This window comes from Rattus norvegicus, chromosome 4 (genome assembly GCF_036323735.1).
Source record: "Rattus norvegicus strain BN/NHsdMcwi chromosome 4, GRCr8, whole genome shotgun sequence".
Taxonomy (NCBI): Eukaryota; Metazoa; Chordata; class Mammalia; order Rodentia; family Muridae; genus Rattus; species Rattus norvegicus.
In genome coordinates this window covers 78707947-78832467 of record NC_086022.1, presented here as the reverse complement: position 1 = coordinate 78832467, position 124521 = coordinate 78707947, and the positions used below count along the sequence as shown (strand labels likewise).

General features: G+C 51.0%; 4 protein-coding genes and 1 long non-coding RNA gene across 24 annotated transcripts; 2 read left to right on the top strand and 3 right to left on the bottom strand.

Annotated features, from left to right (window-relative positions):
* Positions 1-13548: 13548 nt before the first annotated feature.
* Positions 13549-16697, bottom strand: Atp6v0e2 (ATPase, H+ transporting V0 subunit e2). The gene is made up of 4 exons (NM_001002253.1): positions 16522-16697; positions 15122-15169; positions 14449-14576; positions 13549-14058 (listed from the first exon to the last, which is right to left on the bottom strand). Exons 1-3 carry the CDS (start codon positions 16623-16625, stop codon positions 14483-14485), a joined length of 246 nt encoding a protein of 81 aa, NP_001002253.1. The 5' UTR covers positions 16626-16697; the 3' UTR covers positions 13549-14058; positions 14449-14482.
* A 2886-nt stretch (positions 16698-19583) lies between these two features.
* On the bottom strand, positions 19584-48635 carry Zfp862 (zinc finger protein 862). Of its 14 annotated transcripts, none has more exons than XR_005503550.1 (8): positions 48408-48635; positions 44196-44307; positions 40060-40739; positions 38176-38350; positions 27077-27184; positions 24178-26295; positions 22694-22813; positions 19584-22568 (listed from the first exon to the last, which is right to left on the bottom strand). XR_005503550.1 is itself a non-coding variant. In XM_017592990.3 (8 exons), exons 4-8 carry the CDS (start codon positions 40717-40719, stop codon positions 22474-22476), a joined length of 3156 nt encoding a protein of 1051 aa, XP_017448479.1. In that variant the 5' UTR covers positions 40720-40739; positions 43809-43984; positions 44196-44307; positions 48408-48425; the 3' UTR covers positions 19584-22473. The 14 variants fall into 14 exon arrangements, 12 of the variants coding, with proteins under 12 accessions (XP_017448479.1, XP_017448477.1, XP_017448474.1 ...); XR_005503549.1 differs by having other exon boundaries at positions 24200-26295; XM_017592990.3 differs by lacking the exon at positions 22694-22813 and adding an exon at positions 43809-43984 and having other exon boundaries at positions 48408-48425.
* Positions 48636-50413: 1778 nt separating this feature from the next.
* LOC120102263 (uncharacterized) lies at positions 50414-55934 on the top strand. The gene is made up of 3 exons (XR_005503548.2): positions 50414-51030; positions 54823-55437; positions 55644-55934. It is a non-coding gene; the product is annotated as an uncharacterized LOC120102263 (long non-coding RNA).
* Positions 51138-106639, bottom strand: Sspo (SCO-spondin). 2 transcript variants are annotated; one of them, XM_063286438.1, is made up of 104 exons: positions 104930-106639; positions 104455-104562; positions 104046-104228; positions 103543-103625; positions 103187-103366; positions 102735-102979; positions 102518-102617; positions 101666-101824; positions 101469-101548; positions 101001-101153; positions 100545-100716; positions 100183-100423; positions 99806-99950; positions 98381-98498; positions 97540-97715; positions 97233-97460; positions 96922-97087; positions 96479-96716; positions 94976-95165; positions 94776-94870; positions 94320-94576; positions 93881-94015; positions 92936-93132; positions 92688-92815; positions 92491-92600; positions 92032-92181; positions 91837-91930; positions 91584-91753; positions 91128-91361; positions 90494-90715; positions 89911-90147; positions 88869-88960; positions 88560-88791; positions 88248-88400; positions 87858-87998; positions 87605-87787; positions 87376-87526; positions 86720-86873; positions 86546-86600; positions 85988-86092; positions 85532-85726; positions 85315-85442; positions 84627-84786; positions 84394-84547; positions 83894-83966; positions 83168-83229; positions 81635-81795; positions 81224-81367; positions 79695-79865; positions 79446-79610; positions 78481-78660; positions 78259-78381; positions 78047-78176; positions 77788-77913; positions 77540-77631; positions 76470-76643; positions 76048-76212; positions 75278-75527; positions 74294-74340; positions 73972-74142; positions 73488-73619; positions 73130-73275; positions 72343-72437; positions 71342-71394; positions 70982-71188; positions 70688-70858; positions 70503-70582; positions 68922-69091; positions 68371-68417; positions 68079-68270; positions 67788-67958; positions 67372-67572; positions 66972-67068; positions 66683-66882; positions 66226-66392; positions 65223-65383; positions 64844-65067; positions 64561-64602; positions 64259-64414; positions 63599-63808; positions 63201-63368; positions 61872-62003; positions 61539-61785; positions 61134-61286; positions 61013-61059; positions 60466-60810; positions 60034-60201; positions 59363-59493; positions 59005-59129; positions 58749-58795; positions 58279-58539; positions 57800-57958; positions 57547-57663; positions 56787-56925; positions 56442-56644; positions 55670-55797; positions 55420-55562; positions 55277-55323; positions 54320-54528; positions 53709-53804; positions 53515-53575; positions 53121-53251; positions 51828-51978; positions 51138-51310 (listed from the first exon to the last, which is right to left on the bottom strand). In XM_063286438.1, exons 2-104 carry the CDS (start codon positions 104502-104504, stop codon positions 51288-51290), a joined length of 15426 nt encoding a protein of 5141 aa, XP_063142508.1. In that variant the 5' UTR covers positions 104505-104562; positions 104930-106639; the 3' UTR covers positions 51138-51287.
* Positions 106639-115995, top strand: Zfp467 (zinc finger protein 467). Of its 6 annotated transcripts, none has more exons than XM_006236433.5 (5): positions 106639-107507; positions 109374-109449; positions 110083-110196; positions 110938-111051; positions 113314-115995. In XM_006236433.5, the coding sequence occupies exons 2-5, from the start codon at positions 109416-109418 to the stop codon at positions 114834-114836; spliced, it is 1785 nt and encodes a 594-aa protein (XP_006236495.1). In that variant the 5' UTR covers positions 106639-107507; positions 109374-109415; the 3' UTR covers positions 114837-115995. The 6 variants fall into 6 exon arrangements, with proteins under 6 accessions (XP_006236495.1, XP_017448279.1, XP_006236494.1 ...); XM_006236432.5 differs by lacking the exon at positions 106639-107507 and adding an exon at positions 107668-107891; XM_006236434.5 differs by lacking the exon at positions 106639-107507 and adding an exon at positions 107689-107749.
* Positions 115996-124521: the final 8526 nt, after the last annotated feature.

Here is a 124521-nt window from a genome sequence, read left to right as displayed (position 1 = left end):
ACTATGTGTGAGACCTGGGTTCCGCCCTCACACCACCATGACAGTGGTGTTGCAGTAGGGGAGAGAGGGCACACGCAAATCCTGACAAAGCTAGGACAGAGGGAGATGTGTAGCCCAGAAGCGGGAATGGAGTCCATGCATAGAAAACGCCCAAGTGATTTGGACTGCAAAAATATGCTCTGAGACATGTTTTTCCTGTTGCCATCAACCCATTCCTTCACGCTTTACTTTAGACTTTTTGATATTTTGCTTTGGGGAGTTAAGTCTTTAGCCTTGTTCCCTAAACAAACTTTAATTTTATGTGTGTTCTGAGGTAGGTAATTTGTCCTTTTTTTTTTCCTATTTAGAGGCCCAATTCTCCCACAGTCCGTTACCTCCCTGCTGGCTTGTTCTGAGCCATCCTGTGCAGTGTACCTGATCTACTCCTAGTCTCAATGTCTGTCCTTACAGCTTTCTACTCTGTTCTCATCTGTCCCTACAAAAATACCCGTCTGTGCTCCTCCTCCTCCTCCTCCTTCTCCTCCTCCTCCTCCTTCTCCTCCTCCTCTTTCTCCTCCTCTTCCTTCTTCTCCTTCACCTTCTCCTCCTCCTCCTCTTTCTCCTCCTCTTCCTTCTTCTCCTTCACCTTCTCCTCCTCCTCCTTTTTAAAACAAAGTGTTTATTGATGTGTGAATTTCACAGCATGCACCCCAATCCCACTTTTCTCCATATCGGCCCTCTGCCCTAGCAAACTTCCCCTCAAAGGAAACAAAAAATGAAAATAAAAACAAAAGTTGCAGTGTGTTACAGTATGTGTCACACTGTATACCCTTTTGAACACACATCTTAACTAGCAAATGTTGCTGAGGTTCAAGGCCTCTGGCTTCTCCTACTCTGTCTCTACTGGATCCTCACCCAGTCTCCTCAGATATCCTGTTGTTGCCTGGTATCGTGGACATCTTGCTGCTTTGGTTCTGTAAGACCAGCCCCTTCCTAGATGGAGGTGGGTCAACTCAAAGCCCTGGATTTAGGCCTGGGTGACAATGGAGTTGATCAGCCCACCAGCTCTCCTGCATCTGCACTGCCAGGGCCAGCTCTCCTGTTTTGCCCAGGTGAGGGACAGGGCCAGCAGGCAGGAGAGCTATCCCACATCCACACCACCAGGCCTAGGTCTAGGTCTCCAGCACTGTTCTTTGTAAAGTGTAATCAGATCTACTGAGATGCTCTAGTTTCCCAAACGTGCGCTTCAGCATGTTTTGACAAATTATCTGTATAATCACTGCAGTCAAGACATGGACATGGTATTTTCCAGATAGCTCCCCACCATATCCCCCACGTAACTGGGAATCTCGTTATTAAGGATTATTAAGGTGAAAATTTTCTAGTCTCTTTCTCTTCCCCTTTCCTTTTCCAGCTCCCAAAGTGCTGGGATTAAAGGCATGCACGACCATGCCCAGCTTCTGGTCTCTTGTGCAGCTGGAACTATATGGTGTTGCTATGGGATGGATACTTGTGCCTCTCCCTAGCAACCATTCTTATTTTGAAATTGTTAACTATTAGATGATGAGGCCTTTGGGAGGTGGTCCTCTTGAAAATATAATTTTTGAGTCCATTTAATGCCCTTTGTAAAGAGACCTGGAAAGCTTAGCTTGTTCTTCACCACAGGAAACATGTTAGAAGTCACTGTTTATAAAGGAGAAATCGGGACCCTCCCTGGACTCCAAATCTGCTAGCTAATATGTTAAAATAATGCGACGGTAGCTGCCAGTGTTGGACTGGCCAGGCACTTGGGTCCCAGTTCCAGGTCACAGCCTCTGTGAAGCATGAGCTTCTCTTACTGCGTTGATTCAGCTTTGATGCTGGAACTCAGACTGTCCTGGAGCTGGTGCTAGTGCCTGCCCATGGTGCTCTCTTGGGAGACTTGGAGTGGGGCAGAGCTCGGGGAGACAAAGTCTATTTGCTGAATTGATCGTGCAGACAAAGGGCAAGGTTGATGCCTTGGGGTCACAACTGGAGACACAAGAGAATGCACAGTGGCCACGCTCTCCTGGCTAAGAAGACATGGGTGAGAAGTGAGGAGCTTGCACCCCAAAATGTGTCATACCTTTGTCGGGAGCAGAGCTCTGAGCCTCCCAGAGAGAGCAAGACCTGAGCTGCTGTCATGGCCTTTTATCTTGAATGTGGGGCAACACTGAGGTACCCCAGCGCCTGCATTGGCACTTCCTTTCCCCACGAATGGCCAGACAAAAAGTGACAAACACCCTAGGGTGTCTCCTTTCCTTTGTTTCCACAGCCTTCTTTCAGAGAGCTCGAGGACAAAAACCAAACTTAAAATGTTCTAAAGTTTTGGTTTCCACTATGTGTGTGAGAGGGAGGGGTAGGGATAGGGGAAGACTTCCCCAGGGAACACCTCAAAATAACTGGATACATTTATAGCTATCCTAACTAGAAGCAAGGAAACGGAGCCTGCTGTTGTCTTGTGGGTAGAGTCAGATGTTGCTAAGTATCCAGGAACTCACAGACTACTTACTCCCCAAAGTCCTAAAATCCATCCAATTACCTCAGGCATTCATTCCTTCAAGGCAAGAAAACCCAGCTGAGATTCTCAAGGGCCTCATTGGCCCCAGAACTCTTAGGATCTGGATCTGGTTTAAAAAGTAGAGTCTGGGCCAGCAGATGATTTAGTGGGTAAAGACACTTGCTGTCAAACTTGACGACCTGAGCTGCTTGTGCTTGATCAGGTATAAGATAGCCAACTCCTGAAATGTAACCTCTGACCTCCACATGCACACTGTGGTACACATGGGTAAACACACACACACACACACACACACACACACACACACACACATTTTTTCACAGAGTGCCATGCTTTGGAATATACATACATTGTGGAATGGCTAACCTAAGCTAGCTAATAAATATATCATCACGCAAACATTCTGTTGAGGTGAGACTGCTTCAAATCTACAAGCACCAATTTTCTAGTAATCAATGTGTTGCTAATAACTAGTTGCCATGTTTACACAAGACGTCTTGATTATGCTATTTTTGTCTTACTGAAAAACTGCATTTTCCCCCAACGTCTCCCCAGGGAGAGACTCATTAGCCAGAGTGTGGCCTGGATTCACACAGGTCATCTGCTCCCACTTTTCTGATGTCACAAGTTGAACGGAGCCTCTGCCAACTGACCATCTTCCCAGAAACCCAGAGTTTCATAAACAGTGGAATCAGTCCGGCAGGGAGCCTCCAGAGGCAGCCACACCCACAGGGACTCACATTCAGCCTCTCACAGTTCCAGAATTTTCAACAATGGGGATGGGGGGCATGAAAATCATCTGGAAGTCACATGTCACACCTTTGGGGGAACAAAAACAGCCCCTACTCTACCTAGTAAGAAACTGGGCCCATGGGTGTCCCTGCCAACAGTTGGACTGGACCAGTTCTGTGATGCTGAAACAATGTCACAGGAAGTTGTAAGGAGGCCTGGAACAAGGGTAATAATGCTTCAGCCTCTTAGCTCCCCCCTTTTGGTCTCCCAAGCAGTATCAGATCTTTAGGGACTGCTCAGTGATCATCAGCCATCGCTGTAGTTAAACATGGATGTTTCGTGCAGGTGTGGTACGTGTTGAAGAACCACCACTGCTTCTGCCCAAAGCCATTGATAAAGCCCCGATCTTGGACATCAGCAGCCCCACCAACATCTTGGATATCAGCAGCCCCACCAAGCATTTCACAGATTGGACTATCTATCTGGAGACGTGTGCCCTCTGCTGGCTATGAGGCTTAAACTTGCTCGGGTCACATCTGTATTTCTCAAAGGACTTTCAGATAGGTATGATTGATGGTCTCTACTCCAACCCCCCATTTTGACCCTGCCATAGCTCAGAAGAACTACCGTATCCCACACCATGGCCCCTTTGTGAATATCTTCAGTTTTCGGACATTCTGTGAGCCTCTGATGACCTCTACCTCCCCATAGGGAGCAGAAACAGGACAACTTTAGCACAGCCCCTCGCAAGCCCAAGCCCAAGTCCTGTGGACCACTCCTTTGAAATGTCCTGTCCTCAGGCCTGGGCTGACCTGGTTCTCTCTGTTTCCCCCCTTCCCTCAGGCAGGAAGCTGGGTAGGCAGATCTCAGCCTCAGATCTTCAGCTATAAGGAAGGCTATTTTGGGGGACGCGGGGCTTTTCTGCACAAACCTGGAGCCATGCTGCATGTTGTCTTTCAGGGCAGAAGCAAGGTAGTCAAAGTCCATGTGAACAAGCCCTAATCCTTAGGCTCCTGCTGGCTTCTGTGTCAGCATCCTTGACACTTACTAAAAACAGCTCACAGCAGCAAATCCCTCCTGTTCTTGCAGAACAGATCCATTCCCCATTATCCTAGTAACTTTTCTTCTACTACCTTTGCTGGGTAGAGGAGAAGTTGAAACCTTATTAAAAATAGGTTGCAAAACATTTGTTCCTACAACCCTGTCTCACAAAACGAGGTCCAGCGATGCCCTCAGTGGCAGAGTACTTGCCAAATGTGCACAAATTAGGTTTTATGCCCAGCACCACATCCGCAATGGCAGTTCTCTCAATGTCCGCATTATCCCATGTTGAGCTCAACAACACTGTATAAAGTGAACAATGCCTGTCTTTAGTGAACAACACTGAGGCAGAACAAACCAAAGCGCAGAGCCCACCTCCCACTGTCCGTGGGGTCATGTTTATACTCCTCCATCAAATGTCCTTTCATGTGTCTGCTCTATCCAAACATCCTTCCACCTGTGTCTGCCTCAGGGAAAGTCTTTCATGAGTTTGCTTTAGCAAGACATCCTTTCATCCATGTGCCCCAGCAAAATGTCATTTGGCATAACTTTCCAAAGAACTAGAAGTTTCTACTTCATATCCCCTTTTTGTTTAAGAATTGTTCTTTTCTCTGTCCTTAACAATCTGCACACAATGGAAATACTTGTAAGAACCATCACATTTCAATAAATGGCATATGTACAATCTAACAAAACAACCTTAAATTTTTATAAATATCCATTCAATACTCCAAACAAAACAATTTCAAATTTCTATCAATGTACAATAATTCAAACAAAAAGTTAAATTTCCATCAATATACAATTTCTGTAGTAAATATTAAAAAAAAAACAAAAACAAAATAACTCTCCTGAACCTTTTATTCCTGCGCTAAGCCTGCACCTGTACTTTTATCTCTCTCTTGTCGCCCGTGGGGCCGCATAGCACTGTGGGGCACCTCTATCTCAGCGGTTCCACGCTGCCCCCAAGGTACTCTCTAACCCGGGCAGTCCGCAGCCGTTCCACAGTGGCACCTTGCCATGCTGCTTTCACTCACAGTCCCCTTGGCGGGTTGTTACCACTCCAGGCATTCACATCCCAATTCTGTGGCCGGCTTGGTGTGTCCCACTGCACCTTCCCCTGATCTCAATTAAGTTGCCACATGAAAGAACGCACCACACAATAACCTTTGATCCAATTGATAAGGTATAATTTGCTCATCTAGATAGCACAAAATCCTGTACACACCCATTAATTTGTATCAATATACAATAATGAAACAAAATACCTGAAATGTCTAATATACAATAATTCAAACAAAATGACTTTAAATTTTTATCAGTCCCTGATCATAACCAATAATAACCTTCCATCCTAGATGATGACAATAATAACACATCAAATGACCAAACCTACCCACCCCACCTAAGGGACCAGGGCAACGATCTTCTATCTATCTAGATGGGCAAATTAACAATGCATTTGTTTAGTCTGTCCCTGGGGGGTTTTACTCTCCCTTTTGTTTAATAAGCATCTTTAAGGTACAATCGGCTCTTTCTATAGCTGCTCATTCTGTGGGATTATGTGGTATACCAGTAACATACATTGTAATATTCAAAGAACTGTTGCATCTTATTGGATACATATGCAGGAGCATTATCAGGTTTTAATTTGTGCAGGTGTCCCCATAATCATCATTACTTCTAGTAAGTGTGTAATTATACAATCAGCCTTTTAGAACTTGAGGCAGTTGCCCATTGAAACCCTGAGTATGTATCAGTGGTATGGTGGACATGACTTTGTTTTCCAAATTCTGCAAAATGGAAAACATCCATCTGTCAGATGTCATTTCTTTGGTTGCCCCTATGATTACTATCAACAGGTAATGGAATTTGATTGTACAGAGGACATGTAGGACACTTTATTATTTCTTTGGCCTGTTGTCAAATGATGGAATTTTTTTTCTTTAAACCTTTCCCATTAACATGGTGTTTTCCATGAAATTTTGAGGCTTCTAACACATTTCCTATTAGTAATTTGTCAATTTCATCATTTCCTTGAGCTAATGGACCAGGCGAACCTGTAGGAGACCAATTATGTGTAATATATAATGGGTAATTTCTACTTCTTATGGCCTGTTGCAATTGTATAAATAACAAAGTTAATTTGGAGTTATCAGGTACAAATTCAGCATACTCTATATGCAAAATGACAGGGAATCAGTAATTACTTTAAGAGGTTAGGGAAATCTAATAATACCATAAGGATAGCATACAATTCTGACTTTTGAACCAATGTATACAGACTTTTGATCACCTTGCTAATTTTATCTGGCTTATAACTTGCCGTTCCCATTTTGTTTGCATCAGTATAAAAATTTGGTCCCTCTTGAATTGGTGTTTTCTTTACTCTACATGGAAGAATACAATTGGGTCTTTTAAAAATTGTATACATTTGCTTTTTGGATATTTTTAAATTTCACCCAAGTAGTTACTACAAGTTTTTTGCCAATCCTCATGGATCACCCATAAATGACATAATTTCAGCATTTGGTATTACAAATTCAGCTGGATATATTCCTGACAATGATGTAGTTGTGTTCTACCTTTGATAATTCAGAAATCTTGTCTATATATGTCTTCAATTTTTTAACTTTATGAGCTAAGAAAATGCATTCCATAATACTATCTTCCCTTTTCATAATGAGTCCAGTGGGAAAATGAGTTGAGGGTAAAATGACCAGAATACATTCAAGTTTAGGCTCAGTTCTATCCACATATGCTCTTGCAGTCTTTGTTCTACAAGAGTCAATGCTTCAACTGTTGGACATCTTGGACCATTTAAATTGGAATCTCCCTGCAATATTTTAAACAAGTTACTTAACTCATATGTACTTAATCCAATTGTAGGCCTTAGCCAATTAACATCTCCCATGAATATTTGAAAGTTGTTAAGTGTAGGCAATTGGTCCCAAAGATCTGTACCTTTTGTGGTCAAATTGTTTGTAGATTGATTTTATACCCCAGATAACTAAGTGAATCACCTCCTCTTCGTATTTTTTTCTGGAGCAATCTGTAACCCCCAATATTGTAAAAAAGATTGTTGTTACCATAAACATATACTCTAAAACATCTTTATCAGAATCAGCCAACAGAATGCCATCCATATAATGATAAATGATAGCGCAAGGGAATTGCTTATAAATAATTTCTAATGGTTGTTGCTCAAAATACTGACATAAAGTTGGACTATTTAATATTCCCTGTGGAAGTACTTTCCAGTGGTATCTCTTTAGAGGATGACAATTATTCAAAGTAGGTGCTACGAAAGCAAGCCTTTCCCTGTCTTTCTCATGCAAGGATATTGAGAAAAAGCAGTCTTTCAAGTTTATTATTATAGGCCATGATTTTGGTAATAAAGAAGGTAAAGGAAGCCCAAGCTGTAAAGGACCCATTGGCTAAATTACCTCATTAACTACTCAAATTCATTGTCATCCTCCGTGTACCTGACCTCATTACAACAAAAGGGGAACTCCGAGGCTGTTGAGCCTCCAGCTGTTCTTGTACCCGTTGTTCAAGTGCTTGAACTTCTTCTTTTGTTATGGGCCACTGCTCTTGCCACAGAGGTTAGTCTGATAACCATTTTAGGGGCAAGGCTGTTAGTGTGTCAGCAGAGGCCCCTTTCATAAATTTGGAAATTCAATCCCTGTGACATCCTGTTCTTTGACCACGGGCACAGCTTGTGATTGTGCTCTATCACCTTCCTCAGGTGTAACTGCCATATCACATCATTCCCTCATTTGCTATCCCTGGAATTGCAGGAATATTAATTTGAGTACCCTGTTGTAAATGATCCTTTCCCCATATATTTATGGGTCTGTCAGCCACATAAGGTCTCAACTCTCCTGTTTGCCCTTCTGGTCCCACACAGGTAATCCACTGGACACTTTGCCTTGTTTGTGATAATTTAAGCAGTTGTGTGTAAACCTTCTGAAGTGACCAATCTGGATTCTAAGACTTTTGGGAAAATATACCTATAATCTCTGTTTGCACCATTCATTTGTACCATGAATTTGGATCGCTGACCATTGTTTGCCAGAACACACACTCCCAGTGCTCCCAAAAGCCCCTGTTCATTCACTGGGAATACAGCATTGCCCTTGATGTAAGGAAATAACAATTGAGCTACTCCATCCCCTTCTTCAATGTGAATCTCCTTTTTCACATTTGCCATGATTTTTATTTCTTCCTTGCTATCCCCATCTACTACACCTAGAAGCACAATAATTCCTTGAGAAGTGAATCCACTTCTTCCCAAGATTATTCCCACAGTCCCTGAAGGTAAGGGACCATACACACCAGTGGTTAACTTATAACATTCAACTTTGCAGGGTAATGTAAGAGGAGTATCTGTGACCAGATCCAAAATTGAACTTCCTTCTATAGCATGTGTAAGATCAGAAATACCTCATTTTCTTGCCTGCTTGGGACCTCCTGAATGACCAAAGGAAACAGCTTGTATTATTTGCTGCAGGGCCTTGAGTTGACAGGCCCCTTGGATTCTCTTAGATTGGCAGTCCTTTGCCTGATGTTTGCCCTTTCCACAATGACTGCAATAGCCTGGAAGCCTTTGTAGCCATAGTAACATGAACCTGCATGTTCTCCTCTAAGATTACAATATTCCCTAGAATCAATGTATTTCTTATTTTGAACTGTGAATCTGTTAGCCTTACAATTTCTTTGGAAATGACCAAGTTGACCACAATTAAAACATCGAGCATTTCTATTTCTGATATTCCTAGCCACAATTTGCCCTGTGATATTTTCATTATACGCCTGGGACCCAATACCAGTTGTTTCTCTTATCTATGGAGGCTCCGTGTGCTTTCAGTGGTCTGATTGCTCTTAAGTCAGGGTTTTCATCCTCAAAGGTCAATATTTCTATCAATGACTGGTTTCAGGGTTCTGATATGGTCCTATTTACAGCTGAACTCAACCTCTAAGAATTCTGTTAAAGCTTCTCCAAAATCCTTATTTTAGTAAATGAGGTCGATTTTTCCCCAGGATCCTCAACCAAATCCCAAGCTCTTAAAGTGGGAACATGACATTGTTCAATTACACCATCCTCAGATCTGATTTATTCTTGTAAGTCCACATAACACTCTTCACCAAGCAGCTGGTCTTTAGTAACATTTATCCCCCTTGCTAAATTATATTGTGCTAGTTTTGTGGCTTCACGTCTCCATGATAACCATTGTAATTGTTGAGCAGCTTCTAGAATAGCTGATACCAATCCCTTCCAATCTTGAGGGATCGCCCTATGCTGTGTAGACCAGCTATTTAGCATTGCTTTGACAAAGAAAGAATGTAGGCCAACAATAGATTCTTTAAGATGCTTTAAACAGAGCATTTCTACTGGTTGCTAGGTCAATTCATTATAGGGAGGATGCCATCATTAGCGGGCATATGCTGCACAAAGACTAGGAAGGCTGAAGGTGCCTGTGTAGGCCCAAGCAAATCCTCTGGTGGTTCACTTGGTTGCACATTAACTCTTTGTACCCTGTGGCACCTCGTGTTCTTCCCAGCTCCTTGTCTCAACTGAGGTGCTTTGGGTACCTGGTAGTGGTAGAGAAAGTGTGTGGAGCAGGGCAGAGTGGTACTTTACCTTCCAGCCAATTTTCTTTCTCATTTTCATTGTGTGGTACATTCCCAGGCTCATCCCAAGCCTGAATGTTATTTTCCCCCTTGATCTTTTTGCTTTGCAAGCATTTTGACTTCTAGTCACAAACTCTCTCCATGTATAGCCACTCTGAAATCTTTTCTAACAGAAGAGAACTAAGTGAACTTTCTGAGTTTTCAGCTTTCCCTCCAAACTTTTTCAGAAGAGTAGATGTGAGCACTACAAAGCAAAACCAGAAAATCCCCTCTGGGAACACAGTAGGAGAGCACCCAGCAGCAGTAGCTGCCATTTTTGCCAATTTCCTTAAGAAACGTTGCTAACCCCTCATAATCTGCGGGTTCTTCTACCACTTTAGAAGCAGTTACCCATTATGCCTAAGCCATGTTGGGCACCACCTGTAGACACAAATACTTACAACCTACTTTTGATAAGGGCTCAGCCTCTCCTCTAGCCCACCACCCAGCAGAGGTAATGGAAGAGAGAAGCTATCAGGATGTGGGGAGGTGGACCTGATCAGCGATAGTTCTTTAGGGCGAGCTCGATCTTGGGCAGCAGTTCAGTCCCGTAGCAAACATGACTTAGCAGCTGCAGACCAGTCATCTTGGCACTCAGACACTAGGCACGAACCATCAGCTACAGCCCAGTCCTTTCAGCAAGAAGACACCAGGCAGCTGTAGTTCAATCCACCAGGCTCACCAATCAGCCTGAGGCGAGGCCGCAGAAGCAACAAGCTGCCACAGGAACCTCACAAGCAGTTCTTGGGCGAGTTTATCTCAATGTCAGAGTTATCACAAGTTCAGCTCAATAACTCCATGTATAGGCAAGCCAATACATGTGCCTTTGGTGAAGAACAGAGAGGCAAAGCAAACCAAAGCTCAGAGCCCGTCTCCCACTGTCTGTGGGGTCATATTCACACTCCTTCATCAAGTGTCCTTTCACGTGTCTGCTCTATCCAAACACCCTTTCACCCGTGTCTGCTTCAGGGAGTCTTTCATGAGTTTGCTTTAGCAAGACATCCTTTCACCTGTGTGCCCCAGCAAAATGTCATTTGGCATAACTGACTTTCCAAAGAACTACAAGTTTCCACTTCACAGGGTTTAAGTAGTCCAGACTGGCCATGCAGTCATTATCCTTATGACTCTGTCTCCTGAGTGCTGGGATTATAGGTGTGTACTGCCACACTTAACTCGCCCTCTGTAATCCTGACCTTTCTTTTTCCTAATTTGATTTGATCCCCTGATCACACCTCTCCTGACTCCCTTCTCTCTCTCTCTCTCTCTCTCTCTGAAATGTTCTCTCCCTACCTTAAAGATGTGATTGGAGTTCAGTCTTCTCTAAAGAGGTTGCTAAATTAAATCTATGTAGTAGCTTTAATGACCAGTCTTCTCCCTATATTTTTAGTGCCTGTGTGCATGTGGGGGAGGGTACATGCACGCATGTGCACCCTTGTGTGTGTGTGTGTGTGTGTGTGTGTGTGTGTGTGTGTGTGTGTGTGTGATAGTGGGCATGTGAGGATCAGAGGACAACTTGCAAAACATGGTTCTTCCATTGCATAGGTTCTGGAGATCAGACTTCACAGCAAGTGACTTATTCACCAAGCCATTTATTTCACAGGGCAACTTTTGTGTAGTTTTGATGAAGCCCCTGCTATTCCCGCATATTCCTACCTTGAGTGCGAAGGGAACGGCCCTGAGAGAACATAAATCTTGGCAAAGGTGTAGGGGACCTAATCTTACCAGAGGGCGAGTAAGCATGTATGTACTCTCAGTCCTTCTCCTGGCCCTGCTGTGTTAGTCTATGACTAATACGGGCCTGAATTACCCTTAGTGTGTAGCTAGCCATGTAGTTTAAATAGATTTTCTGCTTGAGATCTTATAGCTTTCTCCAAGCTCACACATAGCTAGAGGCCAGAGGGACTCCTAAACAGCTTGTCCTGTGCCTAGCACCTATGTTCTCCATCCCAGCAAAACCGAGTGCCTGGGTCAAAGCCTTCATCTCTCTCCACAGCTCTCCAACCTCTCTGTGAAGGGCTTGAAAGTGCTGCGCACGGTGTGAACCATTAGGAGCAGTGTCTTTGTTTCTGTGGCTGTCTCCTAACATGGCTGGGCGTTCTGTCTCTGTAGCTCTCAATGGAAACAATGGATGCACAGCAGAAAGGGAACTAGGCAGGAGAAAGCCTCAGAAAATGAGCTGCTGCCAGGCCCGAGCAGACCAAAGGCTACACAGGGAGTATTTCCTCAGTCTCCACCCTCCCAGAACAGAGGCTGGTGCCAGGGAGCTCAGCGACATTCGGTCACAGACACATACATCTGGTAGCACCCAAAGGACTTCGGTCAAGCCAGTACCAAGAAGTTCCAAGTCCAGAACAACTGGAAGGAGAAAGCAGCTATTTGGAGAGAAGCCACCTCTGCCCCCACCCCAGCCAATGAGGATCTCAGGCACTCCAGACCGGAAGCCCTAACAACTGGCATGCAGCAGGCTGGGCCGGGCTGGCTTCCAGTAGGAAGAGCTAAAGAAATGGTCCCCTACACCCAGGATCAGCAAAGGTCAGGGAGCAAAGGTCAGCGGCTGAAGTGCCACTTGAATGAACCTTGGTCTTCCTCCTACTGGGCAGGTATAGACCATGTGCAGGACAGCCAGTAAAGCCAGACTCTCCTCCAGATCTCAAGAAAGTGTGAGGGTCCTCTGTACCAAGTCCCAGAAGAGCAGCCCCTTTTCCTGTCCCTTGAGCCACCAGTAAACTAAAAACATCTGAGCAGAGGGGACAGACAAACCAAAACCATGTGGCAGCTGGCAAACTGAGCAGAGGCCAGAGCTTGGCTGCAAAATCAATCTTGCATCACCATGATTTATTAGACAGGAATCAGCTTTTCAACACATCATGCTCACCATGCCCCACCCCACAGAAAGGCTTCAGGAGTCAGGGGAGGAAGGGATGGGTTGCCCACACAGGTCCCAACCGAAGATCTGAGCAACCAGCACACCTAATGCCCAGGAATCTGAGCTTGAGTGTATTCTGCCACTCCCCAAACGATCCCTACAGGGGAAGACCAAACAAATAGTCGATAGATAATCAAGGCTGGCTTTCCTTCCCCTGGGAACTCGGACAGCCTCGGACTAGACAACATGGATTGTGCCTTAGGTAGCCCTGGCGACTCAGGCAAGAATGGCCTACTCGCCCTCTCTGGAGTCCCCTGGGATGATCCCCCATGGTTTACATTTTCTGTCTCACTGAGCCTGGCACAGAGCCATATGAGCTTAGGGACAGAGGGTCTCAGAAGCCAGGGAGGCATAGTGCTAGTAGCACCCCATAAACATCACCTTTGTCTGTCCCCCAACCTCAACTCCAGATCTCTTCAAGGGTATTGGGACCCAATGAAGAGTGGCAAAAATGGTTGTACCCCACTGTACAAGTACTAGGGAGTGAGTGAGCTCATCTGCAGAGGGAGAGGAAACTGACTAGAACATTTCAAAGACGCACCATCTCCCTCCCATGCTAAGTGACTTCCCTGCTACTGAGGGCTAAACACGGAGGCTTCAATCCTGACTGTGCCAGGGTTTTGGTGTGACTGCTTCTTTAGGTCAACAGCATCTCTGGAATTTCACATCTAGAAGTGCAAGAAACTAAATGGGTAATCCACTTCAGGGCTGGAGGAGGCCTGTGACCCTGACCCAATATTTCAACACAGTGGAGGCAAGAGTTGAAAAGCTTGGAGTGTTCTGGGCCACATGTCCCTTCTCCACAAAGACTTGAGTCCTTTCTGGGACCAGGCTGAGTCCTGCCTTCTGCTCCCTGGATGAAAACAGATCCCAGCAGGTCCAGCTTCTCAGCCAGGATCTGCTTGGAAGAGAGAGAAGTGCCAAGTGTGGGGATTTGAGCTCAGGTTAGCCCCCACTGTGTCCTGACTAAGCACAGGGTTTTCCCAAAATGGAGGCCCCCTAATGGCTGGGAACACAGGGGAAACTGAAACCAGGTTGGCTCTGGGGGGTATGGATCCCACAGCACGCTGGCACGGAGAGCACAGAACGTCATACTGATGGGTGGGGCCAGTGGGAATGCAGGGTCTCCAGGGACATCAAGGCTGGGTCATCTTTCACAGCAGGGCATCTGAAAAGTACACAGCATTAAGAGTTACCACCGAGACATCCCTTCACCACCCCCACCCCATCTCCTCCCTCCCCGTTCCTTAGAAAACTCCCTCAGCCTACTCCTGTCCCTACCTGTCACCTCCCTCTGTCCATTTTAGCCTCTTACTTACATGATGGGTCTTACACATACCTTACCCCCTCCCACCTGTGGTCTGGCAGTCCTACAGCTGAGCTGTGTGTGGGGGACTCAGGAAGCTGACCGAGGACAGGAGCTACAGGCCCAGTCTCCATCCCTCCTAGGAGCTACCATTTCCTTTCACTCCCCTTGCTAAATAAACTAATTCCTGATCTCCTCCCTCCCACCACACACCCCTCATTTTACCCTCAAGTCAGTCCTTCCCTTCAGTACCTGGGGCCAGAAGCCAGCCGGTCACTCCCAGTGGTCACTCCCACAGGAAGCGCACGTACCAGATGGTCTCATTCTTCAGCTGTGGCCCAAATAGGGGGTTCAGCTGGGCCAAGATGGCGATGAGCCAGCTGCCAGGGATAGCAGAGTGAGGGGTACTGGACACAGAAGGGACCCATCATACACAACATACCAAGGGAGGACTTGGCTACTCCATCTTTCAAAGAGCATGGCAGGGTCTGTCCTGGTTGGCACAGGGACTTGGTTTAGGATTCGTGGATTTTGATTTTTGATTTTGAGTTTATTTGATCTTCTCTAAATATATAATGTCCCTGAACTGGGGCTGGATTCAGGGTGAGGGTGTCTGTCCTTGGGCGGTAAGAAGCCACTCCAGCTCTGTCGTGCACTCTGCTGCCCCCTAGTGGTTACATTGGCTCTCATACTGCACTTGCTAGCAGTACCATGCACTGATTTCTGTGTGACTGAGTCTAGAGTGGAGCATGAAAGCCGTGTTTGAACAACCAATCTGGAGGATTCTGGTGCTCAGTCAGGAGTAGATACTACTGAGCTGGTCCATAACTCATGTATCTCACAGCTCAGCTCTGGGCACTACAAAACTGCAACTGTCAACTGAGAGGCAGAATCAGACCCAGTTCCTGAGGAAGGCAATACTCACAAGAGGTAACAGCAGACAGCAGTAGCTACCAGCATGGTGATGATCACCCTGGAACAGCAAAAAAGGAAAAGCAGCCTTGGACCACAGGGCCATAGAAACAGTTTCCTGTGTCGGCCCTCCTGGCGCTACCTGGGGACCATGCTGAGGTTCACTCTGAGTAAGAATCACAAGGTCATCTACATCCCAACTACACTGCAAATCTCTCCCTTCTCCATCAGCTAACACCTCTCCATTTGCATGCTGGAGAAGGCTTTGTCCACACTCCATTTGTGACAGCCCACCAGAAGATAGCCTCAAAATTCATCCGGCAACATCAAAGAAGGCAACAGACCACAGTACTGTTAAGAGGCTGGGTTGTTATAGAAAATGCAGGGGCTTTGGACCCACTCAGGAGATCAAAGACAGAGGCCTACAATACAGCTGAAGAGACAAGAAGGAGCTCACTAAGACTTTCGGGGGAGATGGTATGGGCGTGATTACCAAGTAAAGTCTGGAGTCCAGTTTAAATCCGTGTGTGTGTGTGTGTGTGTGTGTGTGTGTGTGTGCGTGCGTGCGCGCGCGAGCTGCTGCCCAAAGGCCAGAACGGGCCTCAGATCTCCTGGAGCCATAGTTAAAACTGTTGTGAGTCCCTCCATGTGGGCACCAGATTCTGGTCCTCTAGAAGCAGAACCAGAACGTGCTTTGTCCAGCGATCTCTCCAGCCGCCTTCCGATTTGTACGAATAAAGGCAATGCCCATCTGTCTATGCCTCCAGTGTAGGCTAAATCTAATCCATGGCAGAGCCTAAGCACTTCAAGGTGGTGCTGAACAGATTAGTGGTCAAAGGCCTTTAACATCACAAGGCTGTGCAGTGGTCAGTGCCGAGACAATGGACAAAGGCATGTGAGAGCTTCATGTCTTGAGAGACTAACAGAAGGACTGGTAAACGGTGCAGAAATCTGCTAGGAGCCTTCAAAAAATGAAGGCAGCTAAAATCCTCCAGTATACACAACATGCCCAGGACATTGCTTAGGGCAATCCTCACACCAGTCTTACAAAGCAGGTGTTGCCATCTCCCTTATTTTCCTCAGTGAAAAAACTGAGGCCTGGCATTTGCCCAATGTCACACACAAGAATGGCAAGATTAGTGCCCATATGCAGCCTTTACCGACTGCACGGGTGCGGGTGACCTTTAACCATCTGCTTGCCCTGACTTTTGAATCTATCCGTTCACCCAGTCCTAGCCTGTTTTCTGGCTGCCCCAGCCCAGGTGCAGAGATCTGGAAGAAGTCATGTAGGGGCGTTTCTGTGAGGGCATGAATTGCAGTGTAGCAAGCAGGGGTGCCCAGGGTGAATGGGCGAACCCAGCTAGGGGACAGGGAAGCGTCTGCAGGGAATCGAGGCCTGTTCGCCTTTCTTACCCACGGTTGGGTCCTTTGGGCACGAACCAGGGCCCAGCGATGCCGATGAGGCCCCAGAATGTGGTGAAGATGATGACAGGAAGGGCAAAGGAATGGGCTGTCATGGCTGGGTGCACGATGCTCAGACGGGGTACCGGATCGAACGGAGGACTCTCTAAGCAGGTGCACGTCCGGGCAGAGGGCGGTGAGCATGCGCAACGGGATCCCAGTCGGGGAGGTCCTGGATCAAGAGAATCAGCTGCGCTCGCGCATCTCTGAACCCCGTCCGCTGGGAACGCAGCCTATTCACCAGCTGTCACTCAGAAACAAGGGCGGGACTTCCGGGAACCCTTTCCCTTGATTGGCTGAGTAGGGTTTACTCCGTCGCAGGTGGTTCCAGGATTGGGTTTGCGGCTTTTCTTGGTCACTTGCAGTGCTTGGACAGCACAAGTGCCTGGGGCCAGCGTTGGGGGAGACCCTAGCCAGAGCGGAGGTCTGCGTGGGCACCACAGGGGCTTCGACCAGCGGACTTCGTGAAGCTGAGAGGTCACAAACTTGGCCTGAGCTAAAGCCTCCCCTCAGCGAAGTGAACCTTGCACCCCCTAGCAGTCCTGTGCAGAACTCATTGCTACACTGAACGTTGGGGATGCCCAGCCTCTGGATCGGGCCACTGATAGACTATTCTTCCTCTTTGGTAGGGGTTCAGGCGATCTGGGTAAAACACAGCAAGACTTGGGACACTTGAGGCCAGCCACTCCTGAAGGGCCACAGTCCAGGTGAGAGCTGGATGGGGAAACCAAGTCAGCACAGCAGTCATTCTTGAAAGGAGTTGTGCAGCAGCTGGGGACAGATCTTCACAGAGAACCGTCTCCAAGCCCCTATACACCCAGCCTACCTGTGCAAACTTACACGCCACATTTCTGGTTATCTGTATAAAGAAGACACATAAAGGCTTATCTTACATCAAGTCCAGATTGGAAAGACATCGTGGAAGGCCTCTCAGGAAAATTCCACCACAGGGTGACCCAGACAAATAGTTAGATCAGTTTAGAATCCCAGCCCATAGACTCTGCTACCCACGTTAGGCTGTGCCTTCCACCTCAGTGAACCCAGCAGAGGCATGCACAGAGGCTTCCTAGGTGAGTCTGAATCAAGTTAACAGTTGTGTTACACTCTGTAGGCAGCGTCATCCCACTGCTCTTACCAGAGCTGCAGGACTTCAGTGTTCTTCACCCCACGTGAGGTCACTTCTGTGAGTCAGGATGAGCCGTCTTGGCTCCTACTGCCCAAAGAGGTTTTGCTGGGACTACAGGAGGAAGACGCTGAAGGAAAGTTACTGCTTTGCTACCTCGCCTTCTCACAGAGCTAGATAGCCACATAGGAGAAGAGTCTAGATACACGTAGAGGCAACTGACATCCACTAATGATTTGGTGGGTCGAAAATCCCAAGGCCAAACTTGATCCTGGGTTCTTTAGGTCACTGGAAGAGCTGGCCAGCCTGAGCTCATGTGATAAGAACTTCAAGAGCTACACAGAGCTACACAGACATGGCCACAGTGGCACATCCTAGGAGAGGGGATTTTCTCTGAATCTATGTGCAGAGGCCTTCCATCTAATCCAAGGGGACCTCTGAAAGCACCGGAAGACCCTACTGATTAGGGCGCGTACATACCAGAACACAGGCAGTATCTTCTCTCCAGCCAACCCTATGGAGACTGAATGTGGATCAGGACCACGGGAAACATCAGCAAACTGCTGCTGGGAGGTCTCTGTCCCCAGCACTCCACCTATGGCAGATGCCTAGTCCCCTGCAGAGCCACAGACCACAAAGCACTTCTGTAGCGATTTTTGTGTTGTCTGAGATAGGGTTTCCTCCTGCCTCGGCCTTCCATGTCTGTGATTACAGGTTTGTGTCATCGTGCCTGGCTTTCTGCTGTAACAGGGGCAGATGATGGGTTCCAGGCAGCACACCTGCACAGGGGTCCCTGGCAGTTGTCTATGGAAAAAGGCTAAATGACAGTCACTTTCGGGCATCCATGCTTGGGTGCAGAGGTGAATGTACCCTTGGGTGCTGAGGGTGGCAAGAGTTACAGACAGAGGCAGCGCCCTAAGAGCCAAGTGAGAAGCCCAGTGGTGGGACTAGCATGGGAAAACCTTCTCGGGTCTGAGGATTGTGTTTACCCATGGTTAGACTCACAGTGAGGAGGCTCTGCTCAGAGTCCCCAACAACAGATACTGACACCAGGAAGGAATGATGCATCAGGTAGCTGCACCCTGGGTTCCTCTCCCACTTGGAGAAGGCAGAGGCAGAGTAGGCTCCCAGGTCTCAGCTTACTACTCACCTTCCAGCATGTTCCTTGAAGAGTCTACCTTGCTTTGTGGCTGCTGCTGCCTACCCTGGAAGCTTTCCTAAGAAAATGCAAGGCCCAACCCAGTGGAGACTGCCTCTAGCTACCTATTTCTAGACTACACCCACCTACCTCCTTGGAAGGCCAGGGCGGATTCTCCAGCGCTGCTGTGGGCTGCCTCTCCTGACTTAGCAGCTGCACAGCTGTAGCCCAGAAACAGCCAGGCATGCCGTTGCCTCCAGTGGTGCTTTAGTATTCCGGACACCACACACATGCGGATACGATATGTAGGTCTCCTGGCCAGAGGTTTGGAGTCTCCCAGCATCTGTGCCACTTTGCTGTGCTGCCAGAGCTAGTGGAGGACACCTGACCCAAGCAGAGCTGCAGAGGGCATCCTGAAGCAGTTCACTGGGAAATCTTTTGAGGGGGGTCATGGCTTTGGCACTGCTGGGGACAATGGGTGGCTTTCCCTTGAAAGCCTGGCTATATGTGCGGAACAGCGGTGAGCATGGAACACGTGATTCCAGTTCTCACACCCATGGGTAAAATCGGCTCACTCGGGTTGGGGATTTAGCTCAGTGGTAGAGCGCTTGCCTAGGAAGCGCAAGGCCCTGGGTTCGGTCCCCAGCTCCGGAAAAAAAAAAAAAAGAAAAAGAAAAAGAAAAAAAAAAGAAAAAAGAAAAAAAAAATCGGCTCACTCGGGAGTCAGAGAGGAAGGAAGTATAAAGACAACAATAAAGTCAAATTCTGCTTTATTCAAATAGCAAAAGTTAAGACTTGAACATGGTTTTTAAACCTAATTTGTACAACCTTAAAACCAGGAGTCCAGAGCATTCCCGAGCAGTCATCTTTGTTTCTGGCTACACAGATGCCATTCTGGCGACCCCACCCCCACCCCCCATATTGTTCTGACCACACTTAGCACTCTAGGGACTTGCCCTTTGTGGTACCAGGTCTGGAGGTGGCTACCCTCTACTGTGTTCAGAAAGTCAGAAGTTGAGTTTCCTCACTTCCCCAAGTTTCTATGGCTACTGAAATCAAAGTGCAGAGTCCAATGTTGGCTACTTGGAGCAGCCCAGTGGGCACAAGTTACCAGACAAGGGGAGGGATGTGTGCCAGGAGATATACAAGATGAGAACAGGCAGGACCCAGGGGGTGTGGTACAAGCCTTTAATCACGGCATCACGGCACCTGGGAGGCAAAGGCACATGGATCTCTGTGAGTTCAAGGCTAGCCTCATCTACATAGCAAGTTTCAGGGCAGCCGACACTACATAGACAGACAGCTAGATTGGGTAGGGGCATCAAGCATGTTAAAAGGCAGGAAAGGAGGGGGAGGCCAGGGGTCTGAGGCCAAAGGGATAGTGCCTCCTCCTCCTTACAGTGCCCCCGGCTTGTTTTCCCCTGAGATGAAACCAGACGCACCCAGTGAAATGCAGCCATGCCTAAGAGTCAAACAGGACCAGCCTGAGCACAAAGGCTACAAGGTGAGGGTACTCACCATGCACCCCTATCAGGGGCTAAACATGAATATTGCTTCTCTGTCTTGAGCTGGCAAAGGGTCAGGAAAACCTGAGTTAAGACGCCGAGGCTAAGAAAGCTGCTCTATGCATGCTGGCCACCCTGTGTTTCTGGGTAGACTTAGCCTAGAAACAGCCTGCTCCATACGAGGAAGTGACCTCAGGGTGCTGGTGTGGAGAAGACAAGGCGCTGCTTCACCCTGTAGCCACCTCAGCTCCCCAAACCTCATTCCAGAAACCATGGCTACCTTACACAGGACGGGTATCTTGCTTTTGGTATTTTTTAAAGGAAAGACATTGTAGGAGAGGCACTTGTGGAGCCATACAGATGGCTCAACTCTGACCTGGAAAATCCCTGAACTCTGAGGTTTTGCCTGGGTCACCTCCAAGGTTTGGAGTCAAAGGCCTGTCTGCCCCTTTCCTGCACGCTCCTAGGCTGGACAGGGGATCTTCTTGAGCGGGAAAACTGCACTGCACACCAAGGCTGTACTGGGGCAGAGAGCATAAGGCCTGCGTAGTGCTGAGGCTCCTGGGTGCACAACCACCTGGGCTTTCAGCACCTGCTGGAGTGGGTAGGTAGCTCGGTCAGAGGCTGCGTGCTTATGGCACAGACCAGCGGTCTACAGCAGATGGGCAGCAAGTAAGGCTCCTGCACATTTAAAATGAGGTCACAGAGGCAAAGAGTCCTTCCATTGGGCAATTCTCCAACCTGAGGCCAAATAAGCAGAGCCTAGAAAAGTTCGTCCTAACCAAATAGGCAGACACTGAGCCTGCAGGGTCAGGTTGCCCAGGAAGGAAGATGCTTCAATTAACCATAAAGGGGAAAATGGGAGAGGGCTCAAAGACCTAGTTTTCCTGAAGGCGCTTCTATGCAAGTGAAAATGGTGATTAACCTAGATGATGCCCACAAAGGTCCTGGGGAAGCTGGGGAGAGACTGTAGCTGCTGAGCTGGATTTGGGAGTGTGAGTCTACACATCCAGGACACGGAACTTTGCCAGGCTCTGGTGCTTCTGAGCAGGCTGCAGGGCCTTCTGCAGGACGGGTGCATCTGTCCTGTGGACAGTAGGTGAGGACAGCACCTCTGCCTCAGTATAACTCGAGTGGCAAAGCTGATACCATTGCCACTAAGGACAAGTGCAGGGTAGGAGCAGCTAAGTGCTCTAGACAAGCCCTCTTCTCCAGGACTTTGAGGCTCCCACTGACTACTGCTATGGCTACATGGAGCCAACAGGCACTTGGATTCTCTATGGCAACCACATGAGGAGTGAAAATGAGGAACAGAAAGGAGGAAGGGATTAATCATAGGCACACTGTCTGCAGAAGAGCTGGCCTGGATCCAACACCTTCCAGCTCCCACCTTTTGTGAATTCCTCAGGAATCTGTCTGGAACCACAGCAGCCAACCCAAGGGTTGAGAGGTGTGGAGGGTTCCCTTCCCTTCACCAGGCTCCCTTCAGAGGAAGCGTGCTTTACTATGTGGGAGATATGGTGAGACCACCTTTCTCATGCTCCGTGCAAAGGATGTTGGTCCGTTTCATGCTAAAGGCAGGCCTTGAGGGGTAGGGTCTCCTTGATTCTACTGCATGAGCCTCGGCAGCGGTCCAGAATGGCCATCCTGGGAGCTTCTGCAGCAGGCCAAGGTCCCTGCAGCACAATCATTTCCACCATCAAATGGCCTTCCTCATAGGTCACCTCCCATTTGTGCCATGGATGTAGAGAACTAGGGTGCTCCTTTCACCCGCCAACCCACTCTCCCACTTCAGGAAAATCCTCTGCCAACAGAGTATGTGGGATGAACTCTCTCACGGCACGAATCTTTGGACAACATGGACTTGAGGTAAGTGCTTGTCTGGAATGCTTTTGCACTGGGAGGCACTGCTCACCTTGAGGGCCTTGTCCCGTTGGGATGTGTGCTTCAACCCTTTGTCACTGCCCACATTCTGGGCCCATAAGGTATCACACCAGGATAGCCTAGAATCTTCAGAAAGCCTTCTCCATAATCAAGGAGGCCCCAAAACCTTGTCTAGGCCACTATTCTTCAGGCCCATGGCATCTTTGAGATGGTATAGGGGTGTAGGAACCTTGACCACGTGACTTTTCCAAACCTCATGGCTCCCCAGATGGTGTGCCGGATGTCTTCTGGGTTACAGAATCCTCCTTACTAAGTGCTGCCGCCATCCCCTCCTTCCTGAACCCTGTATCTGTGGAGGAGACTGTGTAAGCACACGGAGCACAGATGAGTGCCTTCCCCAGCCCACATCTAAGTGTGCTAAAGGTAACATCAAAACCAACCAGACAGGCCAACCCTGCATCCCGCACGACTCACCTGCCTGCTCTTCCTGGTCCTTTCCCTGAGGGCAAAAGATTGGGTTGGGGGGCTTTGATCTCAGGTGACAACTGGAAATGTCTGGAGGTCCTTTTGGTTGTCATAACTGGGATGCAGGAGCTAGTATTACAGTTAGGAATTAATGGGTTAGAGGCCAGGGACCTGCCAGCATCCAGTGCACAGGGGCCCACTGCAAGGAGCTATTGAGCCCCAAATGTCCATGAGGTCTGCTAGGGTGGTGGCAGCATCACATACACTTGAGTGTCTCCCTTTGCTTCCTTGTGGGTACCATGGAGAGGACAGTTTTCCCCAAGGCATAGCTTCCAGCTTCTCCTCCCTCACCCCTGTGCAAGAGGCAGAGTCAAAGAGACACCTCTTTGCTATCACAGAGGAGACGACATCCACTTCCGGTCCATTTGTGGTTCCAGGGCCATCAATCTTCCTGCAGAGCCTCAGCTACCCTGATATTCAAGCCCAACACCAATGACCCAGGCTCAGAGGTGAAATAACTGTTCCCCCTGAGCAGTGTGGCGAGCCTCACAGGGGTGTGGCCTTGGTCTCCATGAGGGCGGAGGAGAGGGCAATTTCCCATTCAGCTGATAGCACTCAGCCCTCTGATAGATACAACCCCACCCTCAGGCTGATGGCTAACTGAAGGCTCCCTATCTGTTTTCGGGGTTCCCTGGCTCCCAGGGATTCCCACAGCCCTAGATAGTTTAGCTCTACACCCCACTTTCTTCACAGCCATCCTGGACCACACTACCCTCTTCTCTCCCTAAAACCTGGGGCCTGGCTCAACGTCAACCCTACCCAGCCCCTAGATTTAATTTTCCAGCGGTGGGCTTTATCTTAGGAGGATAAGCTCTGCTGGTCGGACTGCTGTGTGTTGACTCACTCCAAGATGAAAATCACAGTGTCAGGACAGGCCTGCAGGGAGCTAGACCAGAACTGGGGCAGATGACCCCAAAATGTACTCCTCACATTGTCCTGAGGCTGTACACCAGGTAGGTCCCTCTAGCTGGGTTCTGTACTCCTCCAGGATAGTTCTTCTGTCTCTAGCTCCTTCCTGCAAGTGACTCAGCAGGGAAGAGCAGAGGTGACAAAGCTCTTTCAGGTTGACTCCTCTGCCCTCATGGAAATCAAGGCAGCACTCAGGTGAGGGCTCTCCACACTGCTCAGCGGGAACACAGGGTTTGTCTCCTGGCCCTTTTCTAGCTGGAAACCTTCCTATTGTTCCCACTGTTATTTAACCTCTGAGCCTGTGGTTATTGACAATGGGCTTGAGGATCGGGGTGACCAAGGCTCTGTGGGAAGCCTGGCACCACAAATGGACAGGAAGTAGGAGTCGAGTCTCTGCCCAAGCACTTTGCAGTACTCCCTGGGCCCTTCCTTTGTGGGCTGACCTGCTCAGACCACCTGCTCAGTGTGGGACTGGGAGCACAGGGACTCCTCTGTTTACCACACTAATGATTTTGAAAACTCACTGGCATGGGAGCGGGTAGGCACCTGGGCACAGGCATAGAGGTGGCTGAAGCGGCGTCCTGAAGAGGTCAAGTACCAGTGCTGGATGGCTGGCTGAGGGTCATATTCTGTAACTGCCACGCCATTCACTGCTGTCATCATGAGTGTGTTGAGCACCTCATTGGAAAGTTTGGTCCTCTCATCGGTCCTGATCCTGCTCATGGCCTTGAACCCCCGTGCACAGCAGGCCGTGGAGATGGGCACACTGACCACCACAGCCACAAGTCTGCTCAGCAGAGGGAATTGGCCGGGCTGAGTCAGGGCGCTCTTACACAGCGTGGAGAATGGAAGGTTCTGGGTAGCTGCTTTCAAGCTGAGCCACTCCTTCAGCAGTGCTTCCTCGCGGTATCCCACTGGGAGGGAAAGTGCAAAGTACCTGGCAAGGCTGAGAATGTCATGGTTCCCAAAGCAGGCCAGTTCGGCCCCTCTAGGCCAGGCCGTGGTGTCAAACACCGCCATGCTCCTGAGCTGTGCAGGCCGATCTGCGCCGAACCTCTGCTGGAGGAACTCAGCCCCCGTCAGGACTGTTCTCTCCCTGTCTGCCTGGAATCGCTGCTCAGCCATCTCTACTCTGTTCAGGAAGATGCCATGGAGTTGCCCATCCTGGAAGCCAGCATTGAACGCTTCTTCTTTGGGCCCTGCCTGTTGGCGGAGACTCTCCAGTGCCACATAGGCTCGCCCCAGGGTTGAATTCAGTTCTGTGACCAGCACAAGATCCTTCTGGCATACCTCAGAGAGAGGCTTATAGATGCTCAGGAAATCCAAAATGAAGTGGCAGAACTTGATGAAATGGAAGCTCTTCATCAGCTTCATAATGCCCTTGGCCCTCTGACCAACCTGGCCTCCAGCCTCCACCACACTCTGGAGGTGCCTCACCAGGGCAGGCCAGTTCATGACAAACGCATTCAGAGTGCACCTTCTGCTGGCCACCCACCTGACAGCATTCAAGTCCTTCAGACGAATGATTTCCTGCTCTAGTGGGGCTGCAACGCCCTGCAGCTCACTGAGCCTCTTGTTTGAGGACTGATAAAACTTGAAGACAGTCCGGATATGCCGGTCACATTTCCTCACCAGATCAATGTCACTGCAAGCATCCACCACAGCCACATGCAGCCGATGGGCCACACTGTGCACAGGCAGCAGCTGAGGGATGATTTCCCGGAACTTCTCCGTGAGGCCTCCCTTGCAGCTCAGCATGGCAGACCCATCGGTCCCCAGACCCACCACCCAGCCAGGCTTCCGGAAAGGGATATCCAGCTCATCCAGGGCGGCAATGATGGTCTCGAAGTACCCGTCTACTGTCTCACTGGAGAGGGGGGCCAGGGTGATGTACGACTCCTTCACCTCCGTCTGCTTCAAGTAACGCATGAAGATCCCCACGCAGGCCTGGCTGGAGGAGTCCACGCAGCTGTCCAATAGCAGGCTCACACACGGAGAGTTCCGGATGTCCCTCAGGATCTCCTTCTTCAGAGTCTCTGAGATATGCTTGATGAACTGGGTACATGCGGTGCGGTTCCGGTACTTGCCTAGTAGTGTGGTGCCGGTGTTCTGGAGCTGTTGCAAGACCTTCTCGAAGTCATTCAGAGGCCTGGAGTGGTAGGCAATGGAGTAGGCAGCATTGAAGAAGTGCTCCATGTTGGCCATGAGGGCACCGGAGATCTCTGGGGTGAGAGTAGGCTGAGGGCTGTCGTCTCTGATCTCCACAGTGTTGACGCACAATTTGTGCGCCTTACTGACCTCGTGGTATTTTAAAGTTTCCACTTTAAAAGGTCCAGTGTAACCTTGGACCAAGCGGGATGACTTGTCGTGGAGAGTTGGCCTTTCTTTGCAAACAGAGCAGAACAGCTTAGTCTCTTTGGAATCCATTACTAACCAGGGAAACTGCCCAAACCATGACCTCTGAATGGAACGGGGCCTGTATGTGCTCTTGACATTCCTGGGTCCGTCCACTTCTTCTTCGCACATGCTGGGAGAGCGGTGCACGCTGCATGTCTCCACAGAGGCCGGCTGAGAGACGAACTCTAGAGCCGAGGCCTGGGTCTGGCTGTTGGCTTCTCTCGTTGCCTCCATCTTCTCTCTCCCTTTGAAGAAATTAAATTACCGTTGATTTGTTGTTCTGAGCCCTGTGGTCTACTGGCTAAGACACCTGCATTGAATAAGCACCCCGTGTATAAAGAAAAGAAACTGAACACCATCCCCCTTCCTAGAGATGGCTGCTAGCCTCTGCGAGCCCTCCCCAGCATTACCAGTGAAGGCCGACCTGGCTTCCCAGCAGAAGACCCTTGTTTGCTCTTTCGCTAGCTTCCCCACCTTCTCACCCCAATACCACAGGACAGTGAGCCACCAGAAGCAGATGACTTAATCAACTGTCCCTGACCATCGACAGCATTAGACTAAACAGGCAACTTTAATCTTCTCGTGAAGCTTCTCAAACGAGCGAGGTTAGTCAGGCACCTGCATCTTCTCGTGGTCTCTGAACGCATGTTAAGACTCGCTCAGGCTGGCTACTGGCCAGCGAATGACGCACTGGGGTGTAAGACATGTAGCTCTCACAGGCTACAGCGCTGTCACTGTTCCCCAGGAGGAAAGGAGAGGAGAGGAGCCCTCAGAGTCAGGGCCAGCCCACTGCTCTCACCCAGTGTCTCCCATCTGCCTCTTCCCATCAGGCCATCTTTCCTGTCCCAGTGGCCTAGACTGTTCTACCATCTCAGGTAGGGTTAGTTCTTTATTTATCTTTGCCTGTCTATGGCCTGGTAACACAAGAGGTCCAGGATAAGCGTGGCTGAACTCGGGTTGTGTGGCTTTCCATAGCTACGTTATGTCCAGTCTGTGTCTTTTAGGATTCAATGGAGCCAGACTCACCTAGGGAGCGACTTTTCCCTGACTTTAACCCATTAGGGTCCTCGATCCAGGGTGCAGCTCTCTGTTCCAGTTTTGTGATCAAGTCCGGCGTGGCAGCAGGAGGCTCTGCTGGAGAAATAAAGAGTCACACTATCACTGGGCTGGCAGAGCACATAGCCCACTGCAAGCTAGACCTGGCCTGTGGTATGCAGGGATGACTGGGTTCTGTCCTTGGTAAAGGCCAATTAGTGGGGCAGACTTAGAACATACTCATCTGAATGCCAAAGTAGGGGCAATTCTTACCCAGGATGGTCTACCCTTATGGCCAGCCATGGGAAGCAAGAGACAGTGAGATGCTTCCAGAAAAGCGCCTGGGGTGGGGGTTGGGGGGCAGAAGAGAAAGAAAACAGGAGAAAGATGCACAGATGCAATGCAAGCCCTATGCAGGACATTGAGGTTGCCATCAACAGCCATCTGTGCTTGCCCCATATAGCCTCAGCTGGCTTTTGTACAGGCGGCTAGCTGCGTGGCTTTGAGTGGAAGGCTTTTCAAGATATCTACATCTGCAGTGAGATTAGCAGTTAGACACTACTCTTTACTTAGCTCAGTAAGCTGCTTCCTTATTTAATGGGAAAACCCAGTCCTTTCCTGCTTCCGTATGTCTGTGAGGGTGTGCAAACAAGGATCAGCAAGGTGGCTCAGCGGGGAAGATGCTTGCCACTGAGCTTGAGGACCTGAGTTCAATTCCTCTGGAGCCATATGGTGAGAGGAAAGAAGTCACTCCCAAAGTTGTGTTCTCGTTCTCTCGTTCTCTCTCTCTGTCCTCTCTTGCGTATGAGCACACACCATAGCACACATGTGCCTTGCCATACAGAGACACACATGCATGCACACACAAATAACTAGTAGTTTTGATTGTTTCTGGGAGGAACTGAAGGAGTGTTTATCTTTTGGATCATTGAATACCTGTATGCACAACATGGGTATTTGTGTATTTACTTGTTTACTTTTAATAAAAACTAAGTAGGTAAATGATTACAGTGTGGCAGACTGAACTGGTGTCCTTTTAAAATGGCTTTGAAGAAAGCCTGAAGGAACAACTAAAAGCATAAACCCAGAGAAACACTGTGCTAGACCAGGAGACGGAGGTGCAGTGGAACTGCAGCACGGGGCCCCGGACCAACTCAGAAACAGGCGCTGGAGGGCAGGGCTGGGGTGGGCTGTGAGGGAGCCATCAGTGGGTAAGTAGTGCACAGATGAGCAGAGCAGAGACACGGCCAACACTTGCTCAGACACCTAGAGGGCCACAGGAAACAGCACCATCTTGGGGGAAGGAAAATTGAGATGGAGTATACAGGAAAAACTTCCAAGAGAAATTTCAGACCCCAGGACACTGAAAAATGAAGGACAGTGTTGTTGAAAACAACATTTTTAGTTCCTAGGCTCAGGGGTATGGGCTATGTACCTTCTGCACCAGTAACAGAAAGGTGTGTGTGTGTGTGTGTGTGTGTGTGTGTGTGTGTGTGTGTGTGTGACTTCCTTTCCCTCCAAATACCAATGTATACTGATGTTTTTATTTCTTCTGTGACACATTCAAGTTAAAGCTGGTCCTCATGGTGTCACATACCTTAATGATTCCCAGCCATGTACAAAGCTTCCTGTTGGTTTCTAAGAATTTTTAAATCAGTAACTATTTTTTATTATTATTATTATTATTATTATTATTATTATTATTATTAATTTGAAATAGGGTTTCTACATGGTCCTGGATGTCCTGGAATTTACTATGTAAACCAGGCTGTCCTGGACTCACATCGACCAGCCTGCCTCTGCCTCTCAGAAGGCTCAGATTAAAGAAGTGTGCTACCACACCCAGCGAGGTTTGTTTTTAAATAGGAATGAACTTAGAAACTAACAGCTTAAGAAAAACCTCCTATATAAAAACCAGCAGGGGAAAGTACTAAAAGGTCTAGATACTACAGGGACCAACACAGAACCTTAAAACAGGAGCTAAGAATTAATCCTGAGGCCGTTATAGGGTTCAGCAGTTAAGATCACTTCCTGGTCTTCTAGAGGACTGAGTTCAGTTTCCAGCACCCACACTGGTGGCTCACAACTGCTCCTAAGTGCAGCTCCAGGAGATATGACCGTCTTCTGATCTCTGTGGGCACCCCACACACATGGCAGACATGCACAAACATAACATAAAAAAGAATAAATCAAGCACTTACTTATGTGTATGGCTGTCCTGTCTGCGTGTATGTCTGTGCACCATGTGTGTACCTGGTGAAACCTTAGGATTAGAGTTACAGAAGTGTGGGCCACCATGTGGGTACCAGGAAGCAAACCCAAGTCCTCTGGAAGAGCAGCCAAAGTTCTTAACCCTGAGCCCTCTCTTCAGCCCCCAAATTAATATTTTTAAAAATAAAGGACTTCGAGAGGAAGAATGAATGCCAACAGTAACAAAGCCATGATGGCGCTGCAGGCAAGAAGGGGGCTCAGGAACAACAGCAGAAACAGAACACAGAATCATCGGACAATAAAAAAGCAGGAAATATAAAAAAAAAGGAACAAAACAGCCTTGTCTAGGCTTAAAAGAAGAAGATGCACCTAGTCTTACTGCAACTTGATGTGCCAAGGGAAGCCTCCTCTTCCCCAAAGAGAAAGGGGAGGAGGGATGGGAAGAGAAGAGGGGAGGGGAGGGAGGAACTGGGAGGAAGAGGGAGGGGAAGCTTTGAGTGGGATATAAAGTAAATAGTAACTTAATAAAAAAACAACATTTTTATAAAATATCTACAGAAAGATCTACAGAAGAGCTGTTAGCATATTTGAAAACGAAAAACAGAAAATATCCACCCCCCCAAAAACCAAAACAACCAAAACTAAAATATTAAGAAAAAAAAGCAGAAAATAGAGAAAAAGAAACAAAGCACAGTCTTGTCTAGGAAGTATCTGACAGAAGAGTTTTGAGAAAAAGAGAAAAACAGATAAAAGAAATCACTGAGGAAATCACACAACGACACTCTCCCAGCTGTGACTCTGGGGAAGGAGCTGCAAAGCAAATCGTGACAACACCAGCTGCAGACATATGTACAACGGACTAGTTAGTACAACGGACTAGTTAGTACAACGGACTAGAATTTCTACAGTAATTACTACTTTTAATTCTGCAACTGTCTGTGGTGGGTAAGTGTACATGAGTGACCAGAGGTGGGAGGTGCCCCTAGGCTGGAGTACCTGCCAGCTGTGAGTGCCAGATGTGGGTGCGTCTGGGTGGAGTGCCAGGGAGTCATCCGTGGGTAAGGCATGACGAGAGCAGAGTCCTCTGCAAGAGCAGGTCATGCTCTGACCGCTGGGATAGAGATTAAAGGCTCTCAGAGGAGAAGTAATACGTTGTGCTCAAGGATTTAGGAGCGAGAAGACTATTCGATTTCTCAGCAGTATCAGTAAAAACACAGCAGAGCAGGCTTTCAATCATGCTGAGGACATGTTTTCCTCTGGCATTCCACGCCCATCACATCATCCCTTGGTTGTGTGGGCGTCAGGGAGGCACCTGCAAATCTGCAGTGTCTTAGAAAGAAGCTTTTGCATCTACTGCTTGTAAGGAAGCTTGAAGAGTGCCACTGAAATGTCCACAGGAGGGACAGATACAGGAAGCAGGCAAATGACAAAGGGAGCTAAGCCACCGCTGTGTAGAAGGCCAAGTAACAGGTTTGGTAACTTGTTTAGAGGGTCCAAGAGGAAAGTGCCCAGGCAACCAGTGAAGTCAACAGTCCTCAGGATGTGTGTCCACAGGGAAAGACAGCAGAGGGGTGTCTTAGCAACCCTGCTACAGGGAGTTTGGGAACGGAGCAAGTACAAAAAAAAATTAGCTAAATAGAAAATATGAAAAGATTCTATAAGGAAGGACAAAAGCACATCATAGCACTTGGTAGTAAATAACACACAAACACAATCAGGCAAATAACTTACATGGATACAGCCATAACCGTGTGCTGCTCCTGTTCTGAGAGAGTGGAGGGGAAGAGAAGTGGGCCTGTGGGGCGTAAGGGCCATGTCTTCATCCTCCACAGTAGGAGTCACTAGGTAACATCTAAAATCAAACCAGGAAGAGCAATGAGCGCTTGCAACACGGTGCTTAACGTATGGCTCCGTCTGCCTATCTGGGCTGAAGACATCAAACGGGAGGCACCAGGCCAGGGAGACGGCTCGGCAGGTGTGATAACCTGGGTTCAATTCCTGAGACCTACACAGCGGAATGAGAAAACCAAATTCCCACAAGTTGTCCTCTGACGACTGGCAGGCCTGCACCCACATACATGCATACATATACAATAAATTCTAAATAAATAAAATATAATTCTAAAAGAGTTGAAGTGGACTTGTTGCCTCTAACAAGGCTCCTACTAGACACGCAGGCTAACAAATAAAAGCCAGAGTCAAAAATGGGTTTCTTCTTTTGGAGCTGGCCAGTGAGGTCCCTCAGACCCCTAACCGTCACAGGACGTGTCAAGTTCAGTGATTATCCTCCAGAACTTGACAGCGAGACCCTATTGCTGTAGACAGCACACACTTGACTCACACAACACGGAACAATCAAGCTGGTCATGACCCGGAAGCTCTGACCTATTGATTAATGATTAGCACTCCCAGGATGAGAAGGTGCTGTGCATGCTGCTGGGGTGGGGGCGGGAGGAGTAACCACGCATTTTATCCACTTATGAACCCTACAAGCTACAATAACCACTGGCCTGGCAAGACAGGCCCACTGGTGCAATAGTAAGGTAAATGTCACGAGAGTAACCAATCGCTTTCTGATTACTTTTAATAGTAGTTCCTTGAGATAGACTCTACACCTGACACCATTCCTGATGCCAAGAACCCGTGGCTAGACAGACAGGTCATAGGCCCTAGGGCAGAAGGATTATTACCATTCTACTAAGTGAATAGTATTTAACAACCTGCTAATGGCTTATCAAAATACTTACAGATTAGAGCATTCTCAACTCTCATCAGAAAAGTTTTTTTCTTCATTCAGTAGAAAGCCATTAACGGACACCCACAAGTGGTCAATGCGTAGGCCCTAAAGACTGTGGAGTGCTCAGCTCCACACAGCTGTATCTCATACCCACTTCCCAAGGCTCAGGGATCATTGCAGAAGAGGGGACAGAGAGATCATAAGAGCCACTGTTTTCCCGGACACAACCGTGCAGCTGCAAATATGAACAAGGGAACTGTGACAGAATGCTCAAGACTGAGGAAGCTCAGGTCAGACAAAAATTCAAGCACTGGGAGGGGAGGCAGGAACCATAGCTCCACCCCTTTTGGCATTTGATGGGAGAGGGAGAGGTGCAGTCCCTGGTAAGTTGACCATGCTCAAATGAAAGGCCATACACCCAAAAGCACAAAATGGACTCAATGACCATTGTTTTTTAAAATGATACAAAATTAGGTGGATAAGGAAGGGAGATGTGGATCTGGGACGAGTGGGGAAGAAGGGTGAATACAATCAAGATATTTTGTATAAAAATTATCAAACAGCTAATTTTTTAAATGATGCACCTGCCACCTACCACTCTGAAGCAGGGTCATAGCACAAACACAGAAAGCACAGTGCTGCTCTCTCCTGCAAAGGGCATCCAAGAGCTGACACTCAAGAGCTCAGAAAGCAAGGTGTGGAGGGATGTGGGGGAAAGCTGTCAAATGGATTGTGAACACCTCCCTCTGCCTTAGGGAAGGTGGGGACTGACACTGCCCTCCCCCTGTGGCTGTGAGGCTGGCTGGGTAGCTTGGTTAATGGCCAGCAAGAAAACCAAGCCCTCAGTTCCTCAACCACACAGAGGATTCTACCACTATGGGGAATGAGCGTGCAGCCCTTCCTCCACAGGTGCTCTCAGGCAGAGCCTAGCCAGGACCTTGATTCTGGGCCTATGAGAACCACAGTAGGGAGCCCAGCTGAGCTTACTTGGCCTGACCTGGAGAACTTCAAGATCCTTTCCTGATCCTTCCTAGCTACTCTCTCCCCAGGGGTGGCAGGGTCCACCCCAAAAATCAGATGTAAAAGAATCACTGTGACACTAGTTTGTTCTCCACCCTCTAGCTCCAGGCTGCCCTAACCTGAAGGCACGCTCCTGTGACCAGCTTTAGAGAAGTTGCTCTCTGGCTTCCCCTTGGTGATTCTAACATTCCTACTTATCTCTAGGGTGAGCTTCTCTCTCAGTTTTGGTTTCCATTTAGTGATGTAACTTCTTCCCATTTAATCCCAGCACTCCAGAGGCAGAGGCCAGTGGATCTCTGTGAGACCCAGGCCAGCCTGGTCTACGGAGTGTGTTCCAGGACAGCCAGGACTACACAAAGGAACCCTGTCTCCAAATAAGGAAGGAGAAAAAAAAAAAGGATCTCTGAGTTCAAGGCTGGCCTGTCTAAAGAGTGAGTTTTAGGACAGCCAGCAGTACATAAAGCAACTCTGTCTTAAACAAACAGACAGACAAACAGACACTCTTTCAGAGGCAGACACTGCTAACCTGAAGTAAATGACCTGACTACTTAGCACATGATGCCTTCTTGACTAGCAAATCTCAGTTTAAGGGGCTGGGGGTGCCAGTGGAATGCTTGCCCAGTATGCACAATGTGCTGAGTTCAATCCTGTCTTAGGGTTTTACTGCTGTGAACAGAAACCATGACCAAGACAACTCTTAGAAGGATGACACTGAATTGGAGCTGGCTTCCAGGTCCTGAGATTCAGTCCATTATCATAAGGGCAGGAAAACGGCAGTGTCCAGGCAGATGTGGGGCTGGAGGAGCTGAGAGTTCCACCTCTTGTACTGAAGGCTGCTTAGCAGAAGACTGGCTTCCAGGCAGCTAGGACGAGGGTATTAAAGCCCACGCCCACAGTGACACACCTATTCCAACAAGGCCACCCCTCCTAGTAGTGCCACTCCCTGGACTAAGCAGATACAAACCACCACACTCCCTAGCACACTATAAACCTGCTGCGGTGCGCACGCTTGGAGTCTTAGCACCTAGGAGGTGAGGCAGGAGGATTGGAACTTCAGTGCCATCTTCAACTACACAGTGAGTTTGAGGCCAGCCTAATACACACGAGACCCTGTCTCAAACAACCAAACCAGACCCCCCAAAAAAACCAAAAAACAAAGCCTAGGTCAGCCTGGATATATCTGTCACTGACAAATATCCGTCCTGCTCCTCCCTCTCCATCTCTCCTTTCCTTTTTTTCACATAGTCTCAGGCTGGCCTCTCAAACCCTTGATCCTTCTGCCTTGGCCCCCTGAGTTCTGGGATTAGGATTACGGGCATGAACCACCACGCCCAATGACAAATTTTAGTTTCTTACCAATTAAATGTAAATTAGGTTTCTAGATGTTTTCTGGCAGGAAGCAAGAGACCTCGTCAAAAACGATCAAAGTGTGAAAACAGAATATAAAGCATGGAAATAAAGGAGCAGTCAGATATTTTGCAAAGTTACAAACGAGACAGTTCTAAGTGAATGAATCCAAAAAAATGAAAGAGGCACAGTTAACACTGAGAGTGGGACAGGCACGGTTAACACTGAGAGCAGGACAGGCACGGTTAACACTGAGAGCAAGACAGATGCAGTTAACACTGAGTGGGACGGGCATAGTTAACACTGAGAGCGAGACAGGCACAGTTAACACTGAGAGCGGGACGGGCACAGTTGACACTGAGGGCAGGACAGGCACAGTTAACACTGAGAGCGGGATAGGTAGTGGATGGAACGCAGAGGGAGAGCACTTGCCCAGCATGTGCCAGGCACTGGGTGTCAGCATAGACACCATGAAAAATCAGACAGAGCCAAGGCCTCTTCTCTCTGAGACAATAACTATCCTCTGTAGGTTTAGCACTGTTGGAACAGTCAGGTGCTCGTGACTGACAGGGGAGCGGTTATAACTAGAAGTCTGTGTCGGCTGAAAATCTCTGAGCCATACAACAGCTAAACAGATGGAAATTAACATTAAATTTACCAAACTAGTACAAGTAATTTAATTAATATTAAGTCGCACCAAACTGAAATGTCTGTTTGAAAACAGGTCCAGGGCTGGAGATGTAGCTTAGTAACTGTGCTGGACAGTCTTATGTCAACTTGACACAAGCTAGAGTCATCAGAGACAGGGGAGCCTCTGTAAGCCTGAGCTATAGGCAAGCCTGCAAGGCTTTTCTTAATTAATGATTGATGGGAGAGCCCAGTCTATAGAGGGTGGTGCCACCCCTAGGCTGAGGAGCCTGGATTCTATAAGAAAGCAGGCCAAGCAAGCCAGTAAGTAACACCCCTCCATGGCCTCTGCACTAGCTCTTGCCTTCAGGTTCCTGCCCTGTTTGAGTTCCTGTCCTGACTTCCTTTGATGAAGTATAATACGGAAGTGTAAGCCAAATGAACCCCTTCTTGCCCAAGTTGCTTCGGTCACAGTGTTTTGTCACAGCGCAAGAAATCCTAACTAAGACAGCTCACAGCAAGAGAAACCCTAACACAGTGATTGTCTTAGGGTTTTTGCTGTTCAGAGAAACCATATCACTGTAAGTCTTATAATTAGGGCTGGCTTACAGTTCAGATGTCATGGTGGGCAGCATGTCAGTGCACAGACATGGTGCTAGAAAGGTGGCTGAGAGTTCTATATGAGAGGGGACAGGCAGCAGGAAGAGTGATGATGGCCCTGGCTTGAGCATCTGAAACCTCAAAGCCTGCCCCCAGTGACACACTTCCTCCAACAAGGCCACACCTACTCCAACAAGGCCACACCTCCTCCAACAAAGCCACACCTACTCCAACAAAGCCACACCTACTCCAACAAAGCCACGCCTCCTAATAAACAGTGCCACTCCCTATATGGGGGCCATTTTCAGTCAAACCACCACAGTGGTAAAGCAATTGCCTAGAGTAGGTGTGGCCTACAGTTCCATCCTTAGCACCACAAACCAAAATAAAAGCCATATTCAAGAATGCCAAACTCTGAAATAACATTTTCCCCATTTTAATTCTGTAATTGTCTTTCCCATTATAAACTCTCAGAAGCAGAAGGGGGTGGAGGTGGGGGTGGGAGATAAACTAAAGTGAGAACAAAGGAAGTGTGTGGCCCAAATGTCCGTCCACTTCTCTCTAAGGTGACAAGATCAACAGAGACCCACAGGAAGGTGAGAAAGAGGCAGACCATCCACCAGCTGGGGCGGGGAAGAAAGACTAAAAGACTGGAATCTCACATTGCTCGGCCTTTTAAATGACCTTATGTTACGTGGCACCATCATTTAAATACCAACATGATGGCCACAAACGTGCCCATTCCAAGAGAGGGAGTCCAGCTAGTAACAAACACACAAACTAAGGACCTTACCCGAGTCCAGTGTGCACTCAGTCAGAAGCGTAGGATTCACTTTGGACATTTACCATACAAAAGACTACGATCTGGGGGCTACTCTCGATTGAAAAACATTACTGCCTACTTGCAGAATGGGCTTAAGTATCGCATCAAACATACACAAAGCTTTCAACATCAGGCCAGTCCTTGGCAGACATTCAGGCCACAGCAAAGCCACTGCCTCCGCTTCCAGACATGAGAATTGAGGGGGAATAACTACCAAAAGAGAACTTTGAAGCACTGAGACGGACGAAGATTGTACTGCTTTGAGATATACAAGGAACAAAAATGTCTTGCTGCCTAGCTGTACCATTGTGGTGCTGGTGTTCTGAAAGTAAGCCACATTCACAGGTACCCAGGCCTGGGGGACAAAGACAAGTCCTCTGTCACCATGAGAGAACGATTACCTAAGTAACTTCTGAAATGTCCGGGGAGCCTTCTATGCAGTGCAGTAGCACCCACCGTGGGTGGGCGCACTGCAGTAGCAGAGCATTAACCTCGCACACACAAGCCCTGGACCACACACACATAAGAATAATTATGGAGTCATGAATGATGATAAAAACAAGTATATAGAAGAAGAATGTTAAAAAGTAGAGCTAGAGGCATGGCTCAGTGGTTACGAGCACTGCCTGTTCTTCCAGAGGACCCAAGTTCAATTCCCAGCACTCACACGGAAGCTCACAACCATCTGTAATTCCAATTCCAGGGGATGTGGCGCCCTCTTCTGGTCTCCATCAGTACTACAAACACATGACACAGATACACATGCAGACAAAACACTCATACACTGAAAAAAAAAGAACAAAGGAAAAAGTGTTAGGAAGTAATCCAGATTATAGCTGTAGCATAAACAAAGGGACATGCCAATCAAGAAGTCATTCCGCAGCAGAAGTTACAAGAGGTGCTGTTGCAGTTCCTGTGTGTACACAGTGGCATGCCCGCCAGCTTCCAACCAGTGCGAATGGAATTAGGAAACAGCAGTTCTAGAACACAACAGCTCTCTCCCCATCTGCTGTTGCATGACAAGCTGGGGTGTCTGCCACAAAGACGCAAAGTGAAGGAGGAGGAACAGATGCAGGAGAAGTCCGTACAGCTCTGCTACCCTCATAACTCTCCAAGGCCCAGGCCTCCTGACATTAATGCCCAGGCCCCGGTGCTGGCAGGGAAAAATGGAAGAGCCTCAGGCTATTGAGGTGGGGTGGGAATCCTGAGAGGCCTTTTTGTCTTCAGGCTGTGCTATGCCATTCACATCCTCTGTCCTGTCTAGGTGCCCTTCCTCCATCCAGGGGAACCTGGATTTATGTCCCTTGTAACACTTCTCTGAAGGCTTCTTGACTCTTCTCTCCCACACCAGACTTGTCACCAGTAGCCAGTAGCCCCAGGTACTGCCAGACCTCTTATGGAATTCACTGTGGATGCCACTGGTCCACTGGTCCCTAAAAGCCCTGAACCCCCAGCATATGGCTGATAGCCAATGAGTGGGAGTAGAAGACTGGGGTACGCAGGGACAGGAAGATGAATGGAGAGGTGAGGGACAGGAAGATGAATGGAGAGGTGAGGGACAGGAAGATGAATGGAGAGGTGATACAGACCCAAAGCAAGCAGTGTTCTGAGGGACAGAACACGGGCTCATTCTCCACTCACAGGGAAAAGGCAAAAATGGGAGAAGGCCACAGCTGAAGTCCCCGAGGTCCCCCAGCCAATGACAGTAGAGTGTAAAAGCCTTACCCAGAGAAGCCAGCAGCTCATAGTTCATCCGCATCACATCGCTGTAGAGCTCCTTCTGCTGCTTGCCTAGCAGGCTCCACTCCTCCCGAGTGAAATACACGGCCAAGTCCTCAAATGTGGCAGGGGGCTCCCCGGACTCCCTGAAACCCTCCGGCCACTCCTGGTCAGGAGGCTCCTGTAACAAAGAGCAGCATTACTCCGCCCACTGTTGAGTGAGACAGGAGGCATGGCTGCAGCGTTCTGAAGACACCTTTCTCCTGGGAAGCACAGCAAGAGACTCAGGAACGAATTCCCTGCTGAGAGTCACCGAATCTACAACTCCAGATGGTGGTTAAACCAGCCTGGCTCAGTCAGACTAAGGATCTTCAAGAGAGAGAAAAACTCACAGAACAGCATCTCTGATTGTACACTGACCCCTGGAGTCCCAAGGTCACCTTATACCCACTGTAGCTATAGAGGGGACCCTGTCTCCATGATCCCCCAATTAGATGTGAAGGAAGCAGCAGTTAAAAGAACGAGAGATGCCTATAACTGAGGAGGGCTTTACCCACACCACACTCCCAGAGTCCTGAGGCTCTGAAGAGCAGACCTGTCATTGTTATCTCCTAACACTGAGAAACAAGAATGGGAAGAGACGCTTTGCTCTTCCTCTGGATTCTGGAAAAACTCGACCACGGTGGAAGGCTCCCTACGGTGATAGCTGTGAGGAACAGCTGAACTACCCACTGACCCCTGATCGTCCACTGTTAAATCCTACTTGCTTGCAATAGTTGAGAGCTGGAGAGGATTTGAGTCACTCAAAAATTCCAAAGAACAGTTTCCTTAGCCGCCGACTCTCCAGGAAATTAGGTAAACATGGAATAAATGCAAGGGAAGCATCATCCACTGGGGTCCAGCAGTCCTGTACTAAATGGAAGGAAAGAACAAGGGCTCTGGGCAGGGCTTGTGGGTGCTGGACTCCTGGAAGTCATTTCTTCCTGAGCTAATTTTCACCAAACATGGTGAATTCACCAAATCTTAGCCACTGCTAATCACTTGTGAAAACTCTGCAATATTAAGCCAGTTGGGTGACGTACACCTTTAATCCCAGCACTCGGGAGGCAGAGGCAGGCAGATCTCTATGAGCTGGAGGCTAGCCTGGTCTACTGGGAAAGTTCTTGGATAGCCAACACAGTTATACAGAGAGAGAGAGAGAGAGAGAGAGAGAGAGAGAGAGAGAGAGAGAGAGAAGAAAGAAGGAAGGAAGGAAGGAAGGAAGGAAGGAAGGAAGAAAGAAAGGGAGGAAGGGAGGAAGGAAGGAAAAAAGGTTAAAGATGTGGACTATCTCAGCATAGCCTATGCTCAGTTTGTGACAGTGAACTGTTTTTTGAGTTCTCACATGAAGATCACCATTCCTTCTATCAGAAGTTAGGATTGGGCCTCTCTGTCTGTAAAACAGAAGATACCCCAGCTGTTGTCCTAGTTAAATGACTTCATGCCTGTAAAGTGTTTAAAGCAACACCTTGTGCATTAAAGTAATGTGAGCTGGGGCTGGACGCACGCTCCCTGGTTAAGAGCACTTGCTGCTCCTCAGAGGACCTGGTTCAGTTCCCAGCACACACGGCAGCTCCTAACATTTACGATTCCAGTTCCAGGGCATCTGATACCCTCCTCCGGCTTCCACAGGTACTGCACCCATGTGATGCACAAACACACGTAGGCAGACACTCATACATAAAATAAAAATAAATAAAAGATCAAAACATGTAAAAGCATGAGAGCTCTGGTGACTGTGAGGTCAGTGCTGAGTACTGCTACTCTTCTTTTTCCCATCGCCATCTTGCATTTTATGTGACTTTCAGTACAGAGCCCTCTCCACGGCACGACAATCAGTGAACGTGTTACCTGGCTGCAGAAATCAGTACTGTCCTTGAATAATGTGCTGCCATTTGAGGGACTGAGGATGTCACTGCCAATTTCTTTTTGCCTCAGATCTGACTCGCAGTCTAAACTCAATGCAGGGATGGCTCCACTCCCTGAGGTGTCCTCTGGTTCAGCTCTTGGGCTGGACAGAAGCTCATCTATGCCATCAAAGTTTCCCAGAGGCCCTGGCAGGTAGAATGTGGGATTGTCTGCAGTGAGGAGGTGTTCAGGGCTGGCCAGGAGATCTGCAGGACTCTCCCTGAGATTCTGAAGGTGGGCTGCCCAGACGGGGTCCTTGGCGGCCAGGGCATGGACACAGAATATGTGGGCCTTGCTCTTGGCATGGTATTTGAGAGTTTCCACCTTGAATGGTCCCCTGTAGCCTTCTATTAACCGTGACCTTTTGTCCCTGACAGATGGGTATTCTCGGCAGATAGCACAAAACAGGGCTGTTTGTTCCTCATTCATGATCAACCATGGAAACTTTGTAAACCACGACTTCTGGATAGAGCGGGGCTTTGGGGGTTTCCTGTTTCCTCCTGTCGAGTCTTTCTCCATTGTGCTGCTCTCAGTACTGAAGTATGGAGCATGGCAAGTTTTCTTTTGAGGTGGCAGGTACTGTCCTTTCTCTCTCTCTTCCATATAGTTCACATGGGTTTCTCCTTTTGAGGAAGGAGGAAAATGAAGTTAGAAATCCTATGGTCTGAGAGTCATCAGGTATACAGAAGGTAGGACACAGTGTAAAATAGCACACCACTTCCTCTCTACGTACTCCAAAAAATATTATAATATTCTAATCTCCACTTTCACTTGTCTCAGATGCCTCATACACATCTTGCCTAACCCAAAAAGAAATCAAACAGGTGTGCTTTTAAAGAAATTGTTTTCCTTCAAATAAAATGTAAAGGGTAGATACACTGGACCAAATGGCCACCGCCGAGCTCTGATTAAGGCCATCTAGAATAGTAGCCCTGTCCTAGTTCAGAGGTTACTTAGGATAAAACCCCGAGAGCATGGAAACACAGGGTTTAGAAAGACCAAAGAACCGGACCACAGTGTCACTCTGTAGGAACTTCCCTCTGGGTTGGGCCTGACATAGAGGCCCCAGCATTCTGCCCAGGTACTCTAAGGCAAGACAGCCATTCATCCCCTGGGCATACGTACGACCCTACGATGGATAGCATTTGGTAACTGCAATGCACTGAGTACAACAGTACCCCTTGTCTTCAGGGACTGTTCCAGGACCCTGGCAGATGCCTGTCATGGAGGGTCCCAGATTCTCTATATACTGTGTTTGTCCCATCTGTACATAAAAGTGGTAACATTTCATTTATAACAATAACAAAACATAACGTAAAAATAACCTTACTGTATTATTTTAACCATAGTTGACAGTCAGTTATCTGAAACTATGGAGAGACATCATGGAAAAAAGAGGGGGTTACACACTGCAAATAAATGGGGCTACTGTAGTTCTATCTGGTGATGCAGGCAAGCTCAGGGCTCAGCTCCCTCTTTTACACCCTAACCTTTTGAAGTTCAAAACTCTCATGCCCTCATGAAGACTTTTCCTCTTCAAAGTAAGATGGCACCTTCTTTCTCTCCAGGAGATGAAATAGACAATTATAACTCCCTGACACCACTTCTTAGGCACCGGCCTACGTGTCAGTGGTCAGTGGCCAAGGCCTCAGTGTTTTTGTTCCGTCTACAAAACTGAACACAAAGCTATTTACAGCCGTTACGACCAAAATGAAGCGCCACGCAAGGGGAGACAAATGGGCCTCTGTGTTTCTTTGCAATCGCAGCAGCCGAAAGATGCCTGTGGTTTATCTGAGGAAACCACAAGAGAGAGCAAACTCTGTGGATCTGACTAACAAGGGCATGAGCCCTACTCCCTATGTTCCCACAAGAGTAACTGTGTTAACTCTGTCATCTCCTAAAACACAGCTGCCAGCCCTAGGACTTAGCGAACAGCTCTCACTCATTTCTTCCTTCACTTTGTAACAATTTCACTACTACTGTGTGCCAGGCACTGTTATGGGCACTGAAAATAAAGCAGGAGGTGAGACAGTCACACCTCCTTGGAATTTCCAGTATAAACAAATATGCTAACAGACAAAAACCACAGGAAGGGGTTGAGAGGGCAGACTACAAGGGCAGGCGAGGGAAGCATCAGATGAGGTAACAACGTCTGTGGGAAGGGCAGTGTTCCTACTGTGCGTGGTGGAGAACAGGCAGACGGGGAACTTGGCCTTTACTGGTCCCACCCTGCTCCTTGTCAGTAGATGCCCATGGCCTCTGTGCACACGGCACACTCACCAGGATGACGGTTCAGAAGACTCCTCTGGCCCTGCATGCTGCCTAGCCAAAAACCACAGAATAGCTCAAGATTGGCAGCAGTTGGTCCTAAGTTGGGAACACAGAAAAGCCATGAGGGCTTGGCTCCAAGTCCTAACACAGAGAGGGAGGAGTTCTGCCTGGGATGTCCTCAGTGTTGAGACTGTGGGTGGTGTAAGAAAGTGAGAACCAAGTGGTCTCGCTTAGTGGTTTAGAAACCCTGCTGTGAGACCCCCTAAGAGAATGGGAAGCAGACAAAACCAAGGAGGGGCACAGGCAAAGCTAAAATGACATTAGATCGTCAGTTCACAGGGCTAGAGAGATGGCTCTGTAGTTACGATCACTGGCTAAGTAGTCAAAGGACCCTGACCCAGCTCCTAGCACTCCACGGCAGTTCACAACCATCTATACCTCCAGCTCCAGGGGATCTGACACCCTCTTCTGCCCTCAGTGGGTACCTGGCACACATGTGATGAACAGACAAACGTGCACATGTAATAAAATATATAAATAAGTAAGAGGCAACTATGTGAGACCCAGACCCAGCGCTGGCACACAGTTCCTCTGCCAAGAGATGCCAGAGTTATACATATACACGAAGCTCAATATTGGCAACTTAAACATGTTAAAGAGTCCAAACTAAAACGGTAAAAGCTGAAACAACACGGCAAAGTGGAACAGAACTCCCACTGTGAGCCAAAGCCAGCCTGCGAGTTACTACCTTTTACAGCTTGAAGCCTCAGGGACTTGGTGGTTTTCATCTTGGTGGTCTCCATCCAGGCATGGAGACAGGACCCAGGCTAGCTACAACCCCACCACCCACACAACACTGAGGTCACAGCTCTCATGCCTTCGCCCACCCTCTGTGGAATGAGAAAGGCATGAGCAACAGTCATTAGGCTGCATTCAAGAAACACAAGGCGGTGACCTCACCAAAAGGCTCAGGGCCATGGGGACTAGGGATGTAGTTCAGTTGATAGGGTGCTTGCTTAGAAAGGACAGGGCTCTGAGTTCAATCAGAGGAGGTAGATCCAGGAAGATCAGAAATTCAAGGTCATTCTTGGCCATATAGGGAATTTGAGGCCAGCCTGAGCTACATGAGGCTATTAGATTGTGGAATTTTTCAGATTTTTAAGTATTTGCACTTTACTAGTAGAGGACCCCAGTGTAAAATGCTTCAAAAATCAAAAAACCATGAGTTGAGTGCAAGTTTCAGAGTTTGGAGTATTTCAGATTGTAGATTTTTGGATTATGGAACTTATGTGTACACAACATTGGATTATGGAACACATGTGTACACAACATTCTGAATCTTCCGTCCTTGACACAAAAGGCAGCACAAAAGCAGAGAAGTGTATATAGAAATTAAGACAGAAGAGATGAAAAATACCTACATTTGTACAAAGTTAATCTCCTTAAATTGTCTTAAGAAGACGATGAAGGCTCAGAGGTCACAAGCAGTTGAGTGTCACTGTGTAGAGCTGTGAGAGATGAGGTTTGCAAGACCGATGCTCTGGCCTCCCTGAGTCCTGGGGACGCCACAGATCCACAGGCTGTTTCCCACCCTGCACTGGGAAACAGCACAAAGCACTAGGCAGTCAGGTATTCCCTATTTTTCCTGGCCGACTTAAAAAGAGAAGAAAAGGACTGGGATTGAACAGATGGCAAAGTTCCCCAGAGCAGCCAAAGAATTTCAAAAACCTCTCCAGGATGTTGTGGCCCAGATGAGGCAGGGGACACTGATCTAGACCAAGAGGTAGTAGAGATGGCAGAATCCATACCTAGAGATGCTGTCAGCTTGTCAGAAGTAGAGAAGTCCTTCTGTGGCTGACCCAGGAGCATCCATTCTTCCTGCAGCAAGTACACGGTGATGTCATCAAAGGTCACAGGAACCTGAAAGGAAAAAACCCTACTAAGTGTCAAGTCCCTATGAGACATATCTTCCACACTGGCAGTCAGAGCTTCTACTGTATGGATTTACCCATGTGTGGGTCAGGGTAGGAAGCATTATCGATATACATACACAGCCTGAAACCAATCTCTCTTGCTCTATGAGTGCAAATCACAGTGGAAAAACATTAGGAAGTCCCAGCCACTGAACTCAATCAGTGTCTTCTCTATGAGGCTGACTAGAAAATCTACATTTTTACATTGTGTGTATGTATGAGTGTCCATATGTATGAACTTATAGACCAGAAATCAATGTTAGGTGTCTTTCTCAATTGCTCCTTATTTTAAAAAACAAATTTTGGGGTGCTGGAGAGATGCCTCAGCAGTTAGGAGCACTGACTGCTCTTCCAGAGGTCCTGAGCTTAATTCCTAGCAACCACATGGTGGCCCACAACCATCTGTAATGGGATCCGATGCCCTCTTCTGGTGTGTCTGTAGACAGTGATAGTGCACTCATATAAATTAAATAAATGAATCTTATAAAAATATATAAAATTTTTGTTTACAGTATTTGTGTGTATGAATATTTTGCCCGCATGTATGTACATGTACCACAGGCATGCCTAGTGCCTGGGAAAGTCAGAAGAGGGCGTCAGATCCCCTGGAACTGGCATTACAGATGGTTGTGACCCATCATATAGGTGCCAGGAACTGAACTTGAATCCTCAAGAGCAACAAGTGTCCTTAACTGCAGAACCCTCTCTCCAACCCCCAGGGATAAAATGTTTCATATCATTCTCATCAGTGAAATAGAATCACTATTATTTGGTATATGACCTACCAAAATTTTGTCTACAAATATGTAAAAACTGAACAGTTTTAAAAGCAGTCGTCAGGGCCAACAAAATGGCTCAGCAGGTAAAGACACTTGCAGCAAAACCTGACGACCTGAGTCAGGTCTCCGGAAACCATACGGTAGAGGAAGAGTACTGACTCCTGCAAGCTGTTCTCTGCTTGACCCACATGCATGCACACAACGTAATACTACAGAGTGTGGGAATGAGACTGTGAAACAGCCACTTAAAATAAGCATTTGTGCCTTTGAGCTTTGAGTCTTCCAAAGGCTACTGAAAGGGAGCCGCAATGGGAATGAAGCTCATGCAAGACAGCCCAGGGGATTACCGTGAAGCCGTGGGAGAGAGAAAGTAGACACCAGGATCAATGCTGCACACCAGGACCAGAGTGCAGCCTACTCTTATGGGTCCAAATTTTAAAAAGTAGTCTGTGACCAGAAGATACAGTAGAGCACACCTGCCTGGAAGCGGGGAGGCTGGGGGAGGATGATATAAGGTCAGCCTGGATGCATAGCGAGACCCTAGCTCTCAAAACAAAGCAACCAGCAAATGGAAATCTCAACTCGTGACCAGGGACACGAGGCTTCCTTTTCCTGCTGCTTCCTCAGGTTGAGAAGGTGCCAGAATGAAGGCTAAGGTCCTATCTCCTTAGCAGCACAACCAGGCGGACACTGAACATGGAACAAAGTGTCTTTGCAGCCAGAGTGATCCACAGATACCTGGTACCCCTCTTTTAAGCTACATCATGGCAAACACCTTCTGCTTCTGTGGTATAAAACCTCAAATCTACTTGAAGAAGAGAAATCCCTTACCTATGTAGGATGCAAAGTGTGTCTGGATACTCTATTTTAGCAGGTCCCTCTATTCAACATCAAAACGCCCCAACCCTCTTCTCTTTACCTTACCCCACAGGAGTCACTCCTGCTCCCCCCACCCCCACGTTCACATTCTACCCAGGCCTTTGTCTCTTTACTGCTTTGCAATGTATCTTTACACACTTTTGCCAGTCTCCTTTCTCCTGTGGTTTGAATGAAAATGGACCCCATAGGCTCACAGGAAGTGGCACTATTAGGAGGTGTGGCCTTGTTGGGGTAGGTGTGGCCTTGCTAGAGGAAGTGTGTCACTGGGAGTGAGCTTTGAGGTTTGAGATGCTCATGCCAGGCCCAAACTGGGATCAAGGGAAAAATTTCTGAGATTTGAGAGTTTTCAATTAGTGGTTGGACCTGAAAAAAAAAATCAAATTCTCTTGATTCCCCTAAGATATCTATATTCCTCTCTTTTCTTGTTAAAGGTTAAGGAAGACTACTACTGAGCAGAGCTTGGAAATTAACCTTAAACCACTAATTTAAATATTCCTTGCCCCAGTTCCTCATCTGAATTCAGGTTCAATCCAAGTCAATCTGAAGATGTTACCCAAGAGAAACAAATAGACATTCCTTTTAGTGAGTGCCTGTGTGTTAACACAGGCTGGCCAGACAGCTTTCATCCCGTAGGGATCCAGTTGAACTTGCCTTCACCCAGATGTTCTGTAGGCTGCTAGATCTGAAAAATCTCTGTAGCTAGTGAACTGGAGGAGAGGGAGAGTGGAAGAGACGCTTAAACCAACCAAACAAAAACTGAAAGAACCTTACTTGAGTCTCAGGATGACGCACCCCAGGAAACATGAGAGACCATCTTATAAAAGCAAGAGGCAGTTTAATAGTACGGAGCTCCGGGCCGACACGTGTCTCACGCAGGAGACAGAGGAGTGGACCCCAAAACTCAGAAATCATGGGCTTATTATTTAGGGAAAGCTAAGGGTTTAGCGGGGGTTACACACAATTGGCTAGTTCAAACAGTGGCGGTCTAGTCATGGCGCGCATTTACATCAGCAAGTGCTACGTGTTATTTAACATTCCAGCGACTCGGTGGGGCATTTTATTTTTGGTTAGTAGGTGGTCACGTTAACCTCAGAGGGTTGGGAGGAAGGGGGAGAATGGACGGCTCCAGATGGTCGGTGGCCTTGTGGAGGTTGTTTATCCTTCATGGTCAGCTATCTTCCTGATGATTTGGCAGCTTTTTTTAGGCTTGTCGGGGCATGTACAGGCCTCCCTTTTCCTGTTCCCTTCTGCCTGGTTATAGATTTGTGTCATTTAATTTTAGGTTTTTAAATTTCATTCCTTCAAAACAACCATTTTTTCCTAAGGCAGAAACCTTTCCAGATAAAACCACAGCACCAGGCAGGCTCCTGACCTACTCCTGGCCTTTCCTCTTTTGTGAGCCAACCTTCCCAGGTTCATCCAAGTTACTCACGTGGGAAGAGTAACAGGAGAGCTCTCTGTGGAATAAGCTTCCTTCCTATGTGTTTTTGTACTTCCAACACCTTACTCAGTGCAAATCTCATAACACAAATGGCTGTTAAATGGACACTGAAGGGGTGGAGATGGACAAAGGCGGAGAGAGGAAAAAAATCTCATAGCACCTGAAAAAGTTTGTTGAGAAAATTCCTTCCGCCCCCCCCCCAAAAAAAAACCCTCGATAAAGGCTGCAATGCTGAGGATGTAGCTCACTGGGTAGAGCCCTTGTCTGTGCCATTTAAGACAGAGTCTGGGCCTCAGCGCTCCTAGCTCTATACTAAAGAATTAGCTACCAACGACACTGTCCGATACCTTAATCCCAAGAGGCTGCCTGTCTCTCTGCCAGTGTCCCACAAGCTAGCAACCCTGTCAAGCAAGGCTCTCTCCTCTACTCCAGACCACTCCCTATCCTACCTCATCTCTCATCTCAAAGCCTCTTCTTGCCCAAAGCCTTGAAGCACGTTTGTAAAGTGTATTTCAAAACCATGTCCACATTCTGCATGAAGTAAGATAAACTAGAAATAGAAGTATGAAAAAAAATGCTAGAAGCCTTTTTTCCCTTCTCAGTCCTATCCTGGGAAGGAATTATGCAGCACCAAGCAATTACTTCATTTCTCAGTTGCCCACCCTTTGGCACCCACTGGCGTCCTATCTCCAGCCTCTAAGTCTTATAAGCAAGACTTCTTCAAAACTCCAAAAAAACAAGGAAGGGAGACCAGAAGCACTTTGGCATCACTATGTTTGGCGACCCCACCCGGGGTCCACCAGCAAAGCGGCCACAAGCAGGGGTTGGATGACCCAAGGGAGGGGAGTAGAGTGGGATGCTCGGACCTGGAGGAGTAAGTGCCTCCCAGATGAGGCAGGCGAGTGAGCACTTCCCTGCAAGGCTAGCTCAGTGCCTTTCCCGTCCTACCTTCCCCGAGTCCCCGAGCTCCATGGCTTGGCTCTAGAGACCCCCAGCCTCCAGGCCTGTTCCGAGTCCACCGCGGCCCACTTCGGACTTGGGCTCCCGGAGCAGAGACGCCTGGGCCAGGAGACACACGGCAGCAAACTAATCTCTCCTACAGAGGGAGGCAGTAGTGCAGTAGTTGGCTCAGGTAGTGGTGAGCTGGACTAGTGTCGTACTAAGCAACCTTTTACTGCTGCCGCTTCTCAGAGGCAGAGAGGCTCACGGGAAATGTAGTCCAGCCTGGAGAGTTCTGCTAGGACTTGTGGTCCTCTCCAGCCGGCACACAGGTCAGCAGGTCAATAAGGTTAGTCAAGAAGAGCAATGCTCTTTCCGTACAAATCTTTCTTTGTTTCTTACAAACAAAACAAAACAAAACAGAAAAACAGCATGTCACCTGTTAGCCCAGGCTGGTCTGGAACTCCTTTTCCTCTGCCTAGCCTCTTGTGTGCTATTGGTTACAGGCTGGGCTATTATGCTGGTTGGTGGAGGAGCGGGGTAATGGAGGTGTACATCTATGCAGGTGCCTCTGAAGCTGGTCTTTGCTACTTTGTGAGTTCTTCTTTTTCCCACCCTGTATCCCCCCAGTTTCACCCCCTAACACTAGATAGTTGAGAAAGAATAGGGGTGAGAGAGATACTTGAATCTAATTTCTTCTTGTTTCTTCTCTGAGCTCTACTACTAACAAATCACAACCAACTCCCTCCCCCAAAGACCGCCCACCAACCCATCGGGGCTCTAGTATTTATATCCCCTCTGAAAAGTTCCCAGAATTCTAAAAGTCACACAATTGCAGAAACTATCTGCAGCTGGCAAAACCATGGCTCTGTGAGAGCATGTGGCAAACCATAGCCTCTGTGGGCAGTCTGTCACAGTCCCTTCTCCCCACATCTGGGATTAAAACGAAAACACATTCTTAACAATATTTCTGTGTTTTTTTTTAAAACAAAATTCCAAATTTGTCCTTATAATGGCTTCCTAAAGGATAAGTGAGAAATTACTCTACACACCCTATACTTTGAATTTTGAGACAGGGTTCCTCACTGAACCTACGTGCTGTTGTTTACAGTCTGGGCCATCATGCTGGGTTTACTGTGTGGTGTGTGTGTGTGTGTGTGTGTGTGTGTGTGTGTGTGTGTTACACATATGTGCAGGAGCCTATCTCTTTATAGGCTATCTTTATACAGCCTATACCTTGGATTTTGAGAAAAAGTCTATGGTGGTTTGAATATGCTTGGCCCAGGGAGTGGCACTATTAGGAGGTGTGGCCTTGTTGAAGGAAGTGTGTCACTGAGGGTGGGCAATGAGACCCTCCTCCTAACCACATGGGAGCCAGTCTTCTCCTAGTACCTTCAGATGAAGATGTAGAACTCTCAGCTCCTCCTGCACCATGCCTGCCTGGATGCTGCCCACCTTGATGATAATGGACTGAACCTCTGAATGTGTAAGCCAGCCCCAACTAAATGTTGTCCTTATAAGAGTTGCCTTGGTCATGGTGTCTGTTCACAGCAGTGAAACCCTAACTAAACAGGGTCTCTCGCTGAACCTATAACTGGCTTTTCTGCAAGACTGACTGGCCAACAATAGACATACTATCTCTCTACCTCCAGTGCTGGGGTCATAGATGAGGACTGTCCAGTCCACTTTCTCTAAAGGTGCTGGGGATATAAAAGATATAAAAGCCCACACAAGACTAGTGCAAAATGATCATAATAACTTTATGCATAACAGAAAAATCAGCAGCAATGGGAATGTCTATCAACTGGCAAATAGGTAGGCAAGCCATGAGCAATGTCTATCAGCGAGCAGATCACAGGCATTCTGCAGATGATCCATGCAGTGGTTACTAATTAGCCGTAAAAGGGAATGAGCCACTGTTACATGATATAATGTCAGGAACCTCGGAACTTCCGGGTTGACGGAAAGAGGCCAGGCCTTTACATGAAATGCCCAGAAAGGGCAATTCTGTTGAAACAAAAAGCACATTAGTGCTTACCTGGAGCTAGAAGTAGGAGAGGTTGATTGTCAGTGGCCAGGGAACAATGGAAATGTTCTAAACCTGGATGGAGGTGATGTTTGTATAGCTCTGATTACTTCCTTCTAAAGTCATTGAAGTTTAAAGTTAAGTTGCAAGAATTTCAGGCTAGGGGGTGAGGGTGGCACCTTACACCAGTGATCCAAGTACTCAGGAGGCATAGGAGGTGGATTTCTGTTGAGTTTAAGGCCATCCTGGTCTATGTAGTGAATTCCAGGTCAGCCAGGATTACACAGGGAGACCATGTCTTGAAAATCACACATTTGTGTACATACACAACACACACACACACAAACACACACACACACACACACACACACACGGGGAGGCAGAAGGAGTTTCTTTCCATATAAGTTCACTAAAACTGCTGTCAAGAGGAGAATTGCTTGAATGTTCCAGAATTCTGTGTTGTGATGGAACCACACTGGGTTGGAGGATATATGACCAGGTACACTCATGTCTAACACAGGAGCTCTTCAGACTTTAGAGTCAACCCTGTCCTACTACAGCTGAAGAAACTGGGGCAGAGATGGAGAGTGACAGGTTCAAGTCACAGTGAGTACCATGATGAACATATGGTGGGCCCATTGGAGCTGCTGCCCAGTCCCAGGCTGAACTCTCCCTCCAACCCCTGTTGGTACAGGAACAGAGACCACACGATAGCTTGTCAGCACTACTTTATTTGAAATGTGCTAACCCCACAGCATGGTTCACAGGTCAGAGGCGTTAACTGGGCACAGAAGGAAGTAGAGGGTGCCACCGAGCCCTGTGCTCACAGGGGAGACAACAGTGGCAGCATCCAGCAGAGCCTGTCAGTGCTTTGAGAACTCACCACCTGCAAACAGAATTTTGAGATGGTGCAATGAGAGGCAGCACGGTCAAGTGAGACAGGATGGGGCAGGGCAGCAGCAGTGGGGGATGAGACAGGGCTGCCTGAAGGAAGCTGAAGGAACTGCAGCCAGCTCTGGCCCCTCCTAGGCTGAGCTGTCCTTCAGTTAGTACACATCACATACGTAACTTAATCTGCCAGCTACCTCCCAGGCCTGCCCTTCCAGAGTTCTTCCTGCAAGCATGTGTAGATGCCGGGCCCATTTAAGGGATGGCATTATGAGTACTGACCTCAGTGGAAGACTGAGATTTGAGCCAAGTGTACGTGTAATTGGAAAAGAAAAAAGCAGAATGTCGAGGAGGGGAAAGGATCAGAGAGGACTGGCAAAACCCGAGGAAGAATGGGATGGTGCACTGTGCACATTCCTAAGGCCTCCTTAAGGAGAAGTCTGGCCTGGTCCCAGCCGGTCTTGTGGAGCCCTGCCCACCAGGAGCCCTGCCCTCTCCTCCCAGGCCAGACCCACCCTGACAGGCACTGCAGTGGCAGTTGTGAATCACTGGCAACAACACTGGCTCCGTGCGGCCATCAGGGCAAAGGAGGTTCAGGATCCGCACGGGGCTGTCCGGATCCAGTCTGTAGCTACAGCAGTCACACTGGCTCTGCAGGTAGGGTTCCTGGGCAAGAGAGGCTGGTTTGGTCTGTTGGGAACCAAATGGAGTCTTCCTCCCTTCCCCTGGCCTTTCCCTTCAGAGGAAGGGCCAAGTTCCAATGGTCCTGGACCCCCAACGTAGCTTGGCCTCCCAAGCTCCCTTCTTCACTCAGCCCCAGCACATCGGAACACCCAGTAGATGGCTGCATCAGGGTGAGGATGTGGATTCCACTCTAAGGGTGTCTAGAAGGAAATGGGCTAGTCATGCACGAAACTGCTAGCAAGTCCTAAGTGCACAGTTGGGATCCTTCCAGAACAGACCCTCCTGCCCAACTCAATAGTGGTTTAATTTTTTTCCTGTAATCTTTGTATAGCTAATAACTCTTCCAGACATCTATACAATATCAAGTTCAAAATGACAAAGGTTATCATCTCCTAATTGTTCCTTTTTTCTTTCTTTACTCTGTCATTTAAAAGTTTCAAGCGTGTTTGGAGAAAGCATCCCCAGGAGGGCAGGGGCACTCAGGCCAGCAACACCATAGCACAGGACTGAGAGGCAGCATCTCTGGGAACCAGAGAGAAATCACCATTGTCTTCCAGCACTAGCTAACCCAGTTTGGTGGAAGCAGAAGGGAACAGACTTAAGAATGGATGTGAGCTGCTGGGGGTCAGGATCTGGTCTCCTTCAAAGGGACACCAGTGGCCTAAGTTACAATTTCCAGTTTGGAAGTTAAGGAAGTCAGGGGTTGGAGCTGGGTCAAAGGGGAGTGAGCAGAGAGAATTGATTCTGGGCTTGCTCAGGTGTAGACATTACAGAGAAAGCCCAGGAGAGCCTAACTATAAAAGGCCAACTCTGGGTACCCTCCTGCGTGAGCACAATGGGAGCATGATAGCCACTTTCCCTCCTCAAGCCTTTCTTTGTGGAGATCTCAGCTTATTGGCTTAGAGGAACACAGTATGTCTGAGAGGCATTCTCCGGGGATGTGTGTATACCATGACCTTGGAAAAGGGCTCTGACCCTCCATAGCTCCAGTTCTGTCAGCTCTATGAGAATGGCCGATGTTCCTCATGTTCTCTGGGTCTTTCCCAGGTCCTCAGATAGTGCCAAACCCCACAGAGTCACTGACTGACCTGTCCCATGGAATTTTATGACAGCCCCCAGCTCACCTCAGTCATGACATTGGTGCTGGACCTGCAGTGTCCACTGCAGTAGCTCACTTCTACCTGATCCAGGTGACAGGGACCCTTGGTGAGGTTTCTGAGTTCTGTGAGGTGCCTGCAGGAGACTGGCTCCTCCTCTGGAGGTAAGAGAGTAGCACCAAGACAGAGGAAGAGGCTATGACTGAGTGACTGAGGTGTGCTTGAGAGGTGTGGGCAGCAGGGCAGGGATTGCGGGTAGGGGGGAGTACTTTAGGGCAGGGCCTGGGATGAGGGAGCCACTATGATCCCCATGCAGGCAAGCCTGGAAAATGCAGGAACATAGCAGGTTGGGCATGAGATTGTGAGGCAGAAAGATGCCGACCAGGGGAAGGCATTATACAGGTTCTCCTACCCTCTGTACCCAGAGTGTCCTGCTGACAAATGGGACAACAGCTCCCTGGCTCCTGCACGACCACTTCACCCTACAGAGAGCCACCCATAATTCACACAGGAGGACATGTCATCACCCCACACTGCCTGCCTAGAGATCCCATAAACAGCCACATATGGAAGGTAGTAGGAGGCTGCCAAGAGGGCTACAGGGCCACGGAGTACCTGAGCACAGCTGAGTTCTGGGCAGTGTTGAGTGCAAACACTCTTCCCGTGGAGACAGCGGCAGCTCTCACAGGCCTCCTGCCATTCAGATCCAGGCTGCAGGAGGAGAAACGCTCTAGTTGGTCACTCTCAGATTTTCTTTTCTTTTTTTAAAGATTTTGTTCTTATTTTTAAATGTGTGTATATACATATGCGAATGCATGTGTGTGTGTGTGTGTGTGTCCACGTGCATGTGTGTAAGTGCTTGTGGAGACCAGAAAGGGCTCAGATCCCCTGGAGCTGAAGTTATAGATGGTGGTGAGCCACCAGATGTGGGTGCTGGGAACTAAACTCAGATCCTCTGCAAGAGCAATACATGCCTTACTCGTTGAGCTGTCCCCTGGGATTTCCATGGTACCATCTCAATTCTAAATCCAGCCTGGGAGTTTCAGCCAGAGCAACAGCCCAGGACTGGAGGCTGGCTAGGAGCAGGGGGGATTTCAACCTAGGGCCAGCTGGGTCCTGAGAAGGCAGAGTCTGCCTGCTACTGCAGGGCTGGAAGTAGGGAGTCAGTACAGCTACAGATCAGTAGATGGGAAGTCCTTGGCCAAGAAAAGTGACTGTTGTCTCACCAGATGGGGACTCCCATGGTGCCAACATTCACAGTGGTCTTCGGGAACACAGAGACCTGTGTGGCTGCGGAAGTGCCCCAGCTGACACACACAGCCTGGAACCTGAGCCTCAGTGCAGTTGCTCCAAGCCTGTGTCTTGTTCATTTCGAGGCATGTCTTCTCGCAAGGCCTCAGCTCCCCAAGCTGCAATATTTCCCCAGGAGGGCACTCTGCAGGAAGACCATCCACTTGCTGTCTCTGTCAGCTCTGGCTCCAGCCTAGACCACCCGCCCCACTAGACATGCCTTGGGAACGCCACCTGACCTCTCCCTATGCCGCCTCCTGGCTCTAGCTGCCATCTATAGTTGTGCCTCTCCCTCTGACCCATTCATCAAACACTTGGCCAGGCAGCTCTCACTCTATAACCAATTCTGCCCACCTCGCCTCTGCACTTCCAGTTCCCTGTCACATCCCAAGGGTGCTCCCTGCGGCCTAGAAACTCAGAGACACTCTCCTGTCCTTAGGTGTTCTGGCGGCAGGCCCACCTTCATTCGGCAGTCAGGTTTGGTGCTTCAGAACCTGCAAACCCTATGTCTGGATCTACAGATAGCAGCATGGCAAAGGTGGGCAGCCCAGAAGTTGAATGCTGAAGATCTGGGGTTTCCTAAGCCAGATTCCTCTTCTCCACTCACCCCCTGGACCTCGGCAGGAAGCATGGTTTACTTGCTGGCCTCATTCATACAGCCTGACTCAGTGTACACGTACTGTATTGGCAAATACCTCCATCAGTAGAAAAGACACACAGGGTGCTCTGGGATTGTGGATGGGAAGTGTTGGGCCTCAGGGCAGGGAATTGGTCCATGGGACAAGGAGCAGGCCATTTCCCAAAGCAAGTTGCTTAGCCTGGATTGTAGATAGGGCCCCTCTTTCCCTAAGCAGAGTCTTGGCTTTGGAGGGACAAGGAGAGCCATGTCTTACCCTGACAGTCCGTATGGGAGCAGGTGAAGACTCCTCCTTGACAGGTGCTAAGAAGACAGAAGCGACTGCTCAGACGACCCCTGTCCTACCTCCTCACCCCATTCTCAACAACTCTGCCCTCCACCCAGGCTCCAGGACCTCACCAGTGTGTGCAGTTCCAGGTGAGCACAGTCCCTGAGGGCAGCTCCTGGGCCTGCTCTTCCAAGGGTAGGGTGAGGCCCCAGGGCAGGGAAAGCCGGGTGCAGGGACAGGCCTCAGGGGGAATGCATGTGCCACTGTGTAGCAGCTGAGGCAGATAGGTTCAGTTACACTCGGACCTGGCCCCATGCCTCTCCAACTGCACCTCCTTCCATTCCCTCCCCAACAGAAACCAGAACCAGAGGCCAGACTCACCTGTCCCCCAGGGCAGCCACAGCCAAGCTGGCAGGGTTCCCGCACACAGATGGTGCCAGGCCACAAGTGGGAGCAGAAGCTGGGGCACAAAGTGGCACAGGTACTGAGCACCTGCCCAGGCGGGCACTCTGAGAAACACACATATGCAATGAGAAGGGTACTTGCAGGTTACAGAGGACCTCTTCTACCTACTGCACAGGGCCAGCAAAGACGAGGACTGTGTAAATGAATTATCCTTATATAAATATAAAGATGAATTAATAAAGAGGCTGTATTTCTTTACCTTATGCTATTCCCCAATATCCACTCAAAAGACAGATTTATTCAAAACTGCACCTCAGTAGTCGAACAATTAAATAATCTACCTTTACCTCCTATGCTAATCTGGCTCCCTCCCGGCCCCATCCCATGAATCCTATATATTATTATTGACCTGGCCCTTCAGACCCCTTCTTCATGATTTCAATTCTCCCATCCTCCTGCTCCCCACCATCTCCCTCTCTCACTCCTCTGCCAGTGGACACCCTGCCCTATTCACTATTCTGCCCAGCCACTGAGTGATCAGCATTTACTGACAAGGCAGAGAATATACAGCATGAACTGTTTACACAACCTTGAGACAGGAGATTCTTAGTATAAGCATTTCAAATATCGGATTGAAACTGATGTGAGGACAGAGAATCAACATTTGAATAACCCAAGGGTAAACTTCACACAGCATATAAAACATTCTGCCTCCAGGGCTGAGCAACCCCAGGCCCAGGGCACTCACCAGGGCAGGTTTGCAGGTTACACTCTACTCGTTGCTCCATATCCAGGGCCTGGCATGGTGCGCTGTCAGGATGCTCCTCACAACTCCTGTAGCGCACCATGGTGCCCCCACCACAGACAGCAGAGCACTCACTCCAGGGTGACCAAGGTCCCAGGACTGGACACTCAGGGTATGGACACATCAGGGTCCCATTGATGCATGTGCTGTGGACAGTGTGCACACCCAAGGGCTCAGGCCCCACGTTGTGACAAACAGCTTTTATTCCCCAGCATTGCCCATGGCCTTGACCTGCCCCATGTCACCCACCCAAAGCCCTTAGCCTGGTTTGGCAGCATGGCAACATACCAATTATGGCAGTCCAGCTGGACCACCTGTGTGGGGGCCAGCTCCCATGAGGCATTGGCACTGGGCAGGCCACAGCGGCAAGAGGAGATAGGCACGCAGTGTCCATCCTGCACCAGCTGACCAGGGGGGCATCGGCAACCTGAGAGAGGCAAGCAAGATTCAATGCTTTAAAAAGACATGAAAGTGTGGAAGGATGATTTACTGTTAAGGAGAAAAGGGGTCAGGAGGAAGAAGAGCTGGGAGAATGAAGAAAAGGAATGGTGAGAGAGAGGGGGGGGAAGTATCATGTGTGCGTTATGAAGCTGTGACCCATTATCTTGTACAAAATTAATATATGCTAATAAAAAGGTTATAAAATCCTACATTGGGGCAAGGTTTACATAATGGATCCATTCAGCAACTCGACTGGATCCAAAGCTGGTCTTACCTGCTGGCCATGTGTAGGAGACACCTCTGTGCTCCTCTATACAGCACATTGTTTTAAGACAGGATCTTGCTACATAACCTAGGCTGGCCTCAAACTCATAGCAAACCTTATGCCTCAGGCTCTCAAATGACACACATTTATTGATGTGTGTCACCACAGCTGGCAACCCAGCAGGTTTTGATGGAGTCACTAGGGGGGACTCAAAGTGATTGCTGGAAATGACTCGAGGACTTACTTTCTTGCCCTGCCATGATCAATAGCCTGACAGTTTCCTTTACCCCTGCTCCTGTAGTGAAGAGAGTCTGGGCAATCCAGATTCCCCAGGCCAGATACCTGGGCTGCAGGGTCCCTGTAGACACTGAACACCTTCCCAGAGGTCAGCACAGCTGCGAGGACATTGGTTGGCACAGTCCAGGGTAAACACAGTGTCCCTGGTCTCACAGCTCTCACCTGGGATCCAGAAGTAAAAGTGTATACTGGGGGCACTCTTGCCCACCCCATCCCCAGCAGACCCTCTCTTCCACTATAAACCACCAGGGCAGAGGCACCAATCTCCATACCCTTGGGATGCTGGGATACTGATTACCTGGGCAAGATCCCATATTGCAGCTTTCTGTTTGAGCCCATGGTCCACGGCATTCTCCCACAGAGTTGTCGCTTGCCTCTCTCCAGCGTAGCTTGAATCCTCCACTGCAGGGCACTTGGCAGGGGCTCCAAGGTCCCCAAGGTCCCCACTGGCATGTGTCTGAGAAGGAAAAATTAAATGGAAATCAGTGGCTCAGGCCCCACCTGCCTCAGGCATTCACCCCAGACTTTGCTTCCTCCCCCTGGAAAAATGCCCCAAGGCCCTTCACAGTCCCTTTGATGGTTTGATGGTTTTTCCAACTGCTATGGTTATTCCATCAAGTCTCAAATCCAGCCTGTCCTGTGGCAAGTAAGCTGCCAGGAGGCTTAACAGGTTGCCCCACTCCATACTGAAATGAACCTGTGACTGGCCCCATCTGGACAGCTCCCTGCTGCTAGCTCGCCAAATCCATCCTGCCTGCTGGCCTATCCCTCCTTTACCATGGCAGGCTCCAGGGTCAGAGCACAGGCGCTGCTGACTGAGAGGCACAGTGCAAAGGGCAGGATCTCCTGCCCAGGGCCGCCCCGTCTCAGGGTCCAAGCAGAGCCGGTGCCGGTACTGCTCTGAAGCCAGTAGAGTGACCGATGTGTTCAGAGGCCAGTGCACCTCCAGGGCAGTTCTGGAGTCAGGGGCTAGGGCACTTTGGGGCAGGCAGGGCCCACAAGGTGACCACTCTGACCATCCAGTCAAAGGCAGAAGACCTAGAAGGAGAAAGGGTTTGTGTTGATCTCAGGAAATTTACAGCCCAGATAGCCCAGTAGGCAGGCAGGAAGTGAGCAATAGGAAAGGTGTCAGGGCAGGGCAGGTACTATTTGTCTAGGACTGGCCTGGCCTTAGCAATGCAAGCTCCATGTGCTGAGGGCCCTCAGCTCTGGGCTAACAGGGACAAGTCTCCTAAGGTAAGGATTACCTTCGCACCCTTGGCTGGAACACTGCAGCTCTCCGCTCTGGCATACACTGTAGGAGGGACACAGCAGGGTGGGCTTTGGAAACAGGGATCTGCTGAGCCCTGAATGGCTCAACAACCTGAGAGCTGGGCCCTCTGGTGCAAGGTGAAAGACCTTTAAAGTTGGCCATCTTGGGGTCACTTGCTCTCAGTTTGGCATCTGCTGGATCAGGGTATCCTTGCCCTCCCCACTTCTGCCCTTCTTTCCCCTGTTACTCACCATTCCTTACAACCCAGCTGCAGGCGGTGCCCAGGGGCTAGGGTCACCCTAGCTCCCTCTCCTGAGGTATGCCAACAGTTACACTGCTCTGGGAGAATACAACCTCCATCCTGCTCCAGCAGTCCCTGTGCAGAAGGAAAAACCAGGACAACTTGGGACTGCAAAGGGACCACTGTCACCTACGTGCCCTGCACCATGCTGGCCTCTTGCAGTGCACATGTGTGTGATGATGAGGTGGGGAGAGGTTCCAGTATGGAAGTGATATACTCCCTATGGGCACCCTAGAGAGGGGAGCTGGGGTGGTGGGCTTGGGCAGAGCACTCCCCTCTTGAGTGCCTCACTATCTTCTAGAACTCACCATGGGGCAGTAGCATCCAGGCTGGCAAGGTGGCAGGTCCTGGCAGAGCTGATGACTCAGATGTGTGGCACAGAGCCCAGCACAAGGGGAGCCACAAGATTGGAACTCAAAGGGAGGTAGACAACTGTCCTCTGAAGGGAGAGGGAGGGATGCTGGTGAAGAGACAGCCCATGGGCACCGTCTACCACAAAACAGAGCTCATGCTACATGGTTCCAGCCACACCTTTGAGAGGTCACTTGGTAACAGACAATACAAGACGGTTCTTCTGCTGCCTGTCAAGACTATTGTCCCCAACTTTTCCCGCTTAGCTCATGTGCCTCAGAAAAGGTTAGAATGGCTGGGCCCCAAGATCCAAGAAGCTGCAAGAGGAGGGACTGTGAGAGTCAGAATGGTGGTGGGTACTCTAGGGATTGGCAGGTGGGGCACAAAGGGACAAGATGAGGGACAGCTTCAACAGAAGCCAGGTGACATAACCTGCCTGGACACTTACAAGGGGATAAGGCACAGCTGGTAAGTGGGAAAGCATAGTGAGACACCACGAGGAAGGAACGAGTGGGTGGGACAGAGCAAGCATGACTGTATTCTCAGGGCAAGGGTCAGTGCAAACCCTGGGCGTTTGTACTGACCCTCTTCCCACTCAGCTTCTTGATCTCTCATTCCTGGACCTTACCTGAGCAGTTGCCAATGGCACAAGGTCGGAAGTGGCCATCCAGACCGGTGCAAAGGGTGCCCTCTCCAGCCTGGCCAGGTGCTGGCACCTGATGTCGGTAACGCTGCTGCACCAAGATCTTACAGGAGCATCGTGTCCAGCTGCTCCAGTCACTCCACATGCAGTCCTCTAGAGAGGGCAGGGATGTAGGCTGGGGATCCTACACCATTCCCTGTGCCCATACCCCTCTCCTCCTTAGCTGGGAAAGGGAAGAGAAAGGCCCTGCTGGGTAGGGTCTCTCAAAGTAAGCAAAGAGAGCACACAACAAAGGGCTCTGAAGGGAATAAAGTAGTTGCTGTGGAGTAGATTAGGGACATTTAGAGAGAGAATCTGGCACAAGCAAACATTTATTCCCTGAATTTTCCAGGGAAGAAAAGCAGAGGAACAACTCACCCTGGCAGGGCCCTGGGTAGCAGGCCTGGGTATCCAGGCCTGAGAATGTGTCATTACACTCTGAGTCCTCTTTGGTCAGTAGACAGGGACAGGATCCAGAGCGGGAGGCCAGACCTGTGCCACAGCTGCGGGAACAGGGTCCCCATGGTCCCCAGGAGCAGATCTCTAGCAGCTGCAGGCACAGCTGCTGCCCACAGTGCTGGGTCTGGGTGTCTGGGCCCTGGCAAGATGGGCTCCCATGCTGAGGGGCTGACACCATGCAGGATCGAGTGCGAACCTGGCTTCCGCCTCCACATGAGACAGAGCAGTAGGACCAGGAGGACCACAACGTCCAGCCTCCGGGCACTGTAAAAGGGCCAGGAGAGGTTAGAGTGGTGAGGTGAGGGTTAGTGAAGACTCAGAGGTTAGTTGGGATCCTTGTAGCATAGAGGGTGACACTGTGTATGTGTGTATGAGGGGAACAGAGGACATAGAAGAGATGAGCTACAAAACACAAGGCCAGTGAGGGGATGCTGAGGGGGTGGGGGACAGGATGAAACCCACACACCTGCACAGTCGGTGTCTTTGCAGATGACTCCCTCTGGGGTGCAGGAACTAGAAAAGAGCTTCGATTCAGGGTCTTGCTGTCGAGCAGGACAGTGGGTCACCCTTTCCTGGACTGTACTTACCACTGCTGGCATTCTCCATGCAGCCAGTTGTCCCCCAGAACATGAAGGTGGGCTTCATGTAGGCACAGGGGTGGGCAGGGGTCCTCAGGGCACGGCTGGCTCTGTGACTGCTCCTTCTGACACTCCAGGGCCCATGAGCCTGATGTGGAGGACCTGGGCAGGGCCAGGGGCAAAGGCAGTGGGAGAGGGTGGCAGAAATGCATGCTCTACATAATCCTTCTGGCAGCAAGGTGTGGGGGAAGTCCAGGGTGAGCATCATGGTGGCTAAGAAAAGGCCTAGGTGACCAACTCAAACTGGGCCAGGGCATGGGATGGAGCAAAGTCACTGATGAAACCAGGAAGCGCCCAGGAATTCTGTCAGAGAGGACATGTTAGGCTGGAGAACCTTACTACCCAGTCCCATACCTAAAGCGACTCTGCTGCCCATGAGGTCCACATGAATGACTGCAGGCACTCCAGGCAGACCAGTGGCTCCAGGCACAGTGGGCAGGAGGTGGGCAGGGCTGAGCAGTACAGGAGAGTTGCCCAGCCTGACAGGAACAGTTGTTGCAGGCATCCTGATGCTGGCTCCCTGGGGCCCAGCTGCGGCCCTGGGCATCTGTGCATTCACAGTGCCCGACTGGAACACACCCTCCATCCTGCTCCAGAAACCCTGTGTGGAGGCAGCAGATTGATGTTGGCATCTAGACCACACACCTGCCTTCCCACTGAGGTGCCAGAAAGATCTCTAGCATGTACCTTCAGAGCAGCGACAGCCCAACTGGCAGGCCTGGTCCTCCTGACACATGACTGCCTCCTGCAGGTCTGAGCAGCTGTAGGGGCAGCGGTTGGCACAGCTCACCATTTCCATGCCCGCTGGGCAGTCTTTCTCTGTTGGGGATAAGCCCAGTGTCAAGGATACATGGGTGCTCCGAGACCCCTGTGGTGGTTTGACTAGGAATGGCCCCCATAGAAGCATGTGTTTGAATGCTTGGCCCACGGAGAGTGGCACTATTAGGAGGTGTGGCCTTGGTGGAGTAGGTGTGGCCTTGTTGAAGGAAGTGAATCACTGCAGTGGTGGGGGTGTGGATAGGGTGGGGGTTGGGGGGTGGGCTTTGAGATCTCCCATGCTCAAGCTCCTCTCAGTGTTAAATCCAGTCCCCTTCGGCTACCTGTGGATCAAGACACAGAACTCTCAGCTCCTCTGGCACCAAATCTGTCTGTAGCTTCCATGTTTCCCACCATGATGATAATGAATTAAACCTCTAAAATTGTAAGCCAGCCCCAATGTTTTCTTATATAGGAGTAGCTGTGGTCAGCTATAAAACCCAAACTAAGATAACCCCTCTTTCTTCCCTATCAGTGACTCCTAGAGGCTCCAGAGTCCATTCCCCCGGCATCCCCACCCCATATTGTATGAACTGAAACATTAGGGGCTCGGCAGAGTCCTGGAGTTAAGTTACTGTAAGTGCACAGAGAGCTCCTCTCACTTCCAGTAAGTTCTCAGAACCTAGCTGGTCATCCAATTCGTGTTTGTGAAGCCAGACTACATTTGTACCTCTCAGAAGCTAACACTCTCACCTAATGGTTCATGGCCCTGGTCTGAAGTGTGAGGCAGGGTGCAGTATGAATGGGGATCTCCTGACAAAGGGGTCTTGGAGTAACCAAGCTAAGAGAGGAGTGGGGAAGGAGGGCTCGATTACAGTCTCTGGTTCAGTTGACACCAGGGAGCACCATATATACCCTTGACAGCACACTGCAAGCTCTCAGAAACTGCCTGGTTCTCCAGCAGTTAAGAGGGCAGACAAGACTGGGGAATGTTCTAGGGAGGAGCCAGGTAGGTGGTTGATCTTTGTATCCCACCCTCAGCCACAAAGGATCCAGATACACATAGGCTGTCCCAGCCCAGTACCCAGATCCAGTCATCCCTCCCCGAGTATCTCTGTTTCCCTCGGTAGCCTGCAAAGTAACAGCCTGCTTCCTTCTGCATCCCATGGGTACAATGGAAATGAAGTTAGAGGTGGGGGTGGAGAGGGCTTTGTGGAATTCAGCTCAGTAGGCAGGAAGTAGCTGTCACCACTGCAGTACCACAGGGCATGGGATTGCAGGACCGGACATGGTGCCTCTCCCCAACACAGGATGCTCCCCCGTTCTTGGGTGGTGGGCTTGAGCAGCTTCTGCTCCTCAAGGATCGACCTCCTCCACAGCTGCGATCACACCAGGACCAGGGACTCCAGTGGGACCAGCCCCCAGGCACTGTTGAAAAGAGAATAGTTCTAGCAGGGCTTGGCTCAGAAATAGGGCCCCACATATCCCATGCATGAGCCGGGGGATGACTGAGACATGATCACAAAGGCTAATGCAAGGCATTGGAGCTTTGCAGGGATGGGGGGGGGGTTGTTGCAGGGGGAGAGCAGGCGCAGGGGTGGGAGCAGGGGCAGGGAGGAGCTTGAAGCAGGCTACTCTTTGTCCTTAGCTCCCCTCACCTGGACAAGCACGAAGGTTGCAGAAGCGACGCTCCTGATACGCAGTCAGGATGTCAGGGCACCAGTGTCCACCAGGCCCAGGAGGATGATATGCTCGTAGCCGACGCTGCTGGCCCACCCCACAGCTGCGGGAGCAAGGCTCCCATGGGGCCCAGGATGTCCAGAAACAGTTCTCTGACCCACAGCCAGGGCCAGGGCACAGGGGCAGCGCTGCATGATAAGAACGATCTGGAGCTAGCAGAACCTGTCCCAGGCTCTCCTACCTGCCCCCCTGAGGTTCAGCTTTCCTCACCTGGGCTCCTGTTCTGTATCTGATACTGATGAGCGTGTGGTTTTGGCAACTGGGCCTGTGGGCCTTGTTCTCATAGGGCACAGAAATTCCTGACTCATGGGGCTGCTGAACACATACACACACACACACACACACACACACACACACACACACACACACACAAGGACCGAGGAGTCTGCTAGACTTGGCAGAGCGCAGAGCAGCTGCTAGAGCTAGTAAAGTGAACAAGAGACTCAGACATTGATCTGAGATTAGAGTAGATCATTAGGTTGTTCTAGGGGAATTGGATGGTTGAGCTCTAGGTGTGGGTTTAGATCAGTTGTTTAAAGGCTGTGTTAGGGCCCCAGAGTCTAGCCTCAGAGTCATACTTGTGCATGAGGGTAGGTTGCACGGACGTTCCTGTGAAGAGTCCCCTACTGTACAGTTAGCCAAACAGAGGCGCGTGCGGCTGCGCCATGCCGGGTGAGTGAGGTCTGTGCAACTGTGGGAACAGGGAGACCATGGAGACCATGGGCCCCAGCCACCTGTGGGAAGGAGGGGGTGGAGGAAAGGGTAAATATACTTTCCAAGTATTCAGCCAAGGCTCTCCAACCCTTCCAGGAAGTAGGATGGGGAGGGAAGAGGCACAAGGTCAAGCCAAACTGGAGAGGGGCAGGGAGACTCAGGTTACCTGCAAGGCCTGTCACCGGCTCCACGGTGGACCCCGCAGTCCCTGTGTAAAGGAAACCTTGCTCAGTGGTCTTTCAGGCCTGCAATGTACCCTCCCAACAGCACACATACACTGTAGAGCATCTGCTAAGATCTCTGGAGGAGGTGCTGGTTGGAGACCCAAACAAAAGGAAGGAAAATCCAGAGATACCAGGAAGAATAAACAGATACAGGAGAAAATGAAGACTGGCTGAGCCATACCTGGCCAGGAAGGTGTCTGCCTAGCTCCTTCCTGTTTCCCTTACCAGGGCATTCCGGGCTGAAGCAGTATTCCAGGTCCTGAAGGGGCCCACGGCAACTCAGTCCAGCAGGAGCAAGTGTGGGAAGCACACACTGGCGGGTGCGGGTGCGGGTGCCCAACCCACCACAGGAGTGGGAACAAAGGCTCCACATGCCCCAGGGACCAAAGTAGCCACGGACTCTGGAGCATTCCTCCATAGAGCAAGACAGCTTCCCATGAACACAGGAGCTGGGGAAAGCACAGGCATCGGGGACAGGACAAAGTGGCCAAGGAGACCCAGTCAGGCTAGAGGACAGAGCTCAGGGTTCCCTAAGCTCACCCTCTAATCCCTTCTTTAGCCCCCCCCCACTCTAGCCCAGTCCCCACCTTGCCGGTTTCCCTACCAGTTTCCACAGACTGTTTGAAGCATCTGGCCTGGGTCCAGCTCATCTCCAGGTCCAAGGGGCTGGCCTTCATCTCCCAGAAGGACTGGATAGGATCTGAGGGCAGTGCTAGCCACCCCCAGCTCCTGCAGCAGCGAGACCGTCAACACACAGGGGCACTCCTGGGTGGGGGAACAGAAGACGGTGACATCTCCCAGAGGCTTCCCACTGCATGTCTGTGTAACAGCATCAGATGAGACTTGGGGAAAGAGGGAATGGTAGCAGGAGCTGAGGACCTCGGCCTCAGGAGACATTTCCCAGTACACACAGGACCGAGGGCCTCTTGGCTGTGAGCCAGCTAAGAGTCAGACATCTTTCTCTACAGAACAGCTAGAGTAACACAGGCAGGCGCTGGCAGAGCACCCAAGGGTCTAAGACAAGGTGAGACTGAAAGAATCCTGCCAGTAATCAAAGGACTCTGGGTATCTCAGTGAGACACCAGCACTGGAGTTCAATGTCCGCCTGACCTTGGAGCAGCCCTTCCTCCCTTAGGCTCAGTGTCATAGTCTCTCAGTCGAGGAAATGGGGCCAGAAAACACCTCAGGTTCTGGCTGGCAGAGGAGGCCACCAGGATTAGGTGTGGAATCCCCGAGCATCTATCTGTTGGACTCAACAGAGCCCAGAGAGCACCTGCCTGCCATCTGTTTCCACAGCTGGAGTCAGGGACCTGGGGCCAGGTAGGGTGAAGGTGTGGCAGTCTGTCCCCCACAATGACATGGAAGGGAAGAGAGGTTAATGAAGATCCGCAGCCCCCGACACAGAGGACAGGGCTGCTGGTCCATGTGCCATGTGCAGTTATGGGAGCCCAGCAGGAAAGGCCTCTCAGGTTTGAGTGCTACTTAAGGTCCCATGACAAAGGGGGGGGGGGCTGTCTAAGAGGCCGTAGATTCCTTGTGGGTAGGGAGCTGCTGGATGCCGGGGACAGTGGGCACAGCCTCAGGATCCTGGCCAGCTGAGTTCTCACCTGTACACAGGCCGAGTGGTGCTGAAAAGTGCCCTCTGGACAGTGACACCCCTCCTCACAGCTCTCAGAGAAGCAGGCCACCTGTCCGGTGACATGAGCACAAGAGAAGGGGCACCCCTCGCTGGGCTGGCATTCCCGGTAGAGTCGGCCCGCTGGGCAGCCTGTCTCTGAGACAACACAGAAGTCAGTGCCCAGTCAGATCCAGCCTTACTACCTACCTCTGTACCCACCACTTCTATAGCCTGAAAGTCATAATGTCCACCCTCTTAGCTGTGTCCCTTCCCAAAGGTTCCCCCCATGGTCTGTCTGTCTCCTCCTTTACTTGTTCCTAACTAACAAAGGAAGCAGATGGTGGGGGACAGAACAGGGATTCTACAGGCACTCAGAGTCAGGCTCTCAAGGGAGCTGACAGGACTCAAGGCTAAAGGATCATTGGGTAGAGGATGGCTGGGCTCACCTCTGCAGACATGGATATGGCAAGTTCGGCTCTGCTGAGCCAGGCCAGGGCAGGGGGGTCGAGCACATTGCCTGGACCGTAGCTGCTCACCTCCCCCACAGGGGACACTACATTTCTCCCAGGGTCCCCAGGAGCTCCATATTCCAGGACCAGGGCAGCTGGGCACCTCATGACACTGCAGGACACCTGCCACACAGGTGCTGGGGACAAGAAAAGAGGCTTCAGCAACAGTGCCTGGTCCCTAAAGGCACCACTGTCCAACTTCACCGCTCACTCCCAACCCACTTACCAGTTATCACAGGGCCCAGTCACCACCTCTCCAGGTTCTAGACTCTCCCAGGAGCTGAGTGCAGACCCTACCGACCGGCTCTGGTTCTCAGGGATCCCTGAAGACCACAGGCATAAGAGTGGAAGCTAGACAGCACAATAGCCTCGCCTTGCCCCTCATCTGACACTCCTGCATTTTAGACCCCTCCCAACATTACCCATGTCCTGAAGGAAGGAGATGCAAACTCTAACCTGGATTAGCCCAGGGTATGGGAAATGCAGGGTTTCCAGTTCCCAGCCTACAGCCTGGGCCTGGGACCCATGGACAGAGATGCAGAACCAGGCAGAGTGATCCTCAGCTCAATGGGCTGCTGGCCGAAGGAAGGGGTGGCAGGGATGAGGGGAAGGGAGGTACTACTGACCCATGGCTTTAGGCTGGAAGTGGCAGTGACAGTCCGCTGGGAACACACAGAGCCCATCCTGGGAAAGCTGGCCTGGGGGACACCCACAGCCAGACTGGCAGCCTGAGGAGCCTGGCTGGCATGTACTGCCAAGGGACAGATCCTGACAGGAATGAGGACATGGCTGCCCACAGGGTAAGAGATCCTGGCCACCTCCACAGTCTAGGAAGAAAGCGAGTTAGTGATAAGGAGCCATCACAAGAGGTAAGAGCCTCCTGTTATACGTACACTGGCCCTGCCCTGACACCTCCCCCACAACCATGGGCAAATACCTTGAGGCTGCCCTTTGAACAGCCCTATGTATAGTGGTGGTCAGAGGCAGAGGCAGCATGTCTCTAGACCTACACTCTCCCTTCCCCCACCCCCAAAGCCTTCACCTGTACAAGGGGTGGAGCTGTTCCGACAAGGACGACTCTGCTGATGGCCCCCAAGACAAGGTGTGCCTCCATCAGAGGGAGGAGGATGGCTGCACATCCGGCTCCGATAGGACTGCCCCAGGCATGCATCACAGGGAGACCATGACCCCCAAGGGCTCCAGGCCCCATCCACTGCACCAAGGAGACAGAGTCATCTGTCTTGGAAGACCCAGGAGGCCTTAGGTCATCAGGGTCAGAACATATATTTGGGGCTTCTGGGACAAGGTTACAGGCCTCATGGGAATATCACACCTGGGCATGCAGTGGGGTTAGGGCAGGCCTCCATTTGATGCTGCACTCCTGTTTCCCCTGCCTCCTCAGGGCATGGGGCACCCCCATGCTGGGGAGCAGGACAGACACAGGCCCTGGAGCGGGTCCTTGTTTGGCCCCTGCAGGGCTGGGAGCACGCTGTCCACTCTGACCATGGACACCAGTCTCCAGACACTGTGAATGGTGGGGTAGGCATTGGATACAGTTGATAGAATCCTGAGATTACTCTCCTTACACTCCAACTGCCCTCCCCACCCTGCAAGCTAGCACGTACCTTGGCAGGGCAGGTCTGTGCAGTTAAGTCTCCCCTCCATGCAGGTGCTAGGCCAAAGCAAAGTCAAGAGAAAAGGATGACGGTTTAGAATGGCCGCTACACACGCATCTGGCCTCTGCTTCCTTCCTTTGCACCTTTGCACCTCCACGCTCTAGTCCATTCCCTTCTTCCTATTCTCTTATGCCTCAGAAGCCTGCCTGTCCCATCAGCTGGCCTTTTGGGACAGCACAACAGGTGTGCTGTATTTGGTAATGACTGTAGGTGACTTGCAGGTGAGTGAAGGCAGGCAATAGGAATAAACACCCTATCCGTTGCTTGTTCTCTCCCTTTTGGGAACGAATACTCAGCCCTCAGCAGACACATGGAGCTGGCTGCCTCAGTTTCCCCTCCTATTAGACGGGTGTCATGGGCCTGTTCTACATCTTCTCTGCGGGAAGGGGGTATCTAGTGTACCACTGTCTGAGCCCCGGGGGCTTAGACGCACAGATAACTGGAAAGCCACTCTTGTCAGCATGCTGCCTCTTGTCCCAGGAACACAGCAAGCCTCTCACCAATGGTTACAGCCATCAGGCCTCATCAGCTGACTGCCTGGGTGGTGGCGCTTCCCGGTCAGCAGGTCCAGGCAGCTGCAGTGATGGGGCTGCACGCAGATGGCCCCATCAGCACTCAGCACCTTGCCCGGGGGACAATAGCAGCCTGGCTGGCAGTGCCACATGCAGTGCTGCAGGGGTGAACAGAGAGCAAGCCGAGGGTTAGTCAGCAGGAAACAGCCTGCCTTGGAGAGTTAGGAAGAATCCCAGACCAAGTTAGAAAGGGTGGTGGGTGGGTGTGATGGTTAATCTTGATTGCTAACTTGATTTAGAATCACCATGGAAGCAAAAGCACACTGTGAATGTGAGAGGTAGCATTCCATGTGAGGAGGTCCTAGACTGTGTTAGAGAGGAGCAGCCTCAGTCCTCTGCCTCCAGACTACAGATATGACATGACCACTGCCCTCAGGCTCTTGTCTCTGTGCTTTCAGCAAAGTGATGGGCTCCCCCTTCTAAGAATGGGTTTGAAAAAAGCCCTTCCTTTCTGAACTGACTTTTGTCTGTCTCTTGTCCCTGCAAGAGTAAGGAGCACTGTGAGGATGAAGGCCCTCAGAGAGGGAGAGGGAGAAAAGCATGACAACTACTTCTTCTTTCAAGAACTGATGAAGGGCAGGAAGGGAACCAGCATGCACTGAGTTCCCTGCCACTGAGAAGGGGAAGGTGGGGAACAGGCCTACAGATTAACCCCTCAGCTCCCAAGGAATGTATCTGATTTCTGGGGCCCTGCAAATGTGAAACCCCAATTCTTAGGGGTTGCGGACTCAGTGTGGTGTGCATTGATTGCCTAGGACCTGAGGCCTCCCTAACACTCAGGGAGCAGGTGCCCTGGAAAGCCGGATGGATGGCAAGGGAGACAGTGGGCAAAGAGCTGGGCACAGGCCTTGTGCATGATGGCCTGCAGCGACTGTACCATTCTAGGTGAATTCTCTTACACCCCTTCTTCCCCATCACCTCTCTGGAGCCATCCCTGGCCCCCAGTATATATATGGCTCAGGCCCCAAAGCACCATCTTCATCTTCTGAGCTCTTATTCTGTTGGGTCTTTAATCCATGGCTGTCTTCCTTCCCCCAGAGTGTGGGATCACAGATTCAGAGACCTTGTCTGTGTTGTCTCCATCTGTGTCTAGTGTCTGCGTAGGTGTTCAGAAACACACACACACACACACACACACACACACACACACGCACACTTTGTACACCACAATGTTTACGGCACTTAAGATGATATAGTGAGATGATTTCTCCCTCCTACATGTTTGTGCTGTGTTTGCAATGGCATTTTAATTTAGAAACATTGGCTGAACCGAAGCCAAGGGCTGCTAGATAAGGCTGACTCTCTCATCAGCAAGATGGCGGAGCAAGCTCACACTGTAGTAAACTAAAATCCAGGGCCTCAACCATTGTCACCAGGATCTCTGCCCCATTTCTCTCTGCAAGAGACCATGAGCCCAGCCCGTACTCCCACAAACACACACGTTTCCCACAAGATGTTTCTCTGGACAGCCAAAGGTCAGATGGGAGTATCAAGAGGGACCGGACTCACCACAAGGTCATCACAGGAACGGGGACAGGGAGGGCCACAGGGGCTGTACTCCGCCCCTTCAATGGTACTGCAGTTGGCCACTGGGAGGACAGAATGAACTGAGAGGAGATCTTGGCCTACCACCCAAGACTGTTTCCCAGCTTCTTACTCTTCATTCCTGGGACCACCCCATCCTCAGCAGGTACCTGGGCACGGTTGGGCCTGGCAGGCCTCCCCCTGGGCCTGAGGTCCCTCACAGAAATCCCCCAGGCCCTGGGGTGGTGGCTTGTCACAAGCCCGGGTCCGGCTCCGCAGGCCTCCTCCACAGCTCCGACTACAGCCAGACCAGGGACTCCAAGGACCCCAGACCCCTGCTTCTGAGAGAGCAGAAGAGGAAGGAATGTGAAAAGGTTTGAGGCTACTGGAAGCTGCTGGTACAAGGATGAGGTACCCCAGAGATGGCCACACCCAGGCAAGCATCAGCTTAAAGGGCCACTTACGATTACATCCTGGCAGGAGGCATGGCTCTTCCTCAGCCTCAGGGCCTGGGCAGAGCATTGTGGGGGCAGCCACTGTGGTCGGCAGATCCAAGCTGAAGGGAGCTGTAGTAGAGGGCCTGACACAGAAGCGGCGTCGGTGGCGTCTGGCAGGGCTGCAAGAGGCTGAACACACACTCCATGGAGTCCAAGATGACCATGCAGGCTGGCCTTGGGGTACATGGGGATGGAGAGAACAAGAGAAGAGGATGATGTGCAACGTGGGGAATTACCACGACTCTGCCTCGGCCCTGCTGAGGCTTGTCTCCTACCCCAACGCAGACCCATGGCTGCCAGGGATGAGGAGTGAGAAGCCTTCCTCACCTTCCTCACAAGGCCAGGAGCTGCAGTTGGTGATGAGCCCAGAGACACAGGAGCTAAAAGGAAAAGCAGAGGCTTGGGTGCACCCCAGGGCTACTTGGTACCCACAGAGACTATGCTCAGACTCTGGCCCCTGGAACTTGCAAATGTGACCTTTACTTGGAGATAAGATCCTTCCAGAGGTAACCAAGTTAGTAAGGTTGTTGGGGGTGGGGTGGCCAATCCAGTGTGACCTGTGTTCTTGTAAGAAAAGGGTTTCTGGATGCTGACATACACAGTGGGGAGATGGTGGAAAGATGGAGAAGACAGCAATCTGCAAGGCAGAAAATGCCAGATTGGTGCCAAAAGGAGAGTTAGAACAAATGCTCCCTCAGCCCTCAAGAAGCACCAGGTCGGGTTGGGGATTTAGCCCAGTGGTAGAGCGCTTGCCTAGCAAGCACAAGGCCCTGGGTTCGGTCCTCAGCTCCGGGAAAAAAGAAGCACCAGGTCTGCCAACACCTTGATCTAGGACATGTGTGGCCATCAAAGGCTGCTTTTCAAGGGCCCAACCTCCAGAACATGTGCATGTTTGTGCCCATGTATGTGCATGGGCTTGATGTGCATGTGTGTATGCAGGCATTTATGTGCATGTGCATATGTATGTGCATGTATATAGGTATGGTATATTTTGTTAGAACAACCGTAGATATTAACACAAATAGGAAAAAGAAGACAGGCGATTTTTCTTTCATTATTGGAGATTTAATTGATGGTCTTACACGTGCCAGGTAAGCCCTCTACCATTGAGTGTGTTTCCAGCCCCTGAGAGAAGACAGATAAGGATGTGTGACTGGAGAGTTTCAGGCAGGTTCAGACGGCTGGTTGGTTGTGGCTAGGGGAAGATTGGGCATCTACTTGGTCAACTGGAGCCAGTATCCCCTGCTACTGAGGAGAGACAGATGGGTATCCTTGGGTCCTCAGGAACCACAGGGCTACTGCAGAACTAGGGGGTGGGAGGGTCTTACCAATTCTCACACGGAAGAATCACAGCACTGCCTGGGGAATGAAGGCGCCCCCTGTGGGCACAGGGGCAGTCCTGGGCAGGTACACATACATTGTTCTGGAATAGAAAGCCCTTTGTTATCCTGGCTCCAGCCTGCTCCAGTCAAAACTAGAACTCAGTTTCCTAGTCCATCTCAAGCGTCACCCAGGCACCTTCCACAGAGCTCCACACAGGTCCCTCCCTCAATGGGCAGAGCAGAGCCTCAGCTGAGGATCACATGGACACATGCATCCTCTCCTTCAGAAGAAAACCACACCTTCTATGGCAAGGCGTGAGGCTAAGCTGTTAAATGAAACCAACTGTGTGAGATACATATTTGTCGTATAAACCATGTAACTTAAACAACAGCAGAACACCCTCCAGCAGCCACTGCAACCATTTTCTTTACAGACGGTAGCTGTGTCTCCAGCCAGCACCAGTAGGCAACCCTGAGTATGCCTTACCTATCCATTCCACTCACCTGAGCGCTCAGTAGGTGCTCAGCACCACTCACCTGAGCGCTCAGTAGGTGCTCAGCACATAGTTGGTGGTGGGTAAGAGGACACACATTTGAATGAGTAAAATGTATGAAACACTTCTCTGATCCACCACCACTTTGATAAACAAGAGACCAGCTATCGAGGGTGTCTTTAACTCAGCAGGCTGTCACCAGTCGGAAACCTTTGGCACCCTTGCTCAGGCCCCTGGCTATCCCTTCCCTGCTAAACCATGAAGCAGTTCCAGTCGTAGCCAGGCAGTGGGATACTTACTAGCAGGAGCATTCCAGAGAGGCAGTAGCAGCCAGGGTGGCAGGTCTGATTAGCTTCTCTAGGGGTGCTGAGATGGGCACAGGAGGCTGGACCCTGGGCACAGTCCAGCCATTGCTGGTCCTTGGGACACACACCTGGCACTGGTCCTGTAGACACATGTGACAAAAGGGCAGCACAGAGCCTGCCCACCCTGCTTCCTTCTAGGATCCTAGCATGAGAGAGGTGCCAGTTCTGGGTATTGCTGAGGTTGCCACAGAGCTCATACTGTCTTAAGGGACAGGGCTGCAGTGGGCAGGGTGTTAAAAGTGTCCTAACTTGGTGGGAATGAGAACTAGAGTCTCCTGAAGGCATCCCTCACCTGCACAGGGCTGCAGGCTGCAGGTAGAGAACTCAACGGGGCTGTGCCGGCCACTGCCTTGAGTGCGGTTTCGGTAGCCACCACCACAGGGCACTGAGCATGGAGTCCAGGAACTCCATGCTGCACCAGGGCCTATGGGTAACATTCAGGTCACTAAGGGTCTCACCTTCCATACTCAGCACACATCCTTCCCAAACTCAGATGTCCAAAGGCACCTCTTTCTTCTCATCTCGTATAACTTCACCTGCAGTATTACCTCTGTCCTAGGAGACCTGGTGCCTTCAGAGAGGAAGTGGACTGGTCTCTAGAGAGGGTCTTTCTCAGGAAATAGACTAGCAAGGCCTCTGGGGACCCACTGCTTAGAACCCTTAGGGAAGTCCCTTTTATAACTCGTGGATCCTGAAAGCTACTCTTGGTTTCTCTCTGGAAGGAACCCTAGATAGGTTCTTCAAGGAAGTCTTGGACCCTAGGTTCTCACTCTTACCTTGGCATGGCCTCAAAGTGCAGAATTCAGCATCTAGGTTGGGACCTCGGCATTCGGCACCCCCAAAGGCAGCGGGCGGTGCGGTGCCTGCTCTGAAGCGCCGTCGAATGCCCACATTACAGCTTTGGCTGCAAGGACTCCATGGAGTCCAGGGGCTCCAGCCACAGGCCACTGCCAGGGTGAAGGGGCAGATGTCTGAGACCAGGCTGAACTGTCCTGGACCCGGACTTTCCAGGGACATTACCCACACCCTAGGAGGCTATCTCTGAAGGGTCTAAAGTCTCCCATAGTCTCAGCACCGACCACCACATGAAGGGAGTACCTGGACAGCGCTCTGAGGTGCACACCATTTCTCCAGAGCTGCAGGTGCTGCCAAGAGATGATCCAGTGAGCTCTAATCCAGTCCACCCAGCCCTTGCCCTTGAAGCACTGAATATCTGCCTCGAGGACCAGGGAGGTGGGCCACTAAATATATAAATAATATGAAGTAATTGCTGTGACTTGAACTCTCAGACCTCCCTCCCACATCCAGTGGGCTCCGTGATGCTGGGGGTGGGGGGCAGGGTGCTAGAGTGCCCTCTGCTGTCGAAACCTGGTGTCAATTCTGAGAATCAGTACTTCAAAGAGCAGGTTCCAAGGGATGCTTTGTAAAGAATTACATTCAAGAAAGAAAAACCCCTGCCAGAGGGGCTCGTGAGCTATGGGTAGCTATGACAACTGATGGGTGCTGGTGGAAGGACAGCCCATTTTCTTTAAGGACATGGCCCCCAGTAGGTGGACCATTCTCCGGTGGATGGTTCCCTACTCATGAGTATCTAGAAAACAACCTTGAGTTAGAAGGGGTCGGGGTGGATCTGGAAGTAGTTAAGGGCAGGCGTGAGGATGAATAGGATCAAAATAATTACAGTCACATATGGGTTTGTCAAGGAATGAAATTATATTTTAAAAAGGAAGCCCCTCTTTAGTTTGTAGTTCCATGGCACTCCCACCTATCAGAAACCCAGTCTTCCCACAGTCAGATTGGATGAACACGTCCTGTAGACACCGAGGTTGTAGCCAGACAGTGTTTCTCTCATTCATTGCTGTCTTCTCAGGAACCATGTCTGGTGTGTGATCAGTGTATTCACCCCACTGCCCTCCTACCCCACCCCTGCCCCCAACATGCACCAATGAGAGAGTACATGAATGAGTCCATTTCTGCCTGACTCTGGAACATAGCCCCTCCCTTTGTACCGCCTCTCTCCTGTCCTGTCCTGTCCTGTCCTGTCCTGTCCTGTCCCCACCCCATCCTCTACTGGTAACCTACCAGTTGTTGCAGTCTAGGCGAGCCACTGCTCCTGGTGCATAGAGCTGCCCATGCAGCTGGCAGGGGCACTGACTGCGGGGCAGGCAGCTAGCATTATGCAGGAAGAGGCCAGGGGGACAGCTGCAGCCAGGGGCACAGGAGCCAGTGCACTCCACCCCAGGGTCCTGCGCCAGGCACAGCTGAGGGCATGGACCCCCTTCCTCGAGACACTTCTCTGCTGAGCGGAATACCATGTTCCCTGGGCACTGAGCTAGATGAGAAGACAGAGAGGGTCTGAGCCAGGAGAGATGCTGACAAGGAGGAAAGCCTGGATGTAGTGATTGACAAGGCAGAGGTGAGGAAGTCCCTCCCCACTAGTCCTCTCCTGTTTTCTCCCCTTGTTCCAGAGCTTGGCTCCACTGGATATGACTGCTCTTGAGAACAGGAGGACACCAGTGTCTGGTCCAAGAGTAATGCCCAAAGGATCAGGGAGCAAAGAAAACAGACTTCATGGGCTGAGGCTATTCCCCCCTGAATTTTGCCTTTGAGTGGTCTCTGCCTTCAAAGTCTCATACCCTTGTCAGGGACAAGTAAAGTGTCTGGCCCAGTATCTGGTTCCCAGCAGGTGAGGGGGAGCAGGGGACTTGGAGAGACACTGGAATCCCTGAAGACTCCCTAACTCTCTGTGGCATGTTCTGAAGTCAGAGGTCAGATAAGGGAATAGAGAAGGCTGGAAAGGTCAAAGCCCAGGTGGACGAGGCCACCTGGAAAGTGTAGAAGGAATGTGGCACCTGTGCATGGATGCACGTTGCAGTCTCTGGTTTGAGTGTGGGGTCCTAGGCACACAGGGTTCCCAGGAGCAGACCCAGAGCAGCTGCGTCCACGAGTCTGAATACCACCATTGCAGGAGGCTGAGCAGGCAGACCAGGAAGCCCATAAACCCCAGGCACTCGGCACTGCCAGGAAGAACAGAGGTCATAGTGGCAAAACATGGGCAGGGGAGGAAGGGATTTGAAAATTTCCAAATAATGTCAATCAAAGTTTCCCACTTTTAAGGGGACTTTGGGTGGGGTTGAGATGGGGTGGTTTAAAGATTTTCACCAGGTTGGCCATTTCTCCTCCTTCCCGGGGGTCAGACTAGGTCAAGGAGTGATTCTCTTTTGTTCCTTTTTCCACTAAGGTTCCCACCCACACCAGGAAGCCGGGGCTGTACCTGGGCACAGAGAGGGGCTGCAGGGTTCCTCCTGGGTGGCCTCTCCGGGACAGAATGTGTCCCTGGAGCTGGGGCACAGCCGAGAACGCTGCCGCCGGCCAGGGTCCCCACCAGGGACAAGGCAGCTCTGGGAGCAGGAGGACCAGGATGTCCAGGGTGTCCAACCTGGTATGTCTGAAAGGAAAGGCAGTTGTAGAGAGACAGGCTGGCCAAAGGGTTGGGGGTCTGGGTCAGGTCCCAAAAACCAAGAGGCTATGAAAGGTTGGGATTACTCCATGGCTCTGTATTAGGACCCCATTCTGCAGCTCACGTTTCACCCTTCCCTAGGGCACAGCCTTCCATGGATCCTGCCTGAGCTCATGTCCACACTTCTCCATGGTTCAGCCTCCTCATGGTTCAGCCAACAGCCCACAATACATTCCCCATCCTCAGTCGCTCAGCCCAACTCTTCTAGATTTCTCTATATAGGAAATGTCAGTTTCCTGTGACATATGACCACCCGTCTGAGATCACCAGTCACTCTCCTCTGATTCCAGGACCCCACTGCTGAGTCTCCTGCCCTCATTCCCTGTCACCAACCACTCACTCTGCCTCACAGACCAACAAATACTTCAGTGTTCTCCCTTGCCCCCCACCCTCCATAGCCTGAGGAAAAAGGGGCAAACTGGTACCTTTGTCCTGCCTCTAAGAGTCCTATCTGCCCTGGGCCCCTGAAGCACACAGCAGCCTCATTCTTCCAGCCTCTGCAGACAGCTGTCCCTGCAAGCCAGCCTGCCCGAGTATCCAGGAAGTCTGCAGGAGAGCCTATCTGTCCCACCCCAAAACACACTAACCTAGCCTGGTTCTAGGAGCATATCTTGGTTGGGTGGGCACAACTCTTGCTTCCACTTTCTGGCTATGCCTCACTTTCCACGGTACCCACTGCAGTTTCCGTTGGCATTGGAGTTCAGGCAGGAAAGGAGACATGGAGACACCAGCCTCCTCCAGCACAGCTTCACTCACTAGCTATTGGAAGTACCAGCCAGGTCAAGGAATTGGGACGAGGAAGGCAGTCTCCTGTTTTACAGTACCTGTCCCACAGTCTGTGTAGCAGGCCTGCAGTTCCTGCCTGTCACCTTCACACGGGGAACCTCCAAATGCCGCGGGAGGGTTGGTGGGGGACCTGAAGAGAGACTTGCCTGGGCATCCGTCTTCCTCCTTTGCCACACACTACTCCTGCCTCCTTATCCTTTTCCCATCCATTCACTGCCCTTCCCACTAGGGAAGCCTGCTCTGGTCCTCTCTCCCCATCTCTTCCAATCTTGTCACAGCTCCACACCTGAACCTGGCCCTCACTCCAGAGCCACAGGAGTGATCACAAGCGGTCCATGGGGACCAGGCAGACCAGCCACAGGACTGGGAGCAGGCCGCTGGCTTACACAGCAGTATCCCACTCTCACATATGCTGCAGAGAACAGAAGGGGAAGGATCCATTCAGCACCATCTCTTGTTCAGAGCCCTCCCCTGGCCCAGCAACCCTCTCCCACTCCTCAGTCCTCAATCCTGGACTAGCACCACCCCTTACTGTAGGTGCTCACCACTGGCTGCAGTTGTCCAACAGGAAGGCCAGCCCGGGCTGCATCAGCTTTTGGCCCACCAGACAGGGGCATTCAGAGAGGGGCAGACAGTGAGAGTCCTGGAGGAAGAGCCCAGGAGGACAGCGGCATCCTGGGTGCAGGGAAAGGTCCCTTAGGGACAGTGCTGAGTTTGGGAGGGCTCCTCTTACTTCCTCTTTCTGGCTCTGCCTCACCTTCCACACAGTGCCCACTGCAGCTTCTGTTGGCTTCGGGGTCCAGGCAGGAGGGTGGACATGGGGGTAGTAGTCCCTTCTGGCACAACTCAGCATTCACATGCACACGGCCTGGCTCACAGTCTGAGGGAGAAGAGCTCAAGGAGGGTGGGCACCAGAAGGTCCTGAGACAAACCCTGGGACTCCACTGTCGGAGGTCCCTCCCAGGCAACTTCCCTTTACCTGTGTCACCCGGGCAGAGCTGCAAGTTGCAGAGCACCTTCTCATGAGAAGGCCCAGGACATGGGGCCCCACCATTCTTGGGTGGAGGGTCCACACAGCTCCTCTGGCGACTCTGGTGGCCACCTCCACAGGAGACACTGCAGGGCTCCCAGGGCCCCCATTTCGCCCATGCCCCAGCCACTGTAGAGGAAGAAGGGGGTCTATCAGGAAGACTCCAAGGAGATAGGCTGTGTAGAGAGGAGAGAACCAGGCCAAGAAGCCTCTCCCAGACGCTTAGGGGCCAGTGGCTTGGCAGCCAAGGGCAACACCCTAACTGCCTGTGAGTGAGAAAACCAGTGAAAGCAACCCAGTAATGCCAGGGATAGAATTCCAGCCCCTGGCAAGGTTACAATGACCAAACCCTACAGTGGCACACATCTGGTAGCAGTGATACAGGAAACTACCAGAGCCAGGGATAGGGAACCTGATATAGGAGCTATGGAGAGCCTGGTGTGTGTGTGTGTGTGTGTGTGTGTTGGGGGGGAGGGTTACCCTCTTAGCAGTACATAGAGCAAGCTGTGAGCCACTGTATTCGAGTGACTGAACAAAAAAGTCTATAAAGCCTTCAGGTATGGAGCCAGTGAATGGTAGCTCACTTAAAACACTCTCACACATGGAATCATGGATAGATGAAGGCAGAAACGACTATGTAGGAATAGTAGTTTACAGCATGAGAACCCTAAGTGAAGTGGTTCCCTCAGGCTAGCTACAAAGGCAAGGAAGGGTGGGTGGAGTGAGTATCCTGACAACTCTGAAAGCTGTGATCACATGATCACATGATCACATGGACATCTTTGTGCTAGAGTCTCAAAAGCCTGGACACAAAGAGGGCAGGGCACTTGTTGAGGGTGAACCACTTGAGATGAACCAATCAGGCCTCCACAGCAAGCAGCCAATCCCTACTTCCTTCTAGGGCGGTAGGCTACCTGGGCAGGCTTGCACAAAGCAGGGCTGGCTACGGAGCTGGTCCAACAGACAGCTGCCTCCAGGCAGGGGAGGTCTCAGCAGCTCTCGGTGCTGGAAGATGAGGCCCAGGCCACAGCTGCGGCTGCAGTCACTCCAGCCAGACCAAGGTGCCAACACACAGTCGACTGCAGGGCACAGCACACCAGGGCTTAGAAGGGGGCTCAAGCAGGAACAGGGCCCTTGGGACTGTGCCTCAGGCCAGCACGTACCACAGTCATCCTCATCAGAGCCATCCTGGCAGTTCACCTGAAGGTCACATCGATGCTCAAGGGGTAGGCACTCCCCACTGCCACAGCTCAGCTGACTTGGGGAACAGAGGGCCCTTGAGGCTGGCAACCCAGGGAGGGCAGTAGTAGGCACAGTGAAGGGCTCAGGACTTGCTGCCAATTGGTAATTTGAGGAGAGAGAAGGGAGCCACATAAATGATTTCTGGCTGGGTGAGAAACTGAGTCCCTTGAACTTGAGGCCAAGATCAGGACAGTTTGCTGAGCAGAGGCTCTGGCCTTTCCACTCCTCTCAGTGCTTCTGGAATCCCCCACCCAGGACGAGCCCACATAAGGTCTTTGCACTACACAGTCTCACAGTTTCTCTACTTGTAAGTGTTCAGAAAGAAGTCAGAACATGCAGAACAGTCCTTCCCTTGGTTATCCTCTCTCAGAATGGGTTTTCCCGGGGGTGATGGTTACTATAATTAGTTAACATTTTTCTTTGGATTGCAAAACCAAACTTTGATAAAAATTATCTACCTTGGATGGATGGATGGATGGATGGATGGATGGATGGATGGATGGACAGATGAGTAGACTATATGGATAGATGGATGAATATGGGGTACATGGACAGATGGATGGATGGAGAGATGAGTATATGAATAGGATAGCTAAATAGATGGTAAGTAAATACAGACGGGTAGGTGGGTAGGTAAGAGTAAGTAAATGAATGTATAAGCAGACAGACAATGGATAGATAATAAGAAAGAGCAAATGGATATGTTGGAAGATGGGTAGGTAGATGGGTCAATAGATTAATGAATATATATTTGGAGAGAAGAATGGACAGATTGAATAAATGATCAGATGTATAGATGTATGGATGAAAAGATGGGTAGATTTAAGAGTATATGGGTGGTGGTTAGAGATACCTCAGTGATTAATAGCACTGCTTGCTCTTTCAGAGGACCCATGTTTGATTCCCAGCACCCACATGGTGGTTCACAACTATTTTAATTTCAATTCTAAAGATCCAGTATCTTTATCTGGTCTCCATGAGCGTACACATGTTACAGCATTCATGTACGCACACACACACACACACACACACACACACACACACACACACACACACAAATAAAAACAATAAAAATATTTTTATAAAGAACAGGTGGATGATTGATACATAAAGAGGTGGATGGAGTAATGGATAAGTGGGTGGGTGGATGGGTGGGTGTGGAGGGATGGATGGGTGGATGCATCATCAGATACGGATGCAGTCAGTCAGATAACTGACTGATAGACAGTTGAGATCCTCAGCAGCCAAATACGTTTAACAAAACAGGCTGGGACCCAATGCCTAGCCCGTTCTCTTCATCACCTTCAAAGACACTGGTGCTTCTAGTCATCTTTACAATTTCTCTCCATTCCCTGCTGCTCCAGCCCCTCCCATATACTTCCCTTAGGAGCTACCCAGACCCAAAACCCTCTTGCCATCTCCACTGTGTGATTCAGTCCCTCCAGCTTACCACAATGCTGCTCATCGGAGCCATCAAGACAGTCCTCCCTCCCGTCACATAGCTGCTCCTGCTCCACACAGCCCAATACATCACAGGGCACCTGCCCAGGGCCACACCGCATGAGTGGGAAGGGCCTGGGGCTGACACTTTGGCCTGCAGACGGGACATCACCACAGGATGTTAGCTGACTTGGGAACCGGTCACCCTTACCCTTCCTCCTAGCAGTTCCCCAACTTCTCTCCTCTTAGCATCTAGGATACATCACTTCCTGCCTTTCTTGGGGTAATGAAAAAGGAGTAAGTTGAGTCAGAAAGGCCCACTCTAACAAAAATGACATGTGACCTTGATCTAAGTGACTATTGCCTTGTGGCTCCCAAAGAAGCTGGGTTCACAAGTTTTTTCAGGCAGGAGAGTCTTAACCAACAGGAGTTCCTGGCATGACTGAGTGTGGGGAATGCACCGTCACAGCTGCCATTCCTGGGTGTAGGCTCTTGAGCCCAGGAGGGAAGGTGGAGGTGGTGGTCAGTGTCTGCATTGACTGCCCTGAAACAGGCAGAAGGCCCTCAGAGGCACTGGGAGACCTGCTCTCCCCCCTGAGGATGAAAGGGGAGTGAAACAGCACAGCCTCAGCTCTGTGGCCTATGAGAGGTGGTGAGACAGACTCTGAAGAAGGCACCCCTGGTTCCCACGTGTGCAGGATAATCACAGCGATCACAGAACCCCTCAGATAAAAAAAAGGAAGGAAGGAAGGAAGGAAAGAAGGAAGGAAGGAAGGAAGGAAGGAAGAGAGGAAGGAAGGAAGGAAGGAAGGAAGGAAGGAAGAATGGGACAAACAAAGAAAAGGTTTCTATTACCCAAGGAGCATGAGAAGAGGGTTAAAGGGAAGAAGGAAAAAAAAAATCCAGACTTGATCTAATGCCGTACTCTAGTCACAGGAAGACACAGCAACTTCCCAGTATGAGTTCACTGTGAAGCAAGGCGTTAAGTGAGAAAGAACTGGAGTCATTTAAACTAACAGCAGAAGGAACAAACATGACTGAGACTCGTGATGAGGGCATTGCTACTGATGTGAAGACACAAACTTGATTTTGGGCTTCCTGACAGCTGTAGTAAAAGGAGAGCCAGACATGCATTTTCTGCCAAAACATTCATCTTCAAAGACAGCCTTTTTTGGAACCAGACTTAGAATGAGACTCGGATTCAGCCCACGAGCCCACATGTTGTAGATGTGATTTCTTTTTAAATAAAAGACACAAAGACATGGTGCAGCCAGGCTGCTGAACAATTTCTACAAGAATTTGTGGGGAAGAGCCTCCTATTCTCATAGTGAGGAAACTGAGGCACCGGGTTGGAATGGTTTGTCCAGTATCTTGCAGGGCAGTCAGTACAGCGTGCTCCTTTGGTGATCCATGCCCATCCCAACCCACACTGAGACCATGGAGACCATGGTGCAGGAGGCTGATGAGTAGCCATGGGAGCTGGTACATGCTGAGCAGGGAGCCCCTTCACTGCTTAGAAGTATCCTAAGATGGGCACCCTGCCTACCCTACTCTCATGCCCACTTACGGCATTTGTTGCCACCAAACACTTTAGAAGAACACCTAACATCACGGTTAGGTGAGCAGAAAGACAAAGATGGGGCCAGCTGGTATCTCAACTTTCTCAAGGAGGCTGGTCCAGGATAGGGGATGGGGGCTGCAGCCATAGGGACAATTGCATGGCCATACAAACTGTCATTGTCCCCTCAGACCTCATACCCTGGGTCTAGTAGGTTCATCAAGTCAGGACCTGGCTATGCACCTGGTGAGTGGTGTCTTGTTACCCTTTAGCTCTCTAGTCTTGGGAGAATTTGAAGGACAAGGGGTTTGGCCTCTGACATACTAGTGCTATTGCTCTAGAAGGGCAAGGGATGATGAGGGCGGGGGGTTGGGGAGTGGTTTGGAGTCTGCGCACACACCTGCACTAGGCATGGGTGATTCCTGCTTGGGTTGCTGGTGCTCCATGTCCGCCAGACCCTGCAGAGGGAGAGAGCTTAGCCACTCTGCTCAGGCCTCTAGGGAAGCTCCCCCTGGCCCATCTCTTTTCCAGCAGGCCACAGCTGCCTCCTTCCCACCTCTGTCTGTTTCCAGAAGCTCAGAGCTGAGGACAGAGGTGATTTCCCTGCAAGGTAAGTAGGCTGACTATCCCAAGGTGCTGGCCCGCAGAATTCATGACCAAGCTAACCTCCCCCTGAGAGGAAGACACTGGCCCATCTGTGCAACCACTCCACCTCTTTCCTCCAAAGTCCTGGGCCTTCCCAATGTCCTGAGCAAGCTGTTTGTCAATGGAAATGCCCTGTCTCTCCTTGTGTCACAGATATCCCCATACTTCAAGCTTTGTCCCAGATGCCTCTGGGGACCCCAGGCATAGATTCCAAAAGTAGATGCCCTGGTGTCTCCTCACCCATGACAGAGCTCTTGCCACTCAGACTGTACCACATGGATGCCCTGCCCTGTCCCTCCAGTGCTCAGCACCCTACCTCAAGCCAAGCTAGCTCCCAGACAGTTCAGGACGAAGGCCTGACAGAATAGCATCAGGAAACACAAGTTGGAGGAAAAGCGACTGAATGCATACAGAGGGAGGACGATGCAGACGCAGGAAGTGCACTGCTGAGGCAGTGGAATTCAAATTCCCACTCACCTCCCTGGGATGGAACGGAAACTTTCCAGGCTGAGTGGGGGAGAGGGCTGGGGTCCTGGCTGTGGAATGGACTCTAGGAAGAAAAACCACCAAGAGGGCTCCAGGGGATCTCCTGACCCTGGAGCCCAATCATCCTAAAGGGAGCAGGGGTTTTCGGACCAGGGTAGGGCATTCAGGAGGGGCACTGCCCACCAAGGCCGGGCAAGGGTGACCTCTAATGGTGGCCTCAGCTTGATCACTTCATGACTACCAGAGGATGGGTAAAACACTCCCCACCTTCAGGACCAGGTAGAAACTGAGCAACTCCCATCTATCAGGCTGGGTGGTCTTGAGAGTCGCTCGACTCCAGATATCAGGAGAATGTACAGAACCCAAGACTCTTACGGTGGAAAGGGCTCAGGGCACCCAGTGATGGCTCATCAGCACTCATGGTTTCGAAGGCAAGACAGGGCTCCTCCCATCCACTTTCACATTCCGTTCAGCCCACAGCCAGGCCCTACCTGCTAGCAGTGCTTGCACGAAGGGGCCCACAGCCCTCCTCATCTGAGCCATCCTCACAGTCCACAGCACCATCACATGGCCCACCCTTTAGGGCACAGTCACCATTGGCACAGCGGTGCCTGGTCCCTGGACATAGGGGTGCCAATGGGGGCACTGTGGAAAATACACTACTAAGGACTGCTGACATCACACAGCCCACCCTTGCCCCTCCAGCTCCCAAGCTGACCTGTACCTGGCTTACAGCCCAGTAGCTCCACCCACAGGAAGATATCCTGCTGGTTGTTGTCTCTGAGGTGGCTGCCATGTGGCCACACCCTGATGTACCTTGCCTGTACCATCTGGTCGAATGTCCATACCTCAGGGACCATGTGGTTCGAGCTCTCCGGAGAAGGCTGTGGAAGATATTACTCGCTGCCCAAGTCCTACCTCTTGCTCAAGCTGCCATTGTAACTCTGCCCTGATGTCCCTTCTGAGTCCCCCAACCCTCATGACATGGGTGTCATTCCCACATAGAGCAGATGCTCTTTAAGGAGAGCGGACATGAGTGAGCTGATTCCTATGGCTGCAGGGGCCTGTCGTCCTGAGGAGAGTGCCCACTCCTAAAGAAATAGTGCACGCCAAGGCTGCTCCAGAGGCCTGTGCTTCAAGGGCCTCTGTGACTGGCTGTGTTCCCACCCTGCTCCTTCACAGCCTGGTATAGAGGGGCATGTATGCAGACTGTAAGCCACTCTGGGGTTTTCAGATGTCCCTGGACTCTCAACTCTACAGAACATTGTCTCTGCTAGTTAGAAGGTGTCCCACAGATGTCTAAAGCAAGGACTGCCTGCCAGGGGAATGGAAGTGCCTTGGGGACAAAGGCTGTGGTATCCACAAAGGAGTTCGTTTGGCCACCTGCCCCAGGGCAGCAGAGGGCTCAGTACCTTGGGTGGAGGCAGGGTACTAGACAGAGAGTTGAGAACGCTGTGCCACTGTAGACCGTCACTGCTGAACTGGAGCGACAAGTTGGAGATATACGCAGCAGAGGAGCCAGCCCTCTGCACCATGATGCCTGGTGGGGGTTGGGGGAGCAGGGCAAAGGTCAGCAATGAGACAGCCACCCCTCTCTATCCCCTATCCTGTCCCCTCCTCCTCACTGACCAGTTAGGTTCCGAGGCCAAAGCAGGTCCAGCTGCAGATAGAGTGGCTGGGTGTGCCACTCAGCATAAGCATCCTCTCTGGGGCCAGGCCCTGCCGTGGGAGCTTCCACTGGGGCAGCCCTGGTGCTATGCTCCAGGGGCTGGGATGGTGCCCACGTGGGCAGTCCAGCCAGGCCAAGGGGAGAATAGCAGGCATCTGGATACAGGAGAGAAAGAGAGGTAGGCTCCAGTAAGGCAAAACAGAGAGTGGCAGGGACAGTCAGGGAGCCACAAGGGGAACTGGGGTACAAAGGACAGAAAAATGGAACAAGGAGCTAGGGTATGCAACTTGGGATGGGTGACTTCACCACCTGCAATGTGTGCATGGCAGGGGACTGTGCCAGAGATCCTGTTTCTCTAAAGGTCTGGCAATAACTAGGGCACTCCCTCTCAGCATCCAAAATAGCCCATGACTTACCCGACATGGGAGGCAGAACGTAGGTGACCAGAGAAGCTCCAATCTGAGGGCTGGGGGTGGGGACAGGGGCAGGAGTGGTCACTGGGATCATTGTCTGGTTCTTTCCTGTGCAGAGACCCAGGGATCAGGAGAAAAAGTAGGAGAGGCTGCCAACAGCCACCAACCCAGAGCTCAGGCCCCCTCACGCTTCCTGGAACATGTTCCCTCTCGTGGCTTCTCAGGGACAAACTCCAGCTAGGAAGGGTCCCTCCTTCTCTGTGTGTGAAAGGGGGCTTTTGGCCTCCACTCACTATTTAGAGAACAGAATAAAATCCCCAGGCTAAAACAACTTCCGGATGAGGAGTGCAGAACAGGTGCAGTTTCTAACCTATGTAGGCGTTGGGCAGAGACTCATCGCGCAGGGAACAACCTACGTAACTGTACACGCTAGGTGAGCGCTAGTGTCAACAGTTTGTAAATACACCGTTAGGGTAAGGAAACCCACATGGCTCCCTGCCACAGCCTTCGGTGGATTTGGCTCTTCCTGAGGCTTTTCTGCCGCCCTCGAGTCCCACTCACCAGGTAACGCACAGTGGCAACACGATTCTCCCATTCCTTCCACCAGGACCCAGCTCTGTGGGAACACAGAAGTCAAGCCACTTGTCTATCACAGACCCACACAGTTTCCCCAAGCCTGGCTAGGCCATTTCACCTCTCCAGGCTCCGCCCTCTGCACACTCCCAGGGTCCTCACCTGGGGACAGCTGCCTATCGGGCAATAAGGAGAACAGCGTGTGATACTCCTGTGCAGACACTCACACACCGTGCAGGGGCCCCCACGCCAGCGTTCCCCGACATGGTACGTGAGGCCCCACTGTTCACAGCCCTCACAAGGCTCTGTCTGACACCTGGGATAGAGACATGGTGACAGCTCCTGGAGGAGGGACCTCACTCAAAGCTACCCCCACCCTACTTGCTGGACAAAGGGCATTCCTAGGCTTGGGACTGTCAGTAATAAAGCCAAGAAAGTCCTGGGTAAATGTTTGATCGTGCTATAATCCCACTCTACCCCGTTCCATAGGGGAGGGAAGCACTTTGAGCCAACACTGTCGGTAAACACAGCCTGTCCCAGAAGAGCTGAAATAACTATGCCCCTACAAGCCTACCAGATGCACTCACCACCCACTGAGACACAGACCCATGCTTGCCATTCGGTTGCTCAAGCCCTGTTTGTAGGTTCTGTCTACTGGCTCCTGGATGGAGCAGGTACAAAACTGAAGTAGGAAAAGACAGCTGAGAGATCAACTGGGGGTCAGAGAACGGGTTGCTGGTCTGGGGTCTCTGGCAGATGTGAAATACTTATTTCAAAGAGGGAGTTGGCGTCTACTGCTTAAGCAGAGGTCCCTGTACCTGCGGGCTTTGCGGTGGATGCCACGGCATTGGCGACCGTGGCCAGAGAGGCGTGGGTTATTAGGGCTCCGGAAAGACCACTGGAGGCTCTGGCTGCTGCAGGGGCCCAGGCACTCTGCCCAAGGGGACCAGGAAGACCAGCCACAATCCACTGAGAGATGACATAAGTCAAGGCTTGGTGGTCCAGATTGGAAGGAGGTCCCCCAGGGATGGGCCTGAAGAGGCTTACCAGCACATTCTGGATTGGGCCGACAGCGATGTGGCTGCCCATCCTGGCAGAAGCAAAGCTGGCAGTCCATCTTGATGCGTTGTCCAGGCCAGTAACGGATACCATCCACTAAGCAGGGACACTGCCTGGGCCTCACGCACCGCCCCTCAGTGCCCAGCACCTTCCCTTCTGGGCACCAGCAACCTAGGTAAAGCCCAGCGTTAGGCATCACACAAAGCAAGGCCTCAACAAACCCAGTTCAGTACCTCCTTACCTGGGCTGCTGCAGGGCCTGTCAGGAGAGCACACGGCCTCACCAGAAATGTCATCACAAGTCAGAGGGCAGGGGGCACAAGGCCGGAATACCAACTCCCCAAAGCAAGTGACATTGAGGCAGCCCTCCTGAGGGCAGGGACCTGAAAGAGGACAAGGACAAAGTCAGAGCTTAGAGAGAGGCATCTGCAGCGAAGTCCCAGTGTCCATTATATTCTGCATCCACCACAAGTCCCCTCATGCAACCGTCCAGCAACCCTCTGCCCCTGCCACCTTCTCCCTCCCCTAGTATCTACCTAGAGGTGCCCTCCCCCAGTGTCCACCTGCTCACTCAACATCCAATCATCAGCATCCAATGCCCTAATGTGTGTGCCCTCTCCCCCTTTACTCACTGGTCTGGTGGGTGCTATGAGTGCTTCCAGGCAACAGGGCACAGTCCTGGCCCCCATTCTGGGGTGGCCGGCATTGCCGATGCCGGGTCATGGTGCCCCCACAGGGTTCAGAACATGGAGACCACAGAGACCAGGAGCTCCATTCACCATCCACTGCAAGGGAGAGCCAGGGCACGTGTGTGTATGGTGCGAGCATGTGTGTGTGTTGAAGTGCAGGCTTTGAGGCAGGCTTAGGGCTTAAGAGCCTCTACTGTCACCTCTGTCTCTAGTGCCTACTGCCCCACTCCCTCTGTCAGATGTCCCTTCCCTCACCTGGGCAGGCTTCTGTGAAGCAGGACTGTGACTGGTGCTGCAGGCCTGGGCAGTTCTGTAGCACATGGAGACTGGATATGGAGCAGTTTCGGTTCCGACTCTGTATGCCAGGCCCACAGGTCTGACTGCATGGCTCCCATGGACCCCAGGAGCCCCAGGTCCCACAACCCTGCTCATCCAAGGAGGGCTCTGTTTCATCTGCCAATTCACAGTCTGGGCTCCCATCACAAACCTGGAAAAGCAACAAGCTCAGGCTTCTAGTTAAGTGTATAAAATCCGAGCCTACCCATCCCTGTTTGAGACTCTTACCAGCAAGAAATCGATGCAAGTTCCATTTGGGCAGGAGAACTCTGGACAGGGAACTGCTGTCCCATTGGGGCCTCCTGAGGCTGATCGCTCCTCTGGGGAAGAAAGAACAGTTAGCTAGGAATGAAAGCCATTTTCTAGAAAGCAAGAAAACAGTATCCATACCACAGCCCAGCTCATCCTCGCCCTGGGGACAGTCAAGGATCCCATCACAGAGCAGCTTGGTACTCAGGCACAGCCAGGGAGCCAAACCACAGGAGAAGAGGCCTTGGCATGAGGGCAACTGGGTGGAACCTATGGATGAGAAGTGTCCTATCAGAGGAACGGTGGTGGCTGGAACCTCTAATCCCAGCACTTGGAAGGAAGAGCCAAGCAGATCTCTAAATTTGAGGCCAGCCTGGTCTGCAGAGTGAGTCCCAGGATAGCCAAGGCTACACAGAGAAAGCCTGCCTCAAAACAAACAAACAAACAAACAAAAGTATCCTACATGCTCCACCCCTATCCTCACAGCAGTAGGAACAGAGAAAGCCAGGCTATTAGAGGAGGACATGGGTGGGAAGCATCGTCCTGTCCTGGATCAAAGGGACCTTTAGAATAAGGGGTTGAAGAGTGGTCCTGGAGAAAAGGAAGGGGCTGTGGACAGCTTAACAGTCTCTCTGGTGAGGTACCCAGGGCATGAAGTATTGATTTGTACAGGCACAAAGAATTCCACTCAGGTGAGGTGGGGAAAAACTGTAGATGGGGGAGTCTCCCAACAGACCCTCCCCCATGGCCTTTGCCACCACCCACTCTCTTGTTTCTTCTTGCCCAAATGTGAGCATATAAGAGGTACCTTTCTACTCTCCCATGAGTCTACAGAAAAAAAAAAAATCAAAGAAACAAAACAAAAGCAATCACCCAATCACCCAGCCTCTGATATTTCCCAGTTGTCGCCAACATGCTACAGCACGGGCCAATGGTGGCATGCACTTGGGAAGAGCCAGGCCCCAGCCTGCTAGGCCACCAGCAGAAGGGGCCTGTCCAGAGTAAGGGATGTGACTCTTACCGCAAACATCGGGGTCCTCATCTGAACCGTCTGGGCACTGTGCCACTCCATCACATAGCTGTCCTGGGGACAGGCAGTGTGGGCCGTGGGCACAGGGCATCTGGTACAGCTTGCAGGGCCCACCACAATCAAGCTCGTCACTGCCGTCTGTGCAGTCTTCCTCCCGGTCACAGCGCCAGCCCCGAGGGGTGCATTCTCCACTGTTGCACTGGAACTCAGAGAGGCTGCAGGGGGACGCTGCAGAGGATGTGTTGCTTAGACCAGCGAGAATGGACTCATGACTCTGCAGGCCCAGCTCACCTCACATCTCCCTGAGTCTTCCCTGAGCGCGCCCAGTCCTAACCTAGTCCCACCTTCTCTGGCATTCAGCTGCTGTTTCGCTTTCCACAAGCTTTTCCCTGGTCCCTCGCATCCATTAGCTTCTCCTTCACTTGTTCAGAGGAGGCCCGGATGTTCCATCTTTTTCAAACACTAGCCGCTTCATGCCAGAGCTCCCAGTCCTTCTAAGGTACTCACCCATCCCCTTCCGGGGCAGCTCATCTGGCTTCTAACTTTCTCACCCTATTTATTCCCAAAGACTCACCAGGGCTGGCACTACCCACAGGACTTGGTGATGTATCGGGGGAGCTGGTAGAAGGGTTCTGCCCAATGCCCGCAGGGGGTGTAGGCAGAGAAGGCGAGGAACAGTGGACAGGCCCCTCATCGGCTCCATCTGGGCAGTCCCAAACTCCATCGCACAGCTGGATGGTCCTAATGCAAGGGCCATCAACACAAGATACCTCTCCAGAGGTGCAGCTCACCCACCCTGCAGTCAGAGGGGAGGAGGTGATCCTGAGATTTACCCCCTTTTAAGACTTAAAAGATGTATGTGTCTGTGAATGTATTGCTACATGTGTGCAGGGGCATGCGGAAGCCAGAAGGATATGTCAGAACCCCTAGACCTGGAGTTAGAGGTTGTTGTGAGGTTCAGTGTGGGTGCTGGGAGCTAATTTCAGGTTTTCTTGAAGAGCAACATGTATTCTTAACCATTGAGCAATCCAGCCCCTAGGACTGTCTCCTATTCTATCTCTTTTGGGGTAACTCCACTTAACCATTCACAGGTACCACCTTCACGAGTGGAGGCCTGACACAGAACAGGGTGGATCTCAGGGGACTTCAGGAGCTGGATCTTGAGAGGAGCTTCCTAGGAGGCTGGAGGCAGGGCAGAGGCTCCTCACCCAGGCAGGACTCTTCATCCGCAGCGTCCAGACAGTCAGGATGGCCATCACACAGCAGGGCGGGTGGCAGGCAGCGACCATCAGCACAGGCCAAAAAGCCTTGGGGACACAGGCACCCTTGCTCATCCGTGCCATCTCCACAGTCATCCTGCCCATCACAGATCAGGGACAGGGGCAGGCAGCGGCCAGACTGGCAGGACATCTGTCCCTCCCCACAGACTGAGGTGTCACAGCCTGGCATGAGACAAGCAAACAGGTTCAGGATGTTGTGCTGTTGAAGATCCTGGCCCAAAAAGGACCAGAATAGCCTCCCTGTCCCTCAGTTCCTGCCCATCACTCAAGTCACAGCTCCTGGCAAGGGAAGCAAGGGTTTAGGATGCCACCCTGGGGCCAGATGCTGGAGCTTCAGTAAACTCAGTCATCTGTCCCCGTAACCACCACACAGGTTACACTCACCCTCCTCATCTGAGCCATCACCACAGTCATCCTGGTTGTCACAAAGCCATTCAAGTGGCACGCAGTGCCCACTCTCTCTGCACAGAGCCTCTCCTTCTGCACAGCCAGGCTCCATCTCCTCACATGGGGCACCACTGGGGTTACAATGCCACTGGCTTTCCTGACACGTGCTGAGCACATGGAGGTCTGGCATTAGACACAGATCAGCCTGTTCAGCCCAAGAGCACAGGCTTTTCCTGGCTCTCCCACTCACCAGTTTCCACAGTCCTTTTGCAGCACAGCCCCTGGTGGGAAGAAACTGCCCTGCCACTCACAAGGACAGTCAGTCAGTTCCACACAGGTTCCTCCTGAGAGCGCAGAACACAGAGCACAGGATTCAGAACAAAGGAAACCCGGCTAACACTTGCGGCCTTTACCCAGTCTTAGTGTCTTCTCCCCAACGACATACCATGCAGTAGTGTTCCCTCAGGGCAGAAGCAGCCCTCCACACAAGTGATGGCCTGGCAGTGCCATCTGAGCTCAGGGTGATGGTCATGGCAGGTGGGTGGACATGTAGAGCCACAGGGTTCATACACCTGACCTCCTTCACACTGGAGGGCTGAATGGGGAGAGGAGAGGCTCTGCTCACTGAGGCCCAAGAGCACGAGGAAGCAATGTCACAGGTAATACTGTGACACAGATAAACTGAATCACAGCTTCAGTTGACACCCAAGGGACACACAAGATGCATGCTAGAGACATCTATCAAGATGCCATTCTCATGTTTGGCCCATTAAGAAAAGTGTCCAGAACAGAGTGAGCACCCAGGTCACATTTGAACTTGAGTGACTAAATAGCCAGCTGATGGGATAGGAGAAGCACTTTTCAAGGGGCTGAACGTAGGCAGGATTGAGTAGGACACACTCACGGCAGAGTTCCTGGCTGCGCCAACGCACGTGGTGTCTGTGCCGGGCACACTCATCAGCATATGTGGCAATGGCTGAGCAGAGGCACTCACAGTCACCCCCTGTGTCACAGCTGTGAGGTGGAGCCATTAGCCTGTCATATACCCCACCCCACCCCCACCTCAGCATGCCCACTGCATCCACCGCACAGTCTTCTTACCCACAAGCATCATACACACACCACTCATAATACTGCTGCGGGGGCACCTCTGTGTGGCATGGAGCAAAGATTGGCTGCAATATCACCTCACAGTGTGCCCGGGCCCAGTTCACCCGATGGGCATTCACCTGCAACACAGGGTACTTTTGTGGACCCTCCCACCTCCCCTCAATCTATCTATCTCTCCCTCCCCCGCCCCACAGAACTAGTATACCCATCCTCCCTTCTGGCTACCCTGCTCTACTCACTGAACAGGGATGTGGCAGGTCCCCTGGCTCAGGGCACAAGGGATTGAGGCGCCAGGAGTGGGCAGTCAGCTCTGCCGTGGGCTCCAGGACTCCTTGCCGGCTCCGCAGGTCATTACTGACATCACCATCGAAGTTTCCACACAGCCCAGTCACACGACCGTGGAAGTGAGGGGACAGTTGTACCAGGACCCGAGTGCCTGGTGGCATTAAAATAATAAAAGTGACTTTCAAGGCACTCAGCAGGTTGGGGCAGAAAGACACATGGATACAGCAGCCTCCTGCACAGGTGACCCCACTCAACAGGAGATAACTGAAAAGCAACATCTAGAAGCCAACTGGGAAGCTAGTTTCCTAACTAATTTTAGGTTGAAAGACAGCAAAATCTCCCCACCAGGCCAGATTCAGGTGGGAGCAGGCTTCAGGATGGGCTGAGAGACTCTTCTGTGACAAGAAACTCTAGGCTAGCCCAGCTGAGAGGACCAAATTCACACAGGGTTATTTTGGTTCCTCCCAATTGCTCACTAACAGTTGTATTTCTAAAACACCAACTGCTTATGTTTGGGTAGTGAGAGATCATCTGGTCTACTTTCGTTTCTTCCTAAAACTTGGTATGTTCTAAATGTTTCTTAGTGGGGGCAGTCATGGTTGTAAAATGAAGAAAAACGCGGTTAGGAGAATTACACTATGGAAGCGCCAACCACTTTCAAGGGCTGTAAGACATGGGTAGCCACTGGCCGAGGGGCACTGGGCAGAGGGTGGGAAGGTGGAAGACAGCAGATATCTAGACCTGGCTGTCATGCTGGAAACCGGTCCTGAGTGGGCTGTCAGGGGTCTGCCTCTATCTCAGAGCTTGGCAGGCACTGGGAAGAAGTTTTAGGGGTCGGGGGATGCAGCTGTCAGCGTGAAGGCCTGGTGTGGACTAAGGGCATAAGGACAGAGCCTGACCTCCATCCCAGAGCAGAGTGAGACCCAGGCGTGTGGTCAACAGCAGGAAGAGGCCAGCATGGTGCAGGCTCAGGCCGGGGCCTGTATAGACTTTGGGGAGCTTTATGCTCACGCCGTTCACTGTTACTGCCTGGCCTGAAGAAGAAGGGAAGGTGTTAAACTTAGCCTGGCCCCCCGAGAGATCCCCCCACCACTGTTCCAAACTTTCTGTTGCTTCATCTCCTAGGTGACCTTGGGTGGGTCTTTAGTCTTCTCTGGGCCTTGATTTCACAGCCTTCCAGAGTTCTGGCTCCAACCAACCCCACCACAGGACAACCAAGCCCAGAAAGGAGCTGGGAGGGAACCTGGGCCCTGGCCATGCTGAGGAGCTGTGATGCTGCACTGCTTTGCCCCCACACCCTCTGGCAGTATCCAGCCATTACTGATAGGTCACAGCCACCTCTAAGCATGTGCACAACAGTGCTGTCCAGACGCACGGCCAATGCCTTGGTACACGTGAGGCCACTGGCCCCACAAGGCAAGTTCTGGATGGAGACACTGAAGCGGCCACCAGCCTCTCTCACCAGCAGGTACTCGCAGGCCCCGGGAAAGGTAAAGACCAGCCCATCGAATGTCACATAGTGGGGGGCACCAGATGCCTGGCACCATCCACTGCACCGTTGACCTGTGCAGTGCCAGCGCTGGTTCTGGCACACACTGTGGGCAAGACACAGGACAGAGCCATCAACAATAGAGATACCCTGCCTGCGTGTGAAGGAGTCTGGAGGGTTCCCAGGGTCCAGGCCACTCTGGATATGCTGCCCCTTCTACCATTTTCACCCTCTTTGTGAAAAGAGTCACGATGCCTGGGAGTCAGGGGTCACATACGGTAACAGGTGATGGGGACTGAGCATACCAAATGTTGCAGTCTTCCTGGATGGTGGCATTGGGTGGGTACCATTGCCCATTGTGACGACAGGGACAGAGATCAGGAGACACACAGTGCTTGTCCTGCGTGAAGGGTAAAAAGCTGTTTTGGCTATCTAAGGAGCAGAGCGGGACCTTTGTGTAGGGAGAGGCACTTTGTTTCTCCATGGGTCTCCTTTCCACCCTCACCAGCAATACAGTGCCAGAGGGACAGACACAGCCATCAGTACTTCCAGCCAGACAGGAATGGTTGGCACCGAGGCTGTCACAGGTGAGAAGGCAGGCACCAGGGGCGTAGATGAGCTCCTGGGGACAGAGTGCCCACTGTCGGGGGCAGTGGTGGGCTATGCAGTTCCAGAGGCCCCTCTCTTGGCAGATGCTGTAGAGGGGAGATGAATGAGCCAGGCCCAGCGTGGGTTCTGGCTAACCTATCCCCTAGTCTGCCACAGTGAATCTCGGGAACCAAGATACTGAGGACTCCTGCAGACATCCACACCCACTAAGGCCTAGTAGGAACCCAGCCCCAATGCTAGAGACCCAAACAGCTCTACTTCCAACATCCCAGCCCCCAGTGTAGGAGGGCAAGCTGTTTGAGAAGCCCACATGCCTGGAATCCACTGTCCTTCTTCTGTCTGGCTCCAATGGGGCTACTCTTGGAACTCTACAGTGGAGCGAATCCCCTAACATGATGACTAATCTTGAATGTCAACTGGATGGGATCTAGAGTCACCTAGGACACTAATCTCTGGATCTGTTTATGAAGGATTTTCTAAATTGGGTTAGTTAGGGTGGGAAGATCCATCCTGATGTGGGCAGCACCATTCCATGGGCTGAGGTCCTGGGGTAAAAGGAAAGTGAGCCAAATCCCAGCATTCATCCCTCCCTGCTTCCTAAGGATGTGGTATGACCAGCTAACTCCTGCCACCATGACCTCCCCACCCCGATGGGATATATTGCCTTGCACAATGAGCTAAAATAATCACTTCCTCTCTGGAGCTGCTTCTTTTTTTTTTTTTTTAAAGATTTATTTATTTATTATATGTAAGTACACTGTAGCTGTCTTCAGACACACCAGAAGAGGGCATCAGATCTCATTACAGATGGTTGTAAGCCACCATGTGGTTGCTGGGAATTGAACTCATGACCTCTGGAAGAGCAGTCGGGGGCTCTTAACCACTGAGCCATCTCTCCAGCCCTGGAGCTGCTTCTTATCAGGGATTTGATTACAGAAACAAGAAAAGTGACTAGTACACTTACCACTTCTCCAAAGCAGGAGAGGGGACCCACTGAAGTGCCCTAGAGCCCACCCCTGCCTCCCGAGGTACAGACCTCATCTTGCCTTCTCAGTAACAAATGGTCTGCCCAGCTGAGCCTCTCTTTCCTCATCTACCAAAAGTAGGAATGGTTTTTCACCTCCCACACTTTATTAGGCTATAGTTAGGGCATAAAATCAACACAATATGTAGTGAGCATGAAAGAGGTTCCTGAAGCTGAGTGCTGTAGCAGGGAGACAGTATCAGCATCCTGCCATCCCTCCCTGGCAACCACTGTGACCATGCAGCAGCCATTCATTCTCATTCTCTCTGTCTCTCTGTATCTCTGTCTGTCTCTGTCTCTGTCTCTCTGTGTGTCTTTGTCTCCCCCCGCCTTCCGCCGTGCCCCTACTCTTTGCCCAAGGGTGGCAGTTCTTACCAGTGGCTGCAGTCTTTCAGAGTAGTGGTGGTGTTAAAAGCGTAACGATGGCCTCCAAGTTGACAGGGGCACATGCTGGGAGGCACACACTGGCCCTCAAGGTCCCACAGTAGTCCCGGGGGACAATTACAACCGGCCACACAGCTGCCAAGCTCTTTACAATCTTCTGGCTCCCCACAATAGTGACCACACGCTGGGGCACACTCCTGGTACACCTGGCCACCAGGACATGGGACAGCTGGATACAGGAATATGTGCAAATCAGAAGCCAGTCACCTTGTCTGAACCTCAAGTCCCTGTACCTCTACAGGAGAAAGAGTCTAGCAAGGGTCTGGTAAGGAAGGAGTTCCTGTCCCCTCCAGCTCCTGTAACAATGGTCGTGGGTCACTGGGAAGGGGAAGGTGAGGGGCCTAGGTGAGGGTTGACAGTGTGGAGAAACTCACAGCACAGGGTTTCGTTCCTCCATTGCAGCAGGACACCCTCCTGGGCACAGTGGTGTGCATAGGCAGAGAGCACAGAGCACAGGCAGTCCCTGCCAGGGGCACAGCTACACATGGACTCCAAGCATCGCAACCGAAATGGTTCCCTTTCTACTAATCCATGACATTCCTTGGGACAAAAAGAAAAGGGGACAGTTCTTTCTTCATGGATCTCATTCCCTTGGGATCCCACGGCTGCCTCCCTGTACCCTTGAACTCTTTCGTGCATTTTGGAAACTTGATCTTATAGGCAGAAGAGAAAGACACCTTAGTACCTGAAAGGCGTGGCCATGCAGGGCAGCACAGGCTGCCTCTGCGAAAGCGAGGCGCTGAGAGTAAGTACTGCAGGAGGACAGTGGGGTGTTGTCCACCAAGGGGCACCTCCCATCACCTGACACTTGGAACTTGCTAGCAAAGGCAGTGACACTAGTCTCTATGTCTCCGGCCGGTGTCAGAAAGTCATCCTGTTGCTTCCAGGTAAAAGTGCCACACAGACCCTGCACCTGAGCCATGCAAGACACATAAAAGTGAAATACAATCTTACCGAGCCTAGCCCAGACACTCACTGGCCTCTTAGCATACCTGGTAGGCATGACGGGGGTCCAAGGTGATGTACACTGCAGGGTCAGCCACTCCCCAGAGAACCCAGGCCCCAGGCCAGCGCAATAGCAAGAATGTTGAAGAGGCATGGGAAACATTGAAGCCCTCAGCACCAATCCAGGGCAAGTCTACATCTTGTCCGTCTACCAGCACAGCTCCTGGAAGAGAGGCCTGACCATGTAATAGGAAGTCTGTGGAAGGAAGGGGCTGCAAGAAGGACTTGGCGGAAAATGGGGGGGGGGTAATGTGTGTCAGTGTGGGATGATGAAGCAACTAGTGTGATCCCTGAAGGGCACCTGTCCTACCAGAGACTACCCTTCCATAGCTCAAGAATTGTATCATCATGCATTTTTTTTATATCCCTTTGCTTGTGTGGATAGTATGTGGGAGGAGTTGGGTAAAGAGAGACAGCAGCAGGCCTGGGCCTGGCAGAGTTGGAGAGATAGTTGCTGAGAGTGGTTAGCCTTCAGAAGGGTTAGCCTTCTGCTCATGCCCAAGGCCTTTCCAACTCTTTTAATTGTGTGACTATTATTTATCTTTGAAGACCAGCAGAAGATGTCTTAGAAAATATCCTTAGGATAGTGCGTCTCCCTCTGGGATGGGAGCATGAGGCCATCTGGTTAGTAAGTTCAGGTGCGGTAATCTAGAAGGGACAGTTGTTGGAATCCAAGGAGGGGTGTGGAGGGCAGGCACTGGGTAGGCCTGAGTGTGCAGAGCAAGGACAATAGACAAGAGGCCCAGTTGGTACCCCAAAGAAGTAGACTGCAGGGTTGTCTACTCTCCAGAGAATAAAGGTCCCACACCAGACAAGAGCTGAAGCTACCTGAGTATCTGAGCTGAATGTGGGTTTTCCCCAGGAAGGCAGAGAGGGCATGGAGGCAGCTCCCAGTCTCACAGGCCCCATGTTCCAACACAACCAGCAGCTGGCCTTTCACAGAGTCCTGGTGTAGACAGGATGGTAGGGGTGTGTGGAGGATCCATGGAGAAGCCTCAGGTAACTTCAGCTTCTACCCTACATATGTGCTAGCCAGACAGATTCTGAGAGGCAAGATGTGCTTACCTCACCAGGGACTGCCATAGGTGAATGGACGTGAGTGTATACAGGGAGCAGATTTGTGGTGTGTGTGTGTGTGTGTGTGTGTGTGTGTGTGTGTGCCCATACTCCTCTTGCACCCCATGAGTGTTCCTATATATATATATATATATATGTATATATATATATATATACATACACATATATGTGTACACTTTTGTTGAGTTTACATACACATGACTGTATGTGGCGTGTGGTGTGTTTGTGTGTATGTGCTCACACCCACATGTGTGCTGGCATGTAGCCTCCACCTGTGTGTGTATATCTCATGTATCTTTGGCCAAGTGACTGGGGAGACAGTTGCCCTACATACCACACCAGCTTGTTGACCCTATTCTCCCCTGATTTCCTCACCCCACTGTCACCCAGGAAAGAAGGGACAAGTAAAGAAACTACAGTGGTCCAACACTAAAGTTGAGAAATCACAGATCAGTCTTCAGAATGATGGGGAAAAAATGATGTGTGCTTCAGCGTTATTGAGGAGGGTCCCTTCTTTCTCCTGCCTGTGACAAGTCCGGTGTGTTACATCTGTAAAAAGGTCTATGAAGATGGGTTTAATTCTGTGGCTCTAGCCTAGGATGGCCAGTTAGGAGAGGTAGAGACTAGAAAGGATGGTGTGTGTGTGTGTGTGTGTGTGCGTGTGTGTGTGTGTGTGTGTGCGTGTGTGTGTGTGTATGTGTGTGTATATGTGTGTGTATGTGTGTGTGGGTGTATGTGTATGTGTGTGTGGGTGTGTGTGTGTATGTGTGTGTGGGTGTGTATGTGTATGTGTATATGTGTGTATGTGTGTGTATGTGTGTGTGTATGTGTGTGGGGGTGTATGTGTGTGTGTTTGTATGTGTGTGTATGTGTATGTGTATGTGTGTGTATATGTGTATATGTGTGTGTATGTGTGTGTATGTGTGTATATGTGTGTATGTGTGTGTGTGTGTGTGTATGTGTGTGTGTGTGTGTGTGTGTGTGTGTGTGTGTGTGTGTTGGGTACCGGCAGCCATTCTCCCGCCAGCATGACTATTCAGCTCTTCTTGGAAGGAGCTATATGTTACACCTATTACTTAAATGACTTACTTGTTTACAGTCATCTCCTCTCAGGACTCCCTTGTGAGGCCCCCACTCTAACAAAACCCCTACTCCTGAAATAGGCTGTCTGCTCACCTGCACCAGGCTGTACTGGCAGCCGGGATTGCCCCTGAAGGAGAAGCTCCGCCCATCAAAGGTGCAGTAATGCCCGTCGCCACCCACTGCACACTCAGCAGGGCACGGGGCCTGGGCACAGTGCCAGCGGCCATCCTGGCACACACTAAAGGCATGGAGGGTAAGACAGTGCACTGTGGCATCAGCTCCATCCCAGGGCATTGATCCTTTCTCTCCCCTGGCATGCCCACCACCAGTAGAAGTGGATAGTCATCAGTCAATTCCAGAAAATGTCACAGGTCACTGGGTGGGAGACCCCAGAATGGGCTGGTTATCAGGAGGGGCAGATCTCAGAGACAGCACAAAGAAAAGTATCAGGGCTTGGCCAAAAGACCCACCAAGGGTTGCACTGCTGTTTCACAGTGTCACCAGGGGCGTAGCGCTGGCGCCGGTAGTAGCAAGGGCAATGGGCAGCAGGCACACAGAGAGCACCATCCCAGAAGAGGCCGGTCGGGCACTCACAGCCACTCACACACTCTTTCCCACAAGACCCCTCCTCGCCCTGGGCTACTGCAGAACAGCTGGGTGGACAGGATGAGATGCAGTCAGAGTAGAGCTGCCCCCCTGGACACAAACGTTCTGTGGGAACAAAAAATTGGCCCATGAGGGGTTGGTTTTGCAAATCCAATAGGCTATGGGAGACAGCCAGGGAGCCCTTAGGCCACAAGGATCTGGTTTGGGATAGGCAGACCCAGTGTACCACAGAAGCCAGGCTTCCTCCAGTGCACATAGATGTGCTGCCTGGCACAGGCCTGGGCATAGTTGGCAAAGGTGGCACACACAGCCTTCACTTGCTCCTCCGGGCCACTGCCTGCTGTGGCTCCAACACAGTAAGCAAAGAGGCAGGTCTCATGGTACTCATCTGGGGGAACCTGTAGGGAAGGGACATCCTCAGTCAGCAAATGCCTTCCCTCACCAAGATCTCCTGTCTCCTCTGCCTTAACATCTCAGCTTGAAACCAAACATGGCAAGTGCTAGAAGGGTCCTCAAGAGTCACAAGAACACAGCCATCTTGTTCTCAAAGGTAAAAACAAAGACAGGGAAATGGCACCCAGTGGCAGGATCAGACCACCCAGCTGGCATCCCCCAAGCATCCACTAGTCTCTACGAAACCTCTCCCCTCTAGAGCTGGTCACCACCTCCATTCCACCCATACCTGTCCATGACATTGCGAGAATGGATCCTCCAGCAGTTGGTGGCACAAGTCCTGGGCTTGAGCTTGAAGCTTGCCAGCTTCCAAGCCAGTTAATGTACCTTCTAGGAGGCCCTCACAGCCCCGGGCTACCTCCACTGTATCCAGACACCCAGGCTGAGGACAGAGACAGACCAGGAAGCAGTGATGAGGGAAATTTGCTAGGAAAACAGGAAAGTGGTTATCGTCCTCACAGTTGCCTCCAGCCTCAACTGTCGTGCCCACTAGACCAGGGCTGTAGATGGTAGCAATGTGATGAGCCCAACTCAGAGAAAGAGGAGCCAGGGCCACAGTCAGTCCATACAGAGCTGCTCAGGGGCCATAACGGGGAGGACCCAGGATTGTCATTACACAGCAGTTGCCAGGCTCCCATGGGACCTAGAACCTGTGTGCCTATGAAGACCCCAGGAAAATAGTAGGAGGCAGTCTCACCTCATAACCAGGGAGCCTCCATGAATTCCCAAAGGTAGCGGCCAGCATAGCTAATCCCCCTCCTGGCTCCACAAAGTCATCTGAGGAAAGTTGAAGCCAACGCTAGACCTGGAGTCTCTTTCCTTCTTCCCTTCCTTCCTCCCTCCCTCCCTTCCTCCCTCTCTCCCTCCAGACACACCAAGCTACACTTCACATACCCTCTGGCCTGCCATTATAAAGCCCACAGAGGCCCTGTGTCCGTCCCCAGAACTCATGGTCCACGGAGATGATGATTGAACTGGACCTGTCCAGTCTCACAACAACCCCCAGGCCCCCAGAGAGCACCAGCCAATCTCCCTGCCACTGCAGGCTCATCCCTGGAAAGAGGATAGGGTCATTCAATCTCAAGGGCCACACTCCCATCTCATCATCAGGGTCTAAACTGCGTAGGAAAAGAATTCACACATGTTTCCAAGCTCTGCACTGTGGCTTTCCTGCTGTGGCTGCTCTCTTGAGAGAGTAAACTATGACACACATACACTATATCCATACCATACATACACCCTACACACACCACACATACACTCTGCCCATACCACACATACATTATATACATATTCCACTCGCACTACATATACACATATAACACACAGACTATATATACATTCCATGTACCACAACACACAACATAAATCGCATATGTCACAGCATTGATACATCATGGAATGTGATATCAATCACACTCTACACAGCATTCTACACAGGCAATACATACACAGTACAGACACACTCCACCCACCCACTCATACCATATAGAGACATACACACTTCACCCCAACCTCCTGTCTGAGCCACAATGATATTTTCATGAGGCTCATGACAGGTAGATAGCTCGCCCAAGTCAAAGTTGGAGACAGTAGGGAGTGGGTAAGCCAGGCTTATGTCTTCCTGACCCCTAATTTTCAAAGGCTTCCCAACAGCACTCAGAGGGGTGCAGCAGCTCTGCCCTAGCCTGCCACCCTGCCCTCAGGAGTAGGCAGACCATCCCAGAGGAGTGAAGAGGCCCTCACCATGGAGCAGCTGAGACTCCCCAACAGGCACTGGCTGGCCCTTCACGGAGACCTCTCCATCTTGGATCAAAACCTCCTCAGGCCCCATTATCACTTGAACCTGAGAGAGAGAGCAGTGGACCAGATGTGCAACTCTCCTCCCCACCCCCCATGTCCAGACTTTTCCTGGGGGCTCTCTCTCTCTCTCTCTCTCTCTCTCTCTCTCTCTCTCTCTTACCAGCCAGCACTGCCTAGGCTGGGGACAGTGGACACTAGGCCTGAGGTGGACAGCCCAAGTGGAATCCATAGCACCAGCTAGTAAGTAGGTACACTGGCCCAGGAAGTGGTAGTGCTGTCCATCAAAGGTTTGGTAGTGGAAGCCAGACCAGGTGGCACAGGTGGCAGAGGGACGCTGGCGCTGGCTCCAGAGCTGGCCTACAGCCCCTGCCAGAGGCTGCAGGAGGCCTTCAGAGGAAGCATTGCCTGAGCAAGACATCATGTGTGAGCCTCTAAACGTGGGAACAGAGGTGAGAACACAGTTCCTGGCACAGCAGGAGGTGTGAGGGCAGGGCATTGTCCCTCAGAGAGACCGTAAGAGTAGGCAGGGCCTGGTGGAAAGGCCTAGAACTCTTAGGGTGAGGATAGGGATCTAGATAACCCTGTCTCCAGAATTGGAGACAACAGACCCACCTGGGCGGTGCTGACCAGAACAGCTGAGACACATTTGGGAGCTGCTGTTCCACCAGCTATGTCCCCAGGGCTGGGCACAGCATTCCTCCAGGCTTCCTGCTGAAGAATTAGCTGAACCTGCTAGAGGTTGGCAATGCCATGTGACAAAGCAATGACCTTTAGGGCTGGCTTCAGCAAGGGCTGTGGTAGAAAAGAATGGGGCACACCCAGCTTGTCATTGTTTGGAAGGCTTGGAGAGCCAAGCAGACCTGTTGTGTCCTCAGGCAGTCTGTCACCTCTGCTACATCACAGATGGGCTCCCTTTCACAGTCACTACCCCAAAAGGTACCACCTACCCATCCCTCTTGGGTACTTACCTTCAGTACAGTGAATACCCCCCCATCCTGGACAACAAGCCCTTACTGTTCGGTTCCAAGTAGCAGGCCTGGTTTCCGGGGGTCTGCACCCACCACACAGGAAGAAGCAGGGAGAGATGTTAATATTTAGCCAAGTCCCATCATAAGGCAAGGTGGGTCTTGGTCTGATCTATTACTTGGTGGGTTAGTTCTGGTCTTATCAAGTAAGGGTCACCTCTTGGCCTTCCTTTCAAATTCAAAGCAAGAATGGATGATGGGAAATAATCTGGGGCAGAAGGGAGAAGTGTCACACCTTTCTTCCCCTGCCATATTTTTCCCACCATGGTGCCCTCTCATCCACCTACATCATCTCTCTCCACCCTTCCTTGAATCTAGCCAAAAACGTGTTTCCCAAATGCCTGCTGCACTAGTTCCTTCCCAGTCCTCCCCCACTCTCAGGATATCCTGCGGTCACTCTTTCCTTTCCTGTCTGGCAGTCAACACAGGTTCTGACCCTCACTCACTTGTAGATGGCACAAAGCCCAAGTGCTGGGGGCCTGGTGAGCCCCACATGGCCGCCCCAGGACAGGTCCAGCTTCCAGCCTAGCCTGCTATAATGATACAAACTGGTACAGGGTACCAGGTCCTCCCGACGAGGAGTTACTTCCTCTTCCACATGGACAGTCTCTATCTGCTCACACCAATGCCTGTCCAGGGATAGGAGATCACAGATACCAGTATTGTTCTCTCTGTCACCAAGAAGCTCTGTACTATGAATCCAAGCCCCCAAGGACTGCTGGGAGAAGTACTTGAAAGAAGGGAGAGTTTACAGGTCAATAGAAAAGTGCTAAAAGAAAATCCTGCCATCTCAGAGGGAGCCTAGGTATACACAGGCAGGAGGATCTTATTGGAAAATCCCCAGGAGCTGCTTACCCATTAGCTGGAGCCCACAGCATCCCAAAGAGAAGGGCAGGAAGCAGCATAGTGCTCCGCTGCAGGCCGCCTTCAGGAGGAACTGAGGCTTGGACTTGGGCAATGCTACTGGAGACCAGAGAGGATAGCACTGTCCCACACTGTGGTCTGAATTAGCCTGGAGGTCAGTCTGTCCGAGGCTCTTCACGACGGTAGATTTTATCCCAGCCCCCGAGTACCAGCTGCTCAGAACCAGATTGGACCTACCTCTAGCATCCCTTCAGAGGCCAATTCTCCCTGGAAACAGGCTCCATCACACCCCTCCCAGTGTGTGTGTGTGTGTGTGTGTGTGTGTGTGTGTGTGTGTGTGTGTGTGTGATGGGACTACAGCTGAACACTTTGAGCCCCTGGCTTTTCTATACTTTCAAGCACTACCACAAGCTCATATATGAGTGTGTTCAGGACACCTTCTCTTTCTGGGTGTCTGTTTCCTTACCAGTAAAAACTCCAGGGACTTCCCAAGGCTGCACAGATGGGACTCAATATGCTTTTTGAAACTTCAGGTGTGGGAGCGTCTCCCCACCCTCCAAAACCTGCATGGCTGGAGAGAAGGTGGCTTAGTGGTTTAGAACACTCAGTACTCCCAGATTTGGTTCTCGGCACCCACACTTTAGTTCACAACCACCCATAACTCCAGTTTCAAGGGATCCAAGGCCTTCTGATCTCAGCAGCACCAGGCACACATATAGCAAAGATACATATTATATACAAGCAAAAAGTACATTAAAAAAAAGCATTGACTTTATTATGATGTTCTCTCTGTGTTCTTTCCTCTCCCTGTTCCTTCAGGCCAGGAGCACAGGAAGAGAGAGCACCCGGGTATGTGGAGACAACTTGAAAAAGTAAATCTTTTCCCCAGTTGAGGTCAGTCTTTTGAGGGTATTAGTATGAGGTGGTTGTGGCCATTTGGTCACCTGTGGTGTTTCTGAGGGTCCCAAAGGATCCATCCAAACACTGAAAGGACCCAGGAAGATGGGAAGGAGAGAGGGGTGTGGAATAAGACTGGGAGGAAATTTGTTCCCCCTGCCCCTGGATGGGGCTGAACTGAGCCGGATAGAATAATCCCAGTGTCCGGTTTAGACGAGGCAGCTGCAGGCTCCACAGGCAAATCCTGGTTACATCCTGGTCAACAGTTGACCTCCAAGGCCACTGGGCTGGAATGCAGCTGTACCTGAAGCTCTGAACCCTTTCATTTCATAATGAAATGAAGTCCCATTGGGCATCCTGTATGGTCACCTCACCTGGCACACCACAGTTGGCCTGGGAGTTCCTTCTTCTGGGCCTACTATTGGGCCTGAAAACAAAATAGGGCCAGTATGAGTCTCCCCAGTTGCTTCCAGATAGCTAGGGTTGGCGCCTGGGAGTTGAGCAGAGTCCTGGGAAAGGGTCAGCATCTGTTGTGGGCACAATGTCTTTCTACTGTCTCTCACACTCTCACGTGGCCAGTGTTCCTGTATATTCTACACATGTGGACTGCAGTTCCCAAAGCCCATTCCTGTACACAGAGGGACACGCACTTTGCTTCTAGGCCACCTTCAGTCAGTGAAGCATCCAGGTATTAGAATTGCATCTTGAGTCACAGAACCTCCTAGTCCTTCAGGTCTCCATTGCTCCAGACCTCACTCTAACTCTCTGCAAATGTTGAGGGCTGCCCTGCTCCATCCTAAAAGGCCAGCCTTGGGTCACTGCACTGACTCCACAGGTGTCACTATCCTTGTGCCATAGCCAGGGGCCTTTTCTTATCCAGGAGGGTCATTTACTGGCCTCCTCTTCCCAGACTATCCCTGCTCTGTTCTGCAACCTGGCTGAGAAGGGACGCTTGGATTGGGGAGAAATGTAACTTGGATCTGCCCTTTCCCCTACAGGGGGCAGGCAGGCGGAAATGGGAGCCCATGGGAGTTTGAAGAAAGATCACAGGGCATGGAATATCCAGCCTAGATTTTAGTTCCAGGTCTGGGATAGGGTGTCTGAGGAGCAGAGGTAAGGCGCAGGAGTACCTGCATCCATAAGCAGAAACAGTGGAAGTCTGGAGAGAAGTCCAAACCTCACGCCAGGAGGTTTTCTTACCCACCGACAACACTCCCCCGCAACGCCCCCAGCCCCGCCCCGCTCCGCCCCACCCCCTGCAGCGTCCAAGCCTGTCCAGCAGTCTCAGCCAGGCACTTGGTTCTATTTCTCCCATTTTCTACTTTGAGAGCCCTCTCCTTGCCCTCTCAGCTTGGTTCTTAATCCTCAGCCCCCACAGTGGGACTTGGATCGCTTCCTCCGTTCTGGGTGGATCCTGGTGGAGGTTTTTTGTTTTGTTTTGTTTTGGTTTGGTTTTTTTTTTTTTTTTTTTTGACCGATTCTCCTAATCTCTGCTGGTCAGACAGTCTCCCGCGGGACCGCGGCGCTACCACATACTCGGCTGCCACTGGCGATTTTAAAGACAGCCATGTACACACTGCTCTCCTCCCCAAACACGCCCCCTCCTTTCCCTGCTCCCCCCAACTCTTCACTACTACCACCACCACCCCGTTCCGCGCTCCACCTTTCCCCAGCTCCTCCCTCCTAGGCTGTGAGCACCCTCCCTTCTAGCCCGAGTGCCCTTCCTCCCTAGCCTCTTCTCCTTCCTCTCCCCTCTGCCCTTCCTCGGTCCTAAGCTCCCACTTTCCATCTCCACACTCCGGGCATCTTGCCTGCAGACCGTCACCTGCACTGAAACCCATTAGTGCACCCTCCCGCGACGGGTCTCTCGAAGACCCTCCGCCTCAGCCTGGTGCCCCGAAGCACTGTTCCCGCTTTCCGGGTTCCTCCCCCATCACCCGCAACGCTACCCCGCACCCTCTCCCTCCACATCTTTCCTTCCCCTCCCCGCGAAGTTTCAGGGCTGTCAGTCCGGGAGTCTTTCGGGCAGCCCGCACCCAAGCTGCAGGCAGCCGGCGCCATTGTGCAAACGGCCGCCCGGGACCGGAGGCCCGAGCGCCTGGGTCCCCCAAAGCGGGCCGCGGCACGTAGCCGCAGGAGCCCGCCAGGTAAGGACACCGAGGCTCCGGAGCAGGCATCTCCGCCCGCCACCCAAACGGAGCTTTACAAGCCCTGCCGGCTCACGGCAGGTGACAACCCCGAGGGAAGGGGCGCGCAGACGCGAGTGTGGGGGAGGGGCGGGGGTCAGAAGAGGGAGGGAAGGGAGTCAGGAGGGAGGGTCCAGGCGCAGAGGGGGAGACTAGGAAACTGGAGGGGATGGCAAGGACTAGAAGAGGCCCGGTGGGAGCAGGTGGGAAGAGGGCAGGAGGGGCCTGCGGGGAGGATCCCAAGGAGCGGGAGTAGGGTTCCTCGGGATAGGGGAAGGGTCCAGCGCGAAGGGGCAGGAAACGGGCTCAGGGATGGGACTGGTCGGGAGCGAAGGACGCTGACAGGTGAGTCTAGAGCTGGGCAAGGGGCCGGGACCCGGAGTGACTCCGGAGCGCTAACAGGGGCGGGGATTGGGGGGAATCTAGTCAGAAGGAAAACTCCGGAGAGGGCGTGAAGTCAGTGGGGAGCAGAAATGGGTAAGGGGGCTGCTGAGAGGGAGGTGTGTTGGGAAGAAAGGGGGATGGGGAGGGGCAGAACCTGGGAGTAGGTCCTGAGACTGCGGGGTTAGCCTGGATTCCCCCGAGGTGGGGGGCGTGAGACCTAGAAGCTAGGGAGCGGACTAGGAGGGGGAGGGGAAGAACAAGGCTGGGGACCGGGAGGGGAGAGAAGCGGAGCCCGAGCTTGCAGGGTAGGCAGAGGGGGAAGGGAGGCGGGGGCCGCTGAGGGGGGAAGGAGAGCAGCGGGAGGGAGAGAAGCAGAGGGGAGGATGGTGTGGGGGAGGGGGAGGGAACCGAGGAGAGGAAAGAAGGAAAAGAAACCCGAGTGGGGGAGGAGAGGGGAGGGGCAAGCGGATGGGGGAGAGCAGCTGAGAAGGGGAGGGCGGGAGTTGGGGGAGGAAGGAAAAGAGGAGGGGGAAGGAAGGGAGGGAGTGAGCAGCCCCGGGAGGGGGTGGCGTGCGGAGAACTAGGCGGGCGGGCACCGGAGGAAGGGGGAGGGGAGCGCTGCCCAAGACTGCTGGGAGAGGAGGGTCGGGAGAGGCCGTGGCTGCTGAGGGCCGACTCCAAGGGGGCCCCTGGGGGTTGACCCGACGGGTGCGCGTAAGGGAGGAGCCAAAGGGGCGGGGCAAGAGGAGGAGCCCCAAAAGGCTGCCAGATTTGGTGGGGAGAGAGGGCGGAAGGCTGCGAGAGAGGGGAGGGGCAGAGGGAAGGCTGCCAGGGAGGGGGGGAGGGGAGTCTGCTAAAGGAGGGGCAGAGAACCGGTTGGAAGAGGAGCAGGGAAGTGCAAAAATAGGGGAGTGTCCTGGCCTGGCTTGGGGGTTGTCCTCGCCGGCTTAGTCCTATGGGGGTTGTGAGTCTTTGAGGTAGGGGTTTAGGGGAAGGAAGTCAGAGTCATTTACTACCTCTGGAAGAGCCCATGTTCACCTCCCCCACCCCCATATCCCTAAAGAGTTACTGCTCCTCCAAGGCTGGTTCTTATTTCACTAGCTCCTGCGGGGGGTGGGGGGGGGCGCTGAAGGGTCCACACGTAGTTTTCCACTCCCCATCTTGGTCCAGAGAATTAAGTGGTCCTTATACTTCCCCTGGCAAAGACACAGTGGGTGGTGAGTGACTGCTGCTGGCCTGGGGATGGTTTTAAAGACTTGACAGGTGGCGACTGGGGCTGATATTCATAGCCAACCAGAGTTTGCAGAAGATTCCATGTGATTGGGTACCTATCTTCAGAGGCCTCTGTTCCAAATCCAGTTTCCCTCACCTGTGCCTAGGACATCACTTTGGTGTTCTTGGGGATAGCTGAGAGGAAGAATCTGAACAGGGCTATCTTTTTAGGGTCTGTGGCCTGATCACCTAGGAGAGCCACTCCTGGTGGCCATGAGAGAGACCCTGGAGGCCCTGAACTCTTTGGGTGAGTGGGGACAAAGGAACCAGGAGGGTGGGAGTTCCTAGGCATCCGAAGTGTAGTAGTATTGTCCACAGGAGTTTACAACCTTGACCCCAAACCATGGCAGCCGGAGACATGGCAGACATCTTTTTAGGTCACCATTATATGTCTCAGTGACCAGAGCAAGATGATAATACTAGATTGTATGTATGTATGTATGGGATTCACAGAGAAATGGAAGCTAAAAACAAGCAAACTTATTGCACTTACATATTTATTGTGCTTATTATGTGTGCCTCATATGTGGAGGTGAGAGAACAATTTTCTGAGTTATCTCCTACCATGTGGGTTTTGGAAACCAAATGCAGATAACTAGGTGTGAAGGCAAGTACCTTTACCACTGAGCCATCTCCCCTGCCCAACACTGGAATTCATTTTTTTTTCTATTTCAAACTATTCAATTTCTTTTCTTTCTTTTTTCTTCCCTCAATTAAAAGGGCTGAGCTTAACGCCTGGCCAGACTGCTGAGAAGCTCTGTCTCTTATCCATGCAGACAAGAGATACCTTTCTTCCCAAACCAGCTGGGAAAATGCCCCATCTCTGATACCAGTCCAGTACTAGAATCTTCATTTGAACTCATTCCTCTGCCTCTAACAGGATTCTCAGTGGGACAGCCAGAGATGGCACCCCAAAGTGAGCCCAGGGATGGGTTCAGTAATCCCCAGGAGAAGATGTCATCTAGAGATGAGAGCACACTGCACTCATGCTCAGGTAAGTGGGTAGCTTGGAGGGTGGCTCTGGAAAGGATATTCCTCCTTCCACAAGCCATTGATTAAGCATCTACTCTGCTGGATGCTAGTCTGGACAATTAGAATGCCTTAGGCACTGAATAGACCTAGGTCCCTCCCTTCCTGGAACTTAATTTTAGAACGGGCAGCTGTCAGCCAACAAGAAGTGTAAGCATGATAAAAGCTGTAAGCCACCTTAGAAGAATAAAAGTGCTATAGGGGTGATATATCATAGTGAGAGGGGCCTGCGTGGCTGCTGGTGGGACGATGCAGGAATGCCTAAGGCAAGATCTAGCCTGGCTTCTTCCCATTCTTTTCCTCACATGTTTTGCCTCCCTTAGAACTGAGAAGTCTAACTGCTCAGGTCAAAGTTCTTCCCTTGGGGTTGAGGATTTAGCTCAGTGGTAGAGCGCTTGCCTAGCAAGCGCAAGGCCCTGGGTTCGGTCCCCAGCTCCGAAAAAAAAAAAAAAAAAAAAAGAAAGCCAAAGTTCTTCCCTTCTTTCCTTCCACCTCCTTAAAAAAACACATAGTCCAGAAATTCCTCATAGTTGTGGTTCCTGTCCCCCCTTAGCACCTGCTTCTGCCACTGGGAATGTGCCTTTTCAGGTATGATGTAGGACAGAGATCTTTGGGGAGTTCAGACTTGCTTCCCTACCCCCTAGATGGGGTTTGCCTTCCACCTGTGATGTTTTTGGAGTCCTTGGGGCATCCTCTTCTCTTTTAGGGCCTGAGACCCCTGGCCAGAAAGAAGGTATCCACACAGAACAAGCTGAAGCTCCTTGTATGGGCAGCCAGGCCTGTATCCCACAGAAGGCCGAGCCTGCAAGCTCTGTCCCAGGTGAGTCTTCTTGATGCTCCAGGAGGATCAGGCAAAGGGAACAGGGACCAAGCAAATTCCAGGGCTTCTCTCTGAGGAGAGAGCTGTGCTGCAGGCCCTCTCCCTTTTCCTCTGTAGTACTTCAGAGCTCCAAAGGAGTTTCACATCTGTGGGCAGTGGAATGGGAGAGGAAGTTACCAGAGAAGTGCGGCTCACTTTTGGAAGTCCCAGCTTCCCCCATCATCCCCTCTCACCCCATTCATACATGCTGTTGTTCTCTTGGATTATAATTGCCACAACGATACAGGGTGTTCATCAGTGCGTTCACTGCCTCTACCCTGCATGCTCCTTTTCCCAAATCTCTGCTGATCTTCAGGATACCAAGGGCCCCCAGTCTGTAGCGCACACACATGCACCTGCACACATATGTGTGCGCAAACACAAACACATACTTTTTCCATTCATCACCACTTGCTTGAATGGCATCACTAATTCAGCAAGGGTTTAGTGTATACTGCACAGAGGTGCTGAGTGTGGCAGGGAAAAACACAGACCTGGGTTGAACCCTTGTTCTGCACTGACCTACTGAATGTTCTTGGGGTGGAATGCTGTGTTCACTCCAGGGGTGGTTTGTTTACCTGTCATCAGGGTGATAGTAGCATCATGGTTAATGTGAAGCTTCGTGATGCTACATGCACACTGTCTAATCCCTAGTTGGCCTCAAATAAATGGTCATAGAACTGATTTTAGAATTCAAGATGTCTCCCATCCAGAAGCTAAGTCAGAGCTAGGCTGCTGTTGCTATGAGGCAGGACAAATAATTAAACCAGTAATACATAGTCACAAGTTCACAGAATATCAATGGTGATTGCTATAGGAGTTTATGGTAAAGGATCTTTATGTGCTAGACATGTCAAAATGTTGTTTGGTGTACTGCCTTGTGAGAGAAACATGGATTTCAGCTGTTGTAAGTGGGGTGGAGGAGGGGAAGGTGTTCTTGGCGGAGAAAGGACTTCCAGGCAGGAAGCAGAAAAGGTGATATGTGACAGATTGAAGAGCAGCAGAGTGAAGGACAAAGCTTCACACCTGGATGAAGAGGAGGCTGGACTAGGAATGTGGGGGGCTGTGAGAAACCAGAAGCTATTGCTGATTCTTGAGCAGAGGTGTGGCGTGCAGAAGGGGGAAGTGACATCAGAAGCTGAGCAGACAGTGATATGGAACCAGTGAGTTAGAAACTGGGAGTGAATGTAATCTGTGTAATATGATCAACGCCCGGGCTATGACTGGCTTTCAGGGCCAGGCAGCACTCAGACACGATTCACTGGGGATGGGGGGGTGGGGGGGGAGACGGCTTTAAAGGAAGAGAACAGATCCTTCTGCATGCATGGATGCATTTTGTGGGGATTCCCTGGGGGATTGAATCTGCCCCTGGGTTAAAGCTTCACCTTACTTCTTCCAGTGGCTGAACACTCAGCAGTCTCCCTGCCCCCAGCCTATAAACTCCAGTCTTGCTCTCTCTCCCTTAACTCTTTCTTTGTAAATCCTGTCAACTCCAGCTTCTTTCTTTTGGGGGATGGGGGGGGGGAGGTGTCTCTGTATAGCCTTAGCTGTCCTGGAACTTGTTCTGTAGACAAGGCTGGCCTTGAACTCACAGATCCACCCGCCTCTGCCTTCCAGGTGCAGCTTCTTAATGGGACTTCCGGGTCCTGTAGAGCGGGAAGAAGGGAGCTGAATAGTGGTTCCAAAGGGGAAGGAGCAGTAGAGGAAGGCAGGATGGAGCACAGGGGGTTCCCTGGTGCTTAGGAAGGAAACAAGGGGAGAGGCACCAGAGTTCCAAGGCTATCCTGCCTCCTATGAAGGCCAGGCGTTTGTTGACACTATAGCCAGTTTGAAGGACACCCAAAAAGGGCCAAGATGGTAGTGGGCATCCTCCATAAGGATGGAAGCTCGGAAGTAGGCTGCAGTTCTGTTCTGCAGGGAACAGGGGAAGGGTGCCTACTAAGGATTCAAGGGAGGGTTCCTGGGAGGAGGGGCTGGCCAGCCTGGGAGAAAATCCCTAGGGGGGACGTGCTTACCTGCAGCTTTAGCTGCAGAGGTAACAGAAAGAGGATGGAAGAACTTTGGGGCTTACTGACTCATTCCCAGGAAGCTTTGAGTAGAGTACAAAAAGGAGCCAGACTGCCAGTGAGGAGCCTACTGGCAAATAGATGTGCCCATTTGAGGATGGGCTTTCACACAATTCCTTTTTTTTTTTTTTTTTTTTTTTCCCTTTTGACTGCTCAGGGGAGGAATGGATGATTCGGAAAGTGAAGGTAGAGGATGAGGACCAGGAGGCAGAGGAGGAGGTGGAATGGCCCCAGCATCTCTCCTTCCTTCCCAGTCCTTTTCCTACTCCTGACTTGGGTCAGTTGGCTGTTGCATACAAACTGGAGCCAGGGACTCCGGGGACACTAGGTGGAATCGCGCTGTCCGGGTGGGCGCCGATCCCTGAAAAGCCTTATGGCTGCGAGGAATGCGAGCGGCGATTCCGGGACCAGCTAACTCTGCGGCTGCATCAGAGGTTGCACCGGGGTGAGGGTCCTTGTGCCTGCCCGGACTGTGGCCGCAGCTTCACGCAGCGTGCTCATATGCTTCTGCACCAACGCAGCCACCGCGGAGAGCGTCCCTTCCCGTGCTCAGAGTGCGATAAGCGTTTCAGCAAGAAAGCCCACCTGACCCGTCACCTGCGCACTCACACTGGCGAGCGTCCCTACCCGTGCGCCGAATGCGGCAAACGCTTCAGCCAGAAGATTCACCTAGGCTCGCACCAGAAGACCCACACTGGCGAGCGGCCCTTCCCCTGCACGGAATGCGAGAAGCGTTTCCGCAAGAAGACGCACCTGATCCGCCACCAGCGTATCCACACAGGTGAGAGGCCCTACCAGTGCACCCAGTGTACACGCAGCTTCACCCACAAGCAACATCTGGTGAGGCACCAGAGGGTGCACGATGCTGCTAGCCGCACCCGGTCCTCTCCCGACATTCCTGCTACTCCCCATCCCCCGACCGCGTCTCTTGCCCCATCCCCTACTGGGCCCAAGCCTTTCGCCTGCTCCCATTGCGGGCAGAGCTTTGGCTGGAAAAAGAACCTCGCTACGCATCAGAGTCTGCACCTCACCGAGGGTCGTCCTTTTGGGTGCGATGAATGTGCACTCGGCACCAACGTGGACCCCGCTGCCGAGCCCTCCGCCTGCACTCCCCATGCGCCTGACTGTGGCCCGGGTTCGGGGCCCGTGGCACCCCAGCGCACGACCTCTAGCGAGCGCTCCTTCTTCTGCCCCGACTGCGGGCGCGGCTTCGCCCACGGGCAGCACCTGGCCCGGCACCGGCGCGTGCACACGGGTGAAAGGCCATTTGCCTGTGCTCAGTGTGGCCGCCGCTTCGGCTCACGACCCAATCTAGTCGCCCACTCCCGGGCTCACAGCGGCGCCAGACCTTTTGCCTGTGCACAGTGTGGCCGCCGCTTCAGTCGGAAATCTCACCTGGGCCGCCACCAGGCAGTGCACACTGGCAGCCGCCCCCACGCTTGCGCCGTCTGCGCCCGCTGCTTCAGCTCCAAAACCAACCTGGTCCGCCACCAGGCGATCCATACGGGCTCCCGTCCCTTTTCCTGCCCTCAGTGCGCCAAGAGCTTCAGCCGCAAGACCCACCTGGTGCGGCACCAACGCATCCATGGAGAAGCGGCCCTCCCAGCCTCAGCCTCAAACCTCTCTGCTCCAGCCTGGTCCAATCCCTCCGAGGTGGTACCGCCTCCAATCTTCTTCTAAGCCGAATTCTGACCCGCACCCTGCCTTTCCCGACAGATTTGGGAGACTAAGTGGGTTTTCAATATTCACACCTAGGTTGCTGCCAAAGCACCAGGACACTTGAGTCTTTGTCCTTTCTTGAATGTTAGTTAAGAAGTCCGAAAAACATACTTAGCTCTTGACAGTTACGACAAAGAACACAGAGAGACTACCCTTGCAGATACCACACTGAGAACCAGACATTTCTGGGGATCAACCAGGTCAAGGGGAGACTGACTGAGCAGGAAACCTCTAAATAGAAGGAAAGAATAGTTATTTATGTACTTGAAGGTCATTAACGTTCAGATCTGAAGTCCTGGGGCTGTTCACTGAGCCAGGGGAGGAAAGCCTGACTCTTGTACTCACTGCCACCTCCAACCACAGGAAAAGACCTTTCCTGTCAGTTCAGGGAAGTAAACCTAGCTAGCTGGTTCTTCCCAACCAAAGTGTATTATTCACAGATGCCAAACAACTACCATGGTTCCGTGCGCGCTCGTGTGTCTGTGTCACACAAGTTTGGCTTGGAGGGGGAGGTGAGGACCAAAGGACCAAAGGCTGCTCCCAGGGGCCCAGCATTATTACTGTAGGTGCTGCAGCTCCATACCACCTGTTTGCAGCCCTTTGAGAGGCTTCCCAGAAGCATCCTTACGTGCACCTGCCTAGGAGGTAAAGAGGAGGCAGTGCTTGAACAGGCCATTAAAAGTTGTTTCTATGTTGCCTTTTCGACCAGTTGTCTCCTTGTGAGGAGTGCTGGAGCCTGAAGACACTACAACTGTACACCCACCTGGGCTGACAGCAGCAGAGGGGCTGCCTGACGAGAGGGAGCAGTGGGGGGATGGGGTCTGAGTTTAGAGAGAACTATTTTGGATTCGACCTCTTAGAGAACTTGGAGGGAAGCCTTTACTCTCCTGGAACTTCAATTTCTCATTAAAACGAGAGCTGGTGTTGATGAAAGCGGAGACTCCTTTCTATCCTATTACTAGATTACTAACTACAAAAATACCCAAGGCAACCGTCTCCTGGGTGCTAAGCACTGGGAAAGGTCAGGAGCCAGCTAGCAAGGATCCTTCCATCACAGCTTAAGTGGGTTTCCTGGTTTGTGCTTACTGTTGCTGTGATTAAATGCTGACCTTGAGCAGCAGAGGGTTATTTGTTTTATTCTTTCAAGTCTAAAACAATCTGTCAATCATGGAAGTCAGGGCAGGAACTGAAGCAGAGACCAAGGAGGGAGGGATACTGCCTATCTTATGACTCATTCAGTCTGCTTCCGTAAAAAACTGAGACCACGTGCCTAGGGGTGGCACTGCTCTCAGAGGAGTCCCCTCCCACACCAACCACTAATCAAAAAAAAAAAAAAAAGGGCTGCACAGGCCAGTCTGATGGACTGTGTCAATTGAGGTTCCTTCTTCCCAGATGACTCTTAATTTCGTCAAGTTGGCAACAAAACAAATAAAACCAAACTGTAGCCTACACAGTGCCTCCATGAGGGCAGAATAGGGACCCAAAAGTCCAAGAATAGTCAAGGGAGGATGACAGGCTACACTTCTGAAGAGTGCATGGGAAGCATGGCGGGAGGATGGATGGAAGTAGAAGACCCAGATTCGGTCCAATCCGAGATCCAGAGAGCTGCAGGCCTCAACACAAGAAAGGCTGTTGGCATTCCATTGTACAGTAGTTCCCGATGCATCTAAAGAGTCGGGGCAGAAGGGTTTAGGCAGCGTGGAAACATGCAGTGTTTATATACCAACACTTTAGACAGACTGGCTGGAGACTTGTGCATCAGTCACGTGGTGGGGACCTTGGCCTATGGAGATGTCAGGGGAGATGGAGAAGTGTTGAATTCAAAAAACACTAGTCAGATTGTGCAGGACCTGCTAAGAAGCATGGTGGGACCACTGGGGCTTGACTTCTGCTTAGTTGGCTAGCTAACAGCAGTCTCCCCCTGAGAACGGTCCACAGGGTGGGAACATTTATGTTGGGAGAGCAGTCTTTTGTACCTGCTGAGGTTGACTGGTAGAAAGTAGCCTATATTGGTTCAGAGCTCAGGATAAGGCAAGCTGGAGATGGGTGGTCTGAAACTATCTGCATTCTGGGAGCTATTAAATATTAGGTGCCCACTCTCCAAAGAAGTGAGCATGGAGTGAAAACAAGAGGCCTTGGACTAAAACACTGGTGTGGAGTGCAAGCAATGAGGAAAGGGCCCTGAGAGGAAGCTGCAAAGACTAAGAGCACCAGAGAATAGAGGAAGACCCTGAGAGGAGAGATAGGGATGCCTGGAAAACACTTCAGGAAGGAAGAAGCAGCTGAAGGCTGGGGGGGGGGGGGAGGAGAGTACATGAACCCAGGGTCTTGTGCCAAGGCGACGGTATGCAGCATTTGAGTGGTTGGGTGAGTTCCAATAGCAAAGGTGAATCACAGAAGCAAAGTCCTGGAGCAGGACTCAGAGAGTGAGACCTGGACACAGGTGAGAGACTGTGGGAAGCCACTATCACTGTAAAGTCAAGGGCAGGAATGTGTTTAAGGTTTTGTTTTCTGGCTAAGAACTAGTCGCTGACTGTTGACTACTGCCTGGCTATTGGGATCCCCACCACTCTGCTGCTCTAAAACCCTGCTCAGCTTCTCTGGGGAGCTGCCCACCTGGCTTCTGGGGCACTGAGCTTGAAGGATCTGCTGAAAGGCTATTGCATGGACTGTTTAGCTCACACACATGACATTCTCCCACTGTTTCCCTTCTCCAAACATTCTGGAATTCTTGCATAACGACAGCTTTTGGATCCTGGCACATGACCATGTGCCAGCATTTCTGGGATTTCACATTCTCTTGAAGATTCACCAGCCCGAAACTCTTTGTCCTTTGAGCTTGTTTGCAAATAGTTGAAAGTCACTTAGTGTCAAGCCTGGTGGTCAAAACAAGTGACAAGTGCTCAAAACCAAGTGGGGCAGGGCTGTCATCCCAGCCACTTTGGAGGCTGAGACCAGAGAATCTGAAGGGCAATGCTAATCTGGACTACAGAGTGAGTTCAAGGCTAGCCTGGAGAACCTAGTGAGACATTGCGGGCAGGTGTGTGTATATGGGGGGGGGGTGAGGGAGTGGGGGTGAGGTGGGGGTGGGGGGTGTGTACTGGCAAGATGACTCAGCACAACTGCTCTGAGGCTACATTCCATCCCAGGGACCCATGCGGTGGAAGGAGTGAACTGACTCCTACGAGTTGTCCCCTGACCTCCACACATTTGTTGTGGTATGTGTATGTGTGTACACACACTGAATAAATACAAAGAAGTTTGAAAGGGAAAGTTCTGGGTTTGTAGTTTGTAGCTTGGTGGCAGGCACTTGTCTGGCATTATGCGAGGCTTTGTGTTCAGCTCCTATCCCTCCTCTGCTCGTGATCTGAGTGAAAGGCGGGGGCTTTTGAAGACTGCTACAAGGAGGAGCTCTAGATTCAGTCAGAGGTGTTCTTATTAAAATTCATACACATTCCTGTGTTTCTTCAGGTGGGACCTGAGTTGTGAGCCAGCCAAGTACTGGTATGCCAAAAAAATACTCTGAGAAGTAAAACGCAAATTATATGTATGTATTTACGTATGGATGTTTGTTTCATCAATTAGCCAAAATGTCTTTTCCTCCAAATCTTGTTCCACAGGAAGACTGTAGTAAACAGGTATGAAGCAGGCAGTCTGTAGCCCCAGTACATAATACAGACATGTATAGCTCATGCTGCCTGCCTGTGAGGAACCTACAGTCTGGCTAGAGATGAAGCATGAGTGTCCACAGACAGAGGAGAAAGACTCCCTGTGCTCTGCTGCTGCCTCTCATCTGGAGGGGGAGGAGTTGGGAGGATCTGGTGAGTTTCCAACAGAACGTGCAGCCCCTGTGTTGCTTACCCTTGACAGCTGTTCAGATGCCCAGAACGCTGCTCCCCACCCTCTCTTTTCTCATTTTCTTCCACACACTGCCTTGCTTGGGGAACAATCAATGATCAAGAGACTACTTGGCAAGGGCAGAGCAAAGCGAGTGGACTTTAGCAGCAGCTGATCCAGGCTCTAGTGAAATCTGCCAATCATGTGAGCCCATGACACAGGAATCTGCTTGTGGCGGAGCCTCTGGTGTCTTCTCCCTCTGTCTGTAGGGGTGAACGGACATTCAGAGCTGCTGGCCAGAGGGACCTGTCAAACACACTGCAAGTCTCAAGCCAGAGAGTCTAGGTGTGTCTCTGACCAGCTCAGACAAGCAGGTAGAGACTGGCATTTTAATCCTCTGAGCTTGCAAATCCACCCAGCCCTGTGCAAACATTGTAGGAAACAGAGCACAAGCCCTTGATCTCCGGAATTTGATTCCTCCGATGTAAGGCGAGCTCTGTCCTGTGGATGGCCCTTAATGCTGAGTGTTCTGGGAGATGGTAAAGAAATAAGAATCACAGTCCCAGACTCACAAACTTGAACCTGAGCCAAAGCAAAGCTGGAACTTCACAACATTCCCATCACTCGAGGCTGGGCAGGCACAGGTATTGCAACCTATTCGTGACCAACGGGCAGAGAAAGGGCCGGGTGTGGGCTGGAGAGGAGTGTGTCCTGGCTCAAGAAGGGGACTAGGATGGTAAGCAGGAGGCAGAGAGAAGATTTAGGATAACCTGAAGGTGTGGGGGTTGGGTCACAGGGAACCAGTTCTGTGTAAGGCAGTGATGAGAACCTGTTCTTCTAAGGGTAGGTTCAGGGAAATCCCTCTGCTGAAATGATTGATGTTCTAGCTGATGGATATTGCCTTAGGTTCCCTGGCTGTGGTAGAACACCATGACCACAGCGAGTTCGGGAAGGAAAGGGTCTATTTGGTGTATGCTTTCATATCACTGTTTATCATCAGAGGAAGCCAGGACAGGGCAGGAACCCAGAGGTAGGGGCTGATGCAGAGGCCATGGAGGGATGTTGCTTACTGGCTTGCTCTCCATGGCTTGCTCTCCATGGCTTGCTCAACCTGCTTTCTTATAGAACCCAGGACCACCTGTGCAGGCCTGGCACCCACAATGGGCTGGGTCCTCCCCCATTGATCACTAATTAAGAAAATGTCTCACCGCTGGATCTTATAGAGGGATTTTCTCAACTGGAGCTCCCTCCTCTCTGTGTCAAGCTGACATAAAACTAGACAGTACAGTTAGTAATTACTAACTATTCATCATATATAAACGTCATACCATACCCCACATACATGTGATCACTAGTGTCAACTGAGAAAACTGACACTCTGCTATAGAACAAGGACTTCATAGTCTCCCCATCTGGCAGCCTCTGACAACTAACATTCTACTTTATGAATTTGACTATTAGAACTCTTTTATTTGTCTGACTTTTTTCACTTAGTAAAAAATCTTCAAGGTTCATCATACATATGGTAGCATATACTAGAATTTCCTTTATAAATTCCTTTTCTTTCTTTTTTTTTTTTTTTTTTTTTCGGAGCTGGGGACCAAACCCAGGGCCTTGCACTTGCTAGGCAAGCGCTCTACCACTGAGCTAAATCCCCAACCCCATAAATTCCTTTTCTTAAAAAGTTAAATGCATTGTATGTGTATCAGTGTGGGGTAAGTGGACCATGCCACCAGACAGAAGACCTGGCAGGGTTGAAACAGGTTCAAAACCGTGGGAAGTCTCACAATTGAAAATGACAGGCATTAGAATCAGCTCCCGACCAGGGTCTATCTGACCTGGAATATATGACCACACACCCCATTGAGGGGGCATGACAACCGGTCTCGGTCATGTCACATAAAAACCTAGAGTTCTCCACGCTAATGAGACATCTAGATAGGTCTCGAGTGTTTAGCCAATGAGCTTCTTCCCTTCCTGGGCATCCCTTCTTGGAAAAGGTATTTAATCCCTGGTTCATCCTGAGGAAGACTATGCATTCACGTCCTCCATAACAATAAGGCAGTTTGGACAAGCAAGGACCCTCTTCTTCATCAAGGATCTCCAATGGGGGGGTCTTCCTTGTAAAGAGCCACACGTAAATCTCCTGGAGAAGGCCTCTCTTCTAGCCCCTTCCTACTTTCTCAGCAGTCACTTGAAGCCAGACTGGTTTCTGCCCCATCCTGGGCTCAGCCATCCCTTTCCTGTCTGGTGCATAAGGGAAGCACAGACCCCCAGACGCCCGTTCCCAGAGGTGTCTGCATTCTTAGGAGGCTGGGAACCACAGCATCCATCCCAACCCCTGCAGTTTCTCACCCAGGGAAACACAGGTTGGAAGCCTCTATCTTGGACTGCTGTTTGCTTTCCCTGAACAACATGCTGGTGGCACTCTGGCATCCCAGTGGTGAGACAGAGAAAGACACATGTGGAGATCAGAGGACACCTGAGGGAGTCTGTTCTCTCCTTCCACCCTGTGGGTCTTGGGTATCACATAGCAAATACCTTCACCCACTGGGCCATCTTAGGCACAACATTGCTTTATTTTTATTTTAGTCTTTTGAGTTGAAACACAGTTTTCTTCCTTTTAAAGGCTGGATAATATTCCACTGCGTGTCTACAGTCTTTTGTTTCTCTAGTCATCTCAGTGATACAGGTTGTTTCATGTGAGTGATGCTGTACTCCGCTGCGGAGAGCATCCTCTCATTCCTGGGCTCTGTAAACTTGGATTCATAGATGGACCCAGCAGCTGAATACATAAGACAACTATGTGCGAGGTGTCTGGGGGAAAGAATAAAAAGGGATGGATTCTGCCTGCACGGTCAGGAGGCATCTCTGAGAAGATGAATCGAATTGACAGGAATATCAGTGTTGTGATCTGGGCCTCCGGCCATCCAGGCAGCATGGTTCTACACACCCAGGGCATTCACTGTCTGTCTCCTGGGAAAGAAGAGGAAAGCATCTTCCCCCATGCCCAAGACTGTGAACACTGCCATGGCAAGGAATGCAGACTGCATCTGGGTCTCAGTTACAAACATCCCAGGAACCACTGTCCTTTTCAGAGACAACGCTATTGCAGTCTACAGCGAGGTGTGGGAGACACAATTTACAACATCTAGAAATGAACAGGCTGGGTCAAACCCAGTTTTCATGGGAAGAGATTGTAGGACATGCTGAATAAAGGCACTTTGGAGAAGAAACAAGTGTCTCAGCAGATGACCCAAGGGAGGCCAGCTGTGTGACAGGCAAGAATTCGGGAGGATGGGGAAGCCCCCCAGGATGCTTTGCATCACAGACAGGTGACATCATCCAGGCCTGGCCTCACACCTAGCCTGGGTATCTGAGCTGCTTGGGAATTTCCCTATCTTTTAATGTTGCCTGCTTTCACTCCTACCATCCACACCCACCTTCACACACGAAGTGGGGGATAGTCTGTGCCCAGGACCTTTCACCAACAGCACCATATTCCTTTTCTGGAATCTTCTTACTAGAGGACAGGGTCTGGGAGGCTCCAAATGACAAGCAGCTTCTGTCTTGTGGTTGGATAGAGGTTGTGAGACTAAGGCCCGAGTGCTAGCAGGACCTCGAGCCCACTGCTTGGAGAGAAGGCTGGAGATACTGGTCTCTGCCTCTATCCTATCTGCCCCTTCCCTGGCGAACGCTTCTCCATCTCCCCTTCTGACCTCATACAACTTCCCAAGCCATCATTCTGTGGGCATCTGTGTCTTCTCTTCTTAAGGACACAGATCCTATTGGATTAGATCCAATCTAATGACTTCATCTTAATTTGATTACCTTTGCAGAGGCACAGTTTCCAGATACATGGCCTCAGAGCTGTAGGAGGGCCTGAAATGAAGGCTCCAGGTGCCCGGAGGCTGGGAGCTGACTCTGGAGTGATATCACTCGAAACCACTGCTGTAGGACAGAACATCATTTTTGCCTACACAAGTGATTTCACTTGCGTTGTTTTCAAGACAGGGTTTCCCTATGTAGCCCAGAACTTACTATGTAGTCCATGCTGTCTTCCATCTCAGAAAGATCCACCTGCCTCTGCCCTCATCTATGAGAGCCTTCATTGCAGGCTTTCCTATAGCTCTGAGGTCATTGTATCTGGAGATTTTGTCTTTTCAAAGGTAATCAAACCAATTCATTCCACCAATTGCTGGGTGGAACCAAAGGTGTGTGACACCATGTCTAGCCCTTGCTGATAATTTTATGAACCCCAGGGGCTTCAGACAGACACTTCCTCTGTTCTTTAGAGGAACTCACTTAGTTTTACTTACCTATTGACCCTTGGGACTTAGCTGGAGACAAAGCAGGGTTGGAAACCATTCACACACTTCTATGAATGAACAGCATCTGTGCTTTCTGGAGCAGCCATTGTGGGAGGGGCTGGAAGAGTGTCTCTAGGGAAGGGATGTGGGACCCTCCCTGGGGAGAGGTAGGAGTACATGACAAGAACTAGAGGAATGGAATAGTGGCCAGATCTAGGAGGTGGAGGTCCTAAGATGCTGAAGATTTGAGTTGCTAGATCTGTACAGGCTGCACAGGAGACATGGGGAGCAGATTAAACCAACCACCCAACTGAAGACAGAGCCTACAGGCTTGGGATTAGGTCAGCCTCGGGGCAGGGGACCTTCCTGGTCAACTACAGGACACTGGTTTATGTAACCGGTTTATGTAATACTGTTATGTAATGTCATTAGAGGCATCGCAGATTGTATTCTACTTGAGGCTCTGCAGAAGCCGGACCAGGGATCCCTTCCAACGCTGCAAGACAGGCCCTGGGGGGTCTGAGCTCTCTTTCTCTACTAGGCTTTCTATCCAGGATTCACTTCCAGTGGTCTTCAGGGTCTTCCCACAGGATGTGGATTTTAGACAGATGAGGCTAACTCCATCCTGAGGATCCCTGGGATCTTTCCTCTGCAGAACACCCCCAGGCCCACTCAGATGCCTCCCTCCTCCTCCCAACCTCCACACTTGTACTTTCAATGCTGTCACCTCAGTCAGGCTTGTGTTATAGAGGCCTGGGAATGTTCTAGAACATGAGTCTCTAAAGGCTAAAAATTTTAAATGTTTATTAATTATGCATTAATTACAATTAATGCATATTATTTATATATACTGTTGGTGTAAGTGTGAGACTTTCACACGTAAGTACAGTGTACACTTTTATCTACACACACCCATGCTCCTCCCAGCTTCGTGGTTCGCTGCTCTGCATTCAGTTCCGTGGAGCTTAGCTTCCTCACATGAGAGGAAACATGCAGCATTGCCCTTCTGTTTGACTCAACGCCTTCCAGTTGCAAATGGCAGCACTTCACTTCTCCTTAGGGCTGAATAATATTCCCTGTGTACACAGACTACATGTTCCTTATTCATGATAAACATGTATTCTTCCCTCAAAATAACATGTGTTGGGGTTGGGGATTTAGCTCAGTGGTAGAGCGCTTGCCTAGGAAGCGCAAGGCCCTGGGTTCTGTCCCCAGCTCCGAAAAAAAAAAACAAAAAAACAAAAAAAACAAAAAAAACAAAAAAAAAACCAAACATGTGTTGAAATAAGATTGCATATAAATTCAGAGCCCATGATCCACTCTTTATCATGTTTGTGGGCCCTCATGGGTTACCGGGGTTTTCTGCCAAGCCTGATGACCAGACTTAGATCGTTGGAAGTTAGATGCTGGAAGGAGAGGGATGTCTCCTGTGAGTGGTCCATTGATCCCCACAGTGATACCATGGCATGAGAATGTGTGAGGGGTTACTTACAAGGAGC

What these genes read in the sequence shown, in the direction of transcription:
- Atp6v0e2 (NM_001002253.1), bottom strand. Translation starts at nt 16,625, where the DNA reads ATGACAGCCCATTCCTTTGCCCTTCCTGTCATCATCTTCACCACATTC. An exon ending in CCCAAAGGACCCAACCGTGG is followed by an intron (nt 15,170 to 16,521) that starts GTAAGAAAGGCG and finishes TTGCTGTTCCAG; the next exon opens with GGTGATCATCACCATGCTGG. An exon ending in GCTGTCTGCTGTTACCTCTT is followed by an intron (nt 14,577 to 15,121) that starts GTGAGTATTGCC and finishes TATCCCTGGCAG; the next exon opens with CTGGCTCATCGCCATCTTGG.
- Zfp862 (XM_017592985.2), bottom strand. Translation starts at nt 48,431, where the DNA reads ATGGAGCTCGGGGACTCGGGGAAG. An exon ending in GTACTGATTTCTGCAGCCAG is followed by an intron (nt 38,351 to 40,059) that starts GTAACACGTTCA and finishes TCTTTGTTACAG; the next exon opens with GAGCCTCCTGACCAGGAGTG. An exon ending in GCCTACCCGCTCCCATGCCA is followed by an intron (nt 22,569 to 24,177) that starts GTGAGTTTTCAA and finishes TCTCCTCCACAG; the next exon opens with ATACAGGGTTCAGGAAGGAG.
- Sspo (XM_063286438.1), bottom strand. Translation starts at nt 104,504, where the DNA reads ATGCTGCTTCCTGCCCTTCTCTTTGGGATGCTGTGGGCTCCAGCTAAT. An exon ending in TGCATGGCCACGCCTTTCAG is followed by an intron (nt 97,088 to 97,232) that starts GTACTAAGGTGT and finishes TTTTGTCCCAAG; the next exon opens with GAATGTCATGGATTAGTAGA. An exon ending in CTTGCATCGATTTCTTGCTG is followed by an intron (nt 88,792 to 88,868) that starts GTAAGAGTCTCA and finishes TTGCTTTTCCAG; the next exon opens with GTTTGTGATGGGAGCCCAGA.
- Zfp467 (XM_006236433.5), top strand. Translation starts at nt 109,416, where the DNA reads ATGAGAGAGACCCTGGAGGCCCTGAACTCTTTGG. An exon ending in GGAGGCCCTGAACTCTTTGG is followed by an intron (nt 109,450 to 110,082) that starts GTGAGTGGGGAC and finishes TGCCTCTAACAG; the next exon opens with GATTCTCAGTGGGACAGCCA. An exon ending in CACACTGCACTCATGCTCAG is followed by an intron (nt 110,197 to 110,937) that starts GTAAGTGGGTAG and finishes CTTCTCTTTTAG; the next exon opens with GGCCTGAGACCCCTGGCCAG.